Source organism: Rosa chinensis, chromosome 2 (genome assembly GCF_002994745.2).
Source record: "Rosa chinensis cultivar Old Blush chromosome 2, RchiOBHm-V2, whole genome shotgun sequence".
NCBI classification, from domain to species: domain Eukaryota; kingdom Viridiplantae; phylum Streptophyta; class Magnoliopsida; order Rosales; family Rosaceae; genus Rosa; species Rosa chinensis.
Window position 1 is genome coordinate 65,405,524 of NC_037089.1, and position 143,854 is coordinate 65,549,377.

At 37.0% G+C, this 143,854-nt stretch overlaps 9 protein-coding genes and 1 long non-coding RNA gene across 15 annotated transcripts; 4 read left to right on the plus strand and 6 right to left on the minus strand.

The window, feature by feature from the left end:
- Positions 1–12,175: 12,175 nt before the first annotated feature.
- LOC121051802 lies at positions 12,176–13,469 on the minus strand. Of its 2 annotated transcripts, none has more exons than XR_005807041.1 (3): positions 13,188–13,469; positions 12,768–13,010; positions 12,176–12,654 (listed from the first exon to the last, which is right to left on the minus strand). It is a non-coding gene; the product is annotated as an uncharacterized LOC121051802 (long non-coding RNA). The 2 variants fall into 2 exon arrangements; XR_005807040.1 differs by having other exon boundaries at positions 12,768–12,987; positions 13,188–13,404.
- Positions 13,470–20,537: 7,068 nt separating this feature from the next.
- LOC112185346 (1-phosphatidylinositol-3-phosphate 5-kinase FAB1B) lies at positions 20,538–29,316 on the plus strand. Of its 2 annotated transcripts, XM_024323585.2 has the most exons (12): positions 20,538–20,831; positions 21,297–22,116; positions 22,342–23,073; positions 23,730–23,883; positions 23,987–24,331; positions 24,644–25,495; positions 25,588–25,919; positions 26,053–26,176; positions 26,250–26,420; positions 26,780–28,315; positions 28,469–28,735; positions 28,848–29,316. In XM_024323585.2, exons 2-12 carry the CDS (start codon positions 21,494–21,496, stop codon positions 29,172–29,174), a joined length of 5,463 nt encoding a protein of 1,820 aa, XP_024179353.1. In that variant the 5' UTR covers positions 20,538–20,831; positions 21,297–21,493; the 3' UTR covers positions 29,175–29,316. The 2 variants fall into 2 exon arrangements, with proteins under 2 accessions (XP_024179353.1, XP_024179355.1); XM_024323587.1 differs by lacking the exon at positions 20,538–20,831 and having other exon boundaries at positions 21,494–22,116; positions 22,348–23,073; positions 28,848–29,174.
- Positions 29,317–30,162: 846 nt separating this feature from the next.
- On the minus strand, positions 30,163–31,242 carry LOC112188594. Its single transcript, XM_024327741.2, has 3 exons — positions 30,915–31,242; positions 30,581–30,705; positions 30,163–30,469 (listed from the first exon to the last, which is right to left on the minus strand). The coding sequence occupies exons 1-3, from the start codon at positions 31,077–31,079 to the stop codon at positions 30,337–30,339; spliced, it is 423 nt and encodes a 140-aa protein (XP_024183509.1). The 5' UTR covers positions 31,080–31,242; the 3' UTR covers positions 30,163–30,336.
- Positions 31,243–50,131: 18,889 nt separating this feature from the next.
- Positions 50,132–53,618, plus strand: LOC112189765. The gene is made up of 5 exons (XM_024329114.2): positions 50,132–50,477; positions 50,599–51,142; positions 51,567–52,092; positions 52,171–52,252; positions 53,226–53,618. The coding sequence occupies exons 1-5, from the start codon at positions 50,421–50,423 to the stop codon at positions 53,445–53,447; spliced, it is 1,431 nt and encodes a 476-aa protein (XP_024184882.1). The 5' UTR covers positions 50,132–50,420; the 3' UTR covers positions 53,448–53,618.
- A 1,522-nt stretch (positions 53,619–55,140) lies between these two features.
- Positions 55,141–59,621, minus strand: LOC112188260 (alanine aminotransferase 2, mitochondrial). Its single transcript, XM_024327341.2, has 15 exons — positions 59,270–59,621; positions 58,463–58,513; positions 58,327–58,377; positions 58,163–58,228; positions 58,006–58,067; positions 57,615–57,693; positions 57,393–57,497; positions 57,159–57,269; positions 56,774–56,911; positions 56,575–56,649; positions 56,349–56,469; positions 56,094–56,248; positions 55,882–55,956; positions 55,560–55,763; positions 55,141–55,468 (listed from the first exon to the last, which is right to left on the minus strand). Exons 1-15 carry the CDS (start codon positions 59,468–59,470, stop codon positions 55,352–55,354), a joined length of 1,611 nt encoding a protein of 536 aa, XP_024183109.1. The 5' UTR covers positions 59,471–59,621; the 3' UTR covers positions 55,141–55,351.
- An 18,918-nt stretch (positions 59,622–78,539) lies between these two features.
- On the minus strand, positions 78,540–81,917 carry LOC112187758 (pectinesterase 3). The gene is made up of 2 exons (XM_024326672.2): positions 80,594–81,917; positions 78,540–79,482 (listed from the first exon to the last, which is right to left on the minus strand). The coding sequence occupies exons 1-2, from the start codon at positions 81,660–81,662 to the stop codon at positions 78,800–78,802; spliced, it is 1,752 nt and encodes a 583-aa protein (XP_024182440.1). The 5' UTR covers positions 81,663–81,917; the 3' UTR covers positions 78,540–78,799.
- A 9,345-nt stretch (positions 81,918–91,262) lies between these two features.
- Positions 91,263–96,027, minus strand: LOC112187427 (pectinesterase). The gene is made up of 3 exons (XM_024326201.2): positions 95,376–96,027; positions 94,569–95,007; positions 91,263–92,192 (listed from the first exon to the last, which is right to left on the minus strand). The coding sequence occupies exons 1-3, from the start codon at positions 95,982–95,984 to the stop codon at positions 91,501–91,503; spliced, it is 1,740 nt and encodes a 579-aa protein (XP_024181969.1). The 5' UTR covers positions 95,985–96,027; the 3' UTR covers positions 91,263–91,500.
- Positions 96,028–109,262: 13,235 nt separating this feature from the next.
- On the minus strand, positions 109,263–111,918 carry LOC112190683 (DEAD-box ATP-dependent RNA helicase 41). Of its 3 annotated transcripts, none has more exons than XM_024330151.2 (3): positions 111,665–111,918; positions 111,303–111,390; positions 109,263–110,967 (listed from the first exon to the last, which is right to left on the minus strand). In XM_024330151.2, exons 2-3 carry the CDS (start codon positions 111,370–111,372, stop codon positions 109,430–109,432), a joined length of 1,608 nt encoding a protein of 535 aa, XP_024185919.1. In that variant the 5' UTR covers positions 111,373–111,390; positions 111,665–111,918; the 3' UTR covers positions 109,263–109,429. The 3 variants fall into 3 exon arrangements, with proteins under 3 accessions (XP_024185919.1, XP_024185920.1, XP_040371500.1); XM_024330152.2 differs by lacking the exon at positions 111,665–111,918 and having other exon boundaries at positions 109,263–110,741; positions 110,890–110,967; XM_040515566.1 differs by lacking the exon at positions 111,665–111,918 and having other exon boundaries at positions 109,263–110,819; positions 110,890–110,967.
- A 637-nt stretch (positions 111,919–112,555) lies between these two features.
- Positions 112,556–118,071, plus strand: LOC112190407 (pumilio homolog 23). Of its 2 annotated transcripts, none has more exons than XM_024329836.2 (11): positions 112,556–112,697; positions 112,931–113,129; positions 113,215–113,578; positions 113,853–114,155; positions 114,689–114,856; positions 115,380–115,523; positions 115,763–115,882; positions 116,076–116,261; positions 116,676–116,824; positions 116,974–117,156; positions 117,397–118,071. In XM_024329836.2, exons 2-11 carry the CDS (start codon positions 112,960–112,962, stop codon positions 117,776–117,778), a joined length of 2,169 nt encoding a protein of 722 aa, XP_024185604.1. In that variant the 5' UTR covers positions 112,556–112,697; positions 112,931–112,959; the 3' UTR covers positions 117,779–118,071. The 2 variants fall into 2 exon arrangements, with proteins under 2 accessions (XP_024185604.1, XP_040371501.1); XM_040515567.1 differs by having other exon boundaries at positions 112,572–112,697; positions 112,867–113,129.
- A 2,293-nt stretch (positions 118,072–120,364) lies between these two features.
- LOC112184782 (GDSL esterase/lipase 1) lies at positions 120,365–123,196 on the plus strand. The gene is made up of 6 exons (XM_024323023.2): positions 120,365–120,678; positions 120,866–121,326; positions 121,419–121,540; positions 121,731–121,955; positions 122,078–122,333; positions 122,505–123,196. Exons 2-6 carry the CDS (start codon positions 121,065–121,067, stop codon positions 122,750–122,752), a joined length of 1,113 nt encoding a protein of 370 aa, XP_024178791.1. The 5' UTR covers positions 120,365–120,678; positions 120,866–121,064; the 3' UTR covers positions 122,753–123,196.
- Positions 123,197–143,854: the final 20,658 nt, after the last annotated feature.

Here is a 143,854-nt window from a genome sequence, read left to right on the forward strand (position 1 = left end):
TCGTCGGATTTTAAGGATGGTAACGCTGTCTCCAAAAATGGACTCCATAGCAAGCAACTCATCCTCCTGAACCTGATCATTGATCCTCAGCTGCTCTTCTGACAACTTCGACTCTTCGACACAACGCTGCAGCTCTTCCAATCTTGTCACAGCATCATCATCCTCTTTCCCACGCTCAGACACCTCAGCAACATTCTCTACACTAGCCACAACTCTCTCTTCTTCTTGTTTTAGTACACTAAAGTTGATATGACTGCCAACAGGTGCGGTGTACTCACTGTGAGCTTTGATTACAAGCATCAGAAACTTGGAGTCTTTGAAATGGCTACTTCCATCACCATGTTAACGTCTGATTCAGCCAACTGCGAACCAACCCTTTAAAGAGCAGTCTTCAATTCCTCATGAATTATTTTGCCATCTTTATCAGTGTTTACCAAATACTGCAGATAATTGCAGATCTGTTGCAGGGAGAGAGAAAGAGGACGACAAAGGAAGAAAGATGATGGGGAGGTGAGTCGGTGCTTGACTTCAACGACAAGGAGGAAAATCTGGAGTGAGTGCAGAGAGAGGGGACAGCTAGGGAGCTGGGCCAAAGTGGAGTGAAAAGGAAAAAATGATTTGTCTTGTAAAGAAAGAAAAAGAAACCAGAAAAGATTCTTAATTAAAGAAAAGAATCCTAATTTTCAAATAATCGTAACTTAATCATAAGAGCTCCGAAAATTGTATTCCACATATGCACGAACTCGTATCGACGAGCTCTACAACTTTCATGAAGAAAGTTTTATCAAATTCCGTACGTATAAAAAGTCAACTTCTTTGACTTCCCTTACTACATTCAGTTTTCCGAATAAATTGTTCGCACTAATTCCACAACATCTCTACGCTTCGTACTTGTGCTCAACACTCCGAAATCATTTCCAAAACTCATCAAAAATTAAATTGAATTTTCGGGGTATTACACATAGAAATTGGGCTTAAACTTTGCCCTAAACATTATTGTTAACTAGAAACAAGTTCATACGAAATCAAACAAGGAAACCAAAAAGGTTACAAGGAAAAGGAACGAATTACACCGTGAGTGGAGATGGAGATGGAGAGCTAGATGGTTGGATCTTGAATCTTGGAAGCAAGCCTTCAAGGTGGATGATGGAGGATATGATCTTCACGGCTCCTTCTTCTTCTTCCTCTCCTTGCTTGAAAATGCAGAAACTTAAAACTAGAGAATGGAGAAGGAAAATGGAAAGGAAATGGAGAGACAAAGAAGATGGAATGGATGAAGGAATGTAGAGAGAAAATGGAAAGGAAATGGAGAGACAAAGAAGATGGAATGGATGAAGGAATTGGTGTTATGGATTCAGAAATTGGTGATTGAGAGTGAGAGGAGAAGGTGTTTAAATAGGGAAGAAAAAGAAGAGTGAAATGATGAGATGAAGAAAAATAATGAAAGTGGAGTATGAGAGTGGTTTGTAAAATATGTAAAAGATGAGGTAATGATGAAAGCAAAGCATGAAGGTGAAGAAATGTGGAAGTGATGATGATCTTTTAGGGTAGAAAAATTGTATCCAAGGAAAAAGAAATGCTTTCTTCATATGGGTGGGAAACATGAATATGTGGTGTTGAGCTGTTTTCAGGTCAGTTTCTTCCCCTTTATTCCTTCAATTATTTCTCCATCAAAACTTCAGAATGAGCCTTCGACTTCTTCATAAAAAATGTTCCACTATGCGTGTAAATCATCCTCACAAATTTTCAGAGCTTTATTCCATGTGGTTGGGCCGGAAATGCTGCTGGACCTCTTATAGGTCCAGTTTTCCGGTTTTGCTTCTGTAGAAAATTGGGCTGATTGTTTAAAGGCCTTCCACTCATATTTTTCTCTGGAACTCTTCATAAGAAATGATCCTTTGGGTGTCTAGAATGGATCTGGAGAGTTTCAGCTCATTTCGAGTTCATTTGGTCAGGTGGCCGCTCCTTCTTCCTTGCTTGGCTCTGATTCTCCTAGCCGGAGTAAGAAAATATTCAAAGTTGACTTTTTAGTGCATTTTCATTCTTCTCCATCATTTCTAGGTAATTATGGACGTAACACTCATTTCTTCTTCATCTACTCCAATGTACCTAAAAATAGAAATTAAGTTAAAAATCGATTCGTTAAGGAATAACTAAGCAAAATGTGAGGAATTAACATTTAAAATATCACATTAAAATGCGCCTATCAAATTCCCCCACACTTAGCTTTTGCTAGTCCCTTAGCAAAACAAAACAAACAAAATCCAAAACAGAACAAAGACTTGACAAAAAGCAAGTAAATGACTCTATTGCTCCTAACTGTTGTCTCAGAGACTCCAAACTCATGGTTTTCACGTTAAACACTTAATCAAAATCACAAAGATAATTCCATGGTTAATAAACCTGTGACATTCATATGACTAAGCAAGATATGGAGAACTTAAGTTATACAGTGAATGATAGCATGTTTCGAACAAGTCCAATCCAAACTTACAGGGCATACTCTCGATTTTTCTCTCAGAAATGGCTATGCTTAAAAGCTTCACACTCAAGTATATGCAAGAGAACAAATTGTAAGGCAACAAACAACTTGCATATTTCATCAATAAACACATTTTGTGAAGAATTTTTAAAGACCTCATGAAATGACTAAGTGCACAAATGGACCTAAACCATAAGCTCGACTGCGTAACTGACTCCACTAACCAAAGACTGCCCATCTCAAGGATCAAGTCAGCACTTAAAACAGGTTGTAATGGGGCTAAGCTAGGGTTTTCGAAATGAAGATTAAGGATACAAAAAAGGGATGGGCCTCCTAATTCTGTTGATTGGGAGAAGGCAGGAAGACTAGTGAAGTTTTTGAAGATTTTCTATGATGCAACTGTGCAATTCAGTGGCTCTAAAGTTGTGACAGCAAATCAGCCCCTTCTTTGGATGTGTACCATTATTGTGGAGTTAGATAAATGCATCCAAAGTTCAGACCCTCTCTTGGTGAACATTGGGACATCAATGAAGAAGAAGTTCGATAAGTATTGGAAAAAGTTGGAGGACATGAACAAGATCTGCCTAATTGCTGTTGTGATGGATCCAAGATACAAGTTGCTATATTTGAGCTATTTTTTCCCCAAGTTGCAGCAAGACAAAGCAATGGTGCAGTTGATGGTAGATGAGGTCAAGTCCACTTTTATAAAGCTGTACGAGGAATATGCTGAGGCTGACCCAGAAGCTGCCCAAGCTTCAATTGAGGCCACTATGCCTAAAATGGTTTCTGCAAATGCACTAACTGTGGAGGAGGACAGCCATGCTCAGAATATTTCTGGTTTCATGAAGCTGAGACAAGAACAAGATGTTGTCGAGATAAAGACTGAGGTTGACAAGTACCTCCTTGAAGCTTCTGAAGACCCTGCAAGCATGAACTTCAACCTATTGGAGTGGTGGAAAGAAAATGCAGTTAGATTCCCCATTCTATCGCAGATTGCACGAGATGTGTTTGCTGTTCCAGCATCCACTGTTGCATCTGAAAGTGCCTTCTCTCTTGGAAAAAGGGTCATCGATCCTTTTAGAGCAACCTTAACTCCTAAAATGGTGGAATGTCTAGTCTGTTGTAGTGATTGGCTGAGAGCAAACAGCGTGTCCACACTGTACAAAGAGCCAACACAGACCGAGCTTGATCTCTATGCAGAACTGGAAAAGCTTGAATCAGGTGAATTGTTGTGAATTTCTGGAATTTTGTTTAACTGTTGCATACAATATATGAGCTTGATTCTAGCTTGTTTATATGTTTTTGTAGGTTTGGTTGGAGTTACACACGTATCTGTTGCTGAGGACTGAAAATGGAAGAACTGAACAAGTGAAGAACTGATGATGTTGCTGCACAAGTCTCACGAGGGTCTACAACTGTTTTTATTTTTTATTATGTTCATTTTCAATTGAACTGCTGGTTTGTAATCCTAATAGAAAAAAAAAACTGCTGGTTTGTAATTTGGTAATTTGGTTTTTTTTTTTTTTTGATGATGATTTGGTAATTTGGTTTTGCCACTTAATGAGTTGCAGGTTGTTGTAGACTTGCAGGGTGTTGAAAACAGCCATTTTTGGCTGAAACAATTGTATTTGACTATTTGTAACTGACATTTAGGCTTTAGAAAATAATAAAATTTTGGGCCTGGAAATGAAGTATTTGGGCCCAATATAGGACCGAAACCGAACCGGCCCGATTTAGATATCGGTTGCACCGAACAATTCGGCCCAGCCCATCAGATTTCGGTTGTCGGTTTCAAATACTGTCCAACCGACTAATGCAGTTCGGATTCGGTTTGGGCCCAGAACCGAACCGGCCCGACATATGCCCACCCCTAGTTTCCGCAAGACCATTTGGGTGTGTTCATGAAAATATAATGTCCAACATCAGTCCCAATACAATAACCATCGAAAGTCTTTAATGTAAGCTCTCTAGCATTATCAAGTCCAACTGACGGAATAGGATGATCCGGGGAGTGAGCCCGTTGTCATATGATATGTGCTAAAAGTGCAGCATAAGCAGCATTTACAGGTGGACAATGGCACAACACGTGACCAGCGTGTTTGCGTATCGGCCAATATCATGAGATATTTAAACGCTTGCAATTTTGTTGAATCAGTCTATAGAATCCCCATAGGTTCTATGTAAGAACAGAATGAGTATTTTTATATCATTTGCATAGGATGGTCTCAGTCCTAATTTCCCTAGGGAAAGGGTTTTGTATAGGGATGGCAATGGGGAGGGTAGGGTAAGGGGATTAAATTACCATCCTCATACCCGACTTCATTCACCATCCCCTTACCCGCCCCAATCCCCGTAATAAGAAACTGGGGATTCCCCGTCCCCGTCCCCATTGGGGATTAGGTCCCCGTACCCACCCCAATCCCCGTTAACAATATTACTAATTTATTATATAAAAATTCATACAAATAATTATTGATTGTAAAGTATGAAGTTAAAATCAAACATCAACATAAAATAAATTCTTTATTTCAATAAAACTAAAACAAATATAAGTTTCGCTTAAAAAAGAACAATAAAAGTCTGCATTCGACAAAAAAAATTCCACAATCAACTGCTTAGTGTAACCTAACAACTTACTCATTCACTCCAACAAGGTAAATTGAATAATATCAAAAATATATTGACAGAATTTAAATATTGACAAAAATATGAAGTTTACATAGATATATTTATAAATAATATCAAAAATATATATAATAAATATATATATATATATATATATTTTAGATAATTCTTATTGGGTGGGTATGGGGATGGGGATCAAAATATCATCCCCACCCCGTATCCGATTTCAGAATTCGAATACTGGGGATCCCCATCCCCGTTACCCGATTTCCCTCAAATTTCTCCCCATTAGGGTCGAATACCCAATGGGTACCCTACCCTATGGGGATTATTTCCATCCCTAGTTTTGTAAAACGAGCGAAAGACTTTAAAAGCAACCAATGAGAATTTTGGTTAGGCCTAGGCGTCTGAAACGCTATTTGAAGCAAGTTGGTGATTGCAACATCACCTGGGGTATCATCACCATGATAGACGGCATCCATGACATCATGGATAGGGACTACGCTAACCCTAGGCTGGTGGTAGACGAAGGTAATGCCCTAGGCAGTGATGCGGCTGAAACAGCCTCACAATTTAACCCTGCAAAATGTAGTTGTCAGTATAGGATAAGCAGGGATCGTTCAGTCCGGGGATTGTAGGGTACACCTACACAAAAAGGTCAATTAACAAATAAAAGAATAAAATGGGGGGTTTTTGAATTTGGTTTCTAATCTACTTAAAATAAAAACAAAACAAATAAAACTATATATAATGATCGACTTCCGTAACCTAGACCAATACCACTCAGAAATTACTAAGTGTAAAAACAGAAAATCCATTTCAACATACTACAAAAATGTGCCCATCTTAAATGCCTAGATAAGAGCTCAAATGAAAATCCTCAGCGGATCAATTCATTTATCTGATTCATTCTAATGTAGGCATGGATCAGAAAAGTCCTTACCAAGCCTAATACTACTAATTTTCGAAAACACTCAGCGTAGTTCTCTTAACTAGTAGTATTATCTAACCCTCGAATCAACTCACACGTGCAAATTAACCATTAGACATAGAATTTAACAAGTAATTTCCAGAATCGTTTAACCATTGAACATAGTTTTGACCACTTTTTAGAACTAATTTAACTCAGCGTCTTAACAAATAACAATTACTCTTGGCAAATTAAGAAAACACACAAGAACTCTCACCGTTATTCTAGCATGTAAACTTATGAACCTAACTCTGAAAATTACCTAAACACGTAAAAGGGCACAAGATTGTAACATGCATCATAAAAGAATTCTCGAAATTAACTCAATAATAAACTGAAAATCTCAAAAATATTAATAAAAATATTCTGAAAATTTCATGTCTCCAATTACACAACTCGCAAATTGAAACACACAAAACCGAAACAAAAATTATAAGTAGAGTCATAGTTACACTTTGAAGCTTTCCTCAGCGGCTTAGCAACAAGGTGATGAACTCGTCTCTGCTATGGTGGTGGAGCGTCCTTGACTCAGCGCCTTAGAGCTTTATAGATTGATGAATGGATGGTGTCACGGTCTTGTAGGTGATGGAAGTTTAAGGAGTGAATTGGGCAGTCTTGGAATGGTTTTTGGCCAGGAAGTGATAGGCAATGAATTATCTTGGCTGGGAAGTGATCTTGCTGGGAAGTGATCTTGGCTGGGAAGTGATGCAAATTCAGTTCTGGACATTGCCTATTTATAGGGGAGCATTGGTTGGTTTTCCCAACTGAAACGTCTCCTTTATGGCCTTAACTCCTCTCATAATGGGGCAATTCCTTTAATTTCCAAGCTGAAACGTCTTTCTCTTATTTATTTTTCAGCTGAAACATCTTTCTCTTTTATTCCTCAACTGAAAAACGTCTTTCTCCTTTATTCTTCAGCTGAAAACGTCTTTCTCCTTTATTTCCCTTCTTCATTGCTTGGTCAACCTGATTTAATAAAGGACACAAAATTAAATTCTTTTAGAGAAAATAAAAAGAATTAAAACAATTTAATTTCAGAAAAATACTCCCATAAATTCTATCTTAAGGCCCACAGATTTGCATGACGGTGAGGAATCCTGATCCAGCTAGGATTCTTCATGAATTTTGCGTTTTCTGCCTATTTCACGCCAAACACTCTACAAGACTCTTAAAATGACTCGATGACTCAAAACACGAAACTTAAGGGAGAAATAAGGCTAAAATGGGGCACATATTCAATAATATCGTCACACTTTTTTGGTCCTATCAGGCAGCAGCGTCGGTCACACTTAGTCCATGAATCAACTTTTGATTCATGCTTCATTTCGCTCGAGAGAAAAGGATGTCCATGTGAAGCCTTTAGTAGATGGATCATTGTATCATGACTAGGATGACCTATCCTGTCGTGACAAAGCCAATATGTGTCTAATCCAAGAGATCTTCTCTCATGACTTTATTGGATTTAATAGCTCGAATAGTAACATTGAGTCCACTAGAGAGACAAACTTCTCTAAGATGTGCCTTTATTCGCAATCATTAGAGGTATTGCAAAGGAACTCATTTCCGTTCTCTACATGCGTTTTCGCATGGAATCCGTTGGATATTCATAGGTGTGATTTGCCCTAGGAGCGTAGAGAGTTTTTGCGACAGTAATTAAGGTGCCTTTTGGCAAGGGGAACTTGGGCTATTCCATGTCCTTGGATTAATACTGATGACCCAGCCATCATAGTTACAAAGTAATATGCTTAGAATCAAAATTGAGTCATAATGAAAAGAACTCGAAATTTTATTCATGAGCCAACAGAGTTACATCATTGTCTCTTTGACCAAAGAAAATCTAATCCAAAATGCTAGTTAATGCAAAACAATGGTAGTCGTCTAACTTCTTTCGGTAATTTCAAAATGAATGTGACCAGGTGAGTAAAGAGATGTCGGTGGAGCAATGCTCGCTTAAGTACCACTAATCTCAGAACCTTCCTAGATATCACACTTACTTTGGGGTGAGCCTACTTTGAAGAAAGACTAAACCATTGGCATCTACTACAAAAATATATGGCAATTGCCTATTACATCTCTTGGAAAATAAAAAGAGTTAAACAGAATTGTCGATCTATTGAGCCGAGCCAGATTTGTAGTCTTCAACCCTTCACTCTAGATCATCTTCTTGATATTCTTGTTCCACATAATGAGCTTCTCTTGCTTCATAATATGTTTTGTAGGCGGTGACAATTTCTCCACAAGCTCTATAGATGTGTGCCCAATGACTGGATACTCTACATCGAGAACATACATCTCTTTGCTTAGACTCCATTGATTGAGGCTTTTTGAAAATGTCATTTATATGGCTCTTAGTGTTGGTGGTGCCACCAACATGGCCAAAGGCGTTGCCTCCCTCTCTCTTTCCATGTTGACCTCTTCAGTTCCGTGTTCACCTATTTTGGCGGTTACCTTCCCAAGTAGAGCGATTATATGGACCAGAACGTCCAGAAGTATCCCTAAGGTTAGGGTTTCACTCTTGACACCTTCTTTTAAGGGCGCGACTATAATTGGATTCCGGAATATGCTCTATTTTCACAGATCTCGAATTATAGTTCTTCACAAGAATGTTGTCATGCTTTTCAGCGACATTCATAGCCCCAATGAGCTCAGCTCCAATGAGCTCTTGAAACCTTGTGATCTGTCCTACAATATCATCGATTCGATAGTTCTTAGTAACCATCAATGCAGAAACGGGGAAGGTAGAGAGAGTTTTCTCAATCAATAGCGCATGTGTGATCTCTTTACCACAGAATTCTATTAAAGATTTAATGCAAAGTGCTCCTTGATTGTAGTCAAGAACTGACTTGAAATCACAGAAGCGGAGGCTATGCCATCTCACTTCTAGGTCAGGAAGCAGGGAGTCACGGACGTTGCCAAATCTTTCTTCCAGTGAGACCCACAGCCTTATGGGGTCTTCTTCATTCATACCCTCGTACTACAGCGAATCATCCATATGACGAGTCATTAGGATAATGGCTTTCTTCTTATTTGCCTCTAAGGTTGCTTTATTTGCTTCTAAAGTTTGAGATTGCTCAATAGTTAGCACGTCTTAGCTAGGCTCGAGAATCATATCCAGGATTCCATCAGCCTTGAGATGCTGGCGGACATCACAAACCCACATGTGATATCTAGAGCCAGTTGTTCCCAATGGAGCAAAATCCAATTTGTTCAGGTTACTCATCCTGAAAGAGAACAAGAAAAAGAGTTTGTTTCGGAGCGTAAAAGGCTACCACGAAAACATATAAAATTCCTTAGCGTAATCGCTTCCAAGAAATTAGGAATTTCTAAGCGTAATCGCTTCTAAGAAATTAAATTTCAAGAGGTATTAGATTAGATTGAAACAATGACGTAAGTGGTCGATCAAAAATTCTCTACTTCTCTACAAACTCTAAGTTTGGAGATCTCAACAAGCTCTAAGCTTGGAGTAAGCACGAACCCCCACAGTTCGGCTTAATTTGGTCTCCCCTATGATGAAGAAAGGGGGGTAGAAGAAGGGAGGTTGCAAGTCCCCGATAAAAAGAAGAGAAAATGAATTAAAAAAAAAACTCTAAAAAAGGGGAACTTATATATAGAAAAAATACCTCGAAATAAGTCGCCGGAAAATTTGATAGAAAAAAGTGGTTGGAAAAGTCGCCAGTAAATGGCCGGAAAAAGTCGCCAGAAAGTGGCTTGAAAACTTGTCTGAAAAGTCTCCGGCAATCATTGATTGATGACATGGCAGTGGCGTCCAGTGATGACGTGGCACGTGCTGTTGACTGTGCTGCTGAAGTGGCTTGCGTCAGTGGGCCATGGCTTGGGCTCAGCTAGGGCTGCCTCCTCCCTTTTTTTTTTTTTCCTTTTCTTCTCTTTTCTGCCGGTTTTTTGCAAAAGGTTTAGTCGGCCGTTTCACCCACATTTAGGCCAGTTTTCACTGTTTTTCTTTTGGTTCCAGAATTTAGGGATCAAATATCCGCTGCTGGAAAATTTTGGTAGCAATCGGAGATCTGCAAGGTGGTGAACCGGTGGAGTATTGGCTGCGGGTGGTTTGGAGCTTCCGGTGGCCGGTTCTGGTGATTCTGCCTCTAGTTCTGGATTCCTGGGGTCGAGGGCTTCAAGTTGTGTGGAGGAGGCAGAAAAGGTTTCAAGGTTTTGTATTCGGATTTAGGGTTTTAGCTATTTGTTTCAGGGTTAGGACGTCGTGCTGATAACGTGTTTTAGGGAAACGATATTTGAGAAAGAATTGTTATGTGTTGTCATTGATAATGGGGCCTCTTTATATAGAGGATTACAATGCATAGAATCCGAATTATACATTGAATGAGAATATCTAGATTCTTCTAATTAAACTCTATTACCACTAGGTCAAGTAACCTAGAGTTTGGGTCAAACACACAAATAATGATTTACTTGAACATTAATGATATTTTATATATGTATTAGTTTACATACATCAACACATGTAGAGTGTATACACATTTATGACAATAAAAGATACAACATAACTAAAAGCCCCCTAAAACCAGAGACTTAGAATGCATGTATGCATGCACGTACATGAGAGCTGAAATTGTCTTCTTTCTTTGTCTTTCGCCCGAACTCGAGTATAAAAATTGTGTATTCATACCATTTATTCATGGCATGCATTTGTACCTAAGCATAATCATGCACAAGTTGAATCTTTTTCAGTGATCATGCACATACAATTTATTAGTTAATGTGGAACATTGGGAAAAAGTCTACATTCATACAGACATATATACATGACAACAAGTTTTATTTGCGTAATCTTAGTTTAATATACATAATTATTTTACCGATTTTATTACAATAGTGAATAAATTTGTTGTCAATATTGTAATTTAATTCAATTATATGTAAAATGAGATATAAGGAAAATCAAGTTTGGTCCCAGATAAAGTTACTATCCTGTCGACCTAGCGTGCTCTGCTAGGGTTTGGTAGATGGCTTGATCTTTGTACTATACCTGGTCGTCGTCTGATGGCTGCTTTGAAGTCAGTCCGACTGGCTTTGCTTCTTGCCACCTTCTTCTTGGTAGGGAGTGTGTTCCTTGTCGTTGGGGAGGCTATGGGGGTGGAGTCTTTTTTATCTGAAGATGTGATTGGTGTCTCGGGTTTCACTGTGCAGGTCAGAGATATGGTGGTAGGGTCAACGTCGCCATGATCTGTTGCTTCGAATGATCGACTCGATGGGATCGGATTGGGCGAACCTGATCGTTGAACGATCCGAACTTCTGTGGCGATGGTTAGTGAAGATGGAATGGGTTTTGATTTTGATGGTGGTGGTGGAGCAAATGTTATGCTTTTCTCTGGAGTGGCTAGTCATGGATGCTTGATCATCGGTTGTACCTGGTGCAGCGGCATCAATGGAAATTAGGGTGGCTGCAGTGGCTTTGGTGGCGACACCATGGACTGGTTAGTCTCTCTGGCGGCGACTCGTGTAGTGGTGACGACTTGTTTTGCTGTGGTGGTCACTATGGGGTGCCATTAGCAATTTTGTCCATCTGGGCCAGCTAGGCCTGGTACAGGTTGGAGGGCCTGCTGCAAGCTAGGCTGGATATGGGTGGGCTAGGGCCTAAGTTTTTAATGGTCGAGTCTGCCTTTAGAATGGGGGTTGGCGGTGACAATACACCTTCTACTCTCCTTATGAATTGGGTCTCTATGGCCCATGGTATTGCTTAAATTTTATTTAGGTCACAAAGACCAGGAGTTTTAGTTGAAACCATTTTATGTCTGCTTCGAAGCTTCTAGGTTTTTGTTTGGAATAATAATGCATGGACTTCCTAAAAGGTGGGTGTACTAAGGGTTTGCTGGTTTCTTATTCTTGTTTAAAATAGGATGTTAGGGTGCTATCAGGAGTGATTCTTTCTGCCCACCCCACTAGAGTATTTCGTTTTTGTACTGATTGCTTAATTTAATGAAGGAGCTAACCTCCTTCGATAAAAAAAATTTACATCAAAAATGAATGTTATAAATTTGTTGTTAATATAGCAAATTTTGTTTGATTAAATTATAATTTTTTGTAAGAATGAGATTAAACTATAATTTTAATTCAATTAGATGTGAAATGAATGTGTGAAAAACATTACATATATTATTGTAAACAACCCCCACAAAATTAGATGTACAATGATCACATACATAATTTACATATCTCATTTACCAAATAAAAAATGCTAGGTTCTCTCTCTCCACAAGGAAGACTCAGGTTGCTGCCTAGCGGTGGCGTCTTTGCTCGATCAGTCCAGGGAGAAGGTTTTTCTCTCCACTGATCACCAAGAGGGTGACGGCCGGCAACGATTTTGCTCGGCGTAGGCACCTTGCAATCATAGGCTTCATCTTATCATGCTATTTTTTCGTCAATTTTGCTGGTGAAGATGCGAGGTTCTTGTGCACCTCTAGTGCCAAAAACTGGTGAAGGAAGTGGGTGCTCTTTTGAGTTCAATTCAAATTGTTCACTGGGATCGATCAGAACATGAACAAGCAAGGATTGGCCATGAGCCCTCTCGATCTAGGCATCATGAGGTTGTTGGTTACTACGGCTGTAGCCAGGGTGGATCCAGGATTACAAGCTCGGTGGGGCTTGAACTTCTTAACAAAGGAATGTATATATATATATATATATCATCAACAACTAGAAAAAGAAATAACTTACGATTTCATTGAGGTGGTCGAGATTGACCAAAGCGAAACGAAGCAGAATAGCAGATCATTGCAGACAAATTCAAAAATTTGTGAATTGTAGATTCGCTGGAGGCAACCAACTACTGTGACCAGTGGCGGCCCGTGGCCAGATGTACGACGACTATCTCGGAAAAAGACTCCGGATTGATTTCGATGATTTAACAATGGGATCGATTTTCCCAATCTAGGGTCTGCTAGCCATGAAAATAGGTAACTTAACCCAGACCAACATATTCAGATTATCAGATACATTCATACATACAATTTCATAATTTCATTACTCAGTAGAATTAATTTTAATTATAATTTCAAATGGGTGATTGGGTCAGATTAAGAAGAAGAAGAGAAGAAGAGGAGGAGGAGAAGAAGACGGAGAGGGAGAGAGAGATACCTGGAGCTCGGAGACCGGGGACGGAGTCACAGAGAGGAAGTTAGAAAGGAGAGGAGTTGTTGGGCTGCCCTCTGCTTCAGGAGTGCTCCAACCCCGAGTTTAGTGGGGCTTGAAAGGAAAGGAGCATTCCAATAAATTAAAATAATTAAAAAAAAAAACTAAAGCTATAAGCCTTTCTTTTTTTTTTGGCCCAAAAAACTTGGTGGGACTTGAGCCCAACCCAGTTATGGTTGGATCCGCCCCTGGCTGCGGCCTGCCGGCCTGCGCGTGGGGATCTCCCCAAAATTGACGACAAGTGCAGTGGTTACTGTAGGAGGTTCGGTAGCCGGCGGCGGCAGCTTTAATCAACCTAGGTTTGAAAACGTATGAACAATTTCTAGGCTAAGCTAGGAATGATTGTTCTTTAACATGATCAACCTCGTAAGCTTTTATTTGTGGGAGCGAGGTCAATGAACCATTAGTATTATGTCATTGACCTTAACTTTCGCTGGTTTAACTTTTGTACACGGTTTTGCAAGAAGAAAATGAAAAATAAGTTTGAAAAAACGTCTTTGAATATTTCTGCATGATGTGAGTACAAATAAACCTGATATTTATATATCTTATTAATTGGTTGGAACTGGGTTGCTAACTTGCTATCAAAACATTTTAAGAGAGCTGCCATTTATTTGGACAAACATGTTGCACCTGCTTTAATTTCATTCAACAATCATATGGTTGAAACAGACCAATCTCTCCCTCGAAGAGAAAAACACCCTTCACCATACAGTATAGTTTCCATTAATCACCTAAATCTGTTTCATCATTTCAAAACAGAAGAGCTTGTTGTTGTGTAGAATGTAAGAAACAGTCGTAACTTTTTTGCAATGGGCGAAAGTCTCATGGGGCAATGTCGCTAGGAGGTAGACGACTTATGGGTAGCGAACATATATTAGATCGATGGTTTCCCAAAAATGGAAGTCGAAGTTTAATCCTCGAGCTTGCCAGGAGCATGGATATATAACTAAGAGGAGAAATTCTATTAATATGCATTCCATATATCGATTCGATCCTTGTCCTCTCTACCTGACCAGTGTTTCGTTTAAATACTAAAATGACCACGATGCATGATCCATGAAGCTTGACATAGGAACATAAATGGTGTTCATATTAACATTTCCTTTGCTAGCATAGTCACATTTCACAAAGGAGAATTTTATAGGGAGTGTTCATCTAGGCCCAAGAGTATTTGTTTTATTTATTTATTTATTTATTATTATTATTATTATTATTATTATTATTATTATTATTTTATGATTATTATTTTTTTTTAATCAGTACGTATGTATGTATATTCTATTTCTATTGTTTTGGTGGTCAAAAGTCACCTTAGACTAGTACCTCAACACAACTTTCTACCATACATCATATGGTCGCAACTTTGTTCTGGTCTGCACTTCTCAAATCCCTTATCTGTTATAGTCAAGCGGCGAATTCCTTGCATTGTCAAATGGTCGCAACCTCTTAGTGGTATGATGAAAATAGTGTCACCGAATTTATCTACGGGTGGCAACATAGTGGGAAGTCTAGTAGTATTAGTAACTTATGGCTACGCGTGAGCAGTATCTTTCCACTTTCTAGTATGTAACCATAATTGTAAAGTAAATGGAGTAACTACCAATTCTTTGTTATTTGGTGCTTGATAGAATACATAGGATTTGTTGAGTCTCTTAATATTATTTTGGGCATTATGTTCCCTATGTATTCAACAGTTTCATTATTGATCAGGCTTGAGGGGAGCCTTACTAGCCCCTCCAAAAAGAAAAGAAAAAAAAAATCTATAATGTTTCTACTTTGTATTACGACTAACAAAGAATGAACCTAGGAAATCTATATTGTACCTTTATATGAAGGTTAGAGTTTGAACATCTCTATTCTTCACTACTCCTTTCACATCCATCATATATAACCAAGGAAAATATGTCAAACCTTGGAAATGGTTATGGGGCTCTTCACCATCTATAAAGATCTCTGATGGATCATTAAAAAAAAAAAAAAATTTCTCCGATGGACAAAAAGATAAACAAATCAAGACTTTAAATTGAATGTAAGATTTGTTTTAGGAAAAAGGGATGTAGAGAATAGCAGAGAGAATTGGGAGAATGAGTTGTGCTTTCATTGATAATAGGGGTCTCTTTATATAAAGAGAGGATCATTACAAGTATAGAATCAGAGTCATACAAAGAAACATAATCGTAATTTGGATATCTACGAAGATATCTCCGAGAATATTTATAAGACTAATCCTATTACAACTCAGACAAGTAGCTAGAGTTTGGGCTAGACATACAATCTGGGTGTCCTTAAACAAGATTCAAAATGTTAGCCAAAAAGGGCCAAGTTACATTTTCTCTAATTAATATTATGGATTAAATACTTGTTACTCCTCAAACTTTTCCCTGAAAAACAGTTTGGTCCTTCACCTTTTAAATTAAACTAGATAGTTCTTATTCTCTCTAATTTTCACACAATAAGTTCACAACAAGTCTAAAGTGACTATTATACCCTCATTTTCTCTTTTTTATCTCTCTCTCCCCCTCCTTTTATTTCTTTTCTCCATTTGATGTTCTTCACTTCTTTGTTAAAGTCTCTAGTTTTCGATGACCTCTTTTCCAGTAAGGTTCTTCGGTTGTGCCCCAAAATATTAGATACATTCGGCACGCTTTTTTTTCGATCCGAGACCTGGTTCCACAAGAGATTTGGTGAATTTCGATCGAAATCTATAAGTTTTGGTCTTAGTTTTAATTTTGGGTGAAAATTATGGTTGATTCATCTGGAAACCGGCTAAAATGAATATCAAATTAAGCAATCGTGGATGAATCGGAGACGGAGAGGGAAAAGGTCTGGGCCGAAGAGGGGCTGAGATTAGAGACGGAGAGATGGAGGTCCAGCTGTTGCAGCGCCAGGGAGGAGTTGAAGTGGCTCGGGAACAACAAGGAAATCATGGGTGGGTTGCGATCGGGAGAAATAGGTTGGTTTGCGGCGGTGCCAGAAGGGCATAGGGGTCGGAAATGCAATGGCGGAGAAAGAGGCAGTGGTGGTGGAAAGGGAGGGAGATATTGGAGTAGCCCAATGGGTTTTTCAATTTCTTTCTTTTTGGGTTTTCTGTCTCTGATTTCTTCGTTGTTGCATACTGAGAGTTGGGTTGGTTGGTAATGGGATCGAATCTGGGCTGGTCAGAGCTGGAATTGGGGTTGGGGAACTAGATCGGGGAGCTGCTGGAGTTGCCAAAATGTGCGCCTTGTCGTGGAGGCCACGGTGGAGAACCTCGAATCCCAAGACTAGAGAGAGAGCTGAGAGAAAGAGAGAAGCAGAAAAAAAAATAAAAAACAGAAAAAAAAATAAAAAAATAAAGTAAAAAAGTGGAAGTGAGAGGTATAATAGTCTTTTTGGACCAGTTATGAGAGAATTAGAGAAAATAAAGACTAAAATGTTTAATTTAAAATGTGAATGATTGAAATGTTTTTTAGAGCAAAGTACAGGAAGTAACAAGTATTTAATAATAATATTATTCACCATGTTACAAAGTTGGCTCGATCTATTATAATCATTCCATGCTGAAACAAAGAACGATATGACCATGGTCGTCTTTAGTTGGTGTTTTGTGTCTTCCTTCTCATCATCTTGGTCAACTCCCCCCACTATATCCGTGATTCTCACCTATCTTTCTGTCTCTATAATCTCCATGTACATAGATATGTAATAAATAAAAAACTTTCAGAATACTATTGGGTTTGTGGATAAATTCTAGCTTTCCATGAAAAAACATTTGTAGCTTTAACGCGATGATTGACATTGTTCATTGCCCATAAGATCCCATAGAAATCAACATCTGTACTAAATTTTGCCACGGTTAAAATTTTTGCCATTTCAATTTTCACCAATATCTCAATATGTATTTGCATGTGACAGTTATATACATACATGCCTTGGAGATGAAAAAGAACATAATTACAAAAAAAAAAAAAAACAGCATGGACTGAGTCACCAAAATTGAGTATCAAGACAGAGGTAGGATCGATGAATGAAAATAATTGATTGTGCTCTATTTTTTCCTGGCTGATGATAAAAGTTGTTTTCATACCAAAAACGCACATTCTTAGTCTGAAACTTTGTGACAATGGAGCATCATTCAGAATACATGCAATGCCAATCGATTTTTCATTGATCATGTTAACTGCAACTGGACGTACGGTCACATACATATTTAACCAAGTTGCATTGCCAATTTGTCAATTTCTAAGCAAGGAATAATTGTTCTTTCACATGATCTTTCTTATATTCAAAGCAAATTGAATTATCTTTTGAAGTTTGGAGAGAAATAACATTCATTTGGAAGAAGAATAGCAGATCTTTTGTTTTGGCGTAGGTCTTGCACATAAAACACGCTTAAGAGCATTTTGTAGTAATCAAATTTTATAAGACTAATAGTTATCATATGTGGAGTATCATAGAACTATCGTAAGATTAGTTAAAACAATACAGTACTTTCATTGAATACAGTACTTTTATCTAACCAAATCTTATGATTGATAACATTCCTCTCCTATCCGCGATCTTTTAGCAAAAAATAAAAAGTAAAAAAAATCCTTTTAAAGAGAAGGAATTCGATCTCAACAAACTCAATATTCCATGTATGTAGAACAAATAATCAAAATAAAAAAGATAGATTATTCATCTCTTACCCTTTGAGTATTGTAAACTATTCTTCTCTTACCTGTCATGTAAAACACACTTAGATCTAACCAAATCTTATGATCGATAACATTCCTTCCTCTTTTTTTTAAGGAATGGCGGTGCGGCTGCCCTCAAGTTTTGATTAACGAAACTGTCGAATACAAGGGGGGACATTGAGACTAAACCCCTGATTATAATAAATATCTAGAGAACATCCTGAAATATTATCACGAGTCTCTACTAAGCAACTGTATTCAACAAGGCACCAACTAGCAAAGAGCACTATACTGGCGACTCTATTTGTTTTGACACAACGGAAAGATAACTCAATCTGCAACTCGATTACAACATAGCATAATTTTCATACACACAGTTTTCCCATCATGTTGCCACTAGAAAATACATCCAGTGACACTTAGTTTTACCCTGCCACTAGGAGGTAGCGACAATTTGACCAAGCAAGGAACTCACCGCCTACCTAGAGCAGACAAGGCACATTGAGTGCATACACAGGCACAAAACCCGACTAACCCTACCCAAGTAGTGTAGGGACATATTTCATGTCAAAGACGTGACCAAACTAAATACCTGCAGTAAATAAACTTAAAAACATAAATAACATAGCTAGCCCAAGCCAAGGCCAAGAAGGGAGCCCAAGCCCAAGCAACAATCCAAGGAAGAGGAATCCCACAAACTGCCAGCCGGGCCTGGCCCAACTCCACCACAGCCAACGCAGCCGGGACTTGCATAGTGCCGCCCCGCCGCTTTTGCCAGAACGCCATCAACGATCTGGCATCTCCACTAAGCCTAGGACCCCTATCAATCCAGATCGGAACCAATCCTTGCAGAAACGACTTCTCCATCGAACCATGGAGAAGCCATCTTCGCCGCCTACCCAGATCGGGATATGAGGATTCAACCCAGATCGAGCCGCTAGGATTCACCCCCGGCCATGCCGTGCCAGACACCTCACCGCCTGGCCACCATCGAATCGCTGATCTAGTCTGTCGATTAGGCCGTCAAAGAGAGAACCTGTGCCAACCAAACGTCACCGTTTTCCTCACCTTCACCTCACTGACATCCACCATTAACACCCCAATCAAAATGAAAAGTTGATTGAGGGATCCGGCCTCACACCCAACTCACGCGGAGTCAACAATAGCCCGTCCGACAACGGTGTAGAGGCGCGCCGCCAGACAAAGAAAGCTCTCACTGTTTTTCTCTCAGGCGCGTGCAAGCTAGCTCACCTTGAGTTTCCCTTCCAATTTGATAACATTCCTTTTAAAAAGAAGTAATTAGATCTCAACATTGAGTTCCATCATATTCCATGTATGCAGAACAAATAATCAAAATAAAAAAGATAGATTATTCATCTCTTTCCCTTTGCGCGTGTAAACTATTCACCTCTTACCGTTAATGTAAAATACGCTTAGGGCACTTTGTGGGAATCAAACCGTGACAAGTAAGCATGCGCAGCCTTTGGCCGCTGACTTCGTTTAAGGGTCATTGTTATTTTTGGATTTTCTCTTTTCAATCTTTTCCTTTCATCCATTTTTTGACGAGATACAACGATAGAAAAACCTAGAATATGTCATTTTCAAAAAAATAATAGAATTCTTTACTTGTGTTATACAGTAAGATAATATTGACTTATTGAACGCTGAACTATGATTTCCATTGTTCATCCAACCAAATCACATGATTAATGACATTCCTTAAAACAAAGACAAAAAAATCAGATCTCAATGCTGACTTCATCAATCATATTCCATTTATCTGGTATTCAGTAGTCATTGCCAACAGAAAACAGCTAATTAGTGTAAAAATGATAGACTATTCACCTCTTATCCTTGAGCAGTGTGGACTAAGAATCTAAACACAGAAAATCAAAATTATTATAATCAATATTCTTTTGAATTTCTCATTGTTTAACTGGGAAAGAATCTTGTCAAATATATTATTATACGATGATTACATATTTCCAGCAAAGAAGAAAATAAATTCCCAGAAATAGATAAACCTCACTAACACAGCAAAATACTAATATTTCCAGCTAATAAGAAAATAAATTCTCAGAAATAGATAAACATCACTAACACAGCAAATAAACAACTAACCCAATACTTAAATTCCACATTCAAAATAGTACTAATAAGTGGAAAAACAATTAACATAAACTATTTCTTGCCCATTAAATTAGTCAATCGCCTACCGGTTCGGGTTGAGTAGGATCACCGTCAATGGGCCGCTGACGCGGGTTTACGTTCTATTGGCGCGGATAACGATGTGAATTTACCAAATTGCACACTTGTCAGTTGCCAGTCCAAGTCATGACTTACCGCACAAGCAAAAAAGCAGAGAATCCATGTCCCTCCTCGAACATAACGGAGGGCAATATCGGAATTTTGAGAGCGAAAACTGGGATTTGACTTGCGGGTCAGTTTGTTCCTTCGGTGATGATGTGACGTCGTTTTGGTCACTTCCGGAATTAGAAAGAAAAAAAAACGCAGCCACGTTTATAGGAGGCGTCTCCATCACCCAAAAAGAAAAAAGGGAATTTCGAAAAAGAAAACAAAAACAGAATTTTTTTTTTAAAAAAAAAAAAGAAAAAAAAGAAAAAAAATGAAGTTATTATGATAATTTAATTTACTGAATCAATCAATCAATTTCGATGATGTTGAGGGTTTTCATATATAACAGATTCGTGTTGTTGTTATTGATTCTTGGTCAATGTGTTTGTTCTTGTGTCGAATTGATTTCGTAGTGAGAGAAAATGGTAGCCGTTACATGGTGGATGGGTGGAGGAAGGAAGACGACGAGTTGGTGAGGGCGAATCGGGGAGGTTTTTTCGCTGGTGCCGACCCGACCCGACCCGTTTCGTTCTATCTGGTTTTGATCCGGTAACGGGTTCGTCTTTGGGTTTTACTGGTAAGTTTTTTATTTATTTATTTTTTATTGGAATATGTAAGGATGATTTGGTTGGTAGTAGCAGAGTTTGATTGGGATATATGTGTACGAAAGAATGTGTTTTGTTTTGGTTGAAATTGGGTTTTTACTTGGGGGAAGGGGAGAGGGGTTTGTTTTGGAACGTTTGGTATGTTTGTGGGTGGGAGTTTGATGAAAATAACGCGTGGGAGTGATGAAGGACAGATGGGTTTGAGTTGGGTCATGCAAAGAATGGTGCTTTATTCTCATTGGTAGTGGTTGGGGTTTTTTTTTGTTTTTTTTCAGCTTCTGGGTCTCTAAACTTGGTTCTGTCCCTCTGCTCAAGATTATGTTTTTGAAGTGGTTCTTGGAATTAAAGAGGGTTTTATTATTGGCGGGGGTGAAAGTCAGAGAAGTTAAGGGAAGTAGAGTCTTGGTTTTTAACTTGGGTTTCTCTGTTGGTTCCAGGTTCTGATGAAGAATTTGTCTCTTGAATTCCAAATGCGGCCTTGATGATTTCAGAAACTGGTGTTGCATTTTGTTGAAGTGTTGATCAGAAGCTTCTTTCTTTTGGGGTGAGCTTGTGGAGGTTTCCATCTTGGAGTGTGGCTTTGTAACTTGTCAGTCTGGCAAATGAACAGGACAGCAGAGTATCTTGTCTGTCGATGGCTGCCCCCAATAAGTTTTTTTCTCAGTTTATTTCCATGGTGAAATCATGGATCCCTTGGCGATCTGAGCCGGCTAATGTTTCGAGGGATTTTTGGATGCCTGATGATAGCTGTAGGGTATGTTATGAGTGTGATGCACAGTTCACTGTATTTAACCGTAAACATCATTGTAGACTTTGTGGACGAGTTTTCTGTGCCAAGTGTACAGAAAACTCAATTCCTGCCCCCTCTGGTGACTCAAGGATAGATCGGGAAGAGAGGGAAAGGATTCGTGTCTGCAATTTTTGTTACAAGCAACGTCAGCAAGGCATAGCTGCTACTCCTGATAATGGAACACAGATTGCTAATCTAGATCTTAGTACCTCACCATCAGAAACAAGTTTTACTAGCTTTAAGTCATGCGGCACTGGTAACAGCAGTAGCTTTACTCTTAACTCAATCCCGTACTCAACTGGGCCATACCAACGACTTCAAAACAGTTCTGGTCTTAGCCCCTGTCAATCATCTCCCATGAAAACAAGCTCAGAAAAGCACAGCAAATATGCCTCCTGGAGGACCAATGATTTTGTTGCAGATATAGGGGATTCATCTCCAAATCATTATGAGATTTCAACAACCAGGTTTATATCTCTTTTGTGCTTGATGTTGGATTCACCAGGACATTTTGTTCACATATGCTTACTCTTTCTGTTTTGTTCACATATGCTTACATTTTGTTCACATATCCCCCCAAAATACATATAAGAAGATAACAATTAATTAAAAAAATTTCTGCCATTTAAGCTTGGAAATTGCAATACTATTTAGTGATATTTGCAGCTACTGACTGCTTGTTTATTCTGTAGCATCAGGAGTGATGACGACGATGTTGACTATGGGACATATCAGTCAGATTCTAAGAATTATTCTCAAGTCAATGATTACTATGGTCATGTTGAGTTTTATGAGATGAGCAATCATGATGAATCACATAAGGTGCAACTTGATGGTGAAAACATTGATGCAAAGCATTTAAGCAGCTCCCCGTTACTTCACAGTTTTAACTCGCAGGGTTCGGATCCACCACTTGAAAAGAAAGAAGATGAACATGATATGGGTGATGAATGTGCCTCCTCTTTATGTTCTGCAGGGGATGTTGACGTAGAACCTGTGGATTTTGAGAACAATGCCCTTCTTTGGCTTCCCCCTGAACCAGAAGATGAAGAAGATGAAAGGGAAACTGTTCTTCTTGATGATGACGATGATGGTGATGCTGCAGGAGAGTGGGGAACCTTACGCACATCAAGCAGTTTTGGCAGCGGGGAGTCTCGCAATAGGGATCGATCAGGTGAGGAGCATAAGAAGGTGATGAAGAATGTGGTTGATGGGCACTTTAGGGCTTTGGTAGCTCAGCTATTGCAGGTTGAGAACCTCCCTGTAGGCCAGGAAGGTGAAAATGAAAGTTGGTTGGAGATCATTACGTATCTGTCTTGGGAGGCTGCTACACTGTTAAAGCCAGATATGAGCAAAGGTGGAGGGATGGATCCTGGTGGTTATGTAAAAGTAAAATGCATAGCTTCTGGACGCCCCTCTGACAGGTATATGGAGCACTATAATTTATTTGTTATCACTCCTATTGTTGTACTCTATTACTACACAATACTGATCTGGTTGAATATTGTGCAAGGATAATTAAAAAATACTAGGGGACATAAAAACAGCTAACTGTACTATCCCAAATTAAGATGGCATAGTTTCGAGTTTGCAAAAACATACATGGATAATTCGCCAACCAAATATAAAAGGGCCCAGTGTAGCTTTAGCATGAACACCTGACCCATCAATCTCTACTTCTTCCTTCAAGCTTAATGAAAAAACATGGCTCTTTGAAGTGAACTTTGCTCTTATTAGTCATGACATGCATATTTTAACAATGGTTATACTAGTAATGTAATAATCTTACAAATAATATCCTTGTTTTAGACCTATAATGTTTCTGTTTTAGATTATATCTACTTAGATTGTCTTGATGAATTTAAAGTTTTATTTTTTGTCTTCATAGGAAGAAAAGGAAAACCTTCAGTTACCAATAATGTTTGTGTTTGTTTTTTTTTTTTTTTTTTTCTCTGTGTGTTGATTTGTGAGAACTTATAGCTGCGGTGCTACCTTGAAGCAAAGAAGAAAAATTATTATTGCTGTAGGATCCTGTATGTAACTTTTTTGTTTACTAAGATTTTGATTGCTTTGCTTTTAGTATGGTGGTCAAAGGAGTTGTCTGTAAGAAAAATGTGGCTCATCGACGAATGGCATCTAAAATGGAGAAACCTCGGTTCATGATTCTTGGTGGTGCTCTTGAGTACCAGCGAGTTTCTAACCTATTGTCAAGTTTTGATACCCTTTTACAGCAGGTTGTGATTATGTAGTCTCTTCTCTTATATGTTACTGATGGTTTTCTAGCATATTTATAGATATTTTTATTAATGGTCTTTATGCGCTTATATGTTTATGTAGGAGATGGACCATTTAAAGATGGCAGTAGCAAAGATTGAAGCGCACCACCCTGATGTCCTTCTGGTAGAGAAATCAGTTTCTCGATATGCTCAGGAATATCTTCTTGCAAAAGACATATCACTTGTTCTTAATATCAAGAGGCCACTTTTAGAGCGCATAGCTCGCTGCACAGGTGCTCAAATAGTTCCATCTATCGATCATCTCTCTTCACAAAAGTTGGGCTACTGTGAGACATTTCATGTGGGGAGGTTTCTGGAAGATCTTGGTTCTGCTGGCCAGGGTGGGAAGAAACTGGTGAAGACATTGATGTATTTTGAAGGCTGCCCAAAACCATTGGGTTGTACTGTAAGTCTTCAAAACTAACTATGATAGGGGTAATGGATAGTAAAATAGAAGTTCAAAAACCTAATAACATGGTTGTAAGCATCCACAAAGATTATGGCTATGAGTTGCTTTGGTTCTTTACGGGTACTGGTTGTTTTGCAGATTAGTTTATTATCATCCACATAATTACTACCGTAGGCTAACTCCCAGGCAGGACCTAATTAATAAGTTTGTGATAACATACATCGTGGAAAGTTTAACTAGTTTATAATGCATTTCTGGTATTTCTGCTGTGAAGTATTCATAATAGCTATGTTTTATCTGTCATTCCAGATTTTACTCAGAGGTGCCAATGGGGATGAGTTGAAGAAAGTGAAGCATGTGGTTCAGTATGGGGTTTTTGCAGCATATCACTTGGCTTTGGAGACATCATTCCTTGCTGATGAAGGTGCCTCTCTGCCTGAACTCCCATTCCAGTCTCCAATTACTGTGGCACTTCCAGATAAACCATCGAGTATTGAGAGGTCCATCTCAACAGTACCTGGTTTTAGAATTGGTGCCAACGAAAAGTCTCTGGGAGCTCAACCTCAGAGTGAACCACGAAGAGCCAACAGTGTCCCGATTACAGATTTTGACTCAGCAATTAAGAGTAGACCACCATGTTTACTAACTGGTCGTAGCTCTCTACCTGTTCGTCCGACTTCAAGTTCCACAAATTCTACCGGTTTACACTCTGCCCCACCTGGGAACGGTGTTACTTTTCATATCGCTGATAATCAAAATGAAATGGGCCCCAAAGATTCTTGGGTGGTGGAAACTTCTGCAACCAAACCTGGCTCTGATAATATGTCTAATCATCTTACTGCAAATAGCATGGGATCTTCAGAGGCCCTGGGACAAGGTATCTTCTCCAATACCCAAAATGATCCAAGTGTAAATCAGCTAGGTAGTTCAGGCAATCCAATGCTGCATCAAGATGGTCAAACCCATGCTGCAGATGCAGGAACCATGAATGAAGAGTTCCCTCCGTCACCTGCTGACCATCAGAGCATTTTAGTTTCCTTGTCATCTCGATGCGTGTGGAAGGGGACTGTCTGTGAGAGGTCACATCTGTTCCGAATTAAATACTACGGAAGTTTTGATAAACCTTTAGGACGGTTTTTGCGAGACCATTTATTTGATCAGGTGAATTTTTATTCAAGTTTATTTTTATTATTGGTATTGGTATACAACTGTCCAATATAACCTGACACTGAAATTAACTTACTATGTGCCAGACCTATCAATGCCATTCTTGCGAGATGCCATCAGAGGCACATGTTCATTGTTATACTCACCGACAGGGTACACTCACTATATCTGTTAAGAGGCTGCCAGAAATTTTCTTACCAGGTGAAAGGGAAGGGAAGATCTGGATGTGGCACAGATGTTTGAGGTGTCCAAGGATCAGTGGATTTCCTCCAGCTACTCGGAGAATAGTGATGTCTGATGCTGCATGGGGTTTGTCATTTGGGAAGTTTTTGGAGCTCAGTTTTTCAAACCATGCGGCTGCAAGCAGGGTGGCGAGCTGTGGCCATTCCTTACATAGAGATTGTCTTCGTTTCTATGGGTAATTTCTTCTGCTCCCAGAATTTGCATTTGTTATAACATACAGTATGATGGATGAATCACTTGTCTGATGTTAGCGGCCCACTTTTATCAATTCTCTTCAAATAGACAACTCAGTGTGTATACTATTGCAGATTTGGGAAAATGGTTGCTTGCTTTCGGTATGCATCGATTGATGTTCATTCTGTCTACCTTCCACCCTCCAAACTGGATTTCATTTCCGAGAAGCAGGAGTGGATACAAAAAGAAACTAATGAGGTACCATGGTCACATTTCTGGATCTTTTAGGATTTTATTTACTATTGACTTATATTTTATCTTGTTATATTAGGTTGTTGCCCGAGCAGAGCTTCTTTTCTCTGAAGTACTTAATGCTCTTAGTCAAATTTCAGAGAAAAGATCTGGTTCAGGGTCAATTACTAGTGGCATTGTAACAGCTGAATCCAGACACCAAATAGTGGAACTGGAAGGAATGTTACAGAAGGAGAAGGTGGAATTTGAGGTGAGGCCTTCAATTCATGTGTTACTTTTGGATTAACCAGAGATAGTAGTGTATCTATGTAGTTCCTTTTGTAACCCTTTTCCATCTTCTAGCTCCTTAGGTTACAAATGACAAAAATATCTTCGGTTTGTGGTCACTTTAATGAATTAGTGTCTTGGTTTGATGTTTTCATTTACACGTATATACCCTTGGCCGTGAACATGAGATACTAAAAGCAGTGAATGTACTGCACTGTACCAAGTTGTAGTTCGAATCCGTCTATATATGGACCAAAAAAGAAAGAAGACAATCTTTATTTATGAAAATAGGTTTTCAGTTTCTATATTTGGTTTCTCATGTTTCTCTTGACGTACTCTCAGGAGTTACTTCAGAAAACTTTGAAGAGAGAACCTAAGAAGGGCCAACCTGTTATCGACATTCTGGAGATCAATCGATTGCGGAGGCAGTTGTTTTTTCAGTCTTATATGTGGGACCACCGCTTGGTTTATGCAGCCAGTTTAGATAACAACAGCTTCCAGGATAGTTTGAGCAGCTCAATTCCAGCTGAGGATAAACCCGTGGCTACTAATGAAAAGCTTGCTGAGATGGATGTAGAAATAAAGCCAGGAAAAGGCTATAATAGTTGTGATTCCTATCTGGTGGATGCAATGCTTAGTGATGGCTTTGACCACGAGGGAGGCTTTACTAGCGTTGCTATCAATGCAGACATGGTTCATGGAGAGGACAGGAGTGATGATTTGAATAAGGAAAAAGGTCAAGCTAATCTCCCTACTAGCACAAGTGTCGGCGCTCAATCTGATCCTTTGACACCAAGGACAGCTCTTCGTAGGGTCCTATCTGATGGTCAGCATCCTCTCATGCTGAATTTGTCAGATACCCTTGACACTGCATGGACCGGCGAAAATCTCATTGGAGTTGCGATAGCAAAGGAGAACTCGTGTCCAGTTCCTGACATGGCCATAGAAAATTCTTCAAATGCCTCTCCGGCAGAGGGATTAAATTTAGACCATGCAGAAGCCCAAAATGGGACCAAAGTTACCCATTATGTGTCACCTGCATTGTCGACCAAGGGGTCTGAGAATATGGAAGACACAGTCAGCTGGTTAAAAATGCCCTTTTTGAACTTCTACCGTTCACTAAATAAGAATTTTTTATCTGCTGCTCAGAAGTTCGATACACTTGGTGGGTACAATCCAGTCTATGTGTCATCCTTTCGGGAGTTGGAACTGGAAGGTGGTGCTAGGCTGCTGTTGCCTGTGGGTGAAAACGATACTGTTGTCCCTGTATATGATGATGAGCCCACAAGTCTTATAGCCTATGCCCTTGTTTCATCAGATTATCAGTTACAAACCAGTGATGAGGGGGAAAGAGCAAAAGACAGTGGGGATATTATGGCCACAGTATCTTTTACTGATTCAGTCATTATGCATCCAGATGATGACACTGTGTCTGAAACTCATAGAAGTCTTGGGTCTACTGAAGAGAGCATACTATCAATGTCTGGATCTCGTGGCTCCCTGGGTTTGGATCCACTTTTATATACAAAGGCTTTGCATGCAAGAGTGTCTTTTGGAGATGATGGTCCTCTTGGTAAGGTTAAGTACTCTGTCACATGTTATTATGCAAAGCGTTTTGAAGCCTTAAGGAAGCTGTGTTGTCCCTCTGAGCTTGATTATGTAAGATCCCTAAGTCGTTGTAAAAAGTGGGGAGCCCAAGGAGGTAAGAGCAATGTCTTTTTTGCAAAAACCTTGGATGACCGGTTTATCGTCAAACAAGTCACCAAGACAGAGCTGGAATCTTTCATTAAATTTGCACCTGCATATTTCAAGTACCTCTCTGAGTCAATTAGCACAGGAAGTCCAACCTGCCTGGCAAAAATTCTGGGGATATATCAGGTACTCACAAGCTCCAAGCCATTCTAGTCAAAGAAACCTGGCAACTTGCCGTAACAATTATTTTCTACTACTGCTAATAAATAATGATTCCTTATATTGCTGTATTACCTACATTATGTTTGTTGATATGCTCTGTGTTGGATTTATTGGAAGGTTATGTCGAAGCATGTTAAGGGAGGCAAAGAAACAAAGATGGATGTTTTGATTATGGAGAATCTTCTGTTTGGAAGGACTGTAACACGACTCTATGATCTCAAAGGATCTTCGCGGTCAAGGTATAATCCTGATTCTAGTGGGAGTAACAAGGTTCTTCTGGATCAGAACTTGATTGAAGCAATGCCAACATCTCCAATCTTCGTGGGAAACAAGGCAAAGCGGCTGTTGGAGAGAGCTGTCTGGAATGATACCGCTTTCCTTGCCGTAAGTTCTGAAACTCTCTTCTGTGTGTGTGAGCATTTTCTGATAAGAGGATCTTGTATTGCATTGTTGCCCACTGTAATCTGTATCTATGTTCTTACCTGTGGTGATGCAGTCAATTGATGTGATGGATTATTCATTACTGGTCGGGGTGGATGAAGAGACGCATGAGCTAGTACTTGGGATCATTGATTTCATGAGGCAGTATACATGGGATAAGCACCTTGAAACGTGGGTTAAAGCTTCAGGAATCCTTGGTGGGCCAAAGAACGCATCTCCGACTGTAATTTCACCAAAGCAATACAAAAAAAGGTTCAGGAAGGCCATGACAACCTATTTTCTGATGGTTCCAGATCAGTGGTCTCCTCCATCTATTGTTCCAAGTACATCCCAGTCTGATATCGGTGAAGAGAATGCACACGGTGGTGCCTCTGTTGAATGATACTGTGAGTTAGTCCATTTGTACATTTTTTTTGAAGGAGGATCACTTGTACATTTAAGCATGTGGTTCGGGAATTGACCCTGCTGCATGATTATTTTTGTCATTCCTTTTTCTTTTTCTTATATCCCAATTCTTTTGTATAGCAGTGCTTTTTGTATTTTCTCATTACAAGAGAAATTCATGATTATTTGATAGAAGATGCAGAAGAAGGCTGTTGAAGCCATGGATTTTTCTGTTGGGGGTATAGTATTAGATGACCTCTCTATGAAAAATCCTTTTAGGAATACGGTTTGATGTATTTAGCACCACAAAATTTATACAGTGAATACTTTAGTCCTGTATAGATGTAAATGAGATTGATTTTAATTTTCAGTGCCATCTCCTTCTCTCTCTCTCTCTCTCTCTCTCTCTCTCTCTCTCTATATATATATATATATATATATATATATATATATCTGGATTATGTCCATCAGTCCATGAATCTAAAACCAAATGGCGCGCTATATATATATATATATATATATATATATATATATATATATATATCTGGATTATGTCCATCAGTCCATGAATCTAAAACCAAATGGCGCGTGGTCTGCAAAAGTAGACCTGCTGTTCTAGTCTACATGATTGTTCATAACTTGGCATAAATAAATGAGGCTAGTTCTAGTCAAAGTCCTGAAAACCCAAGCATAGGACTTGGTCAAAGAACCCCAAAAGGAGAAGTGGACTTTTTCATATTTACTTGCTGGATATGTAAAGCTTCTGTGAATTCAGTATATTCTGTTGCACTGAGCAATCAGAGGACCCAATCTGCATAATACTTTTAAGCATACCTGATGTTCAAGTCGGCTCTGTTTTGCCAAATAGTAAAGAACTGATTCTGAAAAAAGACCCTTTTGTTTTGGATTAGCAATTTGACCGATTTTTTTTTTTTTTTTGGAATATGAAAACCGATGAATATAATTGATTCAAGAAAGGCAAAGCAGAGTGAAGAAGCATTGGAAATTGATCTGTACGTACAAATTGTGGTGAAAGAATGTACTTCAAAGACACTGCAATATTTGTGCATGACATTCACTTCTATGATTAAAGGAAGGATTTGTCTTTCTTTATATATGTTACATACTATATATATAGATTGACAAGAGCTGAAAGCTGATTAGTGGAGAGTGTTGAAGCCATTGCAGTTGATTCCCTCTTGCAGAACACCACCTTTCTCAGCCTTGACTAATTCTGTGTCTGTCATGAAGTTAAACCACCTCTGTTGAAGAAGATCAAGGATCTCGGCATCTCTGGAAAGTTAACACAAATATCAATCAGATGTGTCTTACCATACTAGGTGAATTAAATGTTTCCATGCTTCTTCCTTTCTTTCTTTTTTTTGTTGGATTGTGTTTTTGTACCTTGATTGATTAACTATTCTTTGATTCTGGTGGTGATATCGAGGGCCTTCATCGTATCCTTCGCAAATAATCTCCCCTCTGGCATCTTTGTAGCAGATTATTCCGTTGGAGCGATCCTCGAAAACCTGTACAGAAAACCATTCATGACTTCATCAAGAAATGTTTGTTGAATTAATCTCAGCTCACCCCATTAATTCTTTCAGAGAAGAAAAGTTGGTGGTCTTCTTCATCTGCTGTATATTTTTTCGCAGGTACAATTCATGATTATTGTACATATGATAAAAAAAAAAAAAAAAAAAGATAGAGGACTGAAAAGAACAAGAAGAATATAAACCTCTTCTCTGAAGCAAGATCTGATTTTGAGCACTGCAGATGTTCTTTTCTTGAGCACTGTGACTTGAGAAGTGTGTTTAAGCCTCAAAACTGAGCTGAAAGGCTTTATAGCAGGACCAGATTTTAGGATTGAGAAACAAGGAGGAAGAGAACAAGTAACAGCCATTGATCTTTTTTCAGAACAAGAGGAAAAGGATGAAGAACAGGTACTGGATTTTTAGGTGGGGGCTTGTGGATCAATTGCTTAACCAGAAATAGTATGTTACTTGTAAGTCACCATTTGTTTGTTTTTATGGGTGGGAGCCTCTAGTTATGCAAGATTTCAAGTGCACAGATTGATTATATAAAAAAGAAGGGAGAAGAAAATATTCAATTATTGATGGGTTCTGTCTTTATCATATAGTGCATCATTACTTCAAAAAAAAGAAAAATATAGTGCATCATTATATTATTCAAGCATACAACTCTGGGAGGACCTACTTTGCTTATCTCCTACCTGTTGATGCCGGTGAAACCCAAGTCAAGGATTGTTCGTTGGTGCTGCCTTCTTCACCATCATTAGTTGGTGGGTCTTTTCATGACTTCATCTTAAGCCACGAAAATGGAATTACTAGGAATTATTACTTTCCAGGATATAAATCTTTTAACTTGTTATGAAGTAATTAGTTGCATGAAGCGATATTTGCAATAACAATTCATGATGATGTTTTGTAAGGTTAGTTGAAATTATCAAAACAATAGAAAAACTTCATACTTAATAGGAAAACATAAAACAGTCCAAGATTAGGCCGTTAAATTTTAGCCTTAAAAGTTTAGTCCATCGACCGTAGGCATTTACTAGCAGGTCAACTACCACGAAAATGGGTAATTCTGATGGTGTTGGTTTCATATCTACATTGTTTATAACTTTCATAACTGAAGTCTAGTCCAAATATGAACAAGGAAAGAGCTCAAAAGGTTTTCAATCAAAATTTTCAATTATGCTTTTTTCCTCCAAATTTGTGCATGGTCAGTGACGTTGGAACTGCAAGGAAGAGAGAATGCAACCCAAGTGGTGGCAGAGCTCAAGGTGGTTGAGGGTGGAAGAACCCAATTGCAATCTGTTTTGGTTCTCCTCTTCGATATGCTGCCGCAGGCAGTTATGAAGGGTGGTGAAGCTTGGGCAGCAACTAGATGAAATCAGGCGGTCCTTTTGGGACCGGTTTCATGGCACGAGATGTAGAGAAAAAACCAGGTCATCCGTTTTGGTGGCGATTGCCCCGCTAGTAAAAGTCCACCGTCGTGAAACAGAATGCTCAATTATTTTAAAAACATAAATAAAATAAAAAAAACACAAAAGATTTGTTATTTTCTGTGGCGGTGCCAGTCATTCAATAGTCATTAGACTACGACGTTTTCTTTATTTATGTTTGGGGAAACTGATTGAATTGGTTGCTTGCAATTATAACTCTCTAGGACTGGCTATGCGCCTATGCATAAGCAAGACTTGCTCTATCAACAATATTTTAGAGCAAATTATCTATCTATCAGTATCAAGTTCATAGAATAAAATTGCTTTCTTTAGTTGAGTCACTTGAGTGAGACAATGTTATCCAACTAGCTTACCAAAAAAAAAGTTATCCAACTAGACTCCGCACCACCATCCCCATTTGCATCACACTATTTGTGTAAATACTCTAAAGAGTTGAGTCATCAAGCTAGAATTCGACTATCATATCTTCCATTAATTGACAGAATATGTGTGACTTTTGAAGAAAGAAAAGAAAATTTCTAGCTTGGGCAATGATGGAAGCATCTGTCAGCGAGGTTCCATCACATGGCATTTCTATTCGGAGTGGCATTACTATTACCCTCCGTCTTACGCTCTTACTTACCCAACTCATATTTCTTACAAATTGGGTCCTTTTCTGATAAAATTACGACCAAATTGCTCTGAGATACAATATTCTTACGTATATGCAGCCAAAATATTAACTTTGGGAATATCAGTAAAATATAGACCGACCGATACAAGCTCAACTCGCGAAAGTAATGAAATACGGTGCCGTTAATGATCATATGGCTCATCTTTGAGGTTGAGACAATGTAGTGGCCGGTTCAACTAAGGCCACTATCTAGTTGGTCCTTAACCAGTTAACCACAAGGTGAGCGGTACATAGGTCTGGCAATTCAGTCCATGACCCGTTAACTGCCCATTAACTACATACCCGCTAAAAATTTCCGCCTGATAACTTAACGTGTTAATGGGCTGCCAATCCATTAACAACCCGTTAGTTAACGGACGGAAACGGGCTGCCCGACGGAACCCATCGAGCCGGTTAGAAGAGAGAAAGAAAAAAAAATTGAGAATTGTGAGCCAAATATGTATTAACTTTTGATAGTTCGATTTAATGAAAATCAACAATGAAAAAGAGTTTTAATGGGTAATGGGTTGGAAGAGGGTTTAAAAAAAATTAAAAATAAAAACTTTTTTAATTTTAATAGATAATGGGTGTGAAAAAGAGTTTAAAAAAATCCAAAAAAAAAAAATTTCATTTTTATGTTAGCGGGTCTTAACGGGTTTCAATGACCAATTTATTGTTAACAGGTATTAACGGGTTTTAGTGGTTAATTGATTAGAAAAGAAAGAATTTTAAAAGTTTAAAAAAAAAAAAAAAAAACTTTAGCGGTCTTAACTGGTTCCAACGGGTAACCCACGAACCCATCGGGCTCAACCCATTATAACCCGTTAAGATAACGGGTTGAGCCCGTTAAGACTGCTAACCCGTTAAGTCCGCCCGTGACCGCACTGTTGCCAGGCCAAGCGGTACATGAACAGTTTAGCTAGTTTTCGTTGTTAATACTAGGGCCGCTATCTAGTTGGTCCTTAACCACTGTGGTGAGGCAATTTCCTGCTGCTCACCATGAACCAATGTTCTAAAAATCGGCCTAGGCGGCAAGGAACCGCTCATATTTTGGCCTAGGCGTTTCCCTTAGGCGCTGGGCTACTAGGCGGGCTAGGCGGTGGTGCTAGGCGGTGCTAGGCAGGGACTAGGCTGTTCTAGGCGAAGCCTAGGCAGTCATAAACCCTAATTTATTCTATATTTTGACTATTTTTATATTTATAATTAGTTTTTAGACTTTAAATATTGTCATTTATATTATTATATGTCATTCAAATAATTTAAAATTTTTTTTAAAAAAGGGCCTAGTCCCTGCGTCACCACCCGACTAGCGCTTAGCGTTTTTTAGAACCTTGCCATGAACAGTACATAGAAAAGTTTAGCTAGTTTTCTTTGTTAATACTATGGGTGTTTAAACCACCCACAATCATAGCAAAATATAAAAAATAAAAACCGTATATGTAATGTATATATTATAGCGGTAAGTAATTTTCTTCGACAATATTTCATTGGTATGAAAACCACATGAAAAATATAGAAAAGATAGCTAGAAGAAGCTTATAGTACGTATATTAGTATTGTATGGAGATTTTATAGGTATTGTATATTTGTATTGTATTGTATGGAGATTTGGATATTGTCCCTTTTATATATAAAAAAAAAAAAACAGTATACTGCGAGACTCGAACTAGGGACCTAGTGTCCATACCAAAAGTTGATGGACCACTATCCCAAATTGGTAACTACTAATATTTGTGGGGCACAGGACCCACTAGGCCCCTATGTGGCTCCTCATCTGCCCACAATAGGTGGGTTATCTTGATTCTTGAAGTAGGTACGTAGTAGTTTTCTCCTTTTGAGTATAACCTAAATATATTCGAATATGTCAACATATTGTAAGTAGTTGATATGTAATACTGTACTTAGAAAAGCTTGTTAATGAAATTGTGTGATTTGTATCTGGTTTAAGGGACTAACAAAGTCAAATGTTAGGCAGCTTTCACCTAGTAAAATTGAAGGAATTTTGAATTTTTTATTCATATGGTGGATGATATATTCAACCGGACTTGTGAGTTGTGATATGGGTTCCACTACTAGCAAAACAAACATATCATAAAGATTTTAAAAAGCCACAGACATCTGTATGATTTGTCAATATCTAAACATAATTGTGTGAAATGTTTATAATTTGGCCTATTTATGTTTATACAATAACAATGATTATGAAATTCTGTGTGAAGTAACATCACAAACAAATAATCGTGTGAAACTAAAATACTTTATAATCTACTTACACAGTTTTTTGTGTAAACAACAATGCACGCAGATCAAATATAAGTAGAGTATTAGTGAATTTAGAAAGTTCTATACTTTTGGGGTTATATGAGTTATAAAGGAACAAACTTTCATGGCTAAAACATCTTTATACAGAAATCCGTGTTAAACTAGCGGTACACATATGTGATATATCCAAGGTTTTAAATATTGGTATTTTCATATCTATCGGTACTTTGAAAAAAGGAAATATCGGGGATAAATCGAGAATATAGTGTACGAAAATATCGTTTTTGAAAAAAGTCAATTTATTAGAAATTTAGAACTACATATAAATACATATGAATGTAAACTTCATCTACATCCAAAAAAAGACTCTAGGCGGTTGAAAATCCGCTCGCTGGTCTACGAAAATGCAATAATCAGACCAAGACATATGACCCATATAGTGCAAATTGTAGTAATGAACATGATAGTTATAGATCTCTTTAGAGCTGCCGACTGTTTCCCCTATAAGGGGATAATAAGGATGAACCAACTAGATGACTGATCATATACTTCTCCATATTAATTATATCCATAAGCATTATAACCAAATTGATTGTTGGCTTCATGAGATTCATTTGAGATCCCACTGCGCTCTGTGCCTAAATTGATAGAGTCAAAACTTAAGGCAATTGAAGAAACATCAGATGGGGTACTTTGATCATCAGTTACACCTCTAGTCCTCCTCGCATATCGAGTCTTCTCTTGAGCACCATGACCAGCTGTTCTCACTCCATGGTCTTCATCTTGGGTGGCATGATCAAAATTACCTTCACAGGTAAATTGGAATCCTCCATCCACGGAAGATTGTCCATATTCATATCTTTCACCTCCACCACTTGTTCGTCTTCCACCCTCTCCGCCATCATCAGAACTATCTGGAGTTGCTGTACCACCCCACGCATCATCACTATCTGAATTATCTTCTAGGTTTTTAAAAATTTCTTCAGATAAGACTCTCTCTACGTTGATTCCAACATTAGTTGCAGTTTCTACAACTTGTGGAAGAGGTCTTCCAGCTTCATCATCGAGGTGTGCAGGCATAATCCAATCATGAAGTGAATCAATGTCATTATCAAGCGGCTCGCTTGCAACATGAAGTAGATCTATATAGTTGTTTTCATTGACCACCAAATTATTATTTAAGTCTCCCACCAATAATTTCTATTAGAAATTGGTAGGAAATTTTTTTCCTTGATCAATTTGGGGCCCTTACAGTTTTATAAACATTGCACTCAATAAAATAAAGAGAAGTTTTAAATACACACCTCTAATTACTTAATACACACTCCATACTTAATACACCACTCATTTAATTTCTCATTCTAATATTTTACTAAATACACAACCCAAAGTACCTAAAATACCCTTAATCTAAAAAAATCATGAAATATCCTACTTTTTTACTATATTAAGGTTACTATTTAATATGATTAGTATATTATAGTATATTGACGTTTTGTAAATGACCATATTGATTACTTGTGTTAGTTATTGAGAAATCCATGAAGATTTATTATTGTTCCTTTTAAATAGATGTATATAAATAGATTTGTGTTATTTGAGCCCTCATCCACCAAACACCATGTTAATCAAGTATAAAATTATGAGTTGAACATTTAACCAAAACTATACCAGTAGTTTCTCCATCGTGGCGGAACTAAAAAGTTGTCATTAGAAGGGCCAAACAAATTAACAATTACAAATTTTTTTCACCTGTGATGTTTTATATTAGAAAATAAATTGATTAATCATAACTCTTAGAACAAAAAAGGAAATTAACTAAAAAATGGGAGTAAAGCGATATGTTTTAAAAATATTTAATGCCATTGATTTTGAAATTCTAAATATTATGGTTTCTAACCTCAGTTAATTACAATTTATTTAAGGAAAAAATTAAATTAGATAGTTTCTAACTTTATTTTTGTATTAAATTGGGAGGCCATGTATATAAATTTGTTGTGTTTATCTAACTATTTATACATAAATAGAATAATATAAGGAAAATATGAATATTTTTTTCTTCTTCTAATGCATAGATGTTTGTTTTGGTCATTTAACCTACCTACAAAATCTAATTTGAAATATAAAATAATAGGGATGTGTATTAAGTGATTAGGGGTGTGTATTTAAAATTTCTCTAAAATAAAATCAATAAAAAAGATGAATTACATTTAGGAGAATTCTTGGGTACCTTGGTGTTTGCCATACCCTCATTTTGTTAAATATTTTAGACCATTGCATTAGTAATATATCCAATGGTTCAAAATATTTAACAAATTGATAACTTGTTTAGCCCTTAGCCTTTCTAATTATGCTACTCATTTCCAATAAGCAAAAATGTTAACACAAACTACTAATTGAATTGAAAACAATAAAGCCAATTAATATATAATTATCAATTGACAATTGACAATTATGATTTTTCCTTTTTCAAAAAAAATTAAAAGAATCTTCTATCCTAAGTTCACCGAATTACTATTAGTTAAATCGTATATATTAATAATTAATTTTATTATTAGTGAATTAATGTTTGATTAATGCTTGTTATTAATGGACAATTACACAATTGAAAATTATGTTTTTTCCTTATTAAAAACAAAACCTTCTAACCTAAGTTTGCAAAATTAGTATTAGTTAAGTAGTCTTTATTACCAATTAATTATATCATTAGTAGTTTCCTTAACCAAATATAATTCTTTTTACATACATTTTATGACAACCACAACAATTAGTGTAAAAATAAATAATATTTGTTTTAAATGTAGTCAAATGAGTGCTACTTTAGGACTTATTTACTCAAATGAGAATCTACTTTACTCTAATGAGAACCTATTACAATTACCACTTTTAGGACTTAATTACTCAAATGAGAACCTACTTTACTCTAACGAATACCTTATTTACTTTAATGAGGATTTTTTTTTTCTAATTACCACATGTGTCCTCAAAGTGGTTACATGAGTCCTCAGAGTGGTAAATATTATATAAAATAGAACATGTATGAGAAATGTTAATGTCCATAGCTTTACCCGTCCTCATTTGTGTAATAAAGTTCTCCCTTTGCGTAATGAAAGTAATATATTGTATAATGTCCATCGTCGAATTAGTAATTACTCTTAATCGACGTAATTTACCACAAATTCCAACAATTGACAAAAAAATGAAAAGTTTTGTTCTAATTATAGTAATTACTCCACCTAAACTAATGTACTAATTTATGGACAATTTAACAAGTATGACAACAAATTTGTTGTCAGAGTGGTAAATCTTTATGTTTTTATCATTAATGAAATGATTACTACAATGGCTACACATTTTACCCCGATCACAACAATTGATGTAAAAGCTGTAACTTTTGTCCTATTTATAGTAATTACTCAACCTAAACTAATGTACTAATTTATGGACAATTTAACAAGTGCAACAACAAATTTGTTGTCAAAGGGGTAAATCGTTATATTTTTATCATTAATGGAATAATTATTCAATGACTACATACTTTACCATAACTTGCAACTATTGGTGTAAAAGTGGTAATTTTTGTTCTGATTGTAGTAATTACTTCAAAAACTATACCATTTACCAGATTACCAACCATTTTACAATTCCGACAACATTTGTGTTGTGAACATGGTAAAATTAAAATTAGACCAAAAGATATGTAAAAACTCAGTATTGTAAGGAGCTTCTCCACTTGATAATCAAGGTTCTAAATTTGATAAAAGTTGTCCAAATATGATATTTACATTTTTGACCACTCAATTACAAGAACCACAACAACTGTTGTCATAAGTCGTAATTGTAGTTCAACTATGTGTAATTTATTATTTTGACAATACTTGTTACATGATTTTTAACAATATTACATATCAAGAAAGAGTGTGTTGTTAATATGGTAAATTTTATTTTTTAAAATGACACATGTCGATATTTAATTTGGTAACATGTTGACCAGTTCAGTAGGTTTCCACTATATTAATTTACTAAAAGTAAAAAAAAAAAAAATAAAGGGTATGGCATACATGAAGGTACCCAAGACGACCCCTTACATTTAACTATTTAACCATCTGTAGTTTGCTTCATATTATATATCACTTTCTATTTTTAATTATGTTGATCCACTAAACAAGAGACAACTTCCAAAAAAAATTTCAGGTTTAAGACACAGACTACACAGTAGCTTCGTTATTCCTCACTTTTTCAAGATGCATAGCCAAAATTTAATACTCCGTACTCTGCACTCTTTTCTCATCATGTCATCCATATATGGTTCCTTGACTTCCTTTTGCAGTGGCATTTGACCTCATTTGAATAATTGAACCTTTATGCCTTTATCTTATTTCTATTATTCAACTACAGAGTTACAAACTACATACAGAGTTACAGAAATAGTCACAGACTACACAGTACCAAATCTCTCCTCACACAGATTTGCATTTAGACTTTTAGAGAATTACTTCTCACCCAAAATCGCCTTGAGGGTATTTATCTAATTCTCCTCACCTAGATTCGCCTTGAGCGGATTTTTTTCCTCACATAGATTCGCCTTGAGGGGATTTTCTACTCACCTAGATTCACCTTGAGGGGATTTCTCCTCACTCAAACTTGCCTTTAGGAAATATCTCTTCACACAGATTTTCATTTAGAGAATTACTAAGTTTTTTTTTTTTACCTCAAATTTTACAGATATTTCTTCACTTTATCGGGATATATCGCAAATATCTAATATATCGGGGATACTTGATGTTGTCGAAGAAATTTCGCAGAAACGGTGACAGATAAGATATTTACCCCCCTAGATATATCGGTCCGTCAAAAAAATGAGATATCGGGGGATATATCGGAAATATCGCAGAGATTTAGAACCTTGGATATATCTATGAAAATATCGAAAATGTTCACCTGGTCAGTTATTGACTAAGAAAATAATGATCAACCATCCTTAGATGTAAATCCAATGGCAGAGAGAATTATTATTAAGTTGAGGTGTTTTGTTTTCCACCCTTGGATGTAAATCTAAGGGTTATTGAGCATAAATTCTTTGGTTAGCAACTGACCAGGTGAACACTATTGATAAAGATGCAGACATCCGTGTGAGACTAGCAGATACACATGAAAATATGTATGAGACGAGTATATGCATACTGAATTATGTATAAACAATCGCATACGCTGGCCGGTGATATGGGGTCGAATTCGTAGGCGATGGAAAGACATTGAGATCATGTCGCTGTTTTTACATATATACAATCCCATCACTGGCGTCTTTAGCTCTTCCGAGTCTTGCTAGCTAGGGACGTTAAAGATTTGGAGGTATGGGGCTCTGTCCAATGTGTCCATACCAATCTTGAGAATCAAGAAATGCTATAGTGTTCCGTCGTGGTTATTGACTTATTCCTTGTTCGTTTGGCGGCCCGCAAGCCTCTGGTCTCGTCGGCATGTTGTGGGTGCAGTCAAACAAGTCGTCTTGACCTCTAGATCTTTGGGTCCTTGATGGCCAATGGTGGGAGATCCCCCGACACAAATTAAGTCAGAGTGGAGGATAGTATCAGATCTATTTTGTCTGAGTTTTGTTGGGTGTTGCGGTGAGTGGTGGCACGGGCAGTGCTTCCCTCAGTGAAATTTTAGATTTCTCTTCTTGGGGATGTTAGTGGCGTCTTCTGGTCGTTTGGGATCTGTATATAGACAGTGGCAGACCGACCAATGGCTGTGCGACAATGACAATGGTTCAAGCGAAAGGGTGGTTCTGGACCTTGTAGCTCTTACTTGGACTTGGTGGTTTTTTTTTTTTGGGAGAATTGGAATGAACATATATTAAGTTCAATATAAGGTTTTAGGTTTGAAGACGCTATATTTGGATTGCGTTTGAATGGGATGAGGTGGATCCGATGGTTATCGGATGCGCTATGGAGGCCGCGGCGGCAGAGTAGGTGGTTGGGCTTGGAAGAATAGAATTCTATTAGGATGACTCCACTTTTGGGCTCGGTGGTTAGGCTGTTGGGATTACTTCAGTTTGACATGATAAAACTGTCCTTTGTTTTTTAGAGAGAGAATTGAAATTAATCTGAAGGTTAAATTTGGATTAAACAAAAAGTGAGTGGAACAAGAAAAACCTTAAGAAAAAAAGGGGAGAAAAGATAAATAATCTATTACAAGGTTCATGAGTTAACTCCCATTTAGCAAGGTGATGGGTAACATCATTACCTGGAAACATGGCGAAACGAATGACCTGGCAATTGATATAACTCGAACAGAAGAAGATCCAATAACTTGTGCCAACTGTAATGAATCCGACTCGAACTTCACAGGTGACAAACCATGGTGTTGAACAAACATGCAAGCTTCCCTACCAGCCATGGCTTCAACTAGAGAATATATCCGAGGAACATTGAGAGCTAATCTCAGAGCCGGCCTTGGGCATAGGCCCAATAGGGGCAGGCCTAAGGCCCCCAATTTCATGGGCCTCCAAAAAGTTTACATCTTCTTTTATATATATGTAAAAAATAATATTAAAAAAAAAACATTAATATGTGGAGACTCACTGCTGTCGTGCTTCTGACTCTACACGACTCTTGTTCTTTCTCAACCCTCTCGGCTCCCACCTCCAGAATCGGAGAATCTCAATTCTAAGCAACAAGACATTTTTTTTTCCAATCAACAATACCTTTTTCTTTTTTAAAGGAGAGGAATGATGAATTTAGTTTAAATTTATAAATTTCTCTTTGACTTGATCCTTTTTAACACATGAAAGAAACTCTTCAGGTTCTTATTATCGATCTATATATGCAAATTTTGTAAATATACTTTCTTGAATCCATGCCTTTCGTTCATCATGATTTTTTAACTGAAATTGCTTTATTTAAATCTTAATCTTGGATTGCTAGGTTTGTCCTTACTGGGTTAGTTATGTTTCTCTTTTTGATCAATTTTGTTATTGTAACTGAATCTTGGCTAGCTGGATTGGTGCCTTTATGAGTTGATTCTGATTTTGTTTTTCATTCTTTCTGAGACTTTCTTTCATACACTCTATCTAAACCTTGAGTTATCATTAAATGATTTGCACATGTCTTTCCTATATTGAAAAAAATTATATGCTTTGCATATAGTGGTGGACTCGTATTTCATTGCCTGGTTAAGCCTCATGCAAAGAAGAGATGTAGAAACTAAGCTTCAAGCTAAAACTCTTAGAAAATTTCAGGGAGCCCCACTTTTTTAGTTCGCCTAGAGCCCCGAAAATCTCAGTTCTAGCTCTGGCTAATCTCATACGGAAGGCCCCATCATGGTTACGTATAACCACTCTAATCCCTCCCCACGAGCTCCCAATATCCACATTTTCATCAAAAGAGACCACAATTTACATTATTTACAAAACTTTTTAACAACTTTCCTGATAACTTTCCTTACGTTACCAAACATCGAAATGGAAAGTTGTTGTTGGGAAATTTCATTTCCCTTCTCATGGGAAAGACAAATGAATTACTTTCTTTTTTTTGAACCAAATGAGGCCTTAAAACACCCTGGAGAAGGCTAACACCCCATACACAACTGCATGCGGGGTTGTTTCGGAGGAAGGGCAGGAGCACGCTTATAGATGCTTGCATGTTAACCATGTTTGAGGACTTAACAAAACTAATGGAGGCTTGCATTGAACTCCCTTCTAATGCATGTCATTCCTGGCCTTCAAAACAAAACAGAGCAACACTACCAACCACGTGCATTACGAGGTGGACAACTGATCTAGACAAGCAGCAAATGAAGACAAACAACTAGAATGAGAATGAGTAGGAATGGCAGCCGGCCAGCCGTGATGTACCCAACAATGGTATTCGTAACTCTACACTCATGTAGACAGTGAAGAGGAATCTCTAGCTCCTCCATACAAAGCACACAAGTGAGGAAAATCCACTTGCTTGAGAATAAGATTAGTATGCGTAGGAAGAAAATCCCTAGCTCCAAGCTTTCCATATGTACAACTTCATTTTCCCAAGAACATGAGTAGTCCAACAAAAATTGGAGTAAAGATCACCACTAGGTGAGCTCGTTGAAGAGGAAAAGCCTTGAACCACTTGGATCGCAGGCAACACGGTATTCGATCACTATTCACAGTGAAATCACATTTCGGTGTAAAGTGTCAAATAAGAAAATTCATAGGCAATCTAGAACTCGGAAGAATGGCTTGACTTGCATCTACATATTTCTTGTGGAAATTAAGTATGCAATAGAGATAAGAATTGGATAAAGAATTCCAAGAATTGGAGGAAGCATCAATTAACTATGACACAAGTCATACAACCTGGTAGTAGTCGACGTACGTGGTACGCAAGGGAAGAGTGGACTGAAATTGATGCGAACGATGGATCTGTTTAAGGAAAATATGATTTGCAGATGGGGCTCCCTATATATAGGAGCCCCATATATAGGGATTTACAGAGTACACAAAAGATAATAGAATCCGAACATAATTAGAAAATCTAGAACCTTCTCCTATTACAACTCTAAGACTAAACCCTAGTTTGAAGAGACACATTCAATGTCGATATCCTTCAACACTCCCCCTTGTGCTCCTCAAACTTGGTAATGACGCTTTGATCGTTGCCTCATTAAAAACCTTGTCAAGTAACAAAAATCCTGTGGGACCAAAATAACCCTGGTCGAAAGACAAAAAGAGCACAACACATCCTTCACTCTTTGAGATCGATCATGTAGACATCATTCCTCCCCCTGATGTTGATATCTCCCCCTGATAGCTATAATCATGGGAGTTCGGATAATTTTCTCAATCCGAGGCTCTTCACATGTTTCTCGAATGTGGATTTAGGTAACGACTTAGTGAATAAGTCCGCTACATTATCATCTGATCGGATTTGATTCACTTCAATATTTAGAAGTGATTATTGTTGCTGATTGTAAAAGAACTTAGGCGATATATGCTTGGTATTGTCGCCCTTGATGAAACCTAACTTCATTTGCTCAATACAAGCTGCATTATCCTCATAAATGCATGTAGGTTCATCTGTGGTAGACTTCAAACCACAAGTTCCTCGAATATATCTAATTACGAACTTTAGCCATATGCATTCACGCACAGCTTCATGTAGAGCAATGGTCTCTGCATGAATCGAGGAAGTAGCAACATTGTAGACCTCCAAGATATCGCGGTACTTCCCATGGTCAAGATATAACCCATTTGGGAGCGACCTTTGTGAAGGTCAGAGAGATACCCTGCATTAGCAAACATCACCATCGTTTTGGTGTAAGGGAGGAGGATGACACTGGCCACCCTTGGCTGTGGCAGCTTTGTAGGTCATGGCGTCTTGGATGGTGCCTCTTGGGATAATGAGATCCATTCTCATTCTTCCGTCATTCTTTTCTCTATATAGGGTTTAGGGCCAAGACTACGGAAGACCATGGGAGTGCATGTTTGACTTTATAAAAATCCTAAGCATTTATTAACATGGTATGCAAGTTCTGAATCTAGACAAAACCGTGTTCTCCCAAGGTCTTTCCTCTCAAACTCGGATTTTAGGTGTTCAGCGGTTTTCCTTAACTCTCATGGGTTCCAATTATGTTTATCAACATAAACTGCGACAATTGCAAATCCGGAACTTGTCATGGAAACGTGTGGGCATAGTTCATCATCTCCCTTCCTAATCAAGCAGTCACTTTAGTGAGCATTTCACCCTCATTGTAAACGCGCTTCGTGGCCAAGAGCCACTTGATTTGGGTAAATGAAGTCCATAAGAACCTTCATTATATTCTGTATCTAGATCCCTATAGAGATACGTAGTGACCACATTCGTAAGCTGCATGTTCAGTTATTCGGAAACTACCAAACTGACAAGGTAGTAGAGTGCAATGACATCCATTACGAGAGAATATGTCTTCTCGTAGTCGATTGCAGGGTGTTTTGTGAGAAGCCTTGCACTATAAGGCGAGATTATCATATCTTTTTCTCATCACACTATCTAACGAAGACCTATTAATGTCAACATGCTTTATGTTAGGAGGTGTTGTCATCTCAGGCCCGAAATCCTTCCTCTTAGTTAGTGAATCTAATTCAACCTGGATCGCATCTTTCCATTTTGGCCAATTTTCTCTACGTTGGCATTCTTCAATGGAGTAAGGTTCGATGTCATTAGTCTCAATAATTCCACGTCTTCATGTACACTAGTGTAATTTGTAGAGATCTCTATATTCTCAGGAATTGGTTCTAACATTGAGGTGTCTCCCAATGATGTCTCTTGGACATAACCATAATCCAGAATATTTTTATGAGACAGATTTTGAGTATCAATGATCAATGGATCAAGTTGTGCCAAACTTGCTCTCTTCTTATGGCGAGAATCCATCGAACCTATGGGTCTCCTACACTCTCTAGCGGAACCCATGGCCTATAACGTCATTATGCCACCTTTGTGGCGTCACCATACCACCATCCATGGTAGTGGTACCGTACCCATCTCCTCTGGGTGGCACCATGTCCTCTTGTAGGGACATCAATCCTTACAGACATGTGTGCAGCAAGTATATGTGATCTCGTCACTTTTAGAGGATCAAGATGAGATATAGTGGGGACAGACCACGACAATTCCTGTCGTTCCTGTTGAATATTGGTGTTCTAATCTCCCTCTAACTATAGGAAGACTGTCTCATCAAAGTGACAACTCACAAATCCAGTGAAAAAAAGATCGCCTGTCAAGAGTTTTACATAGCAGACTTATGGTTGGAGACTTATGTCCAACACAAATATATATATATATATATATATATATATGTGTGTGTGTGTGTGTGTGTGTGTGCATTCGTTGCAATGACTCATGTTGATGAGCTGTGGCGGTGCAATTGGCACATAAACCGCACACTCAAATATACATAAGTACGAGATATTAGACTCGAACCCAGTCACTAGCTGTAACGCAAATAAACGTTGAGTGACTGTTATGAGTCGTAGACGAATTAGCATATATAGCTGCATGCGATATTGCATAACCCAAGCTGCTGAAATATTGGTGCACATTACCAAAGTCCTGGCTACCATCGTAGTCTTTTAAGGGTGGCTTTTCCATGAGACCAATTGGGTGTGTACATGAGAATATGATACTTGATATCAATACCCAATGATATGCAATAGTCATGGAAAATTTTCGACGTAAACTCTCTAGCATTATCAAGTCAAATTAACTGAATGAGATGATCTGGGTAGTGAGCCCGTAGCCATATGTTCTGGGCTAGGAGTTCATCATAAGCAGCATTACGAGTGGATGATAGCGCGACAATGACCAATGTGTCCGCACATTAACCAATACCATAAAACATCTAAGTAGTTCCCAAGTTGGTTGAATCGATCCACAAAATCCCTTTGGATTCTATGTAAGAATGTAATTATTTCTTTAGTGTCATTTGTATAGGATGGTCTTGATCCTAAAAAAAAGGCTTTACAGAACGAAAGATTGGCCTTATAATTAACCAATGAAGGTTTTGGTTGAGCCACAATATCACAATTTACTTTGAGAAGTAGAGAGAGAAGTCAAGTCTCCATACATGGCGTCAAAGCCATGATTTTGCCGCAGGGGGATCACGGCCCCGGCGTTGGCCTGCCTGTGGTTTATGGCGGCGGTGCCCAAGGAGCGGCGGTGGTGGAATGCTCTCTTTGAATCGACTTTTGATTCTCACTTCTCTTCGTTCTAAAGAAGAGATGTCTGTGTGAAGTCTTTAGTATCACGGATCATCATATCATGACCTAGGTGTCCTAAACGATCATGCCAAAGCCTATATGTGTCAGAATCCCATAAGTCATCTTTCATGACATTGTTGGATTTAATGACTCGAATAGTGGTTGCATACAACCTACTAGAGTGACACATAAGTTTCTCTATTACTCGTTTATGTCCGTAGTCATTAGAGGTGATGCAAATGAACTCTTGTCTATTCTCACAATGTGTGTCCATATGAAAACCATTGGCTTTTATATCTTTCAAATAAATTTTGAATTAAGGTATGTCCAAGACATTAAGTAAAAGAATCGACATTTTATTAATAGCCAATGATTACATCAAAGTTTCTTAACCAAAGTCTAATCCAAAATAAAAATCAAACTTAGACAAATCGTAGTCACTCAATCCGTTTGGTAACTCCAATCAAATATGACCAGGGAAGTAGAGAGAGATGTCAGTGGAGCGAGGCTCTCTTAAGTATCACTAATCTCAATCACTTTCCTAGACATCATACTTCATTGGATGCACCACTTGAGAAAGAGTTAATACAAAATTGTCATTTATTGATTAAGGCATAATTGCCATTACATAATTCTTGGAAAAATAAAAGACTACTCGAAATAAAAATTTGCGGCATTTTGTCTTCATCTCCAGATTTAAAGTCTTATTGAACTCAATGTCCTGATCACCATTGATCAAGTACTCCATAAAACATAATGTAGATGATGCTCTCTTGATTGAGGCGAATTGACGCAATATAAATGGTCCCTAGGACCATTGGCGTTGGAATAGTATTACCATGGCCAAAAGTAGCGCCATGGTGTCCAACCCCCAACCCTCAACGTCATGAATCCTTTGGTCATGTATTTGCCAACTTTGGCGTTGACCTTCGTAAGCATGTTGATCATATCATCCTTGGTGACTTCTTCTAGCCATTGAACGGTGCTCATGGTAGCCATCTTGAGGCCTACCATATTTTCCATTCACAAAGTTCGTGGCTGTGCCTTTCAACACATGTCATAACTCCAATTAGCTGATGGAATTTTGTGATCCGTCTTGCGTTTACATGAGTCTGGAATAAATCAGAGAACCTCATAGACAGGGAAGGTATTGAGAGTTTTCTCAATCAATTGATCTTCTGTGATAGTTTTTCACAGACATGCATCAATGTCTGATGCGGAGAGCTTCCGAACAATATTCCATAACTTTGTTAAAGTTAGAGAAGCAGAGATAATTTCATCATGCTTCTAAGTTCGGAAAATTGTGAATGTTGTTGAAACATTCATGAAGCGCTACCCAAAGTTTTCTAGCGCTATCCTTATTCATGTACTCAAACTGGAGTGTCATCTCCATGTGGCGCTTCATCAGGGTAAGTGCCCTGGAATTATCTATCTCAGTTTGTGAGTCTTGAGCGGTTCCTTTATAACAGGGCTCTTGGATTGTAGGCAATAATTATCCCGTGCCCGTAGAATCCAGTGGATTAAAATCAAGCTCGTTCAAGTTTGATATCCAAAAAGGAGAAACAAGAACGGATTAGTTTCGGAGTCAATGCTTCCACGAAAACTAATATTAAGATTTCTGAGCCTTAATGCTACCACAAAATCGATTTCCAAGAAATTTGGATTAGACCGAAGCAATGATGTTTAGTATGGTCAAAAATAGATGCTTGCGGACGCTCTTAGTCCGAAGATTATGAACACTCTTAGTTCATTGATTACGAACGCTCTTAGTTCGAATATTATGAACACTCTTAGTTCATTGATTACAAACGCTCTTAGTTCGTTTAGCGTGAATCCCCACAATTTTTCTTATTAAATAATCAAACTCATGTTCGTATATGGAAAATCTTGCAGCAAATAAAGAAATTTAAAAGACAAGAAAGCAGGAACTTTAATCTTTAAAACTTACTTGTTGAAATTCGGAGCAGATTCGCTTCTTAACAGCTCCCACTTCAAATGGTGTACAGGTCTCAAAACGATTCCAATGGAGCTGAAATTTGGAGGTCAGATAGAAGAGACAGAGACGAACAACTTTAATGAAGGAATAATTTTGATCTGATGTCCCAATCAAGAAGTTTCGGGGTGTGCAAACAGTATGATCTGCACAAGAAAGAGCGTGTTGCTATGCTGCAGGGGCAGCAGGCGTGCGACTATGCTGCAAGGGCAGTAGGCGGCACACAGGTGCGCAAGGGCAGTAGGAGCAGCGCACGGTATGGCTAGCAAATGCTAGGAGTTTACTGCAGCTTTTGGTGAAAGAAATTTTGGGTGTTAGGGTTTGCGGCAGCTTTTTGGTTTTTAGGGATAGGGTTAGGGCTAGTGCTGATAAAGTGTTTAAAGAAAATATGATTTGCAGAGAGAATTGTAGTAATATTATTAATAATATGAGCCTCATATATATAGATTTACAGAGTACACAAAAAATAATAGAATTCGAACATAATTAGGAAATCTAGAACTTTCTCTTATTACAACTCTAAGACTAAACCTTAGTATAAAGAAGCTCACTCAATATCGATATCCTTCAACAGGATCAATGATTTACCCTGATAACATTAGAGTGATTCTCATTCATTCCCTCCTTGCCAGCGAGACCCATGCTCAAGAACAGCTTTAGCAACAAAGAAAGAGACCGTCAAGTATAAGAAGGAGAAGCACCAATTTGAGACTTCTCTAAAGGAGCAGTAACAAAACTAACGTGCATTGAAAATCTGGTCCACAAGGGTTTTTGAAGTAAATTTTTTTTTTTTTTTGCCAACATTGCTAGATTAAGACTTAAGAGCATAAACCCCACACTCTTTACGCATGCACATAGCACTGACTCCACGAACACTATATTTTTTACGGTGATTATAGGTGTCACCCAACCATAAAAGAATTTTTTCAGTAATTACATATGATTCATCCTGGGTATTTTAGACTAGTTCCTTACTACTTCCTTTTACCGTTTTGATGGGTTCGGCCTATTAGCCTATTATACTTGTGAGTTGTTATCTACTCTCCGGTTACAAGACCCAACAACTTCTTACAGGTCCAGGCAGACAAATACATAGTGCCAAGTAAAATGAGACACCATTTGAGCCTGTAAACCTAAAGCTGTAACCAGACCCACCTAAATGGTGGATCAAAAAAACACCTAAAGAACCTTCCCAAAAAGAAAACCAAAAATAAACAATTAATTGTTGTTCGGGACAGTTTTTTTCTCTGCCTCACGCTTGGGACTCATGAGTGTCTTTGTCCGCAACTCCCAAAGATCCCCTCTTCTTTTTATGAGTGAGTACTCTTTCGTCCACTTCCCTAGCCCCTCTTGCTTCTTCTGTACAAGTACGACTATGTCACTACAGTAGTTTAGTGTAGTCTTAGTTTTTGAAGGCAGAGCTAGAGCCGCCTAGCCCCATGTGACTCATTTCTTACAATAGTACTTTCTGGTTTCAACTTGCAAAATAAGCACTCAATGCTTCTTTTCTCTGTTCGACTACTTCTCTGCATTTTTTGCCTTCTAATTTTTATACCCAAATGGTGAAGATAGACGAGGCATTTACCCACTAGAGAGTGAGGAGAAATACTCTTCACAAATCAAATATTTTTTTCCATGGATCTCACAAGCCCCAGATGTTTCCAAGCTCCAAACTTTATCTCATCTAGTGTGGTAAAGATCCCACATTTGGTTTCCTTTTGTTCTCTGTCTTTGTTTTATTTACCCAATTGGGTTTTAATTACTCTACTCTGTTTCTTTTCCTCTAATTTTTGAGTTTTGGTCTGTAATTCAGGAACCACCACCATTGGAGAGCAACACAAGCTTCTATGGGAAAAGCAAGAACAACCCATTTGCAGACACCTTCCCTGACCCACTTTGCAAGCTTAATCTCAAAGAGACAGCTGAGTTTGTCAAGTCATTCCCACTACCACCACCAGGCAATGGCCCAGAAAGCAATAGAAGCAATTTTCTTGATTCCTCAGCTCAGAAAAGAGAGGGAGTAACCTCTGTTGTCACACACAAGAAAGTTCTAGAAGCTCCTCCCACACCAGGAAGGCCTGTGTTCAGCTTCAGTGTTGGGAATCTTTCCAGAAAGAGCTTCCCTTCAAAGTGGGATGATGCTGAGAAATGGCTCATAAGTAGTTCTTGCCATGATTCTCCTGCTCACCACACCACAAAGGTTAGTAATGCCAAGCAATGTGACAACTTTAAGCAGCAACAAATGGAGGTGTCAAAAGCAGTCTCAAGCTTTCAGAGGTCTGCATCTTTGAACAATCATAATAGTTCTGCCAAAGCTTTCAAAGGGGGCTTAGGCTCTATGGATGTGCTTCCAAAAGGTAATGATCTTTACTTCTTCAACTTTAGTGGTGGAACCTTCACCTATTGGCTTTTATTCATCAAATTGGTCCCTTTCTGTGTCATTATCATATTTCCCTCTTTTTGTTTTCTGTCTTGTAAAAGGCTGATGATGATTTCAACTTTTGCTCTACTTTGTTATTATGGTCACTGTTCAAGTCAAATAATGTAAAATTTAGTTTTGGATTTTGCATGTATTTGTTTGCTGAGATTCTATCAAACTCTATAAACCATATAAGCATTGTTTTTAAGCTTTTGAGCTGAAATATTTGCTGTTACTAGGCTGTATTGAACTTGCATCATTTTAATTAGAATCCAAAATTTTTAGAATTGGAGCTAGAGATCTATGAACTGGTATTTTTTTTTCAACAACTGCTATTTCAAATTTGAGTTTTGTTTGTGCAGATAAGTTTGTGGATGACATAGAACCAATTCTGCCCAATTTCAAGTATTTGGAGCCAACTAAAGAAGGTTTTCTGTTCAAAAACTCAGCCTGTGAAAACATGAAAGATGCAGGCACAGACCAGTGTCATCAGATAGAACATCGGGATGTTGGGACAGAGATGACTCCTCTTGGCAGTTCAACAACTTCGAGGTGTCACACACCATTCAAGTGCCCATCACCGGCGCGCCATAACACTCCTGAAAATAGGTCAGGGCCATTGGCCTTGGGGCACTCTAGCAGCACCAATAACACCATTGACATTACTCAGTTGCAGGAATGCCATTTAGCTAAGCTTCAACTTGGGACACAATATGATTCAGTTGCATCGACTTGGAACTCAAGGGAAGAGGAGGAAATGGAAATATCAAAGAGCTTGAGGCATTTTGACACAGGCAATGTATATGCAGGCAATGGATACCGAGAAGGTATTTCTGAACCAAGAGCTACTGCTTGGGAAGAGGAAGAAAATAACAAATGCTGCCTTAGGTAATTGGATCACTAAGTTAGACCTTCCTCTTGTTCCAGATAAGGATTTTAGTTCCAACTGTGTTTTGGACTGTACAGGTATCAAAGAGAAGAAGCAAAAATTCAAGCCTGGGTCAACCTCCAAAGTGCAAAAGCAGAAGCTCATTCAAGAAAGCTCGAGGTACTTCTATTCTCCTGTTATTTTTTCCTTGGTGGGTTCTTAGTCCATCATGTTTGTGTTTTTTAACCAATTGTTGGTGTTTAGCTAAATGACAAACATACGACATAAGAACCTAAAATAGTGATGTGGCTTGCTTTGCTGTTATTTATGTCTTGCTATTAGCATAATGAAATTATTATTTTTTAACTGCTGTAATCACTATATGATTGAAAGTAAGTTCCTTAAAATTATGATTAATGAGTTACTCAAGTTTTATATGACGGAACCATGAATTGTACTTGAACACAAAAGATGATAATAGTTTATGGTTTCAATAAGTGCTGCATTTTTGTTGTCATCTTATCAAACCCTTAGTTTAGTATATTTTTCTCGCCGTTTAGACTTATCTCCTCCTGTAATGCCTACTCTTATTATAGGAGAAGATTTGCTATCCTAAAACACTAAAGTATTTAGAGCATGATACTAAGTGGCCGCATTGTCAAACCGCAGTGCAACTCTGCCAACTAAGCTAACAACAACCTTTTGAACTTTATTTTATTGATTCTGGTCGAATGCCTCACAGGGCTTCTTGTTGGCTTCCTCAATCTCGAGCCACCCGTCACTCTCGGACACCATTCTCCTTTTGTTTTCTTCACTAGATCACATCTCAGTTGAAGTGCATTGCTTAGTATAATATCGTTTCTTGCATGCTTATCTCTTAAAAGAAAGCAAAAGAAGAATGCTAGAAGTCATCATCCTCACTTTTTAATATACTGTCAAGTTAGCCACCCATGTGAAACCAGTATTTAGAAATCCATGGGGAATTGGGGAATTCGAGTATTCAAATGAGTTAGGATACTACTTGTGGTTGGAAGCTTGGTTTTTTTTTCTTACTGAATATATTAATTTTCATTTGTAAAGCCAAATTGGGTGGCATAGATGCACGCTTGCTTTTGGCTGTCTGGTTGTTGATACACTGTTTTTTGGTTTTTAGGTGAAGATACAGAAGATGAGATCAAACCTGGAGGAGAAGTTGATGAAGAAGATGGCAGTTGTGCATAGAAAAGCCGAGGAATTGAGAGCAGAAGCCAGGCAACAACACACTGAACAAATTCACAAGGCCACCAACCAAGCACAGAAGATGATAAGTCGGCACAACCCTCATTTCTCTGGCCACATTTCTTGCGGTTGCTTCCCTTGCAGTAACCACAACTGATCATGAAAAATTCGCAATGACTTCCTTGCTCTGTATTTCTAGTATCATAGTGAAAAATCAGAACTACAGTAGTTTCTGAACGAGTGACTTGCAAGTCCAAAAGAAAAATGCAGTAAAAAAGGTCACTACACAAGTTCACTTTGATAAAGTAAGGAGAATGAATTTGCAATCCACACTCATTTTCTCTTCTTGAATGAAATTCACTCGAAGTTTTATTTTTACAGAAATACAAAATTTAAGATATTAAAAAAAAAAAGCATGAAATATAGATTGTAAAACTGGGAGTATGACTTTGTATGAATTTCTCTAGATTTCACAATCAAAATCAATCGGCAATAAATAGAGTTGACCAAATTGTTATAATTCTATATGCTATTCTCGCGTATAGGGTTTATATGCTCAACCCAATTCGAGTTTATCTAAGGCTCATTCCGACTTTATCTAAGGCTCATTCCGACTTATGCAATTATTAAAAGATGGCAAATTAGCTGATGGTCTACAAGTACATTGCAGTTTTAAATTAACTTAATTTGACATTAGAAAAAGCAAAAAGACTATCAATTGGAATAGGATCCAATGAGTGCCTTCTCTCATATCCAAGTACAATAATATTACAACATCAAAAGAAATTTTTACAACTGTGTTTCTAATATTAATCTTGTTAGCAACTCATGTTTGTGTCATGTTATTTCGTTTTTGTGCCACGAATTGGTAGTTAATTGTTGGATTGGAATATCTCTTTTCATGCAGTTTATGTTGAATATTCAACCCATCTTTTGGTTGTTTTTTGTCTTGTACGCTTGAAATAATTCAGCTGGTAAACGAGATCAGAGAACCCTGTATATGATGATCACATGGGCAAAGTTTTGGCTTTAGCAAACATCTGAAAGCCTGCAAAGCTAAGCTGTGAAAGTAGATTGGTCCTCTGCTTTCGCTTTTGTTGGCTTTATTATCCCACAATATCAAACAACTAATGTTTTCCTCATCTTGTTGGAAACAGGGACCAACCTATCCATGCAGGAGTCATCACAGTTTGACATGTGGCCATTCGCTAAACCCTAAACCCCAAGCTAGCATTATTGAACAGACTCATTTACTTCACTGGCTATAAACAACAACTGTAGGGTCTGAGTATAAAGGAAAGGAAAGTTTTAGCAAGAAAGATCTCCATAATTCTTTTACTTGTGCAGGACACCAAAGATTTGCTAAAAGCTGAACTAGCTATACCGTTAATGTTTGAAATGCAAATTATTTCTGGAATTGCTTTTCTTTCAAATTATTACAGGGTTACAGGCTCTGTGGCTTTATGGGGTTTCTTTCTGGTACCGCATGGAATCTACAATGGTATTGGAGTACATATAAATTGAATCCAATGAGCAAAAGTGCAAACCCCTTCAAACTTCCATAGTGATAGAGACATGCAGCAACTTTTTCATGGTCAATAACTTCATTGGAGACCCAGCAGTTATTAGTATCCGGGCTATTCTGTAAGGTCTAATAGCAGTTGATTGCTGAAGAATGGCACCTTATCTATAACCTGAACTAGTAGCTCCAGTCTACATTGAATTGAAAACTGTCTGAAGGGGGAGAAAGAGACGAGTAACCACTTAGGTTTGAAAGAAATGTGCTAGGTTGAGATTGGGGGCACTCCTAGACTCTTGACGACTGAAAAAAGTAATTGCAAAACCTCATGTGATTCAAAACTATTGAGATTAAAAATGTGACTGTACCAACACATGCTATGTTGTCCAACTCATTCTCCACAAAAAAAAAAACAATAAACTTAAACATTGAAATCTTCACACAATGCACATCTATTCATAATTCATCTCTATTGAATAAATGTCGACTGCACTTATTATTATTCCGAACCATTTTGAAGACAAAAGACGGAAGGGTATATTCTAGTCGCGAAACTCGTCCATGAACTTTTTGTGAAACTCTGTTAGACGGTTGACGATAGCTGGAATTTTATCCTCTTGAGGCAAGATTGTGCATCTAAAATGCCAGGTGCCAGGAACCTGATTGCAATGAAAAAACATTCAATTTAGATATCTTTATAATTAAAAGAGCAAACAACATTCACTTTCAAGGACTTGACTACAAACTAACCTGCCCGAAACCAGAACCAGGAACAACAACAATTCCAGTGGCATTCAGAAGACGTTTGCAATAGAATGCATCTGGAGCTGTCTTTTCAGCCTCTGCTGCTTTGATTGCCTTTTGAGGCAGGTCTATGCGAGGAAACAGATACATTGCCCCCTCGGCTCTGTTGCATGTCACACCCTCCAGGCTGTTCAACGCATCCTCTAGTGTCTGTGTAATCAATGAAAGTTAGAAAGCAATGAGAGAAAGAAATGAAGTGTGACTACTCCTATTCAGAACAATTTTAAGAGATTGGGTCATGTTATTGTCTTTACTCTTTCATACTAACCTTTGCACGCTTTTTTAGGGATGACAGAATTCCATCTTTCTCTGAAAGATACAATTCATAGGATTCATCTCCAACCTGCATTCAACAAAGAAGCTTCATCTGTTAATAAATGGTCTGATGAACAACTAATCAAAGAGCAAGTGATTTACAGTGATAAACAACATTTACTTAAAGAGTGATATACAAAATTTCCTTAAAGAGAGAAAAAAGACCTTTGGTGGACTCATGACTAGGCTTGCAAGAATTTGACCACTGATATTAGAACAAAGATTGACCGATGCCATTTTGTATATTTGTTCCCTCACTTCAGGACTAAATCCAGTGACTTCCATGTATCCACCTCTTTTTCCACACTCCCCGTAGTACCCTACAGCCAAAAGAAACAAACATAAGTTCATGTAAAATTCTTTGATGTCCATGAAAAAATCTACTTTCATCATGACAAACTCAACATTCCAGCAAATTACCTTTAGAGACTGATTGAAAAGATACCAGTGGAATATCCGTCTCACCGTATCCCATAGACCTTGCTACCTTCTTGAATGAATGAAACTCCTTATCAGGAACATATATGTTCTCTTGATATACCTGCATGAAATTTATGAACATAAAGACCACATAGTAACTAGAACATATCCACAAACATACAGCAATACTCCAACAATGTTAGAGAGTAAATGAAGTAAATCAGACCTCATCTGCCAGTAAAACAAGACCTTCTTGCTTGCAGAACTCCACAATCTGCCGTTGGTTTTCCTCAGCAAGAACCTGCAGACAAGACAGCAAAAAACAAATCAACCATTGACGAGTCTAGATTAAGCTCAAGTTTCACATCCCTCCATGTCAACTATTTGTTGACAAGTCGGCTAGTTAAAAGCAACTCAAAGCTCACCTGCCCGGTTGGGTTGCCTGGATTTATAACAACCAAGGCTCTTACACTGACACCCTTAGACTTTGCATCCTCTAGTTGCTTCTTCAAGTCAGAAATTTCCAATCCCCACCCTGATGCCTCATCAAGATAGTAAGGAACCTGCATAAACCAGACAATAGATTTGAATATTCTCACAATATAAACTTGTATAGAACTATAGATAGATTTCTACAAATTTGACTTTCTGCAACTCATAACTTAGGGTTTTTGCATTTTTTTTTTCAATGATTTTGCAATTTATTGATCAGTTCTAAACTTCAAGTTAAGCTTGATTTATAGTCGGCAACTTTAAATGCCCGAATATAAGTGATATCTATTGAAGTTGGGTGGTTAAATCCAGACATACCAGTGTGCCACCATGGAGCGCAATTGAAGCGGAGTACAAAGGGTATTGAGGAATGGGACAAAGAATCCCATCCTTTTCTGATCTTAACAGCAATGTCAACATCATATGGACCTGATAAGAGAGAAATGAAAATGATTTGTCATGGATGCTGCAGTGTGGCAATATATCACGAGAGCCAAATAGTACAGCACTGTAGGAATGTGACTGCAATATAGAATGGTAGTCAGAAGATACCGCAGGGCTTGCACCATCTGTTAAGAAAAGATCATTTGGATCAGAAGGATATCCATCACGAGCTTCAATTCCAGCAGCAATTGTGTCACGTAACCCCTTGAGACCCTGATGTGGAAAATGGATGAAGAGGGGTAATGAGTCATATGAAATACCAACGGTACCACTTATGAATTTCATCAATGTTTTCCAAATTTCCTTGATGTGGGACTTATGAATTATTACCTGACTGTGACTGTAAGCACCAGTTGCTCTTCCAGGAATTTGATCTAGAACCTCCCATGCCCGCTCAATTGAATCGGCGCTGCAATGTAACAAAGACATCAAATAAAGATATGTCTGACGACATAGGGAATCCATTGTTTCTTATTACAAAATTGTATTGGTTCTCTTGATCTTATAGCTTCATAATGCAAATGATCCAATGACAAGATTGATTATACCATTGTTTAAATGAGATGGTGGCACAATATAGTTAATGCCTTCTAATGAATACCAACGATAGACTTTTGAAAAAAAATCCATTGACAAAATAGATAACAGTACTCATATCATAAAACGTAACAACAATTCAACTTGGATTAAGTTATTCACATAGCATATAATCTTCCAATACCTGAACAAGCCTTGCGTTTCACTCTTGTCCAAGATGGATGGATGGTCACACAATGCAAGAACCTGAAAAAAAAAAAAAAAAAACAATACAATCATACAGGATTGGTTTGAGTTGTTAAGTCATTATTTATCGCTATGGTGTAATCCAACAAACCAACCTCTCGGAAATAAGTGATTGGTTGCTGGCCAAGAGACTGAGGATTTCCGATATTGCAGTAAAGTATCTGTGGAACATAATTGAAGGTCAGTACCCGAGTGACAATGCCTTTAATCTATGAGGTCAATATAACATGCAAATCAACAAAGGAGAAAGGAAACACACCTCATCAAAAGGATGAGAGTCTGGATTAGCCTTCAACTCTTCTTGAATTTTCTGTGGCACGAAAACATTATAGTATAGAGACTAATATTAAAGAAGAAATAACTTAGATTTAGTCATTATTTAGTCGATTATATACCCCAGCAAGAATGACAATTTCACCTCGGACAGCATATTCACACTTCACAACCTGAAAAAACAAAGAGAAAACATATCATTCACTTGGTAAAACAAAGCAAACAGTAATTTTGACAGGGAGATCAAATTACAGCAAAGTACCAATCATTCAATAATCAACCTCTAAAAAAATTAAAACAAAAACCAAAGTTATCCCAACCAGAATGACCCAAATACAAGTTGAAATTGTCAAAGAGTTAAAATACAACAGAGCTTTCACTAAAAATGAAAGAACTCGGGTCCAAAATTATTCAGTCAATGATGTCATTACTCATAGATGACTACTCGTGGGTTGAAATTAAAATATGCAGAAAACTGGACACACCGAGTGTAACCACTACTGTTATATGTTATTTTTTGGGATATAAGAAAGATAAAGCAAGTGAAAGCAACCATCATGCTTAATATATTCCAAGATAATTCTGATCATAAACCCCATTATATAAAACAACAAATAAAATCAAACCAGCCCAGATGCAGAAAACATCGATCCAGATAACCGTTGACCATGTATACAGACACTAGTGAACCAATCAACCACACAGTGATTCAAGTACCCAGTAAACTCCTCACCCAAAAAAATTCAAACTTTAACAGAAGAAGAACAAAACCCCATAAGAAGAACACAACCCAGCTAACAAAAAAGTTCAAACCTTGGGATTCAACAGTGAACCAATCAATCACAAACAACCCAACAAAACTTTCACCAAAAAGACTCACACTTTAAACACAAAAACAAAAACCCAGAAGAGAAAAAATGAACTCAAACCTTGGGATTGATATTCCCAACAGTGACAGTGAGAGGAGAAGGAGATTTGTCAGCCATGGAAGATGGGAAGTCGAGAGCTGGAGCGGCGGACAAGAAACGACTGAGAAATAGAGGTGTCTGCTGCTGAGGGCGAATCTGCTGTTTGGTCTGTAAAGAATGGACGACGAGGCTTCTGAGTCTGCCGCTTACGAATCTCCGCATCCTAGAGGACCTTCGCTTTTATAGTGATGATGGATGTCAGATTTTGATGCGGTGACAAATGGGTGTTGTGTGTTTGGTTTTCCTGGGGGCACGTTCGACGAAAGTACCAACACCCAGGATTTGATTTTGATGGTTTACCTCCTCCCCACGCCTTCGGTTTTTACACTTAAAAAAAGGATGCGACAATGAAAATGCTGTATAGCGCCCACAGAATACGACCATATGGTTGTAACCGTAAATATTCCATGATCTTCGTCGTTAGACTTTCCTTTTGAATTGCTTGGATATAAAGTTTGTTATCTTTTAGGTTTATCTGTGGAGTGTGACCTTTAGGACACGACAGGTTAGATCAGTTTCCTTTTATATGATCAACATTATGAACATATGTATGTCACTGTCTAAGACATCGATACTGCCCAAGTTCTAAACTGTGGTGAAAGAGAAAAAAAATTTGTCTTATATATATATGTAAGTAGTGAAATGGAGAGCAAAGGATTTGACTTGGAAGAGTGGTTATAGAGCAATTTGTTTGGCTCCAAAACCAGTTGGCGTGCAAACTGTCTCTTTTGAGCTTGCGTGCAGGCGTGCCAGCACCGCAGGGTGCAGTCGTCGGGGGAGTCTCTTGACCTGACTTCTTCTTCAAGCGTTGTGGACGAGGAGAGCATCAACCTCGCTACAAGGTTCTTCTCTAGCCTTCCGAGAAAGGACTTTTTGCCTTACGGATAAGGGCTTTAGGTGTGATCTCTTCACGTCACTGAATCGATACTCAACGTTGCAGGCTGAGCAGAGCAATCACCGGGAAGTTCGGAGAAAGCACGGGTTTTGCTAAAACATGACTTTAGCTTCGCGGGGTTGCGAGGGCATTACCCTTGCTTCGCTAGTAGTATCGGTGGCAGTAGCACTAGCAGTCGGCTCTTGGAGAGACTAGGACTGGAAGTACGGTCGCCGGGTTTCAACAAGGTTGAAGGTTTGCTCCGGGGAGGCTTTGTAATCGCTGGGATTGATTGATTCGAGAGAGGTCCTTCCTTTATCCTTTAACCCTGGTATTTATACACCTAGGGTTTCAACTGTTCCTTGCTATAGAAGGATTATTGATTGAAGTTTCCTATTCAATTTCTGCTACTCGATTCCAGTAAGATTTCGTTTTCCTTATGGATCACGGAATGAGCGAAGCTATACCCCAAACCTAAGTAGGCTTATTTTTGGGCCGCAGGTATCGGCCCACTGGGTCAAATCCACCAAAGGATCTTGCCAAAAATACTTTTGGGCTCAAACACAATTAATCTTAAACGCTACGGGTACATATTCTAAACAAGAAGATGAGTGTTTTTCGAGCACCGAGTACTAGAGGTTTCCAATGTTTAGGCTGCTATTCGAATAATAACCGTGAAAAGAACAAGAGTAAATTATATCATTATATCAAATGCAACCTTACATGTAGAAGATCATCTCCAATTTAATGTTAGAAACTTGACACCCTTTGATCCTCTTTTTAAAAAGATAAGGAAAAAAAAAAGTATCCATTTACTTGGTCCAAAATGGTTTGATTAACTATTGTTCTGTAGAAAAGTAAGCTGAAATAAGTAAAAAGAAAGTAAGATGAAATAACTATTGTTCTTAAAATACGGCGGTAATTATTCAGCTTACTTTCTATACAACAATATATAGTTATCCAAATCATTTTAGACCAAGTCAATTCGATTCTTTCTATCTAATCTGAAATTTTTTTGGATTTTTTGGTTCATGCTAGGAGGGAAGCCAATAAAGCATCCCATCTTCTAGCAGCTCATATTAGTCTCATGCTCCTTTCCATGAAGAGTAATAGATGTAAAGAAATATGTACTCTAAAACTCATTGATTATCAATAAAGTCTAACCTCTTTCAACTCAAAAAAAATCTAATCTGAAATTTTAATAAAAGTATAATTTGTACAAACAAAATCAATCAAATTTGATATTAGTTAATCATACAATTGCATTGAAACAAGTAAACAATTTTCGAAGATTTCCTTAAAGAGGTAGCATATTTGATTCATCTCTGCACACTTTAAAGGTCTAGAAAACGAATGTTCCGTGAACTATCAGATAGCATTTGGATGGTTTTGCACAAATTGATTTAGCTCCAAGTATTGTGCCTTCCAACTTTCCATTTTCACCCCATATTCTCTCTTCATCCTATTATCGCCTGATTCCTCTCTTCATGCTTTTGAGTTTTAACCACTAGCGGATTCAAGTAGAAGCTTGGGCGGGCTTCAGCCCATCCAAGATTTTTTGGCCTAAAAAAAAAATTTAGATGTATACATTTTTGAAGCCACCCAAAGTACCCTACTCTCCCGACTCCAAAGCAGAAAATGACTTCGGGCTATTCGATCTACCCAGTTCGGCACTCTCCTCCAGTCGTCCTCCTCCTCTCGCCTTCTCTGCCCTTCTCCACTTCTCTCAGAGATGAAGACATCAAGACATCAAATTCTCTTGCTCTGGAAATTTGATATGCAACATTCTCTCCGTCTCCTTGTTCTACAAATCTGCAATTGATTTCAATACTTATCAATTGAAAATTGTTGTGCTATCTCGGCCAGGAGCTTGACCTCATTCAAAGGGCTTAGACCCTCAAACAGCAAGTTTGGTTCTCCAGCTGCAGACTGCAGTGTCACTGAACTGCTCCTTCCACTGCCTAATCGTCAAGGCCGCCAGCCAGCCACCAGTCCACCACCGTCGCTCCCAAGGTTGTTCTCAACCCTAAACTCCTGATTCATTTATGTTGCATATGCGTTATTGGGTCTTGTAAAGATTTAGTTTTTGTGGATAAAGTTGGTTGCTTTGGACATTTTTTGCTACTTTGGTGTTTTGTACTGTGTGGTAAAAAGGTAATTGGTAAATATGATTTGAGACTTGAGTAATTGGTTAGCAGGAAATTTATATGGTTGACTTTGGTAGTCTGATTGTGGTGAAATTGTTACCAATTCCTTATACTCTCTACGGCTATATTGTGGGATGAAGCTAATTTCTTAGTTTAGAGTTTAGACCTTGTTGATGTTTTAGATTTTTGTGTAATTTTGAGGCTTATCTGCACTTCTTCAATGGGTTTAATTAAAGTATAACGTAGCAATTTTGTTGTGCTAATGAGTAATCAAGATTGGGTTTAATCAAGTTGTATAATGATGCTCTGTCAAGTTTGGGTTTAATTAAAGTGTTGTGCTAATCAACTTTGTGCTTCAAATAGAAGGCTTCTTTCTGCATGTTTGTTTGTTTAATTGTGAATGGCACTATGAATTGGAACTACGAACTATAACACAAAGTGAATGGCAAAAACTTGAGTCCATTATTAGATTAGCTAAAATCTACTGCTTTCCAAGGTACTTTTTTTCTTTTCTTTTCATTGTGCATATAAAATTGTGGCTTATATTGTGACTTTTTAAAATTAATAAAATTATCTCACACCGTCGAGATTCTCTGTAATATATATATATATATATATATATATATATATATTGTGTTTAAGAAATCCAAGCCCGCCCAAGGTTTCAATCTTGGATCCACCACTGGTTTTAACCTCTATATTTCAGTTCTACATAACACACATTATCTTGCATGCAATGGGAAAGAGAACAATAATTTAATCAGCACAAGTTTCTTTTTTGAAGCAAAGGACGACAAACTTTATTGATGAATTAACGTGTACAAAGAGTAGAAAAAAGTCCATCAAGTCCTGGAGGGACATGCCCACTCCATGAAACTTGTGCACCAGACAACAAGGCATACTTAGCCACCTTATGTGCTAGTTTATTCGATTCCCTATAAACATGAGAAAAGAATGATCCTGCCAGAGAAGATAATAAAGAAGAGATATCATCAATAATTCTGCCAAAAACTGTGGTATCCTCACCTTCAGCGCAAATAGCTTGCACAACTTGTAGACAATCAGCCTCAAACATGACTGGCCCCAGATCGTTATCCACTACTACCTTGCATGCCAGCTGACAAGCCAAGGCCTCAACTACCACAGGAGAAGCAACATCAGTACAAGTCCCACAAGCACCAGCCACCACCGTGCCAATAGAATCCCTGATTACCACACCCAGACCCCCAGACCGAGTGGTCATGTCAAATGCCCCATCTATATTGGCCTTAAGCCAACCAGCTGAAGGAGGACACCAAGGCTTAACTTGGCGCCCCAGTTTGACATTCTCAGGAATCCTTGCAGCCTTGAAAGAGTGAAATAAAGTAACAACTTGGAAGTAAACTTGATGTGCAGAGCGGAATTGACCATACCACAAACATTGGTTGCGCTACTTCCACACCCCCCATAATAACATCATTAGCAGAGAGAAAGAACTCGGAGATACTACAGTATAGCACAAAGCCAGCCACTCAGAGATACTACAGTATATTCTATAATCAGCACAAGTTTCAATTCAATCTTAAATCCTAATAAGAACTTCTGCATATAATTTTCAGTGAAATAGAAAAAATTTAAAAACTGATTAGAAATAATGGTAAAAGAGATATGTCAAAAAATAAAAACTCTATGTTGAATAAAGAGCATTAAAATTTTAGTCTCTCCAAAGAAGATTAGACGAAGAAATTGAGTAGACCAAAGTGGAGCAGAAACAATTCCAAACTAGCTTGTGAGCTGAACATGGATCTGAAGGCCAAAAGGCCTCAGAAATGGAAGAGTCATGCTAAGTATTCTGAGACTGAAGCAATTGAAGTGGGTACTAAGGTTCAAAAATCTGCATCTGATGATGGTGAATTGGTGATAGGTGGAGCCTTCAACTATGATTGAGGTGCTGACGCCTAAGGAGGGAGGGAAGGGTGAGGAGTCATCCTCTACTCCTATTGCTGTTTAATTTTTGTTTTCAGGTCACAAAACTTCGTTGTCTCTTTTAATTCTTCTGAGTCTTTAGTTTTTGTTTGGAATAAAAATGCGTAACTTTAAAAGGTGAGTATTCTTGGGTATGCTAGTTCTTATTATGTTTCTAGAATATGGTTATTAGATACTCTGTAAAACAACATTTTATGACCACCCCTCAGGGTCATGTTGTTCTGATACTGCTTGCTGAAATACAACATTGGGATGACATTTTTAGATAAAAAAAGGATGTTGTTATTTACACACCTTAAATCTCTATTCACACCCCCTTCTCAATTTTTTATTCTTTAAATTAACATTTATTTTGGTAAAATGTCTTAACTAACCATCTTTTACAATTTTCTTTCCCATTCTTTAATACAAATTCAACTCATCTTCATACCAAAATCCCTCAAATCTTCGCAATGCTATGGCATTTTTTTTTGTCAATCACTCGTTCATTTTTGTTCTACTCTAATTCTTTTACTTCAGCAAAATTCAATCAATTATTTTCTTAATCTAAACCCACAATTAGACGACCGCTGTTTTCTCTCCTATTCTTTTACCACATCTATTTGTAAGAACAACCATGAGACATATAAGATGACCGGGAGAGGGGGAAAGGGTTGGGGGTTGGTCCAATTATGGGCTTAGATTTAGAAAATAATCGATCGAATTTTGTTGAAGCAAAAGGATTAGGGTAGAAATAAAAAAAATGAACGACTGATTGACCAAAATAAAAATGAACTGGTGCGATAGCATTGTATGTCTTCTGAATTTGAGGGTTCTGAAGATAAGTTGAATTTGTATTAGAGAATGAGAAAGAAAATTGCAAAAGAAGGCTAATTAAGACATCTAACCAATAATAAATGTGAATTTAAAGAACAAAAAATGGGAAGGGTGTGTATAGAGATTTAAGATGTTTTAATAACAACACCCTAATTTTGTCCATTTACCCCATATCTAGGGGTTTTTTTTCCCACTTACCCCATTAAGTTTTTTTAATTCCTCCTTACCCAAAAGTCCAAAACACTCTAAGGAAGTCTTACCTAATACCCCATTAAGTTTTTCTTTTTTGAGACTATTTTACCCTCACCCCTTTTTTACTTAGAGAGAGAAAATGGTAGAGAGAGAAACCATAGGAGACTTCGCCAGAGCCCTGTCACCTACCGTCGGATTTCGGGCAACTTTCGCAGGAATCCGGTCACTGGTCACCGACCGCCGCCCATCGGACTTTTCTAAAAACCTCGCCGGAGGTCTCCAAAAAGGTCATCGGAGATCTCATAGGTAGCCGGAAATGTTTATTTCCCCCAATAGATGTCTATTGCCCCCCAATAGAACTTTCGGTAGCCAGAATGAGAACTAATCTCTATAAAATTAGACAAATAAAACTTTGATTAAAGAAAAAATGAGGAGATTACATCAATTCAAAATATTTATTGCCCCCCCCCCCCCAATAGACGTTTAACAGACTTATATTGTCCCCCAGGAGCCCTTTATTACCCCCCAATAGAACCTTTTTTTTCTTTCCTAGCCTTCTGGCCTTCTGCCCCACTTTACCAAAAAAAAAAATTTCGATTTGAGTACCCAGAAAATACTCTGGGCACCATATCATTTCCATTCCGGTCGTTGATCTGTAACCTCCAGCGCCTCCAAAACCTCGACCTCTCCAACAACTCCCTCTCCAGTTCCTTACACAAAGGTCTGAAAAACTATAAGCAATTCCGAAGATTGATACTTGTTGAAAATAAATTCATCGGCGAAATTCCGAATTAGAGCAAACCCACCGTTATCTTGCCTCTGTTGCCCAACCAAACCCACCGTCATCGTTTTGCCCGGATTGCGACTGGGAGCGATGACCTGGTCCGGTGAGTAAAGTTGAGGCGGCTCCTCGATTCGGATCTTTGCGCCAGTGCCCTGTTGGATCTGCTTGGTGACGCTGACAGACTTGTGAAAGCGATGTGGCTGGGAGGAACAGTGAGCAGAGGCTGCTGCTGGCGCTGCCTGGAGGATCCATTTTCGAAGTTGGGCTCGGAGGAGGACATAATATAAAGGGACCTTGGCAGAAAACACAGGTAAACCTCGCCAAAGACTTGACCATGATGAGAGAGAGAGAGAGAGACTGGATCGGAAGGAGGAGAGAGATAGGGAGTGGCAATGATTGTAATTCTTTAATTGTGTTGAGGGACAAAATTGTCATTTGGTGTTAAATTGTGTAAGTGGGAACAAAAATCTGTTGCTGGGATAAGTGGAATAATTTTAGTCAATTTTGGTATTTTGGGTCAAGGACCCAAAAAAGTATTAATAAAAATTTCTTCTCTATTTTTTTGTTGACCTTCAATAAAATACTTATAAATCCAATAAGTATTTTACTTATCCTCATTTAAACATTTTATTGACTCTTATAAGTTTACTGATCCCAATAAATACTCTTATGAATAATAACACTTTTAATTAACTAGTTTCCTTCGAGAGAAGACTTCCTCCTTGTATTAAAAAAAGGGACCTCCTCTTTATATACTAAGTGTCACTGGATTTATATTATAGTGGTAATATAGTGGGAAAACTGATCATAGTAGTAAATTATGGCTTCGAGTAAGCTAGTACTTTTCGGTATGTCACCACGATTGTAAAGTAAATAGAATAGCCGGTAGAGGACTCTTTGCTAATTGGTGCTTGTTAGAATACATTTCTTTAGTTGAGACTCCTGTTATTATCTCACAAAGTTCTCTTAATGCATTTTGTAATTCTGGGTTATATGCACCACGTCCGCCCTATGTATTATATGGTTTCTTTAATCAAGACTTGAGAACAGCCGCACTCACCCTTGTTTAAAAAAAAAAAAAAAAAAGGGATCTCCTCATTTCGATTTGTAAAACTAATGAGCAAAACCGTACATAATTTAGGTTCTGCAACCAGGATCATCTTGAAGAAAAAATATTTAACCAGACAATCTCCAATCTAGCTAGTTGATATTTCGCTAGGATTGTTATATTTTAAGTAAAATCTAGATGCATGTTGAGTGGTTTCAATGATTTAGTTATACAGTCAATTGGTCATAATGAAGAACTGTATCTATCTCTATACTAAACAACAAACAGATGATCAAACAATCTTCAACTGAGCTTTTATATTGCAAGGATGATTCCCAAGTGAAACCTAAAACGTTGAGTGGTTTCAACATATGATTGAGTTATATATATTGCCAATTGGTCAGAATGAGGAGGCCCTCTTAAAATACAAGGATAACTTCCTCTCCTGAAGAGGACTGTGAATTAATATTGGCGCATTTGCTATCTGCACTAAATCGCCAATTAGAACATAATAATCAAAATAATATAATTCGGAAATTTCTCAAGCCCAGTGTAGGAATTCTCTTGTAAATTAGAACATACTAATCTCATGTAAATTAGATCATTCTGATTATAAGAACATTACATATACACACCGCAAGCTGATAACTAGCTACATTAATTAAGAAGGATTAGATCTGTGTCGGCATGGGATTTGTAGTCCGATTCAAAGTGGTAATCATCTTCTTTGTAGGATTCAGCCCCATAATTTTTATTAATAGTCCTGGTAGTTCTTGTTGTTACATTTTAATATTTTATTTATTATTGAAATTAAATTTAGGTGAATTTATTTTGTGTTTAAAATCTGAATTTATTTGTGTGTTTAAATTCAGAATTTATTTTGAATTTTATTTTGTAACTCATAGTGTTTTATTTTGATTTTTTTTTTGTTTTAATTCTTGTAACCTATGGCTTTTGGTTACTACCCTATTAATGGTAGGGAGTGTCCTAAGAGCCTATAAATAGCACCATTTGTTGCATGCTCAAACAGATCATTGCTTTTACGTAATATTGTTACGAAACACTACTATTCGCCATCAATTTTCTTTCCAAAATCCCCCAAAGTGTCTTGTGTGTTTTTTTGGCCAAAGAAATTAAGGTGTTCTTTTGGTGGAGCTTTGGGTTCCTCCAATTTGTGCAGATTGGTGTGAGCCACACAACTTGTTGTTGGGCTGTTGTATCCTGGAGGGGACAAGTCAAGAGATTTCTGGTGCACCGGCATTGTTCCGCAGAGGGCTTGGATCTCCTTAAAGAGAGCGAGATACCCGCGCCTCAGCCTATTGTCAACGAGTTTCTCATATAGAAATTATAATTTAATTGTAATTTCACCAACAATTTTAAGAAGATCCAAAGAAGATGGAGCGTACTCAAGAGAAGCCGCTTGACAATGTGAGAGATCTCAACAAGCCTTTCCGCTTCAAAGGTGCACATTTCAAGAGATGGAATGGAAAAGTTCTCTTCTACCTTAATCTTCTCAAAGTTGCCTATGTGCTAACGGAGAAGAATCCATCAAAGAAGAGTACCGAAAGCATGAAGGATGATGAACTCCTTGCTCATGAAGAAAAAGTTGAAAATTTTCAAAAAGATGAGTATAATTGTCGGTACTATCTCTTGAACTGTCTTGCTGATCATTTTTATGATTATTATGATATAACATATTCTTCTGTCAAGAAAATTTGGAAAGCATTACAGAGCAAATATGACACCGAGGAAGCTTGTGCGAAAAAATATGCTGCAAGCCGTTTTGTTCGCTATCAAATGGGTGGATGGCAAGTCGGTTGCGGAGCAAGTCCAAGACTTCCAAATGATTGTAGCTAAAGTTACATCTGAATGTGTCAAAATTGGTGAAAATCTAGTGGTGGCTGGTATCATTGATAAACTTCACTACTAGAATAAAGTTCATAGACATCAGTTCTTAACTGATGTCTAATAAAAAAAATTCTGATGTCTTAGTGGGTGATGTTAAAAATCATGAAAACTTAGACATCGGTTGTTAACCGATGTTAAAAATTACTCCAGACATCGGTTCCTTTTAAGCAACCGATGTTAAAAATGACTCCAGACATTGCTTCTTTTTAAGCAACCGATGTTTAAAATTACTTCACACATCGCTTATTTTTAAACAACCGATGTTTAAGATGCTTCTAGACATCGCTTCCTTTTAAGGAACTGATGTACATTTTCTTTACTAACATCAGTTTACAATCTACTATTATAAAACTGATGTTCTTAGTCATTTATAACATCAGTTTTTTTTTTCATGTAGTTGTCTTTTCGTTCTTCTTGCTTCAATTTCTAGTTTAAAGGTGATTTACTCCCTATGTGCATAAATTAGTTTCTTCACTAGAAAAATATCACAATGAGAATACAAGTTGTTAACAAAGAAAATTCTCATTAATACTATTTTTGATAAAAACAAGTACAAAGAGTAGGGAGAAGGGGACATATGGCCTAAACTTCTCCATATACAACAACAAAAGAAAAGAAAATAACATTCCTCTCCCTACCACATCAAGATTGTTGCAAAAAAAAGATGACCATGAAAAAATTGTAAGCATTGTCTGTATAGAACATACTTCATGTGATCATGCAGGGCTACTTGAAAATCATAAGCTTCTGTTCTTTCTTGAAATCCTAAGCCAATGAAAGCATGCCGAAGTCGACCATCTGCATAAATTTAAAAGTAATGATGACCAGAGATGAATAAATAACGGAGAAAAAAAAGTGAATAAAACCCTCTGGATATACACATATTATTGCACATAAGTTTTGCTATATTGTTTTAAGATTTTAGCAACTACTGGCTGGTTTCTCTTGAATCATGCCTTTTCTTTTCCTATATTCTATATAGTTATAAATCAATTGGAAGATGGAGAAAGGGGGATGAGCTACCTTGCAAGTTAAAAATGGATAAGAAAAGGAATCAAAAGCATCTTTATATACGTGGCTAATAGAATTCATTATAAAAGAGATTTTAAAAGAGGCCAACAGCTCACTAATGTTCTCCTCTGCATGAAGAACAAAGTATCTGTAGAACAAAACATACATCAACTTGCCAACAGCCTCAGAATGATAAAATAAAATTCACATAAGTTATAAGACTCGATAAATTCAATCTACGTGAGTATTGTGGTAAACTGATACATAAACCTTACAAGATACATAGATTGTACAATTTTATGGAAAAATAGGACAAACCTGCTGCTATCAATTATAGGTTCCACTGGATGTGGCTCTCCTTTTCTTAAAAATGCCTGAGCATATAATTCACCTATTATAAATCAGATTATGATAAAAAAAGATCATGTTGAATCATCAATATGAACTCAAAGGACTTCTCCTTGTTTCAAACATAGTAGAAACTGATAGGGACCAAGTAGCACTTACTTCTACATTAGTAGCACATCTCTCTGTCTCGCTCTCTGTACAGAGCAAGCAAAGAATCAGAAAGTACTATACTTTAACGATTTGATTAAGCAGAGCTAAACAATGTCGATTGAAAATGGAATGCAGATAAATAGTTGAAGTTTAATTAACCATATTGATTTGCAGCAATTGGACGTTATGCTGAACAAACCCAGACAAACCATCCATTAGAACTATATAAACACAGCAACAGCAGCACAACCAAGTAACCAAAGTAGCACCGAGTAATTAGAGAACAAAAGTTAAATACCTGATTCACAGCAGCACAACCAAGTAACACCAACTAACCAAACCAGGAACACTGGCAAAAGAACAACCCAAATACTCCTTTGCATAAAACCTGCACAAAGAACAAAACGATCACCACCAGTCAAACACAAAGAAAACACCCAAACATCCATCAAAACCGAACATCCAAACCTAAAAAAAAATCACCCACTGAAGACCAAGATCAATACCTCAACAAAACATAAAAATCAAGATCAATCGTAACCCAACCACAGCAAAATCCACCGATTCAAAACCACAGACATCAATAAAACATCAACTTTGATGAAAAACCTCTTCTTCTCTTTCCCCGATCCCAACAACGCAAGAGCTTCTATTGTTTTCCTTTCTTCGAAATTTCTTTCAATGACAAATACCACAGTATCGCATCAAAGCCTCGAGTTTCGACACTCTACTGAGCATAAGAAGAAGAAGCAATCAGGAAAAGCTTAACTGAGAACAAAAACAAATGCAAAAAACCCAAAATCGACACTACTAACTAAAAATTAGAACTGCTTTTCCAATTTGATTTCGCAACTAGCCCACCTTGATAGTCTTAAACAATTGATTTTGAGATCTGATTTCACTAAATGAGTCGATGTCGGAGTATAGTAGGTAGAGAAACGTTCGTCTCTATACGAATCCGAAGAGGACCACAGTACTGGACCACCCTAAAGCACAGACGAGAAAGAGGAGGAGGAGAGAGAAAGTGGATCTGGAGGACTCTGTTTCTTCTGTCACCGATCTCCGACCATCAGGGTAGACTCAATGGAGCTACCATCTTCTTTGCCTTCCTCTGACGAGTCAACACTAGGCTGCACGTCCTCCGACCACGACTAGAAGCATGGCCACACAGCTCCATCCAGTCCACCTCCGAGCTGACCACAAAGAAATCTATTTGTTTTCTAGGGTTTTGTGGTTTTGGTCGATAGGATGGGGAGAGAGTGAGAGAGAGAATCGTTTTCTAGAGTTTTGTGTTTTGTTTCGATTAGGACGGAGAGAGAGAGAGAGAGAGAGAGAGAGTGTCGGGGGAGAGCAGAGCAAATGGGTCGCTAGTGAGTGAGGTAAAGTGCGAAACAGACCAAATCTAATTTTGTTCCCGCTTGCACGAAAACTTTGAACTCAGGCTTTCCGCGTTTTTTAAAATTTTCAAACCAAATTTTAGACATCAGTCAACAGTACAAACTGATGTTAATTATATAAATAGAAATCGGTTTTTTAGAAACCGATGTTAAAATAATTTTTTACATCGCTTGAAATCTTAACCGATTTAAATGACGTGATGTCTATTAGCATATTTCTAGTAGTGCTTCCACCTTCATGGAAAGAGTTTCAAAAATCCATGCATCATAAACAAAAAGAGATTTCCTTGGAGACCTTGACGACTCGCATCCGAGTTGAGTAGGAAGCAAGAGGTCAAGATGTTCTTATGCAAGATACAAACAATGACACCTCCAAGGTAAATTTAGTATCTTCCAATAATAATATGCCCAATGGTCATTTTCATAAAAATTCTCTTATGCAGCCAAAGAAGAAAAATATGAAAAAGTTGGTAAACCTCACCAACATAATAAAGGCAAACCAAGCTATGTGAATAAGAACCAATATCCTCCTTCAGAAAATAAGCAACAATATACTTGTTGTTATGTTTGTGGCAAAAGTGGGCATATTGCTCGAAATTGCAATTATCGAAAACGTGAGGCTGTTCCTCAAGCACACGTCACTGAAGAACCATATGTGGCAATGATAACTGATGTAAATATGGTTCAAAGTGTTGAAGGATGGTGGGCAGATTGTGGTGCTAATAGGCATATCTGCTATGATAAAGATTGGTTCAAGAAATACACTCCTTTTAAGGAGGCCAAAACAGTTATGCTTGGAGATTCACATACTACTCATGTGCTTGGAACTGGTGAGATGGAACTCAAATTTACTTCTGGTAGGGTGCTAACTTTGAAAGATGTGTTTCATACACCCTCCATGAGAAAAAATTTGATGTCTAGTTATCTTCTTAATAAGACTGGTTTTAAATAAAGTATGGAATATGACCAATATGTGATCACCAAAAAAAGGTGCATTTGTGGGCAAAGGTTATACTTGTGATGACATCTTCAAATTGAATGTTGAGAATAATAATAAAGCATCTACTTCAGTTTATATGCTCTCTTCTTTGAATTTTTGGCATGCACGTTTATGTCATATAAGTAGTAGATATGTGGGAATCATGAGTAGCTTGGGTTTAATTCCTTCAGTGCAAAAAGATTTTGAAAAATGTGAGACTTGCAGTAAAGCAAAAATTACTAGAAGGCCTCACAAAAATGTTGAAAGGAATACCGAGCTATTGGAATTAATTCATACAGACTTGTGTGAATTTGAGGAAATTTTAACTCGTGGAGGTAACAGGTATTTTATCACTTTTATTGATGATTGTTCTAAATATGCTCATGTCTATTTGTTGAAAAATAAAAGTGATGCTTTTGCCAAATTTAAAGAGTTCCTCCTTGAGGTTAAAAATCAATTCGGTAGAAAAATTAAAAAAACTCCGAAGTGATAGAGGGAGAGAATATGATTCTTCTGAATTCAATTCTTTTGTTCAATCTTTAGAAGTGATTCATGAAGTTACTCCACCTTATTCACCTACATCTAATGGTGTGGCAGAAAGAAAAAATAGAACTTTGATTGAGTTAACAAATGCCATGTAGATTGATTCAGGTGCTCCCTTTAATCTTTGGGGTGAAGCAGTTTTAACTGCTTGTTATGTGTTGAATAGAGTGCCACATAAAAATTAAAAAATTACACTATTTGAGGTGTGGAAGGGGCATAAACCAAATTTGGGTTATCTTAGAGTTTGGGGTTGTCTAGCCTTTGTGAGGTTAACTGACCCTAAAAGACCAAAATTGGGTGCTAGAGCTACTACTTGTGTTTTCGTTGGATGTGCTTTAAATAGTACAACCTATAGATTTCTTGATGTTGAAAATCATGTTGTGATTGAATCTGGTGATGAAATTTTTCATGAAGAAAAATTTCCTTTTAAATCAAAAAATAGTGGGGGTCAAGAATCTAGAGAAAATATTTTTTTCACAACCTAGTTCTTCTTCTTCTAATTTGCATATACAAGAAACTAATGAAAATGAACCTAGAAGAAGTAAGAGAACTAGAGTTGAAAAAGATTTTGGTCCTGACTATTATGTTTATAATGTTGAGGAAAATCCTATTTCTTTACATGAAGCTTTATCATCACCAGATGCAATTTTTTGGAAAGAGGCTGTGAATGATGAAATTGAGTCTCTAATTTCTAATAATACTTGGAAATTAGTAGATTTACCAACAGGTTTTAAAACCATTGGGTGTAAATGGGTCCTTAGAAAAAAGCTCAAACCGGATGAAAGTGTAGACAAATATAAAGCTAGACTTGTTGCTAAAGTCTTTAAGCAAAAACATGATCTAAACTTTTTGATACTTTTTCTCCGGTTACAAGGATTACATCCATTAGATTATTGATTGCTATTGCTGCAATTCATGATTTGATTATTCATCAAATGGATGTGAAAACAGCTTTTCTAAATGGTGATTTAGATGAAGAGATCTATATGGACCAACCAGAAGGTTTTATAGAACCTGGTCAAGAGCACAAGGTATGTAAGTTATCTAAATCCCTTTATGGTTTAAAGCAGACTCCTAAACAGTGGCATAAAATTTTTTGATTCCTGCATGATTGAAAATGGTTATAAATCAAATGAATGTGACAAGTGCATATATTATAAATCTTGGAAAAATTCACATGTTATTATTAGTCTCTATGTGGATGATCTCTTAATTTTTGGCTCAATTTTGCATGTAATTAATGAGACAAAAGCTATGCTTAAGAGCAATTTTTATATGAAAGATCTTGGTGAGGCTAATGTTATTTTGGGCATGAAAATAACAAAAACATGTGATGGTATTTTTCTTGATCAGTCACATTATATTGAGAAAATTTTGAAGAAATATGATTATGTTGGCCACAAGCATGTGTCTACTCCTTTTGATTCTAGTGTTCACTTATTTCCTGTTGAAAGTGAAAATGATGTGATGAATCAAAAGGAATATGTTAGTTTAATTGGCAGTTTGCGATATGCAACTGACTGCACTAGACCTGACATTCCATATGCAGTTGGAGTACTTAGCAGGTTCACAAGTAAACCAGGTAAAGAACATTGGCATGCAATTGAGCGTGTTGTGAAATATTTGCTTGGTACTAAAAATTATGGATTATTTTATAAAAAATATCCTGCTGTACTTGAAGGCTTTTGTGATGCCAATTGGAATACTCTGTCAGGTGATTCTCGCTCTACCACTGGTTATATTTTTACATTAGGTGGATGTGCTATTTGTTGGAAATCAAAGAAGCAAACAATAATCTCTAATTTAATCATGGAAGCTGAACTTATTGCTCTAGCTTCAGCAAGTGAAGAAGCAAATTGGTTGAGAGATTTATTGCATGAAATTCCCTTGTGGGAAAAACATATACCACCTATATTGATTCATTGTGATAGCACTGCAGCTATTGGTAGAGTAAATAACCGTTATTAAAACGATAAATCCAGACCTATAAGAAGAAAGCACAGTACTGTGAGATCATATTTGAGTGATGGAATTATTAATGTGAATTATGTTAAATCATGTGATAATCTTGCAGATCCGTTAACTAAGGGCTTGATAAGGGAAAAGGTCTGGAATACATCGAGGGGGATGGGATTGAAGCCCATATCGTCATGAGCCATTTATGAGGACACCCAATCTGGTGATTAGAGATCCTAAAAACTGGGTTCAATGGGAAAAACGAATCATAAGGTGGGCATAAGAAAAATGCACTATATTTTCTTACTCATCCTTATGATTTAAGTGCATTAATCTTGTAACGTATATGAAGGTTGAGTTTACTTAAAACTCTTAATAAAATCTGTAGCTCATATGAGTGGGATGTTATAGTTACAAGAGCATCCTTGACGGATTTTACCTATATGAGTGTGAGAGTGGGGCCGCTCTCTATGAGAATTGGGCTTATTCTTAAAATACATTCATGAAAACCGGGATAAGCACAAGGCCGTAACGTGCTGGCTAATAAAGCTCATATTAACACCTGAATTATTATGTGTGAGCAGTAGTTCTTATCTTCCCTTAAGCAGTTGTAGTTCAAGTCTGAGACCACTATCAACTCTGGAGTAGGGATTGTTGTTTCACTAAGTGAAGGTTCAATGCAGAGCACACCTTCATGATGCATAATGGTTCGTCTTTGGCCGGTAACTTTGGCTGATATTTTTTTTTTTCAAATATTAAAATGAGTGGGGGAATGCTGTTACATTTTAATATTTTATTTATTATTGAAATTAAATTTGGGTGAATTTATTTTGTGTTTAAAATCTGAATTTATTTGTGTGTTTAAATTCAGAATTTATTTTGAATTTTATTTTGTAACTCATGGTGTTTTATTTTGATTTTTTTTTTGTTTTAATTCTTGTAACCTATGGCTTTTGGTTACTACCCTATTAATGGTAGGGAGTGTCCTATGAGCCTATAAATAGCACCATTTGTTGCATGCTCAAACAGATCATTGCTTTTACGTAATATTGTTACGAAACACTACTATTCGCCCGTCAATTTTCTTTCCAAAATCCCCCAAAGTGTCTTGTGTGTTTTTTTTGCCAAAGAAAGGTGTTCTTTTGGTGGAGCTTTGGGTTCCTCCAATTTGTGCAGATTGGTGTGAGCCACACAACTTGTTGTTGGGCTGTTGTATCCTGGAGGGGACAAGTCAAGAGATTTCTGATGCACCGGCATTGTTCCGCAGAGGGCTTGGATCTCCTTAAAGAGAGCGAGATACCCGCGACTCAGCCTATTGTCAACGAGTTTCTCATATAGAAATTATAATTTTATTGTAATTTCACCAACAATTCTTATTTGATTTCTTGTTAATTAATTCATGTTTTGGGTGATTTAAAAGGATGCCAAAAAAACCAGAACAATATTGTTCTTCTACTTCGGAAAAACAAGAGGTGCGCATGCAGAGTAGGTGGTCTAAACAACTCCCGCAAGATATTCTGCCATTGATTCTACAGAAGTAGTACTTATCTATATCAGATTACGTTCGGTGTCGTGCAGTATGTCCTTCATGGAGATCTGCAGCTGTTGATATGGCAATGGCGCAAAAACCTTTCTGGCCTGCTCCTCAACTACCATGACTTATGCTCAGTACTCGTCACTCCCCATCATCTGCCATATATCATCACTATTTAAGTCTAAGTCATGAGGACCATAAACTCTACACAACAAATCACACTTGTAATAAGCAAAGTCTAATGTGTGTTGGGCCAATTGAGGGGTGGCTGATCATGGTTGATCATACCATTGCCACCTTTACTTTAGACTTTAGATCAAGATCACACCACTCTTACTGCTTTCAACTTCTTCTTGAATCCAATATCTACTGCCAGAGTCATGCTACCATCAGAACTCACCATCGCTCACACCCCCCCCCCCCCCCCCCGTACGGTAGTATTGATGGTGGACTATCATTCTTGCTTAAAGTAGTAGCATCTTCGGTACCGACGAGCCCGCACTGCCTTGTGGCTAGTTATAATTCCTGTGGTCGTTTGGCTTTTTGTAGACCTCCGATAAATCATGGACCATCATTGACGCTGATGAGGTGGTTTTTGGAGGGTTCGGAAAAGAGCTTATCGATATCGAAATAGTTGAGGAGAAATTATATGTCTTGAGGATGAATGCACCGAGAGTTTTATTCGTGTTTGACATCCACATAGATGCCAATGGCGCCGGTGCTCATACCTATACTACTGTGAGGTTAGTTATGCATTACCCTTGGCCAGTTCCTTCCCGCCCTGCATGGGATTGACGCATGCATGTGAGTAATTCTGAACCAGTGACTTACATATTCAAAGATCGTACATCAAAAGAGTTGTTTATGACTTTTGTTAGTAAGAGTTATTACATTATTGATGAGCCGCTGAAGCGTGCGATCGATGTTCCTCGTACTAAGGGATTTCGAGTGTTCAAGCTAGAGCATAATAACGGTCCTCGATGGGTAGAAGTAACCGACCTTGGTAATCGGATATTGTTTGTAAATTGTAAGCAAGTCCGGCGTATCATTTATCCCATCTGCTGTAGGCCTTTATGATCCTTATGGTAAGACACTTGACAGAAACCGAATTTATTTTGCTTTCGAAGGCGGGCATGATCTTGGTGTGTATTCTTTGACAGATGGGAGCATCCAACGTTACACATTTCCTTTCCCGAAGGATCACTGTTCTCATGAATGGTCTCTGCCTATCTGGTTTACACCAAATCTGAAGTAGCTCACATCAAAGAAGCATAGTTCTTCTTCGTCATATTTAACAGGCTGTAACTAGGTTATAGCATGACTATTCATAATTCCTACTTCGTCATTTTACCTCATGACCTTAACCCTAAATCATTAGTGCATATATACTTTCATCATGGATCGTCCTATATTCACCTATTTTCATCAGTTTGTGCAAAACCATCATCCCACATATTACATATTATTTCTTTATGCTATTATCCTTTCATACCACATTTTTTCTTTATGCTTCTGACCTCTATTTCTGTACAACATACATTATCTTGTATGCAGTAGGAAAGAGAACAAGAACCAGGAATTTGCTCAATACTTTAATCGGAACTTTTGCATGTATTTTCAGTGTAATGAAAAGAATGTTACAGACTGACTTTCCAAAACAGATTGAAAAGTGTAAACGAGAACAGAGCATTCACATAGCGTAACACAATCCTGTCAAACATGTTAAAAACTAAAAGCTGTATGTTGAAAAACAGAGTATATATTTAAAGTTTAAATCATTCTAAGGAGTTCAATTTCTGGACATTGAGTGCACATTGGCCGATTTCTTAGATCACAGCCTCACAGGGATGAATCAAAATTCACATTAGTCTGAGGCAACCATTCATTACCTTGGATGAAGGACTCAACTGTGAACTTGGCTGCTTCAGTATCTGTGAGAGAGGGCCTGTAACCAGCCCATGTAACCCTTTTATCCACACTCGATCCTGGTCCACTATTTTGGTATTCTGCGTAAAATATGGTGTTAGGTGGATCAACATTGGGAATCCATTCTGTCCACCCCGATGGGTTCAAGAACGAATCAATATTGGATTCTAAGAAAACCGTGGTGGAAAAGTTCTTCCAAGGTCTACCAAGATATGTTGGAGCCGTCATGTTGCTTTCGAGTGGAGAGATTGTGCACTTCTGAATTGAAATGCCAGTGTTTTGATTGGGGTCCTTCTTTCCCTGAGCAGTGATTGTGTTGAACTGGTTTGGCATTGGTTGCCTCGGCTTGATGTTACAGTTCTGGAACACCACAGCTGCATTGCCAAACATGAAGTCAATGGTACCAGTGATGTCACAGTCACGATAGAATTGTCGATTTGAGTGAGCATATAGAGTGTCCTGGAATGCATCAAATGAGCATCTGTAGAACACAGATTGGTCGGAACCAGATCGGAATGCCACCGCTTGGTGCTTTGCAGCTCCAGCAGTGTTAATGAACCCTATATCTTTCGCAATGAACCCTCTTCCTGCTACAGCTGGTAATCCAAAATGTTCATTGTAAGAATTCATACATACAAAGTTCATATCAAAGCTTGAATGCTAAAAGTTCTCAACAATTTCAAGTCACATGGTTTCTCAATATGAATGATAGAAATTCCAACACCTTGTCCTAATTAAGTGACATTTACTTTAAGGGTCTCACTAAATTGTATATATGAAAATAAACCAAGTGTGAATGTCTTCTTCGATGACTATGGTGCAAGCCAACAAGAATCACACTGCATACAGAACCTGAAGCAGTGCAACTTGCTTTGGTTTATGACTCCCTCACCAATATCACTGTGCCTAGTTTGTGAACTACTTTAACAGTTCCCGGCTTCAGAGTTTCATCACTCGGGAGCACTAGAACACCCCATAGAATGAGTTATGTGCTACACAACTTCAGTGCAGACATGTACATGTTTTATCACTATCATTTGGACAAAGTCAGAAGAAAAACCACATGGTTACGCAGGCCAAACTTGCATTTCTGGTCAAGCCTATATGCTAACTTGCATCAGTCATATTATAAATGGAACAAAAGGGACCACCAGATGAACATCAAAGCAATATATAATCCACTCAAACCAGACAAGCACATGGTGGGGGCATCGGCCGTCCACACATCTCAGTATCTCTCACCCAGATTTCCGATCCATTTTATTAGTATTCAAAGCAACTTTGATATTTATTCCATAAAGAAGAACAAGACCAACAACACAAGAGGTAGATAGAGAATTTTTTTAGGTGAGAGTAGCACATCATGTTAACATGGTGATGCCTAAACCATGTGCCTGGTTCCCAATTTAACACTACCAATATCAACAAACGCAGAAAGGCTGTTCTGGTTTAGCTCTGGTTTCCTAATTGACCCCAATCACATTGGGATCTCCCTCAGTTCTAAAGATGAACGCTTTTTCTCTGTTGGGCAATAAAATGAATAATTTGAAAACTTTGGAAGACAGTTTAGCCAAGTGATAGTGACACATTATGAACAAATTAATCAAACAAAAACTCAAACTCAAGCAATGGCAAACTAAACTGGGAAAGAAACAAATGAGTAAAAAAGATAGAATTTTGAACAAGAAAATGAGGAAGAAATAGTACCAAAAGTGGCTGTGTTGAAAGTTGCAGTCCCATCCACATAGTTCAACTTCCCAGAAACAATGGTCTTGGTCTTGCCATCTCCATACATCATCACATTCCATGTGCTCTTGTCCATGATCACATTTTCTTCGTACGTCCCTTGCTTCACATATATCACAAACCTGGTCAAGTTCTTCTTGGGCACAGCATTCACAGCCTCCTGAATGGTCTTAAAATCCCCAGTCCCATCCTTGGCCACAACCACGTGCGCGGTCAGGTTCTGCTCCTGCAGCAGCCTCCTGTCTCCCGGGCTGACCCAGCCCGGGAACTCGGGTACAGAGGATCTTTCTCCTCCGTACCCGAGCAATCTCCGGTGAACCGGAATGTTCAAATTGGACAATAACCCCAGAATTTTCGCCACAATGGCCAGGCTGTTGCTGGCGTATTCTGTGGAGTTCTGCATAGCATCCCTGAATTCCTGAACGTAAGTCGAATTGATGTCTTCAAGAGAGTCCAGGCAGGTCTCTTGGTCAGTCATGGTGGCGCTGATCCACGTCTTCAGGTCATTGATCTTCGCCTCGGACAACAGCTTCTCGCCGGAACTGACATCCATTGCAGAGAGCGAATCGTTAAGCTTATCCACAGCATCATCGAAAACGGTCTCGCAGACCTTAATAGCGCTTTCGAGTTTGCTATCATTTCCGATCTTTATTGTTGAAGGCAAGTCTTTGAGCTTCGAGGCCTCGTTAATGGCGACATGCAGGGACAGCTTGAACAGCGCTTCCGGGTCGGTGGTGTTGGAGTTTTTGAGAGAAGAGATGCTCGAGAAGCACGAGTTGGGGTACTGGGTGACGCCGCAGACGGCTTTTAAGGAAGCGGAGGGAGTCAACTGGGTGGCGGGTTCGGTGTTCGGCGACGGCGAAGAGGAGCTGTTGCGGTTGTGGATGACTGTGCCGGTGACGGCGCCGATGATGACGGCCAAGAGGACAATGACGGAGACGGTGACGATGAGCAAGCGCTTGCGGGTTTTGAGACGGAAGGCTTGCTCTTCGAGCTCGTCGACTTTGCCGTAGCCCTTAAAGGAACTCATTTTGCTTTTGGTTTAGTTTTGGTCTCTGGGTTTAGTTTTGGGTATGGGTTGTGTGAGGGGTTTAGTAGCGGCGAGTGAGAGAGACTGAGAGAGAGAGCGCTAAGATTTTTGGGGATGTTTTGGGTTGCTTTTTATAAAGGGGGGTGTGATGAGGAGGAGGAGGAGGCCCGGGAAGCCATCGCTTTCTTTCTATGATGCTTCTAAATTAAGAATGTTAATAAAGGTGATTGATTATAGTTTTGCTTTATGATCGTGATCCTTTGTTTCTTAAAATAAACCGTATGATGCAATTACTGGTGAAAAGACTTTGTTACTGAGCATAATAATTAATCCCAGTACCTTTTTTGAGTGGGAAAATGTACTCTTTTATTTGGCAATGGATGTTTGTTTATTTGATGCTAAACTAGGCTGCAATTGGACGGGTGGGAATGTCATTTGCTTCTCATTTTCTAATAACATGGGCTGACCATCCTGATTACAAAGTTAATTATTACATTTGCTTTATGGTTTTAACAATCCATGCGGTGTCCAAACTTTTTGTACTCAAAACTCTAAGATATCTAACTTTAATTTTATCTACTTAGTCAAAAAAATTTTAACTTCATCTAATTGGGGAGGTAATTTTTTAACTAAGTCTTGCCATATCCATTTTTGTTTTTCAAATAGAATTTAAGCCGTAAAATTAACCATTATTACAAACTTTTAGATGCTCATTAATCAAAATAATCTTCAGCATATGACTCAAGTGGAAAGATATCCCACCTAATTGGGTTTTTCAAGGAGGATCCTCCTATTGATCTTCTTATCACATTTGGTTCCAAAGCGTAGAAGATTTTCCCTAAATATACCCTAACTTGTTGATATTTTCTCATTTTATTGTCACATTTGAGTTAGATGTAGCATTTCTTGATGGACTTACCATATTAACTAAATTTTAAGCCTATAATCACGGTTCATCTCAAAATATTATCATCCAATTTCTAAGAATTGATTATTTACTTAAGGGGAGATGGATCCAGCTGTATAATACCACAATATATGTTTATACAGATCCAAGTTTGGAAACCATTTATCCAATTTTAGTAGGAAGAAGCTGTGTCCTGATTAGCAGAAAGGAAGGAGAGAGTGAGGTACTCAGACACGCTAAGTAAACCACAGAAAAAATAATGAAACAAACAGAAAGCAGAAAAAGGGTCGGCATCAAGTCCCATATATATATGTCAACTCCCCACCACATGAAACATTCTGCGGACCAATCATATAAATATAGACCAAGTTGTTCTGCTCACGTCCAAGACTCCAATCAAAACGAGTGGAACCCTAATTTTCCATTGTATTTTGCTTCCATTCTCACGTAGGACAACCATCCATAAAAAGAAAAGGGTTAAAAATGGGGGGTTTTCAGAACAGGTAGTATCTGTATGTGCAGGACTATTTCAACGAGCTAGGTGATGACGCTCTGTGCTGCGTTCTTGAATTTCTTAATTGGCATTGGGAAGCCGGTGTGCCACTTAATATGGGTTTTCTCTATTCTATTCATCGATGATGATCATTTTCCAGCTAGTTCATGAACATGTCAAAGATTAGAGTGAGCATCCTTTGCTCAACATTTTTAAGCAACAATGTGGATACATATCTTCCCTTAGATTGCCAAATGGAACTGTTACGATAACAAACTAAGATTTTCTACTCGGTCTTCTTTTCTTTGCATGTAAATATTGTAGTTTATTAAGGTTTAAGGTTGAGCGATTTGACTCAATCATTTCTACCCACGTTTTTTCTCTTCTTCAGTTCTTCTCATGAGTGAGCAATATGTACGCATTTTTGCAATAAAGATCGTGTATCTTCAAGATCACTCTTTAATGATCGTTTGTGCAACAGTCAACCAAACTGAAAATGCATATTGTTTGACTAATCAATAGAATGGAAGACAGAAATGCTTTTTGTTATCAGTTAAGTACGGCTAGTTATTTAATAAAGTTCATGTGGACATATTAAGGATCTCGACATCGGGTAAATTTTTGGGAAAATGATCAGTTACTTAATTTTAGAGTTAATTAACCCCACTTACCTAAACACTCTAAGAAATTGCCAACTTACCTAAACATTCTAAGAGATCATTTCCCTAATACCCTATTAAGTAATTTTTTTTATTCCTTTTTATTTATTTTTAGGACAATTTTGCCCTCTCCTTCTTTGTCACTTAGAGAGAGAAGTTATCAGAGACCTTGCAGGACTCCAGTGACCAGTGGCCGGCCACTGACTCCGGTGACGGACTTCGGCGACCGGTCACCTGAATCCCCAATCCGGCTACCGGACTGGTGACGGGATTCCAGTAACCAAATTATTGTCTCCCAATAATCATATTATTGTCTCCCAATAATCATATTATTGCCTCTTAATAATCATATTATTACCCTCCAATAATCATATTATTGCCCAAAAGTGAATTGCATAAACTCCCAAAACCAAAATGAATACACTATAGACACAATTGATCAATTTATATGTTCAATTATACACATTCACTTTTTTTTTCTTTTTTTTCCTTCCCCATTCTCGGAGCTCACAGTATACCAAAAAAAAAATGCTTTGGGCACCCACCGGAGTGTCAGGTTGGCTAGTTTTTTCGCCGGTGCTTCCCCGGCGGCGGTTTGGAGGTTGTGACCGGATTGGGCGGCAGAAGATCCGACCTGCTTGGGTTGGAGAACTGGGTCGCAACCTCGTCTTCATTTTCCACCTCTGCCGTCTCACCCCTCGGAAACGAACTCGATCTCGGACCCAACCCGGACTCGAATTCGAACTCCAGCTGCCTCTCCAGCATTACTCCCGATCCTCATTGATTCTGATCCTGTTCCAGCGACTCAGGACCTCAACTCCGCCGTGGTCTCTGCGGCGACAGGCACTGAGCCAGCAAGCTGCCAATCGGAGATTGAGGCCAACAGTGATGGCCACGTGTTCAAGTTCTTCATGTTGTGTCCACTGACGAGACTAGTTCTGACAGAGCGATTCAATTTCGTCATGAATGAGATGAGAGAGAGAGAGAGAGAGGCTGAGGGGAGTAGTTATTAATTAAAATGAGAGCAATACTGTTAATAGATGTTAGATTTGGTAAATGAGAGTAAAAAACTCTTAGTGGAATAAGTGGACAATTTTTAGGGGAAAATTAGGTAAGTGGTCACGGCCCCTTAATTTTTTGTGTAAACGATTTTTAAAGATATTTTTAAAGTTATCAAATCTTATCGTGAGTCAATACTATAAAATGATATGAAAGAAGTTTGGGAAGAAGTTGAAAACAATTTTGACTAAAAAGAAAAGAAAGTAAAAACATAAAGTTAGTTGCATTCCTCATTTTGGGCTTGCATTTCTTCGAATAACATAACCTTTTACATCCGGAAGCAATAATACAATTATAAGATTTCCTATTTGTGGCCTCAACACCATGAGCATCCCTATTACAAACTTCGTATTGGAATGAGCAACATGGTTGGTCTCTCGCATTGTAAGACTAGTGTTGGATTACTCCTCAATTGCATAGCATACATTCTCTCCAATTTTTTACCTCACCCCACCCTCATCGCACATGACATCCCAAATAAGAAGCTATTGGCCTACTGCCTTATCACCCCACCAAATACATGCACTCTTCTCTTCATTTATGATTTGGGGTCTGTATTGGAAACATATATAATGACACAATTATTTATATATATATATACACACACACACACACAGAGTCCGTCTCAGGAGTGGACATCTGTTCCTTAGCTAAGAAAAAGATTTCCATATTTGACCAACTTTTTGATCACATTTTCACATCTTAACTGTTCAGTTTTTAGGTCCTAATGTATAGATCACTTCTGTAAATTTTCAGCCAATTTGATAATCGTTAAGGCATTCAAAACTGTAATTTACCATTATAAACATGAACGGTTCCAGTTTAACAGATTCGGTCCGTTCGTGTAAATTATAGTTTTGGATGCCTTAATGATCATCAATTTGGCTGAAAATTTGCATAAGTGATCTATACATTAGAACCTAAAAACTGAACGGGTAATATGTGAATATGTGATAGAAAAGTTGTGAAAAATGGAAATCCATTCCTTAGCTAAGGAACGAAGGTCCGTTCCTGAGCAAGTTTATATATATATATATATATATATATATATATATATATATACAGACACTAGTCTTTCTTCACACATGCTCTGCATGTGCAAGTATATATATATATATATATATATATATATTATTTTTTTGTAGAAAAAAAAACGATTATTTCTGCTGGGAGAGAAAAGTGGGTTGTGGGTTTTTTTTTTTAATAAAAAAATATATTTTATAAATGTTATAATTGTCCTTGTGATTCAACCAATTTTCATAGTTTTTTAATCTTTTAAGGTCATTTCTGTCAAAATTTTTGATTTTGGCTAACAAACTCTCCTTTCTTAATAATAGTATAAATAAATAAATAAATATATATATATATATATATATATCAGTGTTCTAAAACTCGGCCATCCAGGCCGCCTAGGAGCTGGGTGGCGGCTCTCCGCCTCGAGGAATGGCAAATCGGTGGGTGTGGGCAAGATGGCGCTGAGCGGTCGCCTAGGCGGCCTAGGTGGTAGACTAGGCGCCTGGGCGGTTGGGAGAAACGTGTTGGGCGGTTGGACTAGGAGGCGGTGCACTGGTTCTTAGTCAAATTGGGAGGTCAAATATGGGTAGATGCAAACAGACAACAACGTTTTGGATTGGAAAAAGAGAAAGATAGATCTGGGAGAGAGATGCTGAGATGGGTTTGGTGGGGAGAATTGAGAGGAGGGTGGATGGCATAGCAGCTTTTGGGGGGGGGGGGGGGGGTTGAGGATTTCAAAGATGGAGCTTTCTTGGTTTCAAAGGCGACAACTTTTGGGTCTGAAATGAGAGAAATAGGAGAGAGATGGATTTAACATTGTTGAAGAAGAAGAGGAAAATGGTTGAGGATTTCAAAGATTGAGCTTTCTTGGTTTCAAAGGCGACAACTTTTGGGTCTGAAACGAGAGAAATGAGAGAAATAGGAGAGAGATGGATTTAAGGTTGTTGAAGAAGAAGAAGAAGAGCAGAAGAGGAAAATGGTTGAGGATTTCAAAGATGGAGCTTTCTTGGTTTCAAAGGCGACAACTTTTGGGTCTGAAACGAGAGAAATGAGAAAAATAGGAGAGCGATGGATTTAAGGTTGCTGAAGAAGAAGAAGAAGAGCAGAAGAGGAAAATGGTGGGTGGAGTGGTAGAGATATATTCACGTAGAGATGGAGAGAGAAGAAGATAGAGATTGAGATTTCTTTTTTATAGGAATTAAAGATAGAGGTTGCGATTTGACCGGATTTCAAGAGAGAGAGAGAGATGATGCTTTGCTTTTTTTAACTTTTCTTTTTTTGTTTGGACCATAGATAATGTACTTGTCTGACCAAAAAAAAAAGTACTTGGTTGTGCAGCCTGTGCAAGCTTTTTATTTTTTATAAATTTTACTATAATGGTGTGTGGTTTTTTTTTAATTATTTTATTTTATTATTCATTAAGTCATTATATATTCTTATTTATATAATTATGTGCTATAAAAATAAAAATAAAATTAATTTTAAATACAAAATCGCCTAGTCATCTGCCTAGGCGCTAGTCCCTTGGCCACCACCCGGCTAGCGCCTAGCGATTTTTCAAACCTTGATATATATATATATATATATATATATATATATAACTCATCTTTTCCCCCGCAATACACGGAGCAAAAGGTAGGGTTTGGAAAACAGAGGGGTAGTGTCCCAGCGTCGATGACTGCTTTTGCTTGCTTCGGTGTGTGGTGGGCGTTGCCGGACAGAGCGCTGGGATGGTTGGCTCTGCCTTGGTGGAGTGATCTAGTTCTTTTGGCTTGGGGGGATTTAGGCGACAGTAGCAGATTCCTCTTTACCTTCAGACGACGGAGGTTGGTGGATGGGCCGGATTCATGCCGAGGTGGAAAGGGGCAGAAAGTTTGAGAGTCAGAGGTTGGTGGTTGATACGTCTAAAAGATGTACAACTTAAACCTTGTACTCCAATATATCATCGCTGGTAATATAGTGATCAAGTAAGGGTCATTACCCGCTGAAAATTGTTCCTAAATTGTTAACCAAATGTCACAAACTACTCTAAACCATGCTACTGAACAGTTAACGAAAATAAATTAATTAACTAACCTAGACTCTATGGAATTTTCTGAAAATTTTACAGGAAACTAAAGACACTTTTAATAATATGTATAAAATTTTTTAGTACAATCGGAGTTGGTTTGCTATATTAAATAATTCACGTAAGACTAAACACAATAAGATAACAAAGCAGAAACATATTTTATTACTTTAAAACTATTAACAGAAACAAAGCTAAGGACTCATTCTCCACCACCAAATACACTCAATCATATCAAATCTCAATTATGGAATCTTAATTCTCAATTGAATTTACCCGAAGTTAACTCACAAGCTCGAATTAACCCATTACACTTTCTTAGTTCCTCGTTAAGTGAATACAAGCTCACCACTTAATCTATTTCCGATTATGCAACCTAGACACAAGCTCGCTAAGTTTAACATATCAAAATCATTAAGCAATAAAAGGGTTTGGATAAATCTAGGTTCACAAGTACATTGGTAGTCTTGCTAAACCTAGGGTTTGAGTCACATGTAATTCAAGAAAACATTTTGCTACTCAATTGGAATCAACACACGACATATACGAATCTAGTGTTACTCCTAGCATTAGAACCCTAACCTATTCATTTAGTTGCGCACCTAAACAAACAAATAAAGATTCACCTTGTAGACACAGTGAAATAAACACTCAATTGATAATATAGAAAACCAAAAACTGAATTGTCATCAATATGAATTGAACATGTTTGGGGCTTTGAAATCGCCCCTAGCTACAAAAGTATTTAGCTAGTCATAGTCATGAATTCGCTGAAAGCATACATCAAGAGAATTGAAAAGAAAAATAGAGATGAGAGGAGGTGAGATCACGGCTGGATGATGGCAGAAGATGTTGTTCTCTCTTTTCTCTTGTGCGGCCAAAACTACGTCTAAACTGACGTCCCCTCTTTTATTGCTTAGGAATTAGGAGATTTTCACTTCTTTTCCTTTTAGGAATCAAGTAGCTTCTCCTCTAAAATTCCTAATAATTTTCACCCATAAAAATATGTCATATATCTCTAATAAATAGAGATATTCAGTTAACACTCGTCGGTGAGCTTCTAAAAGGAATTCGGGCCTCAAATCATGGATTTCCGTCGAAGTGTCAGATTCTCGGACTGCCCAACCTTGCTGTACTAAATCAGCCATAACTTTTTGTAGAAAAATGATATTAATGAACCGTTAAAAGTTCTGGAAACTAGACATCCGAAGCTTTCCAAGCATATAAAGTTCACTATCTGGTTCATGCTGAACTGTTCTCAGTTTCATGTCGAAGTTGACTGATCTGCACAGGCATATTTACTGATTTAGCTTCCTTTCTTCTACTTTGCTCCATAACACCTACAAAACATAAAAATAAAGTAAATGACTCAAATAGATGGAAAACTAGCTAAGAAAACATCAAGAAATCAACACAAAATCATGTACATTTATGAGCTTAACAGTGGTGGTTAACAAATCCAGGCCTACGGTGGCGATGTAGACTGCTTTCTCTCTCATGTTGTCCGGTCTTTTTTGTTGTCAATGATCCAGGCGTGGTCCTGTTTTTGGCTGGAGATGATACAGAGAGCGGAGGTGGAAGGCCACATGATAGGCTTGGGTGTCTATAATGGAGTGAGCCGGTGTGGTTGGGCTCAGCACAGTGGTTTGCTAGCGGTTGGGGTCTGACGTCGAGGAAATTGGAAGCATGTTGCGGTGGCCGAATTCGTTGTTTTATTAGGTTTTGGCTTTTGGTTAGTTCTAATAAGTCTCTCCTTAATTGAGTGAGGGTTTAGTTGTTTTAGTTTCACGGTTGTGCCATTGCTATGGTGTCTTTCCCGTGGACGAGTTGGTTCAACTCTGGTTTACTTTTGTTGTCAATTTGTAGACGAGCGATCCTTTACATGTGGTCCGGTACTTTTTGGACACGGTGTTGAAGAAGACGACGTCTTCTGTATTATTGACTATAGGGTATTACTGGGACTTTCGAGTTCACATGTTCAAGGTAGCCTTGGAAATGGGACAATGGGTGTTTTGTGGTTAGAGTTTGGGCCCATTGGCCTGATGGTATCTGTAACCTCGGTTTTTTTTGGGTATTGGTTGATTTAATGAAATATCTATCTCATTCTCAAATATATATATATATATATATATATATATATATATATATAAACAATCAAACATGGTATAAATTCACAGACACATATGAACACTCATCAAATTATTTGATTTTTTTGAGCAACCAGCGGCATCTTACTAATATACGGCATACCATGTGCTGATGTGAATGAAGCTCATTATATGAAGCCGGCGATTGCGCCAATAGGGGCCCCAAATTCTCTTAGATTTTAAGTATTTTTCTTTGCAAGAAATGAAAAGAAACCTAATTAAATGCGTCTTCATAATTTTGATCATTTTCTAATGTACGAGAAAAAGGATAATACATAACGGCCAAAACAGCGAAGTACAAGAAGATGGCTGAAAGCTAAGACACTAAGAAAGAAAGACTTAGTTTGCAGATAGGAAGCAGCAGCATACATAGAACAGTACGTACTATATATATAATACACTATACATTTGACCAAAGAAGCATCGAACTCATACATTATTATAATCATAATAACTGTTCGTGAATTATTCATAAAAATTTTAAAGAATGAGATTAAACTCAAGAGGTTGAAAGCGATTATTTTATTTTACTATCATAGTGTTCATCTTGATAATTAGATATTTGACACACTATATGTCGAATAACGTAAATTAAAGAGTTGTAAATGGCCTGTTGGTAGTGAACTTGACATTGGGCCATTGGCATCTATTGCTCCACGAGTAGATGGATGGCAATCATGAGTCAGTGTAGACCTTCCACTAAACGAACCTTGATCAGATGTACAACATGAATTTGCCAACTTTGTTCTCTACAACTGAAAGGAAAGACCAACCAGACTACTTTGACTCCAAGCTACACAGAATGTACAGATGCTTCACCCGACAAAAAGCCAATAGGAAAATAGAATCCTCCAACATCTTTAGGTAGTAAAGCTAAGCAGACAGACAGGAGGATGGAATCAACGCACAGTAACAGAAGTCCAGCCCATAATAATGCACGATGTTATGTCACTGCATAGCCCACTGGTTTATTTGGACTCCAAGTTGATAGTTTCATTCTTTCTGCCTCTTGAGTCTAACATCAGCTTCATCACTTCATGTCAAGAAAAAGTTCATGGCCTTTGATAGTAGTATGTTTGTGCCTTCGGGAATGTATACAAAGGATGTGACAATTTGGATTTCTTTAAGAAGGCAGAAGAGCCAACAATTAAATATAAAGCTTATTATGTGATTATCTCCTTTTTCTTTAGCAAACCATATCAAAAGGGAGGTAGTTGAGACTTCTTCCAATATGGTTGAGGCCAGGAATACAATTTAGTCAAACACTACTCCATCATACTTTTGATTAGTGAAAGCCTTTAATTTGGGCACTTTAAGCGCTCTTTAAACAAGCTTATTCCCTTGGCAAAAAGAAAAACAAGCTGCTCTTATTCATTAACCAACAGAGAGCAGTATCTTCATTGATACTGCAATCAAGGCTGGAACAACACACTCACCCCACCACACCAGAGCTACAATAACGAATTACAAGAATTACTACTCATCTACATTCTACAGACCTAGAGTAAATGGAAAACCAGTAGCACTCAACCAACTTCCACCAGCAATAAAATTCCCTGGTGTGAAAGCCTGAGCCTCAGTGGCACTTGTTATCACCTTGTACCCCTTCCATGTCACCCTGTTCGTAGTTGCAGCACCAGCTCCAGTGTTAGCATATTCGGCATAGAACAATGTGTCTAGGGCAAAAGTCCCACTCCACTCGTACCACCCAGCAGGGTCTATGATATCACTAATGACTGATTGCATAATCACAGTCCTCGAGTACTCCTTCCATGGCCTCCCAAGATATGTTTTGAAGCTACCCTTCTCGGCTTCCAAGTCAGAAGTGGCACCAATCCTTGATTTTTGGATTACAATGCCGGTGTTCTGGTTGGGGTCGGTTCTCCCTTGGGCTGTGAGCATGTTCTTCTGGCCCGAATTGGGCTTTCGGGCATGGATATCGCAGTTTTGTAACACTACTGCAGCATTGCCGAAGATGAAATCGACAGTACCCGCCACAAAGCAGCCCTCGAAGAACTGACGGTTCGAGTGGACGTAGAGGGAGTCTTGGTACGCAATAACATCGCAGCGGTAGAAGGCCGAGAGATCGGAACCAACACGAAGAGCAACTGCTTGGTGTTTTGAGGGACCGGCTGAGTTCTGGAAGGTGACTTCTTTTGCTAAGAATCCCGCACCAACCGCCGCTGCAGCCATACATATTAATACGTTAGAGCTTGAGAAGTATATATACATCGTATAAAAACGTTGTGAAACAATCTGGTATACGGTATACCTATACTATATATGTTCTCGAACCCTATAAAATATATCAGATAGTACACTCTGGTTTCAAAGTCGATATAGATAATGTGTGTGACATTTTGAAGAGATGATCAGACCCATGTGTCCCATTTAATTTTTGGGGCTAGGTAAATATGGTGTGGGGTTTATTGTCCACCTTAACAGTGTGAGCCAGTGTAGTTAATGGGTTGCTTGACCTGAACTGAATCTATTAAATATGGGTTAGATATGAGTGCAAATGCAACTTCTAGATGAGAGGAAGATGGCTAATAATTGTTCTGCTTAAATGAAGACAACAGTCATAAAAATAATCCATTATGACTCAGCGATAAACAGGCTTGATAGGACCAAACTCCATGAAAGAATCTAGTCAACAGACCCGAAAGAAGAAAAGTCTAATAGTATAAAGACAAAGGAGATAAAAGATCTAATAAATCCTCACACATGCACATTATTCAGATAATATGATTCTCGACCTTTCAATTATATGAATTCAAAATTGGGATGCATATCTATCAATTCAAAGTTGTGATAACATCAATCATCAAAAAATTGTGAAAACCCTACATTCCTAAGCGTGAATGTGGGAAACCTAGCTCGATCATGCTTTGACAATATGGTTGCGTCTCGGTCACTATACAGAACCGACATTTCAAAATTGGAAAATATCATTTTTTTTTTCCAAGGACCAGATGCACAAGGAAGATTGGAAGGTCACTTGAAGACTATAAATGTGGTGACACATGGTGTAACATGCCTTGTGCTGCCTGCCATTGCAAACCAGATAGAGACAGATTCTCATCTGACTCCAACATTATTAACAAAAACAAAGCACCGAGTGTCCGTGATTACTTAGGATCTCAATTAGGGTTACACAGGTCCCATGATTGAAGCAACAACAAGGGGGAGGAAAGTAGCACGAGCGACACGACCAATGAAACGACAGTGGAAGAGGAAGCATCATAGGAAGCATCCTACTGGGATATGCGAACAGTAAAAGCAGCTTATCCGTAAAAGTTTAGGCCAGAAAATAAAAGAGTCCAGTTGGTGGGTAGTCCTTAAAAGCATGAAAATTTAAAAAAGAAAAAAGGACCAGAGGGTACGTCGAGCTGTAAACCACACCAACACTCATGCAGCCTATAGATAATTAGATATAGACGCGAGGAGACAACACTTAACATTTAAATAATGACATATATCTGGATTTTGGACCCCGCTAATTAATCTAATGAAGAAGTACAAGACAACAAAACAATGACATATTACCAGAAATCGATCTGAATTTACAGCTACAGAAATGCTCTTTAGTTCCAGAGATCTCCGCAGTGAAAACGAATCGTACAGTAACAGTAATAAGCAGAAGAATACAGAAAATTAAGCAACGGATGATGATGACTGGTCACCAATAAACTAGCAATTTTTAAGATATGAATATCAGAAAGAAAAGTTGTATAAAAGAACGATAGATAGGCTTTTATAAAAAAGCCAAGGCCATGTGCTGGTTTTTGGTATATTGAAATCAAAGCTATGGACGAAAGTTGAACTTAAAGATATATATAATTTTCTGGCAGCCTGGGATTGATACTTTGGAGGTCTGCTTTGTCTAGGCAGTCAACTTGATGGACTATAGTTTCGTATAAATTTGGGATGACAAATCGAAGTTCTCAGTGGTCCAAAAACACAGGCCAGGTGGCCCGAGAAAAACATGGTCTAGCAGACGTTACCTTGTTTTCATGAGAAAAACTGCACTTCTCAAGGAACATGTTGATGCAAGACCAAAATTCAAAAGAAAAATACAAAAACCTTGATTTAAATTCACTACAATAGAAGAAATTTTAATGCAGTGAACAGACTAACAGAGAAAGCCGGGAAATGCAGATGACGGATACAAACTTAGAAATAAACAAAATTATGAGATTATGTTAGATCGAAACGAAATTTTTAAGAATTCGACTAAAATGCATATAAGATCAAAACCCTATCAAAGTTCTAATGAATTAATTTCGACGGTGTGCCAGATTTGTGAGATGCAAAAAATTGCACTACTACTTGTGACAGATTTATGGAGGCCGATCCAATACACTGTCACCCCAACTTGGCGCACCCTACCCTATCTAAAGGCATGGCCGCCTGGGAATATGAATACATGGAACCCACACAACAGGAACCACCGATGATTATCCAAATATATCTTGAAATAATTTCCATCTAAAACATAAAAGTAAACACAAGTGGTAAATAAAAGTCAGCTAAAAATATTGTAAAGTTATTGGACTTACCGACTGTGGCAGAATTGAAGGTCGTGTCCCCATCGACCACATTTCTACTGGCGGTAATAATTGTGGTTTTCCTTCCATCGCCCAAGAACATTATGTTCGTCTTGGCCTTTGGCACATCCACATTCTCTCTATACACACCGGCCTTGATTCTGATCACGTATCTGGTGCTACTCTTCGATGGTGCAGCCGCGACGGCTTCCGAAACCGTCTTGTAATCTCCGGTTCCGTCTGCTGCCACGATCACATTCGGTGTGACAGTAGAGGATTGCAAGAGATGTCTATCTGCGGCAGACAGCCACTCCGGCCATCCGTTTGAATGTTCCTCCTTTAGCTTTCGGTTAGTCGTTGACGACATGGCTTTCATCTCGTTTGCAATGTCGTTATCAGTCATGTTTTTAATCATGGCCAGTGCATTGCTACACAACTTTTCTACATATTTCTGAACAGAAAAAGACGGTAATTTAAATAAAACTATAAAAGTCGGTCCAAAATATAGAAACAAATATATTAACAGTGTAGACATAATTAAAACTACTGAAGGAAATGAATTAAGTCTTTTGTAGTTTGAATTAATCTCACTTGCCCTATATATAATTCTTTCTACTATTCTACCATGTTCAACACGAACCATGCTGATTTCAGACCACCATTGAGTTCGGTGAACCACTAATCAAACGGTTCTCAGTCATTTGATATGAATGTCGAACAACATTAACCATAGATGTAACATGGGAAAAAGTGAACACTAGCTTGACTAAAAATTAATATAACAGTAAATATTGAGATTTCAGGCCGCAGTAATGTTACCTGACCCTTCTCCAACGATTTCCGAACTATTTTATCAGCTTCGGCGTGAGAAAACCCGTCGAGACAAGTCTCCTGGTTGGTAATGGCGGAGCTTATCAACGTCTTGAGATCGTCGGCGTGCGCAGTCAGAGTCCTGTTGTTGCTCGGGTACTGAAACAGATCCTTTACCGCCTCGTGGAGCTCATCGAGCGTCTCGTCAATGATCTCCAGGCAGTCGTGCAAGGCAGCCCTCTCGCGCTTCGTGAGGCTCTTCACGAGCTTCTTGATCAGCTTCTCGATGGTGAAGAAGTTGCGCTCCACCGCCGTGATGGTGATGTTCAGCGACAGCCCGATCACGTCTTTGAGGCTGGTGACGTTTGTGGTGGCGGCTGACGTGGCCAGGGTGGAGAAGCAGAGCTCGGGGTAGAGGGTGGAGCTGCACGAGAATTTGACAATGGCGTGAGCGGCGGAGAGGGACTCGTTGTCGGAGTTGGAGTTTTTGTTTTTAACTCCTGTGACTATGCCGATAACTGCGGCGACTAGTAGAACCGTGGCTACGACAGCCAAGAAGAGTTTCTTGTGCTTTTTGGATCGGGACACTTTGGCCAGAAACTCTTTGATTGTGGCCATTTTTGGGTGTCTGGGAGCGAGTTGGAAATGGAGGATTGGTTGGTTTGTATTTAAAGACTGGAGTGAAGAGTGTAGCTCCTGGTCATTGTCAGTTGTCAACTATTTTCTTTTTTCATTCATTTTCTTAGTTGCTATTGTTTATTACTTTATTTTTGAATTTTGCGATTGCATGAAGTGAAATAATTGCCTATTTGAATAATTTGGCCATGTGGGGTTGTGTCTTCACGTATTGTTCTACTACTTCATAAGTTCAAATTTTTGACTACACTACCACTAGTATTGTCCTGCACGCATGTACTGCCAGAATTAATAATTTGTTTAGAGAATTATATAGGTGATGATATATGATATATCATATGTTTCGGTCGCTGAAATCAACACAATAAATTTTTGAAGTTTACAGTTTTAATTAGAGTTTTTCTATTTGAACCTCCAAATTTACTCACTTGACCTCTATGCTTTTTACACCTCTTATCAAATTTTCAAATACTAAATTTACTCACTAAACCCCACTAAAATTCCTCAAATAACCTCACTCATATAATTTGCAAACAAATTATTATCTTTAAAATAAAAAATTTAGTCATTTCAATGATTTAATCACTCTATAAATCTTAACTAAATATACATTTCTTAATCAAACTTGAGTTTTAAAAATTAATGTCTAATCAATAAGAAAATGCCATGAACTATTACGTTTTTTTTATATACTTTTTTTCTATTTTAGCTGTGCAAAAAAATGAAGAAATCATTTGTTTTTATTCTCAAAAAAAAAAATCTTTCGCTTTTTAATGTTTATTTTTTTTCTGTATTTTTTGTACCACATGATTATTTATTTATCTAATTATTTTTTGCAAATATAATGGATTGACTTAGATTTAGGTCATATATCATAAGAGAATTTATTTTGTTTTCCCTCACAATTATGCATTCAACATATATATCATACATTTTTATGTCACATGATCTTAATCGTATTTTTAATTCTTGTTAAATATATATGAATGCTTTAATGAGTATGTAATAAAATTGAAAAATGAAAATAGATAAGGAATACAATCTAATATTATTGAATTAGAAAGTCTCTACATAAAATAAATATAATATTTTTTTTGTATAATTATTGTCCTTAATAGTCATTTGATAGTAGGTTATATATGTCATTTAATAATTCATAATAGAGTGAGGTCAAGTGAGCAAATTTGGAGGTCCCAATAGAAACTCTCTTTTAATTAATGAAAATGTACAATGTAACCTAACGAAGATAAGGACTTTTACTCATGTGTGTGCAATGACTGCAATCTCATCTTATTGTCGCTGTTCTTTGCTCGACCAATGTGCTCTTGATTTGAAAGTTAAATAAATAAACATTGCCTAACTTGGTGTACTTAAACAATACACAATTGTAACTTTTTTTTAAAATGGGCTGTTGCGGCTGCCCTCAAGCCTTGATTAATGAAATTACAGAATACAAGGGGGGGACATAAAGCCTAAACCTCATATTACAATAAGCATAAAGAGAATATCCTGAAATAATACCAGGAGCCTCCACAAAATCTATGTATTCTAACAAGCACCAATTAGCAAAGAGTGCACAAATGACTACTCTATTTCCTTTGACATAGCAGTGACATACCAGAAAGATAACTCTATCACAAATAAGCATTATTACAAATAGCACAGCTTTCCCACTATGTTGCCGCACGGAAATAATTCCGGCGACACTCAATTTCATCCTGCCACTAGGAGGTTGCGTCCATTTGACCAAGCAAATAGCTCCCCGTCTCGCTAGGCCAGACAAGGCACACTGAGTGTGCAATTCGGGACAACGCCCACGTCGCCCTACCAAATAATGGTAGGGACTTATTACCGGCATAAAGTCACGTCTACTTAAATGTAATAAACAATAAACCATGAAATAAACACAATTGTAAGTTTTAGTTCGTACAAATTGTCTCGATTTGACTAATTTTAATAATTTGTTGTCAAATCCTTTCAAAAAAAAAATTTGTTGTCAAATTATTAATTTTTTGATATAAGCTATTTTCTTACTTAATTTATTTATTAAGTAATTTCTTAAATAATTTAAGATCGGTATAAAGCAAATATTTACCGCACAAAAACCTAAACATACATCTAAGCTCTTAACAAATACATGTATATTAGAATTTATACAAGTAAGATCTTGTACTTGCCTATGGACATGGTATTTGTTAGCAAAGGTAGTGATTAAAATGAAAAAAAAAAAATGTGATCAATATTCACTAGCCTTAGGTGCACCGTGCACGTTATATGCTTTCATCTATCATCTAGTCACTTCGAGTCTTCGACCGTGCCCAATGCAGGTTGAAACTTGCAAGTTACATCCGGCGATCTGGGGTAGAATCTTTTCAGTCTTAACTTTTCCTTGATTTGTTGCAATGTTTTTGTCTTTTTATCAGTAACAAGCCTTATCTGTCGTTGATAATATTAGTGTTCATCCTAGTGTGAATCAGTATCATTTTTTTTTACTTTATTAAGGAAAATTCAAAGGCTTTCTAGGTCCAAGATAAACCTCTTTTCAGCACATGTGAAATACTCAACTGTGCATTGCAGCATAGTGCCTGGTCACTTTGACAACTTCGGGATTCGAACCTAGGTTACGGAGCACGCCCAATTAGACAATAACCACTAGGCCACTTACAGTGGTTATTGGTTAATCAGTATCATTTTAAAACAAGACTTAGAGCTTGGAGAGAAGAAACAGGAGTCATTACAATATTACATTACTAAGTTAAGTAATGACAACTTCATGAGATCGATTATCTTTGTAAAAGACCGATCTAATTCCTTTTTATATTAGAGCATCCAAAATTTGTATTATTTTATAAGTTTGTATTATTTTATAAATTTGTATTATTTTATTTGCAAGTATTTGTAAGTTTAATGATAATGACTAATGAGCATCAATTTTTTGACCGAGCGAGTCCTGTAGTATTCCAAAAGCTTTCAACCAATGACTAATCCATAGTCGGGAGGTCTTATCAGAACGGTAAAATAGGTTTTTTTTTTTATTTTGTCTTCAACTCATACACCACAAGTTATAATAGGTTTACAAAAACAAAAAGATACTCTAGGTAGTTGAAAGCCGCTCGCTGGTCTACGATATTTGTGATATATCTCCGATAAAATGAAGAATTTTAGGATATATCCCCAATAAAGTGAAGAAAAAGTGTAAAATCGTTTTTTACAGATATTTCTTCACTTTATTGGGGATATATCCTCAAAATTTTCACTTTATCGGAGATATATCACAAATATCGTAGACCAGCGAGCGGCTTTCAACTACCTAGAGTATCTTTTTGTTTTTATAAATCTATTATAACTTGTGGTGTATAGGTTAAAGACAAAATAAAAAAATAAAAAATATTTATATATTTTTTTAGTTTTTTTTGTCTTGAAATGACCATTTTAGCCCTCAAAGTGGGTCCGATCGCCAACATCAACGCCCAATTTGGATGGAATATGAGAAATTGGAGATGATTGATTGAAATTTGAAAATTTGGGGGGTAAAAATTCAAAATTGAGAATAGAGGGGGTGACATAATAACACTCCCAAACCTTAGGAGGTAAACTGAAATTAATCATTTGTTTAGTAAATTAGATAGGTGATAATATACTATTGGTTAGATTGCTGAAACCAACTCAAGTTTCAAAATTTACAATTTTAATGATAAAATCATAGACTATAGCCTAACAAAGATAACGACTTTTACTCATGTGTTTGTAAGAGCATCTCCAATGGTATAGTCAATTAAAGTGTGTCAAAATTGAATTTGAAGGATGATGTGGCAATGTTATTTTTGTTCAACTTCTTCTCCAATAGATATATCAAATAATATCAATATTTTATTTCTTTTTAAAATTATTTTATGTACAAATAATTAACCTTCTTTTATCCCTTTTTTCTCTCTCCTCCTCCTTCTCGACTTCTTCTCCTTCTGTTCTTCATCTCCTTCACCACTTCTCCTTCTTAATTCCTTAATTATCCTCTCCTTCTGGGTTTTGTTTTTGGTTCTTTGACGAGAAATATCATATGCCCAGAAACATCATCAGATGCCACAATTGAATCCTTAATTTCTAAATAATTTCTCCTTCTCAACTCTCCATTTGGTTTTTTACCAGAAACATCAATGCTCATTCCAAGAACAGATCCAACAACCCATGACAAATAAAGTCCTCCATGTTCCAGCTCTTCATCTTCTTCTGCTTCTTTTTCTTTTTCAGTCAACACAATAAGCTTTATCTCAACACAAACCAACACCAACAACCCATCACCATGGTAAGAATCTTCTCCATCGATGTATTCTTGGGCTTGATCTAATTCAGTCGAATTGGTGAGCTTTTCTTTCTAAATCCATGAATTTCTGGGTAGCTGCAGTAGCTGCGTTTTGGTATGGGTTCTGATAGAAAGAAAGAGAGTGAAGAGGAAGAAGAGAAGGAGAAAGGGGTGCTTCGGTTTGGAATAAAGCTCTAAGAGAGGGAGAGAGGAAGAAGGAGAGAGAAACAATAAAAAATAAAATGACAGTTTCTCTGCCTCTGTCATATTTGACAGACCAAGTCCATAGGTTATTTACACGTAGGATAAGACATATGTGGGTTGAAGGAATTTGGTATGTCTTTTGTTACCGGTAGAGATCTCCACGTAGATTTAACACATCCATTGGAAATGGTCTAATCTCATCTTGTTGTGGTTCTTTGCTCGGTCGTTGTGCGCTTGATTTATACTACTTTTATAGTTTAAACTTTAAACAAATAAACATAAGCCTAGCTTGGTGTACTTAATAAACAATAAACCGCTGTAACTTTTAGTTCATATAAGTTATCTCGATTTGACTAATTTTTATAATTTGTTGTCAAATTTTTAAATTTTTAATATAAGCTATTTTCTTAATTATTTAACTTATTTATTAAGTAGCTTCTTAAATAATTTAAGCTCTGTATAGAGCAAAAATTAACCACACAAAAACCTAAACATACATCTAAGCTCTTAACAAATATATGTATATTAAAATTAAAACATGTGAGGTCTTGTACTTGAACTTGCCTATGGCCTTGGTATTTGTTAGAAAATGTAGTAATTAAAATGAAAAAAAAAAATTATGATCACTATTCACTAGCCTTAGGGGCACGTTATATGTATAGTTTCGTCTATCAACTAGTCACTTCGAGTGTGCCCAATGCAGATTGGTTAGGTATGGGTAGAATCTTTTCACTCTTAACTTGTCCTTGATTTGTTGCAATGTTTTTGTCTTTTTATCAGTAATAAGCCTTATGCCTCTTTCATAACTGTCATTATTATTAATGTTCATCCCGGTGTGAATCAGTGTCATTTTAAAAGAAGACTTAAAGCTGGGAGAGAAGACACAGGAGTCATCGCAATATTACATTACTGAGTTAAGCAATGACAACTTGATGAGATCGATTATCTTTGTAAAAGACCGACCTAATTCCTTTTTATATCAGAGCATCCAAAATCTATATTACTTTATTTGTAAGTTTAATGGTAATGAGCATCAATTTTTGATCACGTTATTCCTTAGTCCCATCACTCCCTTGTGATTTTTTTTAATTATTTTTTTTATGGAGTCGTGCATTTATGCATTATCTCAAATCTTTTAATTAATGACCAATTCACAGTTGAAAGATCTTATCAGAACGCTTTCTCTCCAGTCACAAACAAGAGTTTTGTGGATCGAATCTTAATTGGGAGATTCACAACCTGAACGCTCAACCACTAAGCCACATGTTGTGATTTAGTCCAATGTGATGTTCTTTATACGTAGCAGAAAGAGTAAACTCATATGTTTCCTCGCTACCTACTTTGCACTTCTAGGTATTACTCGTTAAATTTGCAAATGAAAGATGAATTTTCCTTATTAATGTGCGGATTCAGCTAGAGCTAGCAAACTGCTTTCATTAGGTCTGTTGCTCATCTTGTTCGTGGTACTTTTGACCAGTGGTCCTAAACTCGCGATCATATAACACAATTTTCTCGTTAAGATGTATATTGTGCAGCCAAGGAATAGCTGCCTTCGTTAGCCAGATGTGACCAGCAGTTATAAATCACAATATCAAAAACAGATTACTGACTGCAGTTAACTGTCAAATAATATTGTACCAAAATGCCTGGGATACAACAATGAAAATTGCAGGAAAATAATTAAAAAATCCAAAAACATAGAGAGATTCCATCAGATAAACAAAACTGCCATAGATACACCACAATTCCCAATAGATTCAGGTCCAACCAAATCTAATTACTGAACAACAGGAAAGAACTTCTTGATCCTCGACAAAAAAATTTATATCATCTGCCAACCAGCATCTATTGGTTCAAAAGATTTATAATTACCATCAGACTTGGTACGTACAATCCTAAGAAGAGCCATATTCCGCATGCTTTCTTCAAATTTGAAGGACTATCCCCCCAATCATTGAAATCTTTTCTTTTTGTTTTACCTTCATCCAATCATCCCACGCACTTAAAATATCACACTAACACTCATATGTTGATCTATCATGCTATTACCTAAAACGACTAAAGTCGTATGTACATCTTATTTTTCTGACCTACCAATTAGCTTATGTTGGACTACATCTAACATTTCTAGCTCCTTTCTGTTAGTATTACTACCACTCTTTTCTCGTTTCTTCTGTTAAGCATAAATTCTGTAATAGTTGAGAACAACTTGCTGTATATGCTCCTTTTTTCTTTTCATGATTTGCCATGACTTTTTTACTTTATTGAGTTGGCTTTTGATACCATACAACATTTAACTGTAAAGCGCCAGATGCTAAAGAACAAATAGGAATGCCGCGCGATGATCAACTACAACAAGCCTATTCCTATACCCCCCACCTTTTTTTTTTTCAACCAAAAGTAATAATAAATGTGATCAAGATTTTTTTATTTTAGTTGAATGGTGTTAGACTTTATTGATAACTAATAAACAGATTAAGGAATACATTTCTTAGATTTTATTACATCTTGAATGAAGGAAGGAATATTAGACCAAAAGAAAGCTTGATCAAAATCTGCAGCATGAGCTGCCAATTTGTGCGCAGCCATGTTTGCCTCTCTTCTAGCATGAATAATTCTAACTTGGTTCACCTCTTTCAAATCTTGTCTGAGGTCCTCATATAACCTTCCAAGAATAGAATAATTTTGCAGCTCCTCCTGACACACTTGTTGCTTCAAAACCAAACAATCAGTCTCCAAAATTACTGGACATAGACCATGTTCCATCACATAACCAAATGCTTCCTTACAAGCCAAGAGCTCGACATGTTCAGCAAACTAAACTCGAGTAACTACCTTCCCCACTGCTCTCAAAAAAGTCCCTTGAGAGTCACGGACTAAGAAACCAATTGCTGCTTTGGCAGAGCTCGGACTAAAAGCTCCATCAAAATTCACCTTCAACCAACCCGCAAGAGGGCACTGGCACTTCAAAATTTTCCTAATGTGATCAAGATGGCAAAAAAGATAATTTATGATCGGTCACATATTTGAATTTGGTATACTTTAATTAGGAGTTTGTGTATGATATTGGGATATTTATCATATACTCATTTTATATCTACCGAAATTATAATTTAATGGATTCAAATTTACTACATTGACAACAAATTTACTGCATTGACAACAAATTTACCACATATGTTTTACACCATTAATATATGTTTTGAATCAAGTTACAACATTGAAAATAAATTTGTTTATGTTATAGGGTCATATGGGGAGTAACTACTTCTAATAGAACTAAGATTACAGAAAAAATTACTCATGTTACCGCAATGACAACAAATTTATTATTACACTTAATGTGATACACGTGTAGCATTACTGTTCAATTGCTACGTTGTTCCACAACCACTTAAAATAAAGACCACTTGGTTTTTAGCTAGGGCTCCAAATGAACTACAACTACCCCACTTGGCCTTTACCCTCTAGCTTTGCTGTAAAAGACGAATGCGATCAAAAGGAAAAGAAACATAATTTACGATTTTTGTTTACAAGAAACATAATTTACGATTGTTCATTCATTTGAATGTGAGTGTTATAAACTACATTCTTTTAAAATGTACCGCTAATTAAACTTTCAGTCCGAACATCATCAATATCAAAACCATGATTCTTTTATGGACTAATTTCAGTTTACCCCCCTGAAGTTAGGGGTCGTCATCATGTTAGTCCCTCGAGTTTCAATTTAATCAGTAACACCCTTGTACTCTCCAAATTCATCAGCCGTGTCCAATTTCTACTATTCCGTCCAATTTGGACCGTTAAGTTTGACTTTTGAGGGCTAAAATGGTCATTTCAAGACAAAAAAAAAAAAAAATTTTTCTTTTTTTCATTTTTATTTTTTTGCATTTTTTTTTTCTGTTTTTTTCTTTTTCTTCGCTTATTATTATTATTATTATTATTATTTTAATAATTTTGTCTTCAACCTATGCACCACAAGTTATAATAGGTTTATAAAAAAAAAAAAAAAACTCTAGGTGGTCAAAAAGTAGCTCGCTGGTCTACGATATCTGTGATATATCTCCGATAAAGTAACGAATTTTAGGATATATTCCCAATAAAGTGAAGAAATATCTATAAAATATGATTAAAAAATAAATACATATATTTCTTCACTTTATTGGGGATATATCCTAAAATTCTTCGCTTTATCGGAGATGTTCCACAAATATCATAGACCAGCGAGCGAAGAATTTTAGGATATATCCCCAATAAAGTGAAGAAATATCTGTATTTATTTTTTTAATTATATTTTACAAATATTTCTTCACTTTATTGGGGATATATCCTATTATTCTTCACTTTATAAACCTATTATATTTTATAGATATATTTTACAAATATATCCTAAAATTTTTCGCTGGCTGGTTACAAATAAACTCTATAATAGGTTTATAAAAAATAAAAAAAATACTGTAGGTGGTTAAAAAATCGCTCGCTGGTCTACAATATTTGTGATATATCTCCGATAAAGCGAAAAATTTTAGGATATATTTGTAAAATAAATCTATAAAATATAATAGGTTTAAAATATATCCTATAATAGGTTTAAAATATAGGTTTAAAATATAATAGGTTTAAATATAATAGGTTTAAAATATAAAATAGGTTTAAACCCTATAATAGGTTTAAAATATAAAAAATTTCGCTTTATCGGAGATATATCACAATAAAGTGAAGAATTTTAGGATATATCCCCAATAAAGTGAAGAAATATATGTATTTATTTTTTTAATCATATTTTATAGATATTTCTTCACTATATTGGGGATATATCCTAAAATTCTTCACTTTATAAACCTATTATATTTTACAGATATATCCTAAAATTCTTTGCTTTATCGGAGATATATCACAAATATCGTAGACCAGCGAGCGGCTTTTTGACCACCTAGATTTTTTTTTTTTGTTTTTATAAACCTATTATAACTTGTGGTGTATAAGTTGAAGACAAAATAAATAAATAAAAATATAATAATAATAATAATAAGCTAAGAAAAAGAAAAAAAAACAAGAAAATAAAAAAAATGAAAAAAAAAACAGAAAAAAAATGCAAAAAAAAAAAAATCTTTTTTATTTATTTTTATTTATTTTGTCTTGAAATGACCATTTTAGCCCTCAAAAGTCAGACTTAACGGTCCAAATTGGACGGAATAGTAGAAATTGGACACGGCTGATGAATTTGGAGAGTACAAGGGTGTTACTGATTAAATTGAAACTCGAGGGACTAACATGATGACGACCCCTAACCTCAGGGGGGTAAACTGAAATTAATCCTTCTTTTATTCTCTTACCAACATGTCCTCGAGCCCTAGTCAATTCATTTAGTCAAGCAAATTTAGTGTCGGCAGGGTGATGACTATATTAGATCACCAGCAGACACAAGAATCCAACGAGTCCCTCATGCCAACTTTCATTTTCGCACGACCCACGTAAAGACAAGTTTCCCATTAATATATGCAAGTGACTTCAATTTTCATCGTTTTTTCACTTTATCCTATCCTCGCAAAAATTGATATATAAAGAAAAACAACTTCGAAGGACAAAAGTATATATATATATATATATATATATATATATATATATATATTGCCGAATCTTTCATTGGTTTCTTTGCTCTTTCCTTTTTCTCTTATTATTATTTTTTTTTTTAGACAATACTTAGGTCACCTCTTAGGTGAATATATTCTCCCCATTTTTAAACTAACACATAATAACTTTATAATTTTATAATCTAACTATTTATGTTGTATAACGTAATACAAAGATTAGCTTTATAAAAATCAATCAAATCAAAGATCTTTTAGTTATTCATTTCTATGAAATACATGGACGGTTCATCATAATAGTAGTAAGTAATGTTAGAACCATCCATTTGTTTGATTCAATTAGATAATTAAACGATTTCGGATTCAATTGATTTTTTACATAGATGATCTTTAAAGACTAATTTAAGATATGCACCGTTAGATTATAAATTTGTTAAATAAAAGTATGTTAATCGACAATAAAGGTGGATAAACTCGTTCACTCTAAGGGTGAACCTAAGAATTGTCTTTTTTTTTTAATCGAATAAGTCATTATATAATTTAACAAGCAATACAACAATGACACGTCCTTAAAAGATCGTCAGAAAGAGTTATTATTTAGAATACACTCAATATAAGCACAAGCTTAGTTCCCCACCTTTTTATACGAAGCACCAAACAAAACAAAAAAAGCTAGAGAACCTTAAAGAGAAATAAATGATATATCGAAACTTATGTTTTCTTTGCAACCTCCTCACTAAAAAAATAAAAAAAGGATCACTTACACGCTACAAAAACAAAGCACGAAGGCCCAAACGCAAACAAAAAATTAATATTCTTAGGCCTAAAAAAACTAAAATCAAGTTCATACCAATAAAGATATAATGTTTAAACGATTTAAATTATTGATTTAAACTGCAGAATCTATGCAAATATGAGAAAATTTTGGACACACAAGTTCATACCGATATAGACATGAATTTTTTCATTGTTAAAATAATGTCATTACTCTACATGAAGTTCACACGGACATTTGCATCAAAAATGATAGGTCAAAACCGTCCAATGTAATACACCAAATGAAAATTCCTAATTGTACTCAATTTTTTGATTAAAATCTAATTGAATTTTCAAAAGTTAGCAAATATTATGTTGAAAATTCTGATTAAAAAAAAGAAAGATTATGTTGAAAAACAAATTCATATACGACAGTAAACTGCTGATAAATACATACAACTGGTATGACAGTTACATATGCTCTGTCAGATCTTCCCAATTTGGATTCAGCGGCTACAAGAAGCTAATATAGCTTTGATTTAATTTACATGCGTTGATTGTTTAATATGTCTAATGATTTCTAATCACCTATGTTTCCAAATTTAAACATAAGAAATCGATTTTATTAAGCAAAAACTTGAGGGCGGCTGAAGAACTCCAATACGAATCTTCCTGATGATCAACCCAAACATAAAATATCTAAAAGTAGAATTGATTGATAGTCAATGATCTTTTTTTTTTTTTTGGTTACAATAGTCAATGATCTTTATTGATTGATAAACTTGATTTAACATAAGAAAAAGTTCATAAAAAAGGATAATAAATTTGGAGAAATTTTTTTAGGGTACAGTCAAATCATGTCAACATGCTGAGATGGTTTGACACTAAATTTTTCCAGACACATGGTATGCAACAAGAACCAACCATACAAAATTTTTAGTTGCGACTAACCGAGTTTAAGAAGAAATTAAACAACAGTACTTCACATGTGTCGATATGATGCTACAATTGTCTCATATGTATGGATCAGTCGATAAAAATAAGAGTTTCTCACCAAAAAATAACGAACGAGAGGTAGAATATCACCAGCCTACCAAGACCATGTCAAACCTTGAAAGAAAAACGTTTCAAATCGGAGAGTGACACAATGAGTAGTGAGGACCATTTCCTAGCTGTGACAATTAAAGTTTTGATATGTTATAATTAACCAAGTGTCTAGACAAGCCTACAACTGCTTCAATATATAGTGTGTTCCGGTACCCATATTAATCAATTGGGTCGTTTATGACATATTAATGTGTAGATATATTAAGTAAACTACCTTGATACATAGAAAGACAAGCCAAACTTGTCTATTAGTGTATGGAGTCAGTCTATATCTACATCTGTATTGAATTTAGTCAACTTGATATATCAATATATTACTACATATTCAAACTTGAAAAAGTCTTGGGTAGGGGCTGCCACGTGGCGGGGCCGTGCGGCCCTCCAATCAAAACTCTCAAACTTTTCCATCTTTTCCGAAACTGTCCCTGATTTTTAATATGCAATACCCAAAATACCCCCTGTTTAGACACTGATTGGCCCACCCCACTGCCACGTGGTGCGGGTGCCTTACGTAAGACCTTCTCTTCAAACTTATTCACATTGTTTTCCAAGATTTGAGTTTTATATGCTAATGCTAATCAACAAAACTCACCCAATTGATTTCTGTAGTGTTCTCCAACACATTGCAATCATCTATGAGAGAAATGTCCCCGGTGCACCGTTCTACACCAAATTATGGCACCATTATTTAGAGGGCAGGTCCAACTTATCTTTTGGCTTGCAATGATGATGCACTGTTTGCAAATATGGCAAGGAATAAATTTTCAACACTGCGCTAGTCCATATACAGCACCACCATTTTGAAATCCATGTCTTGATCCAGTTTTATTTGTAATTTTGAATCATGTTCTAGCAGTTGATTCAGATAACTTTTTCAATACGTTTTTCAAGTTGGCTTGATACCTCCCATTAGCTGAAAATTCTTCTGGATTAAAACTATTGTTCCCTGCATAATTTACCAAAGCTTCCAAAAATGTATTAACAAATAGAGAGAAAAACAATAGACTAACAAAAACTGACATGTTCGAGAAAAACATAATGCTCAATGAAATTCAACTCCGATTCAATTTGATTCCTGAAACAAGTGAAAAATGAAATTAGTGCAATACAATTTGTTACTCGTTTCTGCGGTACTATAATATCTATGTGATTGTAGGATTATAAAGTAGATATATATGTCAATAAGTTTTGCCCAATTCATGAATACTACAGTGTCGAATGACCGAAATTCGTGTACTATTTGTTTGTGACATTTACTTAGGTACCTTATTATTATCCACCATGTGATATATCTAATAATAATTGAGCATAACTGAGCAAATATTTCACTGAATATGTGAACAAAACTCTCTGTACATCACCTTATGTCTACTAGGCACTGCTGGCAGAGAAAAACTAAAGGGGAAGAGACTAAACTCACTAAAGCACAAACATTGAGCAAGAGAACGGATCATTAGTTCATTACTCATTTACTCATGCTTTCTTTTCTTCTGGCCTCGGCCAATGGAGTATGGGCATGCCGTATACCGTGATCTAACAAGCTCCCTAGGTATAGCTGCACCAGAAGATCTTAAAATTTCAACCAACTCTGGAAACAAGTTCTTATTCTCCTGACATACAAACACAATTGCTGTACCCTCTTCTCCTAATCTAGATGCCCTACCAATCTGGTGGACATACTCATTAATGGAATTGGGCATGTCAAAAACAATAACCTGTCTTACACCCAAGAGATCTAGCCCACGGCCTAAAACACCGGTGGCTACAATAACAGGAACATCACCCATTAAAAATGACTTCATGATATCTCTCCTCTCCTTCATGGATTTCTCCCCATGGATTGATAAAGCTTTCACACCAGTGGTGACTGTAATCGCATTAGATAACAGATCCGCCCCAAGTCTTGATGCCACATAAACCACAACAGGTGGCATAAAATGCTGCTTACTCATCAATATGTCGAAAAGCTTTTGCTTCTTTTGCTTCGACTCAACCCATATAGGCAGCTGCTTCACAGCCTTATTTGGTCTGTTAGGCTTGCCAACAGAGATTACAGCAACATCTTTTGACATAGAGCTCACCATCTTCTCTATATCTTGGGAGATTGTTGCAGAATACAGTAAAACTTGGGGTTGTGATAGAGCCCTAAATATCTGCATCACCTGATCCCGGAAGCCCCTTTGGAGCATGCAATCCACCTCATCAAGAACAAAAATCCTTATATCCTCCAGTTCAATATCATGGTTTGCTAAAAGATCAATTAGTCTTCCTGGGGTTCCCACAATGAGCTCGACTCCTTGCTGAATGCGGAAAAGTTGTCTGGGCATTGCGTCACCACCAACCACAAGTGCAGTTTTAAAAGGCAAACCCTTTCCAAGCAACTTAGCTTGTTCCTCAACTTGTATACAGAGCTCTCTGGTCGGAGTTAGAACCATAGCTAACGGCTTTTTCTGGTCCGTCAAGTGCTCAAAGCGAAAATGCGAGCAACAAGAAACAATTGGAACCAGAAAGGAAGCAGTTTTACCAGAGCCTGTGTCAGCAGAGACAAGCAAGTTTTTGCCATGCAAAGCAGCCGGAATTGCTTGCATCTGGACAGGTGTGGGCATTTCATAACCTGCAGCCTCTATATTTTGGACAAGCTTTTGTGGAAGATTACATGAAGCAAATGACAAGATAGGCCCTGGAACTATGTCTCCCTTCACATGAATATCAAGTCTACTTCTAAGCAATTCAGTCTGATCATCAGGTAAGAGTGAAGTTCCAGATTGACCACCAGCATCCCTAACATAAAAGCACTCATCATTAGCAGGTAACCGTTTTGGAGGAGAATGACTGACTGCCAATTGGGTGTTGGCAACCCTGCATAGTAGAGTCTGTTTACACTCCAAACTGCAAACATCATCATCTGTCTGATCACATATATACTCACCATAACGGCCGCAAATAACGCATTTAGGCTCTCCTGGAAGAGGTTCTCTTTGGTCTCTGGATCTTTCTTTAACTTTATCTGCAACATCAGATATTGAATCAACAAGCTAAGTAGGGAGGACAGATTCTGATCTTCTGTCACGAGAAGCAGCTAAGGTTTTAATGAAAATGCACCAAATTGTGTTAAATGTTTGCGGGATTGGTGGCCTCAGTTACAATCTAGGCGCTCCCGCGCCCCTTTAGAGAAATAATTTTCAATTGAAACTAAACTAAATGAAGAAATAACCTATCAAGGATCTAGAGCTTAGATAACTAAACAGCTAGAATCAATGTGAAACGATAATAGAGCATTTAGAAGACGAAACAAAAGATAATGTGCTCATTATAGCGCGACGATGATAATTGTTTCAATACCATTAACTTCATCACTGCATGTTGCCATCACTGAACTCTTGCATTGGCCATCTTTGTACTCGTGTTCCATTGTATAAGCTTGAGGATACTGCAAACCCAGAATATTGCAATTGCAAAAGGATTAGCATATAAAAAAAAACAAATTTCGGTGACCGAATTAGTAACCCTACATTGAGTAGCGCAGAACCAAAAGGTAGGTTCAGAATCTTAGCTTGGTTAACCACAAAGAACATTCAAATAAATCCAAAAATAAATCTACCAAGAACCCAATATGCCACGAAAGGCCAAAACTTGTTTAGAGTACAATCAAAGACCAAAACTTGGGCAAATTTGTTGAAACAAATCAGAAGGTTAAGTCTTACCTTTGAAGTTATTAAAGAGATGGGGAATCGTGCCGGTCACCTAGCGGCGTCGCTTGCCATCCACCACCTTCCCTGGGTGGTGTTCTGCCAAACGATGGACGAGAGCTCCGACAGCGGTGGTGGTGGACGGAATATTCCGTTTTGCCGTGATCCTTTATCCTTGATTAGAATGGGTTTTGGGCTTTCGAAGCCTTATTCGTGTTTCTTGTCTCTCGCTTTGTCCCTTCGTAGTGGTCTTAATTTCGAAAGCACTCGGTTAACAAAGAATGATAAATGCCCCAGCTCTAATTATCAAGTAAATGTCGTACGAAGAATTTTGTTTGAAATTATAACACAAAATTACTCACAAGGAAAGAGGAGGGTCAACAGCGCTAATGTTCATCTTATTAACTAAATTAGACGTAAATTCAAGGGTGTTTTTTGTTAAATTACATTTATTTTGTTTTTGACTGTTATATTTACATCAAAAGATAATTAAGTATAATTTTCTTGGTCAGTTACTTACTGATCCGGTGAACATCACTTGATAAACAGAATACAAATCACGAATTTTTTTTTTATTCTTTTAGTTGGTAAGCTTAATTCAGCAGCCTAATCGAATCCTCATGTTCAACGTTCGAGTTTCAACCCTTACTAGTTTGTCGTCAGTAAGTTTGAGGGGTCTTCATATTCGTGAGCCTGCAACGGGAGATTAATATGACTTTACTGAGATACTCTTGTGGGCCGCGATCCGAATACTAAGTTAAGTCTGTTACTAGCTCGCTATCGTAATCAAAATGGCTTAATATCAGCTCATCCTGATAAAAAGAAAATGAAGAAATAAAAACCCAAATCCGGTGCGTTGTGCACGACATGTCGTAAACCAAACAATATATATCTTTGGACACGACACGGCGATAAGCTTCATCTCGGTTAAACCCTTAAACCCCAAAACGCCGCCGTCTGGTATCGCATATTAACAAGCCCTGCGCCATTTACAGTTGAGTCTCCGAAACTCTATAGCAGCAGACTACAGCGAACTCCATCGACCAAAGTAAGCTTCATCCTTTTTCAAGCTTTCTATTTCAACTTAGATTCTCACTTTTCAGAGTCTCCGTGTACGAAAGTCGATACCTTTGGCCTTATTGTTGCAATTGGGTTACTTGGTTTTTCTTTGCTCGCTGAATTAATCGTTTTCATGTTTGGCTTATTTGGTACTTGAGCTAATTTGGTAGTAAGAAGGTGTTGGAAATTGAGAAGTAATTATGGTTGCTATTGGGTCTGCAGCATTGCCATTGAGACGATTCGAAAGCTCAATGGAGGACGACGGGTCGTATAAACGGGGTAGGAAGAAAATGGGTATGTCTAGAAAGCCTGAAAAACAAGGTCAAGGTCAAGGTCGGTCCTTTGATGCTGGTGTTAGTAAAACTGCATCCGGGCGGGGCTCGAATCGGGAGAGCTATTCGGCACCGCAGACTGTTGTGAGGTACTGCATTATGAGTTTTTGTAGGGATGGTGGGAAGTTTGTGAATTGTTGGCATTTTTTAATGGTTTTTGAGGACTTGCTGCAGGAAACAGGTTGACCCCGAAACCGCAAAGTACTTTTCGGAGATTGCTAACCTTTTCGAGAGTGATGGGATTGATATTGAGGAGCGGTCGTCTTTATGTAGTAATGCACTTGAAGAAACTAGGGGGAAAGAGCTGGAGCTTGCGACGGATTATATTATTAGTCACACTTTGCAGACTCTAGTTGAGGGCTGTGAAGTTGATTGCCTTTGTGCTTTTCTCCGAAGCTGTGCGAAGAACTTCCCTTTGATTGCAATGGATAAGTCTGGATCACATGTAGTTGAGTCTGCCATCAGGGCTTTATCTAAGCATCTTCAGGAGAGTGACGCGTATGCTGTTATTGAGGACACTCTAAATACAATATGCAAGGTATCAAGTGTTTGGTTTTCTTACTTACAAGACAAGTTTTGAGTTTCTTTAGGCTTTTAGGTGTGTTTTCACTCTAATGTGATGTTCAGCACCTATTTTATCTCTAGCAGTGAAACTATGAAATGTGGCATTCTGTGAAATTACACTACCAACATCTGTTCTCTTTTCACTTTGAAAACTTAGAAATACTTGAAACAGGAAGGCATAATTTAGGGTTATCTGTATCTGTGATGTTTGTTTCCAAAATTTTAAAATATAGCATGTTTCTTGTCAGGTAATTGTAAAGAATCCTGTTGATCTGATGTGTGATTGCTACGGATCTCATGTTCTACGAAGTCTTCTCTCTCTTTTTAAAGGAGTGCTGTTGGATTCTTCTGAGTTCCGAATGAGGAAGACATCTTCTGCTCTACCAGAACGGTTTAATTTCAAGGCATCGCGTTCAGACACGGATGTTTCACCACATTTTATACCTGGATTCCCGGATTTACTGAAGTTTCTTGTTTCCGGGATGTTAAAATGTGCTCGAAACAGCATTAAAACCCTGCAAGTTGATCAGTACAGCAGTTTGGTTCTACAGGCAGGGCTCAACTCTTGACATACTATTTTGTTATTTTCATGAGTTTATTTTCTTTTAATTGTGGATTGTTCACTGATAAGTTGGTCATAGAAAATATATAAAACAATGAAGTAAAAATAAATGAAGATAAAAGGTAATATAGTTTTGTAAACACTTTGGTTGATAACACGACGTCCATAGGATTTTAATTGGTAGCGTAAAGTAAACAATTCTTAAGTCAATTTCATCTATTATCCCCAATTGTGATACTTGATACCATCATTCTTGAAACTTTCCACCTTAGTATGTAAATCTGACAAATAAAATACACCCTAATCTGATTGTGAGAACCAATTTGGTGCTCAGTTGGCCAATTTTTCTTTCAGTTAAGTATTTGTGGTAGCAATTTTTGTAAGAGTTTGGTGAGATTGGTGACTTTTTATGATTTTTAGCAATTCAAAACTTGATCATATATATATATTTTTTTGGATATCTTCTCTTTTGTCATGTGGTCTGAATCTTTTTGAGGTGTACTAAAACTTTCTGTTTGGCAGACTACTCTGAAGTTGTTAGCAGGGGATGAAGAAGAGCTGTTGCAAATAATTCCCATTCTTATTGGATGTACCAGGGAAGATATTGAAGAAGAGAACTCCATTGAACCAACTATTGTGAGAGATGTTTTAGGTTTGATGAAAGAAACAGCATTTAGCCATTTAATGGAGGTAAACACTTTTTTGAAAGGTTTGCTCCTACAGTTTACAAAACAAAGAACTTCATGTTCATCTATTAGTTTTGAATAAATACAGGCCTGCCTGTATGGATTGTTAATTGATATCAGATTGGTGCCATGCCATGAAGGAAATCCATCTGGATTATGAATTTCTGTCATTTAAACCTAATGCTATCCCAACATTCTACTGTGACAAGATGTATACGGTTTTGCTATACTTTTACATTTTGCACTCTTTCTAAAATAAAATTTCTCTCTGCACATTATCCAACACTTGCAGATGTATATGGTTTTACTATATTTTGACTTTTTTCTGAAATAAAACTGTTTTCTGCACATCATTTAACACTGAGAGGATGAAACCACCCACCCCCACACAATATAGCTGGCCAAATGTGCATGATATGAAAAATGAATTACGAGTTCATTAACTGATAATTTGTATTCTGGTAACCTTTTCTTCTTGAGGGTAGCTGTGGTTTGTTTTCATTTGGCTTTATTTTTTGAAATTGCAGCTTGTTTTGGAAGTAGCTCCTGAAGTCTTGTACAATGGAATCTTCTCAAAGATCTTCAGGAACTCTTTATTTGACCTTTCGTCCCATCATTGTGGGAATTTTGTCATCCAAGCACTTATTTCTCATACAAGGGATCAGGATCAAGTATGTTTTTTCACAGCACTACTCTTGTTACACACTCTTTTATAATTAAAATATTCTCTTAGTTTTTTTTTTTGGGAGAAAATAATTAGAGGTAGTTAAAATAATATGTTTGTAGCTTGAAATTGGTTCCTTGCACTCATTTTCCTATACCAACTTTCACAACTTATTTCACAAAAGTACATGCCTTTAATTCTATTGCTTTGTCGTTTATAACACGTTATTGTCAATTTGTCCATTAGATAGAGATAATCTGGGAGGAACTTGGTTCGAATTTCAAGGATCTGCTTAAAATGGGAAGATCTGGTGTTATTGCTTCTCTTATCGCTGCAAGTCAAAGGCTTCATAGTTACGAACACAAGGTTAATAAAGCATTGATTAGTGTTACTTTTCATAATTTCTAGATTGTCAACTCAGCATTTTTGTAGTTGACAGCTAAATATTATTTTTGCTGATAAATAAAAATAAATGGTACTTATGTACAGAAGCTTTGTTGGATTGTGATGGCAGATCTTCATTCTAATCATAATTACGTTTCCATTTCTTGTTTTACAGTGTTGTCAGGCTCTTGCTGCTGCAGTATATTCAAGCAGTGAGTCTTCAACATGCATTGTTCCCCGTATACTGTTTCTTGATAGCTACTTCAATTGTGAAGATAAGTCTAATTGGAGTTGGCCAAGCGGAGTTAAAATGCACGTCATGGGTTCTTTGATACTACAAGAAGTTTTTCGATTTCAAATTGTATGTAACCTATCTTAAAGTTTGATTCTTAAACTATAGTATTAGATGTTGCTGTACATAGTTAGTAGCTATACCTTGACTTTTTAATCTATTAGCGTGTTGTGATGCCTCTTGGATAGTTCCTATACAGATTTATATTGACTCCCTCCGTTTTCAATTCAAAGGAAAGTGCCTTCCCTTTTAGGATTGCCCTTTTCATCTCGGTATAATTCTGTTTGGATTCTAATTTAGGGTTTCGATCCTAAATGGAATTCTCATTGCTTGTTCATCAACATTTTCTATGTTCAAGTTTTATAGTTAATGTCGACGAAGTAAAATAGTGCAATTATGATTCAAATGTTCATTGTACTGGTTGTTACAGTACTTTGGTATTTATCTATACTGATTTATAATGTAGTACATTTTATTTTCCAGGAATTTATACAGCCTTTTATTACAAGTATTACATCCATCGCAGCTGATAATGTCCTTGAAGCTGCTAAGGATCCAGGGGGTGCTCGTGTTATTGAAGCATTTTTAAGTTCTAATGCTTCTGCAAAACTGAAACGCCGATTAGTTATGAGGTATGCCGTTTAACTTCATTGGTAGATTGTACATTTGTGTAGCTTTGACATTATGCATCTGTCAGGATGCCTTTGTGTAAGCTTCAGTCCTATGGTTCTAAGGTAATTAGGACAAGATTTGATCACATATTATGCTGTATACTTTCCAGGCTTCGTGGACATTTTGGAGAGCTAGCATTGCACTCGTCAGGTTCCTTTACTGTTGAAAAGTGCTTTACTACTGGTAACATTTCACAGAGGGAAGCCATAGTATCTGAGTTGGTAGCCGTGCAAAGTGAGCTTTGGAATACAAGGCAAGGTCCTCATCTTATGAGGAAACTAGATGTTGATGGGTAAGTTGTTCACCATGTTCTATTTCAAATGACCGAGATTTGGATCTACTTCATTGTTAGTCAAGATGTGTGTCAATCCTTCTTCTTTGTTAATAATGGCCTGCCCTATTCTAGATTTTATTACCACATAGCCTGTTTATCTTCTGGCTCATATTACACAAAATGGGAAAGTACATTATCGCATTGTTTTTTAGGAGTTAATTTTGCCAGTTTACTTACTTGACGCTTGTTAAATAACAGATTTGCTGCCAGACCTGAGCAGTGGAGGTCCAGACAAGAATCAAAGCAATCAACCTTGAGAGACTTTTCTGCTACATTTGGCTCTAGTGAGACCAAACCATCAAACAATAGTGAGACTGAGCAATCAAAGAAGAGCAGCTTTCTTTCTGATGATTATAAGAAAAAATCAAAAGTGGGAAAAACAGTTGACCATCACCAGGCATCTCCTGCACCATTTTTGAGTACAACAGGGTTCAAACGTAAGCCCAAAGAAAAAGAACAGAGCAACAAGAAGTTTGCAAGAGTCTCGGTAGATGAGGATGTTTCTAAAGTGAAGAATAAGTCAAAGAAGAAAAGGCATGGTGACGATGCTTTTTCTAAATCCCCCAAGTTGAAAGCATGAAGATGTGGATGATCTACTTCTGTCTAATGTTGCAAATTTTTGTCCGCCTCGGTGGAGGTATAACCTAATTAGAGATTGAGAATATATGGAGAAAGTTTTGAAAAAGAGAAAAAGCTTAGAAAAAGAAAGAAACAGATAGGATGTTTGGATATGAACTGGAGTGTTTCTTTTTTGTTCTTGTTCCTGTTCTTAAAGTTGATGTTGTTTAAGGCATATGCCTTTTGTAACATAAAAATATTCTATATATACATTCAAGCACTACATTCAAGAAAATTTGAAATTTACATTCAAAAGCAGAGCTCACAACTTAACAAAATTGTAAGAGCATTACAAATTGTAGTGCTTGTAACGTCTTCAGGGAGGACGAGAAGAATGAATGAGAAATTAAACTAGGTACTACGAGATTCTGCTACTTTTCTTCTGTACTTATCTTTGATCAGCCATCTTATGGAGGACTGTACCTGGCAAAGAAAACATGGCAATTCAGGTCAATTATGGGAAACCTTCTAGTTGTGGAGAGCTATGAAACAGCTGGAATAGTAGTTTACTTGTTCTGCGTGGGATTCGAAGTACTAGGCGGGATCTTTCGGAAGCTTGAGCCAGCCAGCTTAAAAGGGCTCTTACTGTTTGCCTGCAAATCTTTGAGGGATTCTGAAGATGATGAAGCTCGGTTTGTTGGGGCAGATTTTAGCGGACGAGCCTGCGCTGTTGCTCCATTCGGCCAGGTTGATAATACCATAGAAAATGCAAGTACTAGAGCAGCAAGAATTCTAGACCAGGCCTTCATATCTGATCTCTTCTGTGGCTCTATGAATTCTGTTAAGTAGTGAAGTGTGATTGTGTTAAGTTTGAAGCTTATGATTGGAGTGGTAGGGAAGATATTATGGTATAGTGGTTGATTTATACTTGGAAAGTTAGAAGTCCTGCTACAAAAGATAGTAAAGTCCAATTGGGATCTGATATCAGTGGGATCATGTGCTCAACTTTGACTGTTACATGCTGCAACTCTGACCTGCAGATTTTGGTGAAAATGATTATATATTTTTGCTGAGTAGGGGTCATGTGATTAGGCACGTGATTTTGGTATTAAGTTTTGGGAAGCTAAATGGGGAAGTATAATATTGCCATCAGTGATCAGGCAGTGGTACTGGGACTGGGGACAGTGTTGGATCTTGCAATATGATAATGTGGAGTTTGAAACAGGTGCTGTGGATATAAGTGAACCAGTTGGCTGAATATAACCTTGAACTGTCTCAATCTGAAGCATTTTTGAGCTATGCGTGACTGACAATATATAAAGGTCACCCAAGCAAAGCTGGCACTTTTCTTGTACTCTTTTGAAAAGCTCTTGATGATCTCTTGGATCTTGTGGTGCTGGCCTACTGTCTTGTTTCTCTTGCTTTTACAATTTTCTTCTGTTGGTAATGAGAATATGTATTTCCAATCAAAATTCTACTTGGCCAATCAAAACTGAACTAAAGAAAATAACCTACAGTATTTTTTACTGATAGAGGGCATCTGCCAGTTACAGTTGTCCATCCAACTATAGGGGTAGAAAATTCTAATCAAGGCAAGAAAATGTAGGAATATAAACAAGATTGAAACAGAGGCACTGAGGACTGAAGCCCAGAGGCTAAAATAAGAGGAAGCCTAACTTAAGACTAAAGAGAATTAATAGACAAACTCGAGAATGATATGATGAGCTTTGTGCTTTGTTTTGCTATTTGAGATCGTCTAGCTTCCAAACTATGCTTCTTTCCTTATTCTGGTCTTGTTTGTGTTCTACATAGATATTTGAGATCGTCTAGATATATTTTAGCAACTCAGCGAATTTATTTTTTAGGTTCCACTTTAGTGTCAATTTCTTTAAATCTTTAATCATGATTTTATTTCATTCAATTTTTTGCCTTTTTTTTTCCTTCAAACGTAAGTATTGTACTCTTTGTATAAACTTGCTGACGGAGTGATTAACTTAATTTACATCCAGCTCATTGGTACTTTTAGTCGAAACTAGTAAGTTTGGTTTGTCACATTCTGGGTAGCAAGGACGTAGCTATGGGTGTTTGAATAAGGTAACTTGACTCAGCTAACCTTGGCTTTCATGTTCTACAAAGTTTATTCTCGAACACATACATTGTGGCAAGCAATCCAGATTCTACTCATATGTATATATCTTACTACCATTGAAAGTCATAATTAATATTCGAATTTTCAAGAATAGTTAAATGTATGGCTACTTAAACATCCATTAACAAGTTAATGAAGGATGTAATGTAACAGATGATAACGTTCGACTTTCTTGCTTTGGACTTTTTATTGATAATGGTTGTTTGACAGTTTGACTTTTCAAAAGCTCACATTCTTGATCTCTTTCTGTTGCACACTTGCGCCTGACAACAAAATGCCCAAATAAATAGCAACTGATCGAAACTAAAATTGGTGAAGATCATTACATCTAAAATCGGGAACGCCAGATTGATAACGTTTTTTTTGACTTTCCAAGAGCTCATATGCTTGATTTCTGATCTGTTTCTGAAGAAATTGATTTTCATTGATTTGTGCAATTGCACTCTTTACAAGTATACTGCTACATGGTTACATTTACAGAAAGCATTCAATTGTAACTACAACAATATCAAGCTGCTCAATCCTAGCCTTGTAACTGATGCTAAACTCTAGCCATAACAGATCCTTGACAATAGCAATATCAAGCTGGAGATAAATCAATTAATGGCGGAGACTTGGTTGTTGTAACTGAAGCTTGATTGGAGGAAGAATCTGTGGTTCTAACACCCCCCTCAAACTTGAGGGTCCTGGACATGGGGGTGGTGGAAGAGGATGAAGTAGCCATGGATGACAAGAAAGAAGACACAAAAGGAAGAGGAGGAAAGGACATACAGGTTAGGATCCGAGATCTAGTCTGATACCATGAAGAAATTGATTTTCATTGATTTGTGCAATTGCACTTTTTACAATATATAGCAGTATACATGGTTACATTTACAGAAAGCATTCAACTTTAACTACAACAATATCAAGCTGCTCAATCCTAGCCTTGTAACTGATGCTAAACTCTAGCCATAACAGATCCTTGACAACAGCAATATCAAGCTGGAGATAAATCAATTAATGGCGGAGACTTGGTTGTTGTAACTGAAGCTTGATTGGAGGAAGAATCTGTGGTTCTAAACAGTTTCAGTGGCACACTTGCACCTGCCCCGAATGCACGCCTTTATAAATAGCAGCTGAAACCACAATTGGTGAAGATCATTTAATTGCATCTAAAATGACAAACACCAGCTTTCAGAACTTTATCTTTCGTTTCTGTACAAGCCTTCTCATAATCACAACCCTAAGCCATAGCGGGCGTGGGTTGTCATCGGAGGAACATGCACCCCTTTTCATCTTCGGGGATTCAATATATGATGCTGGAAACAATAACTATATAAACACTAGTTATCGGGCAAATTTCCGGCCATATGGTGAAACCTTTTTTAAGAACCCAACAGGAAGATTTTCAGACGGTCGTCTAATTTCAGATTTTATAGGTAACATACATATACTTTACAATTATATATAGGAGTGCAGAGATACAATTGTAGAGTGAAAATAGCTTTGCTCTAATATTTTACTGTTACAGCTGAGTACGCAAAACTACCTATTATTCCACCGTATCTACAACCCGGCAATCAGCAATTTACATATGGTGCAAATTTTGCATCTGCAGGAGCTGGTGCTCTGGTTGAAACTTTCCACGGTTTGGTATGTACATGACTTGTGATTTTACACCTATTGATGTCGTTCTCCAATTAACTAGTTCTATAATCATGTAAATGACCTTAATTAATTGCCATTCAAAAAGCCATGGCTGTATGAGGCTATATAAAAATCTTAAAGACTTGTCTATGCTTGAATAAAAAAATGTTTATTTGGTCTCTGGACCTTGTTTCAGGTGATAGACCTTAATTCTCAACTTTCAAATTTTGAGCGAGTTCATGAGTCATTGAGGAAGAATTTAGGGGATGAAGAAGCCAACACTTTGATATCAAGAGCTGTTTACTTATTTAGTGTGGGAGGCAACGATTACTCATACATATTCGGGACAAACTCCAGCATCCAGCATCCTCACAGGGAATTTGTAGGAACTGTTCTAGGCAACATAACTGCAGCGATAAAAGTAAGCTTTTAGTACTCCAACAAAAAAAAAAACTCAATTTCTCATTTTATACATATGGTACATACTTGCTATTGATAATTGATAATAAATTAATAATAGAGTGAATAATTTCAATGTACCAGGAAGTATACAACAAAGGAGGAAGAAAATTTGGGTTTCTTAACCTTGATCCTCTTGGTTGTATACCATACTCAAGAGCACTTGAGAGGAAACAAAAAGATGGATGCTTTGAAGAGATTACACCGTATGTAGAACTCCACAATGAAGAACTTCCCAAACTCCTTCAAAAGCTGGAGACTGAACTCAAGGGATTTAGATACTCGCTTTCCAACTATAATGAGTTTCTGAGTGATAGGATAAATAACCCTTCTAAACATGGTAAATTTTCATTTTCTTGGTTGTGTGTGTGTTTCAAATTGTTATATGCATATTATTGTCCTTTTACAGTTAATGGGGTCTAGTGCTATCTAATTGCCATCATATTATAGCTCTTGTTTGAGGAGGTTAACTCATTTATTTGTTTGTTTTTTGTTTTTCCGGCAAATTAAGGTTTTAAGGAGGGGAAGGTGGCATGTTGTGGAAGTGGTCCGTATAGAGGAACTTTCAGCTGCGGAGGCCAAAGAGGTACTAAAGAGTATGATTTATGCCCGAATGCAAGTGAATATGTCTTCTTTGACTCTGGTCATCCAACAGAAGGGGTCAATCAGCAATTTGCTACGCTATTTTGGAGTGGAACTCCCAACTTCACGGCTCCTTACAATCTCAAAGCACTATTTGAAAGCCCAATCGGTTTTTAGCCCTAAGCCCATTTATATGTTTTTTAGTTTGTCTAAATTACAATAATTCTTTGTATTAGGAAACTAAGCACCGAGAAATTCTTAGGTGGGGGTTTCCCCACCACGTGGCTTTAGGGCCACCCAATCAGAACAAAGAAATTTTTTTCTCTTTTCTGAAACTGCCCCTGCTCCCTCAATGTACAATACCGAAAAGACCCCCCTGCTAGGCAGTGATTGGTCTGCCCTATTGCCACGTGGTGCAAGTGCCCCACGCAAGTCTTTCTCGATGTGCATCTATGTCTCTTTAGCGTCTCTGGAGTAATACCGAAGGAGGATATCCGCTATCTCTACGTATTTGAATGTACAATGAGTAGGATTATGTACGAACCACTTGTGGGTACTACTACTAGCTTATTGTCTGTCTATAAATGACAGCGGAAGAGTATGTAACGGTTTATTCTGGCTTGTGATGAATATATTCCTGATTTGGGTTTGATTCAAAAACAAAAAAAAAAACACTACTTGAAAGAAATTAACCATATATATATATAGCTTATTATGTAGTTACTAGATAGAGTTTATGTGTGTGTCTGTGTGTGTGTATCTATACTATTATTAAGAGAAGAGACTTTGTTAACCAAAATAAAAAATGTTGACATATTTAACCCTGAAAAATTAAAAAACTTTGAAAATAAATTAAATCACAAGGGTAAATATGACAATTACAAAATGAATTTTTATTAAAAAAATAAATTTTCCCATCTCCACTTTTCTCTCCCACTAATTTCTCTCTACAATAACTGTATTTTTTTTTTTAAAAAAATTTCTTTAAAAAAAAATCTATTAGACATGCAGAGCATGTATGAATAATGCTAGTATAACTTAATAAGTTAATATGGGAACTGTATTGGCAATGTAAACTCTCTGTTACGGTATATTATATTATAATCCAATACCTATATAGTGTCCTAGCGCTAGGCCTTTCCATCTTTGTTTGGAATGGATATTGAGATCGATCATCTACGAAGTGTTATAAGGATATTGAGAAGTTTTAATCAAATTCCATGTCATTTTCATATATCAATAGTGGATGCGCCCACAATTGAATAACATTAATAGCTAAACTAGTTTTGATCAATCGATCATCACACTTTTTGATGTTAATTTTCTTCACATGCGAATTCGATGACAAATCATTTAGTACTCCCCACATATATGTTTTAGGATAATCTGAAATAGTCAAAAATTTCAAAGAACTTTGAGATCAGCCGGGGTAAATGGCTAAATGCTAAACCACCTTGAAAACTCACGGCGTGGTTGTCAGTAGTTGAGATTTAATTAAGTGTTAAGGACAAAAAAAATATTGTAAGAATAACATTTTTGGTTGAACTTATTGCAAAGGTCGTATTGGATGAATTTAGCATGAGTAGATTGCTATTTTCTGCAACTCAACCACTAACCACTGGCTTTCTCCTCATCGATCTGATAGTATTCAGTTTTTAGATACCACTGGAAAATTAAGTCTATTACAACTTATTTCTACAAGGTTCTATCTAAACACTACGGGGAAAGTTGCAATCTAGTAAATTACGTACTAGCCAATTTGGAAAGGAAAATTCTACAGTACTGGGGGGTATCATACTGTGTGTTTTGTGAATATTTGTGACAATTGGATCAGTAATATATCTAATGGTCATGGATATTCAACAAATAGTTGACCTATTCAGCAGGTAACCTGTTAAAAAAAAAAAAAAAACCACGAACGTACGCTTCAGTTCTCTCTCTAAATCTCAGTCTCACCCTCACAGCCTCACTTCACCGTCGGTCTCAGTTCGTCACCGTGCCTCCGGCGTAGGGCCTTCTTGCGTGGGGCCCCTCCGCCTCACTGTGCCACCACGACTCTCTCTCTCTCTCTCTGCGCAACTCTGCCTCGATCTCCCTTTGCTCCACTGTGCCCCTCCACTCCACTGCTCCTCCAGCCCACGGGTTCTCCACGTAAGTTCTTGTTTTTTTACTTCTTCCAACGTTCTTGTTTTGATAAATTGAGAATCTGGAATCATGGGAATTATTGAACTGAGGTTGAATTGGAAAATCGAAATTTGAAATTTTGAATTGGTATTGTTCAATTTATTTATGTCTTATTGATATCAACTGGGAATTTGGTAAAGGTGTAATGCTGCAAACTTGGAAATTTGGTGAAGCTGGAATTCTGGATATTTGGGCTTTTTTGTTTCTGTTGTTGGCTTGTTGCTATAATGTTATGTGTGGAAATTATTGATGTTCTGTTAGATTTTTCAATTGGTACTTTGTTAGATTGAGACTTTGAGGTCAGATTGTTCTCGTAAGAACTTAAGGTCAGATTGTTCTGTTAAGGTCAGATTGTTCTAAAATGGAGTTAAGGTCAGATATATTGTTGACATTATTGATCATTTGATTGTATATATGACTATTTGACTATTTGTAAATGATGTTCCAATTACAACTACGATGTCTGGGGCAAACTTACAGCTATGATCCTTGCTTATCAGTTTTATTATAGCTTGGATCTAACTTGGATTCCTGGACTCTTGAGTTCACTCTACTATATGTATTTACTCCATTTTGGGTTTACAACGTTATGACTTCACGAAAATGGTTTGACAAAGGCTCTTGGCTTCTGTTTTTGTCACTGGTGCTGCTTCTAGACCCTTTGAAAGCTTGATATAGCCAAGAAGACCAATAATTAGGATTTATACAAAAGCTGCATGTTGCAACGTACTTTTAAGCAGCAATGGTTACATATGTGGACATCTATGCTTATTTGTTTTTGATAATGAATGTCATTATGCTTACTCTTGGGTAAGGCATCAACAATGTTTTTGTATCATTCATTCAGCTTTGGCTATTAGTTTTTTGAGTTTGAGTGACGGTTGAATGAAATATCAAATGAAGTTTTAGAAAAAAAAAATTATCATGAGTTGCCGACACTGTGTTTTGGGGTATAAGAAGAAGTGGGTCTTGCTTTGGAAGTGTTGTAAAGAAAGTGAAGGTTGGACTTGGTCTTTGCTTTACTCAGTGACAGAGGATTAGTTTTGAATGTGTCTAGAGGATTTGGGCTTGTCTTGGTGAAGAATTGGTGTTAATAGGTATGCTCATTTTGACAAAACCCTCCTTATATGATTCCTTTATTTATCATCAGATATTTGCTTTTACTTTTAGAAAGAGAGATACACTCTATTTTTGTTTTAGAGAGTGAAGGGTTGGTTTCTTCTGTTTCTTTTAGAACAGAGTTTTGGAGAAAAGTGAGATTCATCTCTGTTTATGCTTTATTTTTTACTTGGATTTGTTTTTTTTTTGCATTGATTTTGGAGTTTTATTTATTCATTTGAGATTTTGATTTAATTTGCTGATATTTTGTTTTTGTTATGAATTTCAATTTGCTAGTGGTTATATTCATTTTCATGTTATATGTTTCAGATGTCAAGTCAGGATGCATCAGATGAACCTCAACCTGAGATTTCAGACACTAATTTGCAAGAGTATAGTTTGAAAACTGAAAGTGACATCAATAAGTTGGAATATAATGGTATTAGATATGATAAGTTGGCTCCAGAAGACATTATAGGCTTGAAGTTTGTAACTGTTGAGGAAGCAGAGACTTTTACTATGCTTATGCGAAAGCAATGGGTTTTGATGTTAGAAAGGATGACAAGAGAACAAGTACAAGGACTGGGAGAGTCACTATCCGCAAATGAGTTTGTTCTGCAGAGGGGGGGAGACGAGAGAAATATATGGCGACAATAACAATATCAGTATGCCAGAGAAATTGACAAGGTGTCACTGTCCATGTTTGTTCAAGGTAAGGTACTTCAAGGAGAAGAACTCATATGTCGTAGTTGATTTCAAAACAGATCATTCACATGATCTTGCACAGCCACATGAGTCTCATTTTCTCAGGTCACATCGGTCTGTCCTAGATTCTCATTTAGCTTTAGCCACATCTATGCGGATAGTATCCATTAAGACTTGTTATGCAATCAATTCATGGCTGACATATCTGTAGAGTTTGCGAATGTTGGTTTCTGATAGGAGCATTTTAATGCGACGTTTTAACTGCATTTCCCTACATTTTCTGCGTTATTTCCTTAATAAAACTCTGTTTAGGAAAGTTTCCATTCTTCGATTGGAAAAGTTCCTATTTGTAGAAAGTTTCCATTTTTGTAGTTTCTATTTTTCATTTTTGGAAAGTTTCCATTTTCAGTTTAGGAAAGTTGCCATTTTTCATTTTAGGAAAGTTTCTATTTTTCTTACTAGTTTCTATTTTCAGGATCTCAGAGCTAAAAAGTGGAAATGAACTCACAAATGGAAAGAGGAGCTCGCCAATGTTGGAAGGAGACAAAATGAGATACAAAGGGCTGCATAAATAAGCTGAAAAGAAGAAATGAAGTTTTCCTGGTTCAACCAGGAAATCCTGTTTCAACCAGGAAACCTTGTCCAGAAGAGGAAACCCTGCCAAAACAAGACTCTTGAGTCAACCAAGAAAGGAAAGCAGAAAAATGAAGTGTCATGGCATTGAAAGAAGCTTCTTGAAGACATTAGAAGATGACATGGCTTGAAGGTGACGCACAAAGGCCCAAGAACTCTCAAGAGGTTATGGATTTCGGCAAATGGATAAATGCCCATGGAAATTAGGGTTTGTGACACATGAGAGATATTTTTGGAGAATATATATGTGTTTGCCGTAAAATACAAAGAGGAAAAGGAGGAGGCAACATGAAAATCTGAAAATATAATTGAAGATTTTGATTGGAGTAATTCAAGGGAGATTTTTAAGGGCAAAGAGATATTCTTGGAAGATTTAAATGTGATTTTTGGCCGAAAATGGTGAAGCAAATCAGCATTTATTTATGGAATTTCGGCAATTACTTTCCCAAGGATATTTGTGGCCGAAATTGGTGAAGCAAATCAGAATTTATTTATGGAATTTCGGCAATTACTCTCTCCTAAGATATTCTTGGCCGAAATTAATGAAGAAAATCAGAAAATCCTTATATAATTTCGGCAAGGATATATATTAAAGGAATTTAGGGAATTAATTTGGAGAGTTTTGATTGGTTAGATGACACACCAAGGCTTACTTGGCATTCTACGATTGGTTGGACCACATCACAAGGCTTACTTGGCATCATACCATTGGTTGAAGTGATGTGGAAATTTCTGATTGCTTGGAGAACCCTAGCCGTGCCCCTATATATTCTCCCCTTTTCTCAACGTCAAGGAGTCCCCTCCCATACAATTTACACTTTAGAAAAAATCAGAAAAGTTCCTTAGCATAGCCGTGAGCATCTCCATCCTCTAGTCATCTCCACGAGTTCAAGCAAGGCCAAAGGAAGAAGAAGAGCAGCCGTGAGCATCACCATCCATATCCATCCTTGAAGCTTGCTTTCGAGATTCAAGAGACCACCACATCAATCGTTCATCACCATCTCCATCTCACGGTGAATCCGATTCTCCTTTGTAACCTTTGCTTTGAATTTCGTTGGTTATGAACTAGTTGACATATGTGTTTGAACAATTGTTAAATTCTGGAATTTTTATGATTAATTGAGAATTTTCAGATTCATATTATTGTTATTCGAGAGTTGCTTATGTGGGTTTGTTTAATTAAATTTGCGTTATAGATAACTTTTGTATTTTAATCTTATGTGGTTGCAAACACTTAGGCTATGTTTGTTAAGCAGGATTGGATGGGACTGGACAGGCTTATTTGTTATAACAGGAGTTATCCCATGTTTGGCAACAACAGGGATTCAATTAAATGAGACTATGCAGTCCCCAATACGCTCCCAACACCTTCTTACACAGCGACCCCAAAATTCACGGGACTGTGGAAGCAAGTCTTCAACAGCGCTAAAATCTCATTCTTAGTCGCTCTTGGCTTAAGCCTCATCGTTCTCACTCACTTGTTTCTTTCATCCCAGTCTCATTCGGCTGCTCTTTTTCAGGCTCAATTTCTCATGCTCTATCTCTTGTGTTGATTATCTTTCACTCTCCCCTTCCAACCCCCTCTACCTTTTTCTTTCTCTGTCAACTGTAATTTGTTTTATAAAAGACTATGGAGTGATTACCTCTTGTAATTTGTTTATGATTGTGATATTTTACTGATTGATTAAGGATTTGGTGTCTGGGTAGCTTGATCTATGATCAATTTCATGACTGGGTTTATTGATTTTGATGTTGATTTCATGGACAGAGTTATTTGTGTCATCTCTCCTGGTTTACAATATTGCATAGTCTGTCGCAGCCGGCAGTGGAAGAAATAGGGGACTTGTGGAGGCAGAATCTGATAAGTATGTCCACGCCGGTGCCGCTTTTGTAAGATGATCTATTTCTTCTTTCCTGAAAGAAATGGTATCAAATACACGCGTCTCCAGTGATGTTTATGGGTTGTAATTTGTAAAATATCAATTACTGATTGTTTATGGGTTGTAATTTGTATCACTGTGGAATACAAATTTACGGATTCTTGAAATTTATAATTAGCAGCTAACTTCAATGTTATAGCAGCCTTATTACATCTCTACTCTCTTCATCAAACAACAATAATAATCCAATTAAGATGGCCACTGCCCAGAATTGAACAAATTATACTATATGGTAATTTAAGACCAAGTGCACAACAATTATTCAACATGATATTTTACTCGGATGCTGTTGCTGTTGCTGAAGCATAGGAAATTTGAAACCCATTGCTGATGCTGTTTTCCTATCAGATTTGTAATTGAGGATCCATTTTTGTTTTTTGTTTTTGGAGTCCTTTAACTGGTTGTTTATGTAATTGACTCTCCAAGCACATAATAAAATGGGTCTTTACAAGATAATATTCTTAGAAATATTATCTTTTATTAATAGATAACTTTTTGCTCAAAAGTAAAAATATTGTGGTATCCAAAATTAATTTAGTCCAATATGCCATCAAACATAGGATATCACTATTGTGATTATTCTGCTCTTTAGTCCTACGCTTACCAAACATGGGTCAGGTATTAGTATAACATAAGCCAGGCTAGTGGAGTCCTGGACTGTTATAGAAATTAAGGTGGGGGATAATAGTCCTGTGAAACAAACATAGCCTTAGGGTTTTGATATAATTTGTGCTAGGTTTAAGAACATGAAATCGACTTTTCGTTTTGTGTAAACTTGAATCAAAGTAGTAAAGGTTTTGTACAAAGATCGAATTTAATTAACGAGGATTGCAATTAGGTGGACTTTTCCATACTAAGTTGTACACTTGAGTTGATAGCCTTTCTCTATGTGTAATGCGTTGAACATGACATGATTGACTAGCTTTCTAGGGTTTGATTGCATATTTGATAGGATTAATCTAGGTGCTTTCGCTTAGGTTAATTAGCATTTAAAAGTAAACTATGGGAAATTGTTTGCTTTCGAACGTTTCACATGATCAACTCCTTTCTCATGACTTAGATGAACAATATTAGGGTTTGAATCAATTTTAATCATAAGTTTCGGTTTTGATCTTTGTTCTCTCATTCCATTCGTATGTTTATGTTTTTGCATTTTAATTGTTTTGTTAACTTAGTTTTATTTTCGAAAAACCAAAAACAAAATCCCCCCTTTTCGTGTAAAATGTTTATAGTTGTGAATATCTTTGTGAATATTATACTTTGTTTTAATTTTAATTGTTTAATTGTTTGACAATGACAGGTGTACCCACAATCCCCGGAATAGAACGATCCCTATTTGCTTATACTGCTAACGATATTTTAGGGTTAAATTATGCGTTTGTTTTCAGGCGCATCAGTTTCAAAATGAAAGACTTGAACAATAAATTGGAGTCAACGTGAAATTGTACTTGAAGGGGATGCAAAAGGTACACTTGCCTATCTTGAAGGAAAAACAGCTGAAGATAAGAAATTATTTTCCAAGTACAACATAGATGAGAATAACAAGTTGGCCAACTTATTTTGGAAAGACTTAACTTCATTGCTAGATTATTGTTGCTTTGGGGATATTTTGGTATTTGATAGCACCTACAAGACTAATCACTATGGGAAGCCCTTGGTATTGTTTGTGGGATCAAACAACCATCTATTGACTCCAATTTTTGGTTTTGCATTACTGGTGGATGAAACAGTTGAGACATACACATGAGTTTTGCAGATGTTCTTAGAGTCTATGGAGGGCAAAAAACCTCTGGGCATTTTGACCGACGGTGATGAAGCAATGAGAAAGGCTATTGAACTAGTGGTTCCCGGTTGTCCACATCGTTTATGTACATGGAATACTCTATGCCAATACTTAATTCTGTTGCAAACCCTGTACCAAACTATATTTCAATGAAAAGCAGGGATTGGCAAATGTACTCAGGAAATGCAATATGAAGGTTTTAGATCAGCAGAGACTACGACATGTTCAGGTCTAGCATGAAGACTTGATACACTTTGTTTAGAGTCTTGCAAATCATCTGGAATTGTAGGGCTGCAGCATGAGCAAAGCAAAGTGCATAAATAAGATGCAAACTGATATCTCCTTGTAAATTGAAAATTCTCTTCCCTAGTCTCTACTGACTTTAAATTTGACACAAGTTAATCAAGGAGAATAACTGAGACTTTCATAGGCCTATAAAAGCATATTCCATTAACATCAAACACACTATGAAGCTAACAACAGAGATCCTAGAGGACGTAATGAGAATTGAGCAAACTACTTCAGGTTAATTCAACAGCGACCAATACTTACGTTTTCACTTTCCTAACTGCCTCTACAAGTAAACAAGAGACGATAAATGTCACAGAGAAATGATACCAGGAACAAACAAGAGAATCTTTATGAGATTGTCCAATGTTTTGTTTCTTTTCACAATCAACTTTAGGATAAAACCCAAATCGGAACGGTCAACCCTAAATCATGAATGCAAATCTCTGTTTCATTTCGTCATTCCTCCTCACAACTTCATCTAAAATGTTTCTTCCTAAGTTGTGGGCTATAAATTTAGCAGCTTTTGCACCTCCATGCCCATCAAATAAACCAAAAAACGCCTACAAACATGAATATAGAGCATATCAAATTCCAATTCTCCAGCCACTCATTTCAGCTACAATAAGCAAGGCCTAATCTCAAACACGTACTATTTATTCTATAATAATTTCACTATGTATGTATCTAAACTCCCTAATATGTTAGACCTAAACTCATTCATCAGGGAACTTTGAAATTCAAGCTTTCATTTTCCCAAATTACACCTCAATTTTACCAAGAGTTTTCAAATTTCCATAATTAAGCTACTGAAAAACTTAATTATTGATAGAAACAGTAAGAAAAAATGGAAAATTTTTACCTATTTGGGATCACCTTGAAGATTAAGAGTGGCTGAATACTGATCCTCCAAAGCCTCTCTCCTCCCTTTCTTACAATCACTACTAGAAATTTCCCCAAAGCACACTGCTTTGAATTAGTCCCTATTGGGACAAAGCACACTGATAACAGTGGCTAATGCCATCAGCCACTAATTCCCTATCAGTCCCCTCTATAGCAGGTGCTATTGGGGCAATCCACACTAATAAAACATCAGTGGCATCCCAAAACCCAATGCAGCAATACAGCTTTTTCTTTCCCACTGTTACAGAATCAGTGTGTTTTTTCAATGCCACCAACATCAGTGGCAAAATTGGGAGTATAGATAAAAAAAAAATAACAATTTGGTCTAGCCACAACCACGTATTTATAGAATGTATTGTGCAATTCTCCCACAATTTCAAATATAATACAACATCAAAAAACCTAAATCTCTGCATGTTCCTCTCCATGCTGCATCAGCCTCCTCCGGCAACTTTTCTATGCTATTTGATTCCAACTCCCTTTGTTTCTGTTGACATTTACAATTATCTAAAACTTCAGGTTCATTATAGTCTAATGACATTTTTATCAACTTGTATTATGTGAAAGAAAAATCACCACATACCAAAAAGCAAATATTGTAGCCCAGTCATTATAGTGTATACAAAAGGTCTAGCTATTGAATCAGCAAGCCCTTGTATTCGCACCCCTAAATTCATATACAAATATATCCTAATTTTATGGGGAAAAAAAATACTGTTTCATATTTACATTAGCCCAAGAAATTGTTTAACCCCAAGATATGCTATTTGAAAAAGAGAATGAAAATAATTGTTAATCTAAACAAATTAAAAGATAATAATACCTAGAAGAACATATATGAAATTGAGAAAGAATTTGGCATCAGTGAACACTCCCAAATCCACCAGGCTGAAATTACCCGCAATCTACATGTTCTACTTCCCATAGAGCTCGGTATTGCCTCGCCACAATCTCAATAAAAAAACAAAATCCCTCAATGCAATCACAAGCAGATTAACACAAAAATTCAACCAAACTTTCATAAGCAAAACAATGCCAAATCGAAGGGCTCAAGCTTGGGTTTTTAATTTGATCAAAATCCAAGCAACAAATACATCAATGATTAAATTCTACACATTCAAGAAATAAACTTAAAACAAAAAAAACAAAAAAAATCAAATTAAGGGATCTTAGAATAAAAACATGAACTTGACCTACCTTGACAGTCCAGTTCTTATCAACTAGGGGATTTGAAGACTTCAGATCTCGATGAATAATAAGGGGGTTGAAATGATGAAGATAATTCATGCCTTGTACCTGTGGAAGGATTACAAATAATACATTAAATGGGAAATCAATTTTTTTTCTTTTCTTAAAGCACAAATTAAAAAAATACATAACTGAGACTACTCAATACAAGATGAACACAAATTGATGCATCCAAGAATCTAGACTGATATAAACTGAGCTTGCAACAATACATTAAAAAACGAGAACACTGGTATAAAATGAACACTGTAACCATATTTTTTCTTTCTTTTGTTCAAGGATGTCGAAAAATCAATACTCACTATATCCAAAGCCATTTGAACACGTCGTCTCCAGTAAGAAAAATTGAGATGAGAGGCATCTGTCAGCCCAAGAAGTGCTTTATACAAGACAGTATGAAAAACTATATATTAATATCTTTGTCAATATTATAAATATAACTACATATTGGTAACAAAGAATAAAGATTTTTCATATGTCTTTCAAGTACGTAGAAGCTAATAATGCGCAAGTAGGAAGCTCACTTCTTGTCTAAAAGAGAGAAGCACATCATCTGGATATTCTTGCTTGAAGAATACCTTAACAGCAACATCCTGTAATTAGCAAAAACAATGCTCAAGTTACTCAACAATACATTAACATTATATATCATCATTATACTTTAGCTGACTATTAGGAGAAAACAGATCAAGATTCACCAGCACTGTTCAACTTGTTCATAAGTTTATATGAATAAGAAGGGTTGTTCAGTTCATAGTTTATTTGAATAACATGTTTGACATTTCATCAAGCTATATGCTTTATTTAGCATGAAAACACTACATTCATGTATACCGTGACAGTTTAGAAGCATTCTTTTCTGGATAATTGAGATTTGAACTGTACTTTTTGTCTGCAATGACTAATTGGAAACATCATGCACTGGAAAAAGGGTCATAGCACAATAGCACATCCACTTAAATTTGAAGTAAACTGGAGAAAGAACTACAAGATAACATACTGATCCATCCCACAGACCATGGTATACAGTTAAACTTTGTTTTGTATTGGTAACAAACATCAAGATCATTACCTTGCCCAATCCGCTCTCCAATTCTCATGTCTCCCCATAAGACTTCATAATCCAAGAAATCAATATGTATCCTCCTTATTCGCAGAACTATTGGTACTTCCAGAGTCGCTACCACTGCTTGTGCTGTTAACCTGGGTACTCCTCCCTAATCTTGGAAATCAGAAGCCTTCCTATTCTAGATCCAGTACCACAACCCAAAGAATGACACACCTGGAACCCCTCAACAGACAACCAAACCCTTAAATCATCAGTCTGTATTCACCAAAACTCTCGAGTAATACCAAATCCATATAATACAACTCGATTTACATATAAACTAAGAAGAGTTAGAGTTTGGTTACACCGAATTCATACCTTGCAAGCAGTCACAGTTCTCCGCCTCCTTTCACACCAGATCGAGAACCAACTCAATCAAACTCACCCCCCCCCCAACCGGTGTACTGACCTGTTGCCCAGTTGTTTCCAGCACAAGACTGACCAATGACGAAGTTATCGGGACAGAAGATCTGACCGTAGAGTCCAGATCTGATGCTGTCCATGGTTAACTCTTAGAGAGAGAGAGAGAGAGAGAGAGGGAGAGAGAGAGGACTAGATCTGGTTTTATGTTTGAACTCGTCTCGATAGAGATTAAAAAGGAAAGGGGTCTTCTGTCTATTGAGCGTTCGATCAGCTCTTCACTAATCTGACGGCTAGAATAGATCACCACAGCTGATAAAAGGATTAAAAAGCATGCGTGTCAACTCCTCTCAATACATATTTTACAGATCTCTCAATACATATTTTACAGATTTGACCCCATTAACAGTGTCATATGCATTAAACAAATAATATTTTTCATCTACTGTATACTACACACACTGATATCAGTGAGAGGAAAGTAAAAAACTCACTGATGTTTTATATCAGTGTAATACTATTATTTTTGACACTGATAATTTTTAGTGGCTAAAAAAAGGGTGCTATTGGGGAAATTTCTAGTAGTGAATATATGAAGAAGTAACCTTCTCAATCTTCCTCCACCAGCTTTCTCCACACTACTGTAGACGGTGTCCCCGGAGCAGCCCGAAATCCCGTCGATACAATCGGAATGCAAAGCTTCACCAGCCGCTTCCTCTTCAATTGCGTCACCGGAGATAACGATCCTAGAACAGCACCAGATAGCGTGCTCAGAGACTTGGGAATCCATAGCCGAAAGGGCAACGACCCAAATCAGGACCCGAAACAAGCAAATCAGAATTGCCAACCCTAAAACCCAAATCAAAACTCTAACTCTAAATCAAAATCAAAATCAAATCATCATGAAAAATTGGTGAAGTTTGAATCATTGAGATGAGCTCATGTCACAAAAATGGTTCTTATGAAAACCCAGATGCAAACTGATATGAACTTGAAACCCAGAAACAATCTTTGGTGAAGTGACCGAGAGAGTGCATGGATGAGACTATGAGAGAGAGGGAGAGACTTTGAGAGAGTGAGAGAGGCCGAGAGGAGCTGCAAATGATGAAAAATATTGTAAAAAAGGTCCTGTTTGTGGTAATTACGAAGTCTAGGACTAAATTTACTGGTTTATGAACCATTTTACAAAATTGAAGACAAATATGTTGTTCGAGTGGTAATCTTCATATTTTAGACTAAATAGAGCATGTGTCCTAACTCACGTAATAGAGATCTCGATTGTGTAATTGGGTGGTACCTTGTGTAATGTTCGTCATTGGGAAAATAATTATATCTCTGAGAACTGCTTATTAAGGTATACAAGGACAAATGATGAAAAATGTTGTAAAAAATGTCATCTTTGTGGTAATTACAAGGTCTACGGCCACATTTATAGGTTTATGAACCATTTTACAAAATTGAATACGAATGTGTTGTTCGGGCGGTAAATCTTCATATTTCATACTAAATATATAGAGCATGCGTCCTCATTCACTTAATAGAGTTCTCGATTGTGTAATTGGATGGTAACTTGTGTAATGTTCCCCATTGAGAAAATAATTTCATCACTAACAACGATTATTACTAATATAAGGACAAATGATGAAAAATGTTGCAAAAAATGTTTTGTTTGTAGTAATTACAAATTCTAAGACAACATCTACTAGTTTATGAACTATTTTACAAAATTGAATACCAATGTGTTATCCTGGTGGAAAATCTTCATATTTCATACTAAATAGAGCATGCGTTCTCATTCACGTAATAGAGTTCTCAATTGTGTAATTGGGTGGTAACTTGTGTAATGTTTCCCATTGAGAAAATAATTAATCACTAACAACGATTATTACTGCTAATATAAGGACAAATGATGAAAAATGTTGTAAACAATGTTCTGTTTGTCGTAATTACAAGTTCTAATACAACATCTACCAGTTTATGAACCATTTTACAAAAATGACGTCAAATGTGTTGTGTAAGTGATAAATCTTCATATTTCATACTAAATAGAACATGTGTCCTCATTCACATAATAGAGTTCTCGATTGTGTAATTGGATGGTAACTTGTGTAATGTTCCTCATTGAGAAAATAATTACATCACTAACAACGATTATTACTAATATAAGGACAAATGATGAAAAATGTTGTAAACAATTAATGTTCTGTTTGTAGTAATTACAAGTTCTAAGACAACCAGTTTATGAACCATTTTACAAAATTGACAACAAATGTGTTGTCCAAGTGGTAAATCTTCATATTTATACAAAATAGAGCATGTGTTCTCATTCACGTAATATAGTTCTCGATTATGTAATTAGAGTAAACCTTTTGGTAATTACTCCATTTAGGACACTATTACAAATTGATGACAAATGTGTGCTTTAAAAGGTAATTTTAATTTTTTTTAAATTGCCATATGTCAAAATTTGAATGGATAACCTAATGACCAATTTATCAGGTTACCATCGTATTAACTTGTTATATATTTAAAAAAATAAAAATAAAAAGATATGTCATACCGGGGGCACTGTAGCTTGTCTCATTTGGAAATGTAGACTTTACTGATATCATGCACTGACATTAAAACAGAAAGTTCAAACTAATTAATCCAGACCAAAAGAAAAAGGGACTTCAAGATAATGGACAAGATATGAAGATATAATTAAATGGGTAGCTCAAGCAAGTGATGGTGACATGATTCAACTGTATGCACTTATTCGAACAAATGAAGAGACATCAAGTGACATTACTATATCTAATTATATTAAGAAGGTAAATTAAACTTGTTGAAACTGACTAATGGACTATATATCAAGAAGGTGAAGATCTTCCTTTCAGGTAGCTCCAGCAAGTGAATTAACATCTCTTTATATATAATGTTTGATTAAAAGGCTTAATTATAACTTCTTCATTGTTTCACGTGCCTGGGGTGTTTTTGTAGCTTCTTGGCAACAAGTTACAAATATATAATTGAGCGGCCAAGATATTTGGTAATAACAACATGAACCTTCTTCTCAATTTGGGTAGGACAAAGAATGAAGACTTTTAACTTGGATCAATTGTTAAAAAATTGACGTAATGGTTCAATGTCATTTTCGACTTTCAACGCTGCAAGTTGGGAAAGACCTCTATATATGCTCACCTCTCTCGTCGATGTATTCCGTACAGTTCAATTAATAATTTAACGTCTATTGGTTACTACTTACCAGTTACCAGCATCAAGCATGGCTTCATCCTTCACTATTTAGTGCTGCTTTCTCTTGTTTATTTCACTCCTCAATCCTCATCCTATTAATCTTGATCATCTCTCCCACCCCCACCATTGCCCAACAATCTCTCAGGCCACCCAAAATCACACATCGTCGTCCACAATAACAATCTCTCGGTCTCCAAACACGTCGCTTCTACCATGCATACTACGGCTATGGCGGCTCAGGCGCAGGATCAGGCACAACCAATTCAAGATGATCGTTCGCAGGTTGGAAACCTCCAGACTAGCTACTATAGTTCCTAATCCAACTCTGCTCTATCTGATTCTGATCATTCGCATGTTAGAATATGTGGACCTAACATTATCTTAATCACATTGAGATAAAACCAGTTGATTTAATCCTATGTAAATAACAAGGAGTACATGAATATAACTCTAATTCCAGTTATCTACGTGGGTGTATATCTCCTAGTAGAATTAGGGAACTCATTAGTAATCAACCTGAATTACATTAAGTGTTTGTGATAAATTCTAAGTCTCCTATCAAGATAAACATGAAGCAAGTATTGGACTCCTTATGGGATGAGTCCAGCTCAGGTTTATTGATTAATATAAATAGGGAGCAAAGTCCCTGTATTCACCACCAGTTTTGCATATTGTTCAGCCCCATTCTGAAGCTTTTGGTGTTGACATACAGAAGACTTTCTGCTCTAGTTCTGCTACTGCTTTACATTCTCGTTCCAGTTGCTCAAGATGTCTAACCTTGGTCAAGTTGTTTATGCAGGGATCCAGAGGGCCAATGATCCAAGTGGAGTCCTAGTTCCACTAGGAAAGCTATTCTGCAGTTTCTGTGTGGATGTTGTGCAGCTGGTTTAATTGATATTGTATATGTGTTGTATGATATGATCTTGTTTGATGTGTTGGTTGTTGCATCATGTAGATTTAACAAATGGTATCAGAGCTTAGGAACTTCATAAAACACATATCATGCGTTTTTTTGTTTTGGTTCAGAAAATTCATATTGTGAAAACTATTTTCTAAAAATATATATATATTTTCTGTTTAGATTAAAAGCAGGCCTTAAGTGGTTTTAACCCGGCTTTAATACTAATCCAATTTATTAAGCAAGCAAGCCCAAACCCGAGTTCAAAATTAATATATAAATTAAAGAATATTACCGTTGGAACATAACGGTCACTTTTGCTTTAGGGATCGGATTGAGTTAGGGCTCACTGAGATGAATTCTCGGTTATGGGATTCAAGACCCCTCTTTAGAATTGATTGGATCATGTGGAAGGGTTGAAATTTGTTGCTTGTTTTCTTTTGCTTCCGCTATAAAATATTTGTTGCAGCGCTGTAGCAGAGGCCAAGGTATGTTCATTGGGAATCCCAGAACTTGCATTTCAATTTCTGCATATGGAAAGGGTTGTCATATGGATTACTGTTTAGCATATGGAAATGGTTGTCATAATCATATTTGGAATGCTTGATCATGCATGCATATTGAAGGAATTCTGCATATATGGTTGAATGACTTACTGTAATCGTGTGATATGAAGTTTTGGTTTTGAGAACTATATGATTACTATAATGGTATTATATGATGATTTTAATTGAGTATTGTTTGTTTTAAGTATGCTATGGTTTTTAGTTAACAATTAGAAATATGTCTCCCAACATAAAAATCTGCAGTATTGTTATTTTCATGGCATAAATTAATAAGTTCATACAGAAACTGAACATATGGTTATTAATTCTAGTTTTGATATTCTTGAAAGATTGTGTTGGTCATTTTGCACAAAGCAAGTTTTCATTATCACTCTTCAAGGATTTTAAGTTTTAACAAAACTGGCACTTGTGTTTCTGCATTTAAAATTGCACTTATATTTTGTCTTCCAAAGAAGTTGTTCATTGTGTAATTCTGAATACAGAACAACATCATATGTAATAACAACTATCTATTTAGATACCTTGAAGCTTTTCTTATCCAAAGATTTTGACTGGTTCAAGGAATGACTGATTTTTGTTAAATGCAGTATGGTGATTTAGAACTTTAGAATGTTGAGTTTTATGCCACAAAGGTGTTACTTGATGTTATTTCAGTTATGGGGTTTTATGGAAAATTAATCATGTATTTGCTAAAATTTTAAAGCTCATGACTGCTTTTGAATTTTATGTCTTTTGCTTGTGTTATTCAAATACATGATTTTGTTTTAAAGATTAACACACAGATAAAATCTTTTACTGCAGATATCTTATTTTCTTTATTTTTCTGTGTTTTTAGGTCTAAATGTGGTCACTATAGGCCAAATTCAGTTGCTAAATGGATGGAATTATAAGAAGTGGAGAAACCAAGTTGAATTTTATCTGTCTATGCATCAAAATATGGATCTTTGCTTGATTGAGGAACAATCATTAGAGCTAGACACTGAGAGCACAGAAGAAGATAGAAAATACTATAAGGAGTGGTATAGCGCCAATAGGAAAGCCAAAAATGTGATAAGAACCTCTATGTCTGACACAGTTAGGGGTTCGATCATTGAGCCAGAGCTTGCCATGAATTTCCTAGAAGCCATAGGAGACAAATATCAGGAGAGTGACAAAGCTGAGGCTGCTAGGCTATCCAAAAGATTTAATGAGCTGGAGTTTTCAGGAAAAGGAAGTGTAAGGGAGCACATTATGGAGCTTATTGACCTCAACTCGAGGCTGAGGGATTTAGACATGGGAGTTAAAGACTCTCAGGTTGTGCATGTGGCACTTCAGTCATTGCCTAGCACCTACAGTAACCTGAGAACCTCCTACCATGCCCAAGAGTCTAACTGGGACCTGAACAAATTAATTTCTATATGTGTTGTGGAGGAAGAGAGAATCAGAAAAGAAGGCAAACCAACTATTGCAGTAAACCTAGTTGAGAAGCCTAAATGGAAGAAAAGGAACCAACTTAAGTTCAAGAAGACTACCATCACTAAAGTCCCTGGCAAACCTGCAGAACATAAAGCTGAGAAACCTTTTAAGTTTAAGTGCTTTTTTTGCAAGAAAGTAGGGCACATGAAGAGAGATTGCAGTGGTTTCAAGGCTTGGATGATTAAGAAGGGTGAGTCTTTTCCAAATTCTGTCTTTTCTCTAGAAGTTAATTTTGTTAATATAGCATCTCACTCTTACTGGTTAGACTTAGGCTCACCTATACACATTACGAATTCCTTGCAGGGTTTAACAAACAGGAGGACACCAAAGAAAAGTGAGGTCCAAGTCTGTGTGGGGAATGGTTCGAGGGTAGCAGTTAAGGCCATTGGGACTCTGAAGATTGATTTAGACTTAGGAAATTTTCTTTTTCTAGATAGTGTTTATTATATTCCTTCTTTGAAAAGAAATTTGATTTCAGTAGGTCTTTTAGTTAAGATTGGTTGCAAACTCATTATTGATTTTAGTGGAATAAAGTTGTTTCAGGATTCAAATTATCTTGGCTGTGGTGTGTTTATGCATGATTATTTAAAATTAAATTGTTCTGTTGCTCAACAGGAGATTATGTTGATTGAAAATAATCATAACACTATTAAGGATAACACTGTCACAGGTACAAAAAGAACATTGTTCAATAATAAGTCTGCAAATATATGGCATAGAAGATTAGGCCATATATCTAAAGAAAGACTGAAAACACTTGAGAAAAACAAAATTTTACCTGCATTGGATTATACTGATTTAAATGACTGCATTGAGTGTTTTAAAGGTAAATTGACAAACTACAGAAAGAAAAAGGCCTTAAGAAGTCAAAACCTATTAGAACTAATACATACAGACATATGTGGTCCATTTAAACACAAAACTATCTGTGGAAATTTTTACTTCATCACATTCATAGACGATTTTTCCAGGTACTGCTATATCTATTTACTGTCAGAAAAATCACAAGCTCTAGATGCATTCAAAATTTATAAAACTGAAGTTGAATTGCAACTAGAGAAGAAAATTAAGCTAGTGAGATCTGATGGGGGAGGGGAGTTCTATGGGAAACACACTGAAGCAGGCCAGCAGAAGGGTCCTTTTGCACTATATTTACAGGAAAATGGCATTAAGGCTCAGTACACAACTCCCTATAATCCTACACAAAATGGAGTAGCAGAAAGGAAAAATAGGACTTTATTAGAAGTATGATGTGCACTATAGGCCTACCTATATTTTTATGGGGTGAAGCTCTTAAGACTGCAAATTATATTTGCAATAGATCACCCAGTAAATCAGTAGACAAAACACCTTTTGAGTTATGGTGTGGAAGGCAACCTAGCTTGCATCACTGCCATGTGTGGGGATGCAAGGCTGAGGCAAAGTTGCCAAATGCACAGACACAGAAACTTGAATCCAAAACAGTCAGTTGCCATTTTATTGGCTACTGTGAGAAATCTGAAGGCTATAGGTTCTATGCAACTCAAAATTTTACCAGAACTTTTGAAACTCATCAAGCAAAATTTCTGGATGAAGAATTTAGTAATACTAACTTTGAAGACTTGTCCTTGGAGTTAGAAGAAATTACTGAAAATCAAAATTTACAGAATATCTTACCTTTAATTCAGTCAAACAATGCAGATAATGCAGATACAGAAACTCTAAGCCAAAATCAAGCTTTAGAAGAACCAATAGGTTTAGAACCTCATATAGATGAACCTATGAATGATGTCCATTTAGAAAATAACCCTACAGAATAACAAATTCCAACTCAGCCTAGGAGATCCCAGAGAGAAAGAAGACCAGTATATGGGGAAAATAGTGATTTTGTAGTGTACCTGCAAGAAACTGATATCCTAGGTGAAGATAATGATCCTTCAAGCTTCAAGCAAGCTATTGAGAGCCATGAAGTTGAAGAATGGCAGAAGGTTATGAAGGCTGAGATTGAGTCAATGCAGCAGAATTCAGTATGGGAATTGGTTAAACCAAACCCAAACCAAAAACGAATAGGCTGCAAGTGGGTGTTTAAGACAAAAAGAGATGCAAATGGAAATGTAGAAAGGCATAAAGCCAGGCTAGTAGCTAAGGGTTTCACACAAAAGGAAGGGATAGACTATACAGAAACATTCTCTCCAGATTCAACTAAAGACTCATTTAGGATTATAATGGCTCTAGTAGCTCATTATAATATGGAGCTGCATCAAATGGATGTGAAAACAGCCGTTTTGAATGGAGAGTTAGATTAGGTCATATATATGAAACAACCTGAAGGTTTTGTGAAAACAGGAAAAGAAGATCATGTATGCAAACTGAAAAGATCAATTTATGGACTTAAGCAGGCTTCTAGACAATGGTATAAGAAGTTTGATTCAGTGATTTCATCTTTTGGCTTTTCAGAAAATATTGTAGATGAATGTGTATACATTAAGACAGTTGGGAATAATTTTATTTTTCTTATACTGTATGTGGATGATATTCTTTTAGCTAGTACTGACTTTAAATTGCTTAGAGATACCAAAGCTGTTCTGTCTAATAATTTCAACATGAAAGATTTGGGTGAGGCATCCTATGTTTTAGGAATTGAAATTAAGAGAGACAGGTCACAAGGCTTATTAGGCTTATCTCAACACAATTACATCACAAAAGTGTTGAAAAGATTTGGTATGGAATCTTGTGCTTCAGGTGATGCACCTATGACAAAGGGTGACAAACTGTCCAAAAACAAAAATTCTAAAAATGGGGGGAAGATGTCTGATATGGAAAGCAAGCCTTATGCTAGGTTAATTGGTAGCCTAATGTATGCACAGGTCTGCACCAGACCTGATTTGTCATTT

What these genes read in the sequence shown, in the direction of transcription:
- LOC112185346 (XM_024323585.2), top strand. Translation starts at nt 21,494, where the DNA reads ATGGCTGCCCCCAATAAGTTTTTTTCTCAGTTTATTTCCATGGTGAAA. An exon ending in TTGATACCCTTTTACAGCAG is followed by an intron (nt 23,884 to 23,986) that starts GTTGTGATTATG and finishes ATGTTTATGTAG; the next exon opens with GAGATGGACCATTTAAAGAT. An exon ending in AAATTCTGGGGATATATCAG is followed by an intron (nt 28,316 to 28,468) that starts GTACTCACAAGC and finishes ATTTATTGGAAG; the next exon opens with GTTATGTCGAAGCATGTTAA.
- LOC112188594 (XM_024327741.2), bottom strand. Translation starts at nt 31,079, where the DNA reads ATGGCTGTTACTTGTTCTCTTCCTCCTTGTTTCTCAATCCTAAAATCT. An exon ending in GATCTTGCTTCAGAGAAGAG is followed by an intron (nt 30,706 to 30,914) that starts GTTTATATTCTT and finishes TTTTCTGTACAG; the next exon opens with GTTTTCGAGGATCGCTCCAA. An exon ending in AGAATAGTTAATCAATCAAG is followed by an intron (nt 30,470 to 30,580) that starts GTACAAAAACAC and finishes TTAACTTTCCAG; the next exon opens with AGATGCCGAGATCCTTGATC.
- LOC112189765 (XM_024329114.2), top strand. Translation starts at nt 50,421, where the DNA reads ATGGATCTCACAAGCCCCAGATGTTTCCAAGCTCCAAACTTTATCTCA. An exon ending in TATGGATGTGCTTCCAAAAG is followed by an intron (nt 51,143 to 51,566) that starts GTAATGATCTTT and finishes TTGTTTGTGCAG; the next exon opens with ATAAGTTTGTGGATGACATA. An exon ending in AATAACAAATGCTGCCTTAG is followed by an intron (nt 52,093 to 52,170) that starts GTAATTGGATCA and finishes TGGACTGTACAG; the next exon opens with GTATCAAAGAGAAGAAGCAA.
- LOC112188260 (XM_024327341.2), bottom strand. Translation starts at nt 59,470, where the DNA reads ATGCGGAGATTCGTAAGCGGCAGACTCAGAAGCCTCGTCGTCCATTCT. An exon ending in TTGGGAATATCAATCCCAAG is followed by an intron (nt 58,514 to 59,269) that starts GTTTGAGTTCAT and finishes TTGTTTTTTCAG; the next exon opens with GTTGTGAAGTGTGAATATGC. An exon ending in GAAACGCAAGGCTTGTTCAG is followed by an intron (nt 57,694 to 58,005) that starts GTATTGGAAGAT and finishes GTTACATTGCAG; the next exon opens with CGCCGATTCAATTGAGCGGG.
- LOC112187758 (XM_024326672.2), bottom strand. Translation starts at nt 81,662, where the DNA reads ATGAGTTCCTTTAAGGGCTACGGCAAAGTCGACGAGCTCGAAGAGCAA. An exon ending in TTTCAACACAGCCACTTTTG is followed by an intron (nt 79,483 to 80,593) that starts GTACTATTTCTT and finishes TTGGATTACCAG; the next exon opens with CTGTAGCAGGAAGAGGGTTC.
- LOC112187427 (XM_024326201.2), bottom strand. Translation starts at nt 95,984, where the DNA reads ATGGCCACAATCAAAGAGTTTCTGGCCAAAGTGTCCCGATCCAAAAAG. An exon ending in AATCGTTGGAGAAGGGTCAG is followed by an intron (nt 95,008 to 95,375) that starts GTAACATTACTG and finishes TTTTCTGTTCAG; the next exon opens with AAATATGTAGAAAAGTTGTG. An exon ending in CTTCAATTCTGCCACAGTCG is followed by an intron (nt 92,193 to 94,568) that starts GTAAGTCCAATA and finishes GTATGGCTGCAG; the next exon opens with CGGCGGTTGGTGCGGGATTC.
- LOC112190683 (XM_024330151.2), bottom strand. Translation starts at nt 111,372, where the DNA reads ATGGAACACGAGTACAAAGATGGCCAATGCAAGAGTTCAGTGATGGCA. An exon ending in ATGCAGTGATGAAGTTAATG is followed by an intron (nt 110,968 to 111,302) that starts GTATTGAAACAA and finishes CTGATGTTGCAG; the next exon opens with ATAAAGTTAAAGAAAGATCC.
- LOC112190407 (XM_040515567.1), top strand. Translation starts at nt 112,909, where the DNA reads ATGGTTGCTATTGGGTCTGCAGCATTGCCATTGAGACGATTCGAAAGC. An exon ending in AAGTTTTTCGATTTCAAATT is followed by an intron (nt 116,262 to 116,675) that starts GTATGTAACCTA and finishes TTTATTTTCCAG; the next exon opens with GAATTTATACAGCCTTTTAT. An exon ending in AAACGCCGATTAGTTATGAG is followed by an intron (nt 116,825 to 116,973) that starts GTATGCCGTTTA and finishes TATACTTTCCAG; the next exon opens with GCTTCGTGGACATTTTGGAG.
- LOC112184782 (XM_024323023.2), top strand. Translation starts at nt 121,065, where the DNA reads ATGACAAACACCAGCTTTCAGAACTTTATCTTTCGTTTCTGTACAAGC. An exon ending in TTGAAACTTTCCACGGTTTG is followed by an intron (nt 121,541 to 121,730) that starts GTATGTACATGA and finishes ACCTTGTTTCAG; the next exon opens with GTGATAGACCTTAATTCTCA. An exon ending in ACATAACTGCAGCGATAAAA is followed by an intron (nt 121,956 to 122,077) that starts GTAAGCTTTTAG and finishes TCAATGTACCAG; the next exon opens with GAAGTATACAACAAAGGAGG.